Genomic DNA, 113981 nt, shown 5'->3' on the forward strand with positions numbered 1-113981 from the left:
GCTCTGTGGCCTTTTTAGAGCACCAGGAAGAATAATTATGACTTAATTTGATTTTTTCCCCCAGCTTCTATTGGACATTCTAAAAGACTGTGCTTTTCTTCTTTGTTTCTTTTCTTTCTAGGCAATTGGGGTTAAGTGACTTGCCCAGGGTCACACAGCTAGTAAGTGTCAAGTGTTTGGTCTAAGGCCAGATTTGAACTCAGGTCCTCCTGACTTCAGGGCTGGTGATCTATCCACTGCACCACCTAGCTGCCCCCGTGCTTTTCTACAAGGTTTGTTTTTGGTATTCCTTACCTTTCCCATTAGATTGGGAAGCAGAGATAAGTTTTTGCTTCTTTTTGTACTTACAGTGCCTTAATAAATGCTCATTGACTAGCTGTCTGGTTGACATAATACACTTTAATAAAGGGAGGAGGGGAAATTGGCATTATTGGTGGTCATTGGTTTTGCTGGGGGGGGAAATGTCTGAAATTTTTCTCCAAGAGCCCAACAATATTATTTTACTGGCTTCATCTGTCAGGCATGTAATATTGGGAAAATAGTCCAAACCAAAAGGCAGCTAGATAGTCTAGTGGATGGGATGCTAAAACTGAGCTGAGCAAGACCTGAATTCAAATTCAACCAGATGATTGCTAGCAATGTGACACTGGCCAAGAGAGCTAACCTCTCTCAGCCTCAGTTTCTCTGTTGGTGAAATGTGGATAATAACAGCATTTACTTGACACTGGCCAAGAGGGCTAACCTCTCTCAGCCTCAGTTTCTCTGTTGGTGAAATGTGGATAATAACAGCATTTACTTGACACTGGCCAAGAGGGCTAACCTCTCTCAGCCTCAGTTTCTCTGTTGGTGAAATGTAGATAATAACAGTATCTACTTTCCAGGATTGGTAGGAGGGTTAAATTCATAAAGTGTTTTACAAACTCAAAAGGGTTTGAGAAATGTTAGCATGTTAGCCATTAAGACAAAGAGATCTCCATACATGATGGGGGTGCTGGTGGGGTGGTGGTTATCATACAAATTGATTTTATTCAAATGACTAAATGCTATAATGATGAATATGTTCTGGTTTAAAAGGATGTGTGTTTTTAGGGTGAATTGGAATTTACCCCACTGCTAACACAGGAGACTTCAAAGTTATTTCAAATTGAACAGCTAAAAGATTTTCATAGTCTTATTATTCACTCTTTTAACTAGGAGAACAGCTGCTTGGAAGCCAGGCTCTTCAACACTGAGTTCATGGACACTGTGTTGTAAAAGGACTTTGGAACCCCTGGAGTTAGAGGCAGAAGGACCCAGCCACTGTGCTAGTAGCCTGTGCCCTGGCCAGCAGAGAGGATAGGCTGCTCCAGGGCAACTAGACTGTGTATTGTGGTGGGTGGCTACCATGTCTGGGACAAGAGATGGTACATTAATCCCTGATGAGAAAGAGACCTTTCTGGGAAGAACTGTGAAAGGTTTAATTGTGAACGTGAGATGCGTTGGTAATGATACATTGCATAACTAAATGTTGAATAGCCGGAAACATTTATTGTTATGTCTCTTTACCGGCTGCTTCCTACCTCAGTAGCCAGACTCATAATCTTTAAGAAAGTGTTTGTTAAGCTTGCACATGGGTTACACAACACCTGGAATGATTGGGCAGGTCATTGCCCTTGATGACCATACTTTCTTTACAATAATGTCACTGCACAGAGTAGTAGATTTATTTAACCAGGGTTCCTGGTACTGCTGGTCTAAGATAGGACACAATACTATCTTATTACAGCATCTAAATTTAGGAAAGAAGGTAGATACTTATAAGTGCTATGCTAGAGATGTTTAAATGACCTTTTAATAATCTGTGGGGCTCTAAGACTACAGCTATCTGATTTGACACAACCTAGCTGGACTTAATAAGTGTCTGAGTAGCCTTACTATCTAAGAGAGGCAAGCAAAGTTTTATCAGATACCTCTGTGATAATGCTAACCCTGCAGTTTCGGTCTAGAACCTATATAAAGACTTAGAAAGAGAGCCCTGGTTAATATAATTAGGAAAACCGCTGTTGTTATGATGGGAGCCTATTGAATCAGCTCCAATGGGTTTGGGAGAGCTCCCCATGATTTCTTCACTAGGTATCCATATAGACTGTGAGCTCCAAGAGAGCAGGGATGGTCTTTTGCCTTTCTTTGTATTCCCAGTGCTTAGCACAGTGCCTTGCACACAGTAGGCACTTAATCAATGTTTATTGACTGACTGACTCTCTTCAATAATGAGAGAATTTCTAACAGGCTGAGATACTCCAGTTTCAGTGGGACACAGCAATGCTGTAAGGTCCATAATTTCTTGAAGACCCAGCTGTGGGCCAAACATCATGACCTCACTCATCGAGGCTGGCCAGAGAATTCAAAGAATCAAGAATTCCTTTTGACCTCCAGTCATGGAGGTATGCCTGCGAGTTCTCAGGCTGGAAATACAGGGCAACCTCTGTTAACAGTGTATCTCCCATGCCTTTGGCTTCATGCAGGGAGTCTAGGCCGTAACTCAGGGACTCCAGGAAGGATGTATGCGGGACTGATTAGCCCATTGGGATGTATGGAGCTCAACCCCCCAGGGGAACCTAGTAAGTACTCCTGGAATAATGTCAGCTATTTGGTCTGGAATAGGGAATTGATGGGTTTTCTGACCTTTACAATTATAAGGCTGCAGTATGCACATAAATTTGAGATGAGGATGCATTTGCTGTTCTTGATAAGACCTGTTGGTTGGGATACATGGAAAGTAGCAAGAACAGTCTCCAGATGAGTTATAGCTTTATTGGAAGAATCTGCCTAAGGATTCCAAATGCCTTTCCTATCATACCTAAAGGGATGAGCTGATCAGCAGAAGAAGGTTTCAATTACCTTTTAAGTGGACCACCTCAATCCAGACAGTTTTGTTAAATTTGCAGTCTTCTGGCTATTTATTGTTCCGGAGATTAAAGGGAAGGGAATAAGTATTAAGTACCCACTAAATGCCAGGCACTGTGCTGAGCACTTTACAAATATTAATTCATTTGATCCTCAACAACTCTGGGACAGTATATGCTATTATGAGCTCCACTTTACAGTTTGGGGAAACTGAGTCAGACAGAGGGTTTTGTGTGTGTGTGTTTTTGTTTGTTTGTTTGTTTTTGTCTTGTTTTGTTTTTTCAAGTGACTTGCCCAGGTTCACAGACTGTAAGTGCCTGAGGTCATATCTGAAGTCAGGTCTTGCAGACTCCAGGTTTGAGCGCTGTATCCGCCAGCTAGCTGACACAAGGGGTGATCTGGAGACCCAAATATATTTGAACCCTGGATCTTATCTCCACCCACTGTGTTGTAGGACTGAGAACCCAGAGAGAATCTCACCTACCGCGAGCTCTTTGAGAGCAGAAGCCCAAAAGAGGGTAGCCAAACTGAAAACCAAGATTTCAAGATTTATCAGCACACAGAGGAGGACGGCTCAGACTGGTGTCAGCCTCAATTTTTTAGGGCACAGATTGAAAGTTTGGAGCTTTTTCGACTCCTTTAGAGCACATTCCCCAACAGGAAGGAAATGGGCTAAGTGTAGTTTGGGGGTCACAGGAGTTGTTGATATTAGATATCTGATGTTTGTGGAGGACAATGATTTCTCTGTGATAGTGAAGGCTTCCTTCAAAATAGAACCAGCCGGGGTTCCTCAGTTGTGGCCCATGAAGAGGGGGTTAAAATACAGCCTGAGAGTCTCTTGCATTAATATTTGTTTTTCTTTGACAACCACAAGCTCTGTGTTAAATACGAGGAATACAAGAACAAAAGTTCCTGCCCTCAGGGAGCTTACATTCTACTAGCTCTTGAAGTATTAAAGAAAGAAAGTGTTGACCCAGAATATCAGAAGAGTCCCCAAACTACTGAATCTGTAGTCCAAAGAGGTACCTCAGAAAGTGGGACTCAGTTTCCTCATCTGTAAAATGAGGCAGCTGGAAGAGATGACCTCACAGTTCTCTGACAACCCTAAAGCGCCCCATCCTAAGACAGCAGTTCTCTATAAATACAGTAAAGCTGATATGATTTCTCAAGTAACAATCCATGTAGAGGTTTGCTTCTTCTGCAAAACAGAAATTCCCCACAAGGAACACAGACGGAAGTCTCTCTGCTTCGACACACCTTCCAGTGGAAATTATTTTAATTAAGCCAAGGCTATTACTATTATTGATTTGATCCCCTCAAGATGCACCTGGGTCAGTTAGCATGAAAGGTGTGCTCAACTCTGAGATAAATTCAGTTGCGGGGAAGAGATTATCTTGGAGACACAAAGCCCCTAGAGATACTGTCCAGTGGAAAAGGGACAAAGATCCCAAGACAGCAAGAGTCCACTGGAAAAGGGGAGAAGATGGGGCTAAGCCAGAAACTGGATGGGGTGCAGCCAAAGATGGAAAGGGGTGGAATAGGCTAACCTCTTATTCTAAAAAATTCTTCTTGCTAACTAGCTCAATCATTTCTGTCTACTTCATGAGTACAATTGTAGCCAGCACCTCCTAAATTTCTGTAGCTTGACACAAAGCTCTAGCAGCCCCACTCTAGTGACAGCTCTCAAGTCAATATGGCAGGGGTCCTCAGGTTTGTAAGGGGCTCTAGCATCTTCCCTCATTTCTTCTTCATAAGTATGGAAGCCACCACGGTGAGGGATCGGGGTTTCGAGTTTATTAGTGTATTAAAAGCAGTCCAAGTGAAAGGGGATGAGAGCCACAGTTAGGGAGGTAGCAGTGTGGGTAGAGAAAAGGGGATGGATGCAAGCCATGTGAAGGCAGAATTGACAGGAATTGTCAACAGTGTTTTGTATATAGTAGGCACTTAATAAATGTTTGCTCAACTAATTTGACTTCAGTTGATTGTTGTGGGGGATGAAGACACCCTTCTTAGGTGTCTTCTGTAAGGTGAGCATCACTACAGTGTGCCCTAAACAGAAGTTCCCAAAGTGGGTGATAGCACTACCTGGGGGATATAGGAATGATGGGGGGGGAGTAGCCTCAGGTGCAACTTGGGGACACTGAATTAAAATAAGGCCACAGTGGAAGCATAAGGAAAGAAGAAAAGAGAAGAAAAATTTGAAAACTTTGTACGTGTTTCATCTGTTATGTAACAGCCTTAAAGTCCTAGTGATTACATTATTTTCCAAATAAACACACAAAATGCAAGTTATAACCGATCACTGGTCAAGTCCACCAATAGGTCTTAACAAGCAAGTGTTGGCAGGCGAGCATGTGACTCAAGCATTGTCAGGAAGTCCAGCATGCATTGGTAAGAATATGTGCACGTAATGACTTGTTTACAATATGGTACTATATGGTTACATGACACAATATGGCATCATCAAAATTTCAGTGCAGGAAAAAACCCACAAATTTACAATAAGCTATTAAATTTAAGATGCATCATTTTTAAAAATTTACGTTTTTTTGAAATGATACAAATTTTTTTTAAACCATTAAAAGGTTAAAGAAAGTAGATTTCCAGGGGGGTGATTAGTAATTTTTTTTTAAGGGAGCCATAGGCCAAATAAGTTTGGGAACCTCTGCCCTAGAAGATGCTTTAAGTTAACATTCTGAAGGGAGAGGGGGGAGGGAGAACAACCAGTATGACTCAATAGGACAAGATGGGAGGAGGAGCCTGAAGGGTCATTAAGGAAGGTCCAAGTCTTCAATAACAAACAAAAAGTCACCAGTTAAGGTAGCATTCCTCTCCTACTTTCTCCAGAGAAAAAAAGGATATAGAGTAAATATAATAGTAATAATGATAATAATAATGAGCATTTATGTTTTATGAATATTATCACATTGGATTCTCCCAACAACCCCAGCAGGTAGACACTATTATTATCCCTGTTTTACAGTTGAGGAAACTTAGACATTATACGGAGTTTAAGGAACTTGGCCAGGGCCACACAACTAGTAAGTGTCTGAGGTAAAATTTGAACTCAGTGTGAACTGATGCAACCATTTTGGAGAGCAATTTGAAACTATGCCCAAAGGGCTATAAAAATGTGCATTCCTTTTGACCCAGCAATACCACTTCTAGGGCTGTATCCCAAAGAGATCATACAAATGGGAAAAGGACCCACATGTACAAAAATATTTATAGCAGCTCTTTCTATGGTGGCAAAAAATTAGAAATTGAAGGGATGCCCATCAACTGGGGAATGGCTGAGCAAGTTGTGGTATATGAATGCAGTGGAATACTACTGTGCTATAAGAAATGATGAACAGGCAGTCTTCAGAAAAACCTGGAAAGACTTGCATGGACTGATGCTGAGTAAAGTGAGCAGAACGAGGAGAACATTGTACACAGTAACAGCCACACTGTGTGATGACTGACTTTGATAGATTTAGCTCTTCTCAGCAATACAAGAATCTAAGACAACTCCAAAAGACTCATGTTGGAAAATGCTATCCACATCCAGAGAAAGAACCATGGAGTCTGAATGCAGATCAAAGCATACTGTCTGCTCTCCTTTTCTTTTGTTGTTTTGTTTTGTTTCTTCTTTCTCATGGTTCCTCCCATAAGTTCTAACTCTTCTTTACATCATGACTCATGTGAAATTATGCTTCATATGAATATATGTAGAGCCTATATCAGATTGCATGCTGTCTTGGGAAGGAGGGAAGAGAGGGAGCTGGAATAAATTTAAAACTCAAAATCTTATGGAAGTGAATGTTGAAAACTAAAAATAAATAAATTAATTATTAAAAATTTTTTTAAAAAATTGAACTCAGGTCTTCCCGAATTTCTAGGGCAGCTAGATGGCGCTGCAGTGGATAAAGTGTCGGGCCTGGAGTCAGGAAGACTCATCAAAAACTTATTTGTTGTGTGACCCTGGGCAAGTCACTTAGTTTCCTCTGAGTATATTCAGAGATTTGCTGGTAAATGTTTAACAACCAGACCCCTGGAGGCAGGAGGAGGGAAAGTGTACAAATGGCATATTCAAATTTAATCTGCATTACTAACATTTTCTCCATCACATTCTCAAGTCTGGACAATGAAGAAAATCAAGCCTCTATTTGTAATGTTTGCCCATTTCAAAGGTATAACTATTCATGATGAAAATGTAATAATCACTCTTGTGAGCCCCATGAGCTGCTTCTGGCACACCCTTGTGCATGTATTAAGGTCGCCCTATGATCCACCCACAATCAGCAAATTCGTAGGTTAATACGGTATAAGGATTATTATTGTTGTTATTATTATTGAGTCATTTCAGTCATGTCTAATTCTCTGTGGCCCCATGTTGAGGTTTTCTTGGCAAAAATACTGGAGTATTCGGCCATTTCCTTCTCCAGTTCATTTTACAGATGGGGAAACCGAGGCAAACTGAGTTAAGCGACTTGCCCAGGGTCACACAGCTAGGAAGTGTCTGAGGCCAGATTTGAACTCCAATCTTCCTAACTCCAGGCCCAACGCTCTATCCACTGTGCCACCAAGCTGCTCTTATCATTATTATTATTAATAATTATTATTATATATTAATTTATATAATATCAATAACAATTGTTACATTATTATACCATATTAACCCACCAACCTATTAATAATTTTATAGTAATTTATATAATATAAATAACAATGGTTATATTATTAATTATTATACTATACTAACCCATAAACCTATCAATATTTTTATATTAAGTTATATATTAATAATTATTATATTATTAATTATTATTGTACCATGTTAACCCATCAACCTATTCAATAATACTTATTGTTATCATTAACATTTATGTCTTGCTTCAAGGTTTGCAAAAGTGTTTTACATGTGCCATCAGTTGATAGTGACTAGGTTTTCTGTTGACTAGAGGGCTGGACGGCTGTGTTGGCCAAGTCATTCTAGATTGCCAAGCAGCTATTACACATAGGACCTGGTTCCCTTTTCAATAGAAAGTTCTCTACGTATGATTGCTGAATTCTATCTTCATGCTTTTGCCCTGCAAAAAGCTGTTTTCTCCTTCCCCTTAGGGATGGATGGTTTGGAAAGATTTCTGTAGCTGCAGATTTCCATTAAATTAGAGTTATATCTATCCCAACCAGTTAAAAGCTGATCCACCACCCAACACTGAGCTACCCTTTCCTCCTCTCGCCAACCAGAAGCATGCATCACCGACGGATTATACGAGGTATTGATTTAACACACTACTTTGATGGTGTCCGAGTCAAGCTAAGTCAACAAATCACATTAACTAGCATTTATTAAGGTGGTAGGCATTGTGCTAAGTATACGAGGTACAACTATATGCAAAAAGAAAGTCATCCCTGCTCTCAAGGGGCTGCTTTCTAATAGGAAACAGGAAAGAGAGGGGGAGGAGAAGCGGAAGGTGACTAAGTCCAGAGAATGAGGGATGGTTGGTCTGGGCCTTTCCCCCAGTTACTGGTACTTCCCTGCCACTCACCCAGAAATCGCTTTGTAGATCCTCTGGGCCTATTGTATGTTTGCCTTATTGGTGTCAAACCGTAGTAAGCTCCTTGAGGTCAGCTATGTTTATTTTTGTCCTTGTATCACCAGAGCTCAGCAGCATCTAGGAACATAGTAGGCATTTAATAAATGCTTGTTGAATTGAATTGAAATAACTAATAATAAGAAAACCACAAATTGGGGCAGCTAGATGGCACAGTAGATAGAGCACCAGCCTTAAAGTCAGGAGGACCTGAGTTCAAATCCGGCCTCAGACCAAACACTTGACACTTACTAGCTGTGTGACCCTGGGCAAGTCACTTAACCCCAACTGCCTAAAAAAATTTAAAAAAAAACACACAAATTAAAACAGCTTCTGGGATTTTACCTACCTCCCTTCCATCACTTTGACAACAATGACTGAAGACAGAACTCGGATGCCTAGATGAGGCATGGGATGGTAGACACACTGACAATAATGAAAACAACAACAATAATATCATTTGTGTAGAATTCTAAGGCTTGCAAAGCACTCTATATGTATCTCATTTGCTCCTCGCAACAACTCTGGGAAGTAGGTGCTATTATTAATCCCATTTTATAGATGGGGAAACTAAGGCAGAGGGAGGGTAAGTGACTTGTCTGGAATCACATAGCTAGCAAGTGTCTGAGGCCAAATTTGAACTCAGGTCCTCCTGACTCCAGGGCCAGCGCTCTATCCACTGCGCCACCTGATGGGTAGAGCTATGACTTGGTCCAACCACGATGGTAAAATATTTAGAATTATTTAAGAATTTATTTAAGAATTATTTAAGAAAGAGAACTAGCCTGTTCATACCCTTTGACTTAAGACAAAAAGAAAGATCTCATTATATTCACAGCTGAATTTTTATGGTAACAAAAACCGAAAACAAAATATTCGTCCGTCAATTGCAAAATAGCTGAACTGAATGAATATCAGCATTGTGCATATCAGTACAGCAGAGAGTTATTGCTTTGTAAGAAACAATGAATATCAAAAATTCAGAAAAACATGGAAAGATTCATATGAACTGATACAGGGCAAAGAAAGTAGACCATATATAATGACTAAAATAACACAAATGAAAACAACACGAAAAAGCAAAAAAAGATTCGTTTCTTTGACCAACCTTTGTCCCCAAAAGTAAATGCTGAAACACACCTAGTGTTTTCTTGGTAGAGAAAAGGTGGGGACCTGCAGGAGCTTCTGTGATAACTCCTGCTGTTCTGTTGTATACATTGCCAGGCAAGGTAATTTTGTTGGTTGGTTTTGTATAGCAGTTTTCCGTTGTTACAAGGAGAATCAAACAGCAGGGTGTGGGGAAATTGCTGTTTGCCCTTTGCTCTCCTGAGGACATGACTTCAGGAAGGTGATGCTATGACGTGCAAGTGAATTGGATTTAAGGGAGGAAGGGTTGTGCAAAGTCACCAGCCTCACTTTCTCCTCCAGAGCCATCGAGGTCCAGTGGCCAAATACACATCAAGACTGGATGTGGTCCCAGATGTGGAGGAAGACTTTGGCCTTTTAAATAAAGCTAAGATCTTTAGCAGGTCTCAGTTTGAGGCAATGCCCATTCAGCGATTAAGGTTAGGTTAAAAAAAAAAAGACACCAAGGGGGAAGTTGGACAAGACGAAAGGAAGTCTCAGACTCTTACCAGGCCAACTCTATACCTGTACTAGGGCATTGTGGCAGGGACAGGTGTGAACTGGCAGCCTTGTTTACCCAGTTCTGAGTCACGAATGGGGCAGATTGAGAAGTGAACTTGTGCAACAGGGTACAGCTAGGTCAGTGGATAGAGTGCCAGTCCTGGAGGAAGGAAGACTCCTCTTCCCGAGTTCCAATCTGGCCTCAGACACTTAACAGCTGTGTGACCCTAGGCAAGTCACTTCACCCTGTTTGCCTCAGTTTCCTCATCTGTAAAATGGGCTGGAGAAGGAAATAGCAAACCACTATAGTACCTTTGCCAAGAAAATTCCAAATGGGGTCACTAAGAATCTGGTATCACCTAAAAGCAACTGAGCTGATCCCTGGGATGTGTATTGAGAAAGGAAGAGGTTCAGAAGCCGCCAGCAGCAGCGACATCAGCAGCAGCAGTAACGTGATGCCATGGGGAAATCATTGCCTTGTTTGGACCTAGCCCTGTGTGGCTGCCACACTAGACTGGCTTAATGCTTCACTCAGGACATCCAGGTCATGATGACCTCAGGATCCTTCCAAGAGACGGGGAGCCAGCTGCCAGCAATGTAGGGAGTTTTCTCCCATCACACATCTCAAGCAACCTATGCTTTTCTCTGGAAACTGCCTGCTGGCTGGTCCATCGTCAGCTGTTTCTGCTTTCCTTTGTTTGAGCTCTGTGTAACATAAAACTTGGAGAGATTGTGGGACCAGAGCCACATTTGGGGTCTCCCCTCTGCTGGAGCTCCTAATAAACTTTCCTCTAAAGCCTTTCTCAGTTCAGGGTCATTCTCCATCAAAAAAGGGCAATATATCAGGAAACGACTATGAGGTCAAAAACCATTAGATAACAATAAAACTTTTTTTTAAAGAAAGAACTTTGAATGGCAAGTCAGGAGGCCTACTTTCTAATCCTATCTTTGTCTCTAATTAATTGTGTGACCTTGGCCAAGTCTCCCACCCTTGTTGAGCCTCAGATTTTTCAAATAACCAAGCAGTCCTACTCAGTTTTTGCTACCGTCTTAGAAAGGAAGAGGTCTGCCTCCAGCTTGGGTATTAGTTTCTTCCTCTGTAAAATAAGGGTGAGATATGATGACTCCAAGGTCCCTTCCGGTGCTGACATTCTCTGATCCCCTAGTTAAACCTCCGTTGACACCCCCTGTCCAAGTTAACAATTCCTTTATTTAACTAATGGTTGCCCACTTCAAATGGGGATATTAGCACCAGAAAATGTGTTTGTGGAGCCTAATGAAATGATAAATAATATTTACCTTCTCTCTGTTGTTCTGAAGTCTAGTCACTGGAGTGTTTGTTTTGTTTTTTTAATATCTTTTTTCGTCTGTTTGATGTCCTCCACGGAGGACAGAGATTTGTGGGGTATAGTGTAATAAACACTGAGCTTGGCATTCTGAAACGTAGGCACCAGTGCCAGGATCTGCCATAAACTGGCTATAGGAGGAGCCTTAATTTGCTTTCCCCATGTGTAAAATGGGCGTTATAAATGCTGGCCCTGCCTGATTCACAAGGCTGTTGGGAGGACAAGTAACCTGCAACAGCAGAGGGAGCTTCCACACATGGAAGACCTCAAAGAAATGAGACACATGTTAAAAAAAATTTCCTTGCTCTCAAGGAAATTCTCATCTAATACAGGAATGGGATATGTGCACAAATGAGTATGATCCAAGGTCAAAAGTGATGAGGACAAAGATTCGAACAAAATTCCTCAATGTAACACTAGGGGTCATTCCACTACATCTGATGTCCCATGAGGCCGATTTAAATGCCTGGGTTCCTCTATGAACACAATGACAAAACACTTTTCACACAAATAAAATCAGATCTAAATAACTGGAAAAACATCAGCTGCTCATGGGTAGGCCAAGCTTATATGATAAAAATGACAATCTGACCTAAGCTAATTTACTTGTTCAGTGCCATACCAATCAAACTACCAAAAAATTATTTTATAGAGTTAGAAAAAATAATAACAAGATTCATTTGGAAGAACAAAAGGTTTCAGAATATCAAAGGAACTAATGAAAAGAAATGCAGGGGAAGGTGGCCTAGCAATTCCAGATCTTAAATTGTATTATAAAAAAACAATCATCAAAACTGCTTGGTCCTGGCTAAGAAATAGAGTGGTGGATCAGTGGAATAGGTTAAATATGCAAGACACAGTAGTCAATGACTATAGTAATCTATTATTTGATAAACCCAAAGACCGCAGCTTCTGGGACAAGAACCCACTCTTTGAAAAAAACTGTTGGGAAAACTGGAAAAGAGTATGGCAGAAACTAGGCATAGACCCAAATCTCACACCATATACCAAAATAAAGTCAAAATGGGTTCATGATTTAGACATAAAGGCTGATACTATAAGCAAACTTGGAGAACAAGGAGTAGTTTACCTATCAGATCTATGGGGAACAGAAGAATTCAGGACCAAACAGGACATAGAGAACATTACGAAAAGCAAAATAGATAATTTTGATAACACTAAATTGAAAAGTTTTTGCACAAACAAAGCCAATACAACCAAGATTAGAAGGAAGGTCGAAAATTGGGAAAGAATTTTTACAACCAGTTTCTCTGATAAAGGCCTCATTTCTAAAACATATAGAGAATTAAGACAAATTTATAAGACTATAAGCCATTCCCCAGTGGGATAAATGGTCAAAGGATATGAACAGATAGTTCTCAGATGAAGAAATTAAAGCCATCTACAGTCATATGAAAAAATTCTCTAAATCATTATTGATTAGAGAAATGCAAATCAAAACAACTCTGAGGTACCACATCACACCTATCAGATTGGCCAACATGACAAAACAGGAAAATGACAAATGTTGGAGAAGATGTGGGAAAATTGGAACACTAATGCATTGTTGGTGGAGTTGTGAAATGATCCAACCATTTTGGAGAACAATTTGGAACTATGCCCAAAGGGCTACAAAAATGTGCATACCCTTTGACCCAGCAATAGCACTTCTAGGGCTGTATCCCAAAGAGATCATGCAAATGGGAAAAGGACCCACATGTACACACAAATATTCATAGCAGCTCTTTTTGTGGTGGCAAAGAATTGGAAATTGAGAGGATGCCCATCAATTGGGGAATGGCTGAGCAAGTTGTGGTATATGAATGTAATGGAATACTATTGTGCTATAAGAAACGATGAACAGGTTGACTTCAGAAAAACCGGGAAAGACTTGTATGGTCTGATGCTGAGTGAAATGAGCAGAACCAAGAGAATGCTGTACACAATAACAGCCATGGTGTATGATGACTAATACTGATAAACAAGGATCTAAGACATCCCCAGAGGCCTCGTGATGGAAAACGCTATCCACATCCAAAGAAAGAACTATGGAAGCTGAATCGCTATCATTTTTCTTTCTCTTCTGTTGAGTTTTGTTTCATCTTTCTAATGGTTCCTCCTATTGGTTTTAATTTTTACTTACAACTTCACTGATGTGAAAATATGTTTAATAGGAATGTAAATGTATAGCCTATATGAGATTGTGCACCATCTTGGGGAGGGTGGTGGAGAGGAAGAGGGAGAAAAATTTTAAACTCAAAAGCATATGGAAGTGATTGTTGATAAATCAAAATAAATTAATAAAATTTTAAAAAAATAAATAAATGCCTGGGTTCCAATTGATTCTGTCCTTGGTGGTACAGCTGTGAGACTCCTGGATGGGTCATGATTGTGCTCCAAGATGGAGAGGATGCTCTAATTATGGGCTGGAGGGTTGGGACATGAAGGGGAAGGAAAATGGAAAGGAATGGGAAAGGCAAAGAAGACTTTTTTAGGATCAGGGAAGCCTGAAGGCACTGAAGCAGGGTGGGGCTGAAGGAGCCAGGAGATAGAAGAGAATGAATATGATTGAGGGATCAATCAGTCTCCCAGAGGAGACAGGAGGGGATGGGATCGGGGGCACACGGTTGTCACATTGGGAAGGAGAAGGGACCCTTCCTCCACTGACAATGGGGGCTGAGGTTAGGATGGCGGAAGAGATACACAGGTTTTGTGGTGGAAAGGAGGGAGATCAGGAGAGAGGACCTTAGCCTTCTCAGCAAAGTAGGAGGTGAAGACATCTGTAGGGGGAGGAGGAGGGATAGAGCTTGAGGAGACAGGAGAACATCGGGAGCATTTGCCATGGGGAGGTGGGATCAGGAGCTGATCAGACATAAATAGGAGAAGTGCCATGTGTCTTGGTTATGAGGTTGGATAACATTAATTTGCAGTAGACCCAAGTCTCATTGGGCAGCTAGGTGGCGCTATATTGCATGGAGCACCAGGCCTGGAGTCAGAAAGACTCCTCTTACTGAGTTGAAATCAGGCCTAGCTGTGTGATCCTGCGCAAGTCACCTCACCCTGTTTGCCTCAGTTTCTTTATCTATAAAATGAGCTGGAAAAGGAAATGGCACACCATTCCAGTATCTCTGCCAAGAAAACCCCAAATGAGATTACAAAGAGTCGGTGACAACTGAGGATGACTGAACAATGACAACGGGTCTCATTATTTCCTCCAGTAGTGTTCAGCATCTCAGAAGTAGGACCAGAGAATTTAGGTGGAAGGACAATCCTGGATTAATGATTAGGCAGAGGGTGAATGGCAGAAGCCCCCAAGGGGTGAGGAGTTCAAAGATTCTAGAGAGTGCCTTGTTGAAATGGTTTTCTGAAGGTCAGAGCTGAACAGAAGGGAAGAAAGAGATCAGAGCAGGCATAATGGACTGGGGGACAAGGAGGAAGGAGAAAGGACCAGATGTCAAGAAGAAGATGAAAAACCAGTAGTAGAAGAAGAATGAGGCAGTGGGAAGAGGGAAAGAAAGGGGATTGTAATCTGAGAGACTGTCAGAGTTCGAGATCTTGGCAATAGGACAGTTTGGGGTGATGGTGATGTCTTAAGATGTGACCGACCCCTTTCGTAGCTGGGATACCCCAGGGTCAAGGGATTCAACTCCTTCGATTTAAAAATGAGGAAACTGACATGGGGTAGAAGCTGTGGTAGTTGAAGAAGTTGTGGGACCTGGATAGTGTTATAGGTCTAATAGATCTGAGATTTCGTGAATATGGGTACCTCTTCCAATGATGTAGGGCCATCCATTCCTCCCTAGCCTGTGTGATTCTTGTCCATGTCGTCTCACAAATTTATCATGGGGTGGTAGTCCAGCCACTGCACCTCTGACATTGTATTGATACCAGTGATCCAGGGGGTCTGTCCATTGGCTATCCTTAGCTCTCACTAAATGTCCAGTCCATCCTTTTTTTACTGATGAAATTCATTAGAAAAGTCATGAACATAAACACCAATGACTGACATTTCTATAACACTATAAGGCTTGCAAAGGACTTTATAGACATTAAACTTTAGAGCCTCACAATGACCCTGATGTGAAGTGGTTATTTTTTTTTAATCATGAAAAATATATTACTATATTAGCTATGTTGTGAAAGAATACAGACCCTCCATCCCCCCTCAAAAGGAAGTGAAAATAGTATGCTTCAATCTGCCTTCAGACTCCATCACTTCTTTCTCTGGATAGGGATAGTATTTTCCATCATGAATCCTTTGGAATTGTCTTGGATCATTGTATTGCTGAGAACACCTAAGTCATTCACACTTGGTCATCATACAAAGTTCTCCTAATTCTGCTCAATTCACTTTGCATTAGTTCCTTTTACGTCTTTCCAGGTTTTTCTGAAGTCAGCCTGTTCATCATTTCTTATAGCACAATAGTATTCCATTATATTCATATGCCAGAACTTGCTCAGCCATTCCCCAATGGATGGGCATCCCCTCAGTTTCCAATTCTTTGCCATCACAAAAAGAGCTGTTATGAACATTTTTGCACATATAGGACCTTTCTCCTTTTCTTTGATCTCTTTGGGATACAGGCCTAGTCGTGGTATTGCTGGGTCAAAGGGTATGTCCAGTTTTATGGCCGCTTGGGCGCAGTTCTAAATTGCTCTCCAGAATGGTTAGGTCAGTTCACTACTCCACCAACAATGCATTGGTATCCCAATTTTTCCACATCCCTTTTTGTCATCTTAACCAATCTGATAGGTATGAGGTGTACCTCAGAGTCGTTTTAATTTGCATTTCTCTAATCAATAGTGATTTAGAGCATTTTTTCGTATGACTATAGATGGCTTTGCCTTTATCTGAAAACTTCCTGTTCATATCCTTTGACTATTTATCAATTGGGGAACAAAATGGTTACTATAAACATTATTAACCCCATTTTACAGAAGAGGAAAACTATACCTAAAGACCATTTAGAGACTTGCCAGTAATTGCATAACTAATAATTAATAGAGGCAGAATTTGAATCCAAGACTTTCTTGAGTGATAATCCCCCCACATCAGAGTGCTCTTTTAGTAAACACTGAGGTCACCAAGGATGAGGACAGAACTAATGTTTGTGATAAAAACTAATGGGTGATTATGCCCTTACAATGTTGCTTTTTATTATTATTACTTCCTTTTATTTTTGAAAGGCAGTGTGAGATAATAGAGAGCTGGAACCAGGGTCAGGAAAGCCTGGGGTCAAGTCTGCCTCAGACACAGATTGACTGTGGGATTCTAGACAAGCTACTTAACTCAGTGCTTAAGTGACCTGGGCAGTAAATAAGGCAGAGAAGAGCAGTGAAAATCACAAGTCCAGACAAAGTAAGTCGTTATCACAGCAAAAATGAGAAAGCACTGTGTTTGTCTAGTGCTCAGAGTCCTGGATTTCCTTCCAATTCAGCTCAAGCTCCATCTTCTGCAGGAAGATCCCTGCTCCCCACAGCTGCTAGAGCTCTCCCCTCCAAGCTTACCCCGCCTCCTCTTCATACAGGCCTGTTCTTTTTATTGGTGTGTCAAGATATTAGGAGACACCCCATTTTCCAGAGCTAAGGCCCAGCAAGCAGGCTGTGCCCTGAGCTTGGCATAACAACAATCCTTTGCGCTCACCCTCAGGATGATCTCAGCCACAGCAAAATCTCGAGATTATTTCATATAATTATTGTATTGCTTTGACTAGCAGGTGTTCTCTGAGCTCAGACTCAAGGTGTTCTTGTCACGAAGTCCTGTGATGAATCAAACTTGTCTCATTGTTGCCGTCCCCCCTCACTGTGTATCCATCGGTACAAGTATTGAGATTTGCCCACACCGTCTTGGGTCCCCCTCCTAGGGGTGGGGCTCTGGCACATGTGTCTAGAGACCCCCCCCTTGCTTCCGAGCCATTTCCCTCACTTTGAAGTTCAGCTTCTGCTTTGATTTCTGACTCTGTCTCTGGCCTGCTCTGTTCCGCTCTAGCAACCCGCAGGTTGGTGATGGTGGATGTGGGGAAGAGCTCTTTTGTGCTACAGTTGCTGTTATTAGATTTCTTTTTTCTGGGTGACGCTGAATGTAGCCAATGTCTCTTTTGGCACCTCCCTTCCCCCAATCACTTTACAGTTACAAAAGACACTGAATTGTTCTGGGAACTCACCTACTTTTCTTTATTCTAGCTAATAAGGCAAATGTTCAAGAGCTGACAGATAAAGAAGACAGGGTCTCTTTGGTCTGGTATAAAAGGTTCTGCAGGCCTTTGCATCCCTTTTCTTTCACTGAGAGTCTTTCTACCTGCCCTTCAAGGTCATACTGTACCCTAAAACTGCTTTGCAAGCCTGCCTATGGGACCTACCTGATCAAACTCTGGGTCATGTAGCTCAGGAGGAGAGACTGCATGTATACACACATACCCACATATACATATATATACACATATATGTGTGTGTGTGTGTGTGTGTGTGTGTGTATGTGTGTATACACACACACAAGTGTCACCTGCGGGATTGTGAGACACACACGTCCATCCCTTACTGATCCCCTACAGAACACAGCGTACCTGTCTGTCTATGTTCTGTGCTGGCTTATTCATGCAATGGCTTACAAGGACTCAAAAAATTCTTGCACCAATTCATTGCCTCTGCTGGTTTGATGTGAGCTTCTCAAAGGCACAGACTGTTTTCCTTTTGACTGAGTCCCCCAGCACCTATTACAATGCCTAGTTGTTGTTCAGTCACATCGTTGACTCTTTTGGGGTTTTCTTGGCCACCTCCTTCTCCAGCTTACTTTACAGATGAGGAAACTGAGGCAGACAAGGTTAAATGACTTGCCCAGGGTCACCTAGCTAGTAAGTGCCTGAGGCCACATTTGAACTCAGGAAGATGTCTTCCAGACTTCAGGCTTGGCCCTCTGTGCATTATGGCACCACCTAGCTGCCATGTCAGCTATTATAAAAATCTAGAGTCACAATGATCCTGCAAGTTAGATGGTACAAGCATTAAACCTATTATGTAGATGAGAAAACTAAGGATAAAGGTTAAACAACTCACCCACAGTCACAGAGCTAATAAGTGTCTGAAATGGGGCCCAACCAAAATCTTCTGACTCTGGACTCAGTCAGTGCACTCTCTCCCTCCATCTCTCTCTCTCTCCCTCTCTTCCTTTCTCTCTCTCTTCCTCCCTCCCTCCCTTCTTCTCTGTTCCTCCTCCTCTCTCCCTCTTTCCCTTCCTCTCTCTCTCTCATCTATAAAGCAGTAGGCTGATACTAAAGACAACTAGTGTTTCTACAGCATTTTAAAGATTTGCAAAGCACTTCACATATATCATCTTATCTGATCCTCACAACAATCCAGTGGGAGAGGTGTTATGGTTATCCCCATTCGACAGATGAAGAAACTGAGCCACAGAGAAGTTACTTGGTCCTGCAGCTAGAGTCTGGGGTGGCTCTTCCTGCTCTGAGTCTAGAAAGCTAACCCAGAGACCCATCTCTCTGCCTCTAGAGCAAAGGCAGAACTTCTGTATACAAGTTGTGAGGAAGTTGCACCAACTTGCCCCTAAGGTCTCTTCCAGTTCTAGACCTGTATCCTTTCTTTCGTCCCAGGACCCCATTCCTATCAAGAGGTTCGCTTCTTATCTGTCTTGGTCATGTGATGTCTTCGCCAAAGCAGCATCTATCATTCTACCAGCCATCCTGGTGCATTGGCAAGAACTCTAGACTTGGAGTTGAAAGAACTAGGTTCAAATCCTGAGTGCATAGCTTTCCTCTGTCCCGTGACCTTGGATCAGTCACTTCTGGTCTGGATGGTCGGTGTCCTCATCTGTAAAATGGAGACAAAGATACTCTTAAGTGCCTCACCTGATTGCCTTGAGGGCTAAGCACTTTCCAACCCAGGGAGAGATTACGCAGATATATGCAAATGTACCTCCAGGAGCCTCCAGGGAGTTTGGGGGTGGGGACCTGAGCTCCCTGCATTTCAGACTTGCCCATTTTTATTGTGTTCAGTCATTTCAGTCACATCGGTCTCTTTGTGACCCCACTTGGGGTTTTCTTGGCAGAGATACTGGAGTGGTTTGTCATTTCCTTTTCCAATTCATTTTACAGATGAGGAAACTGAGGCAAACAGGGTGAATTGGGGTTAAGTGACTTGCCCAGGGTCACACAGCTAGGAAGTGTCTGAGGTCAGATTTGAACTAAGGTCTTTCTGACTCCAGGCCCTATGCTCTATCCAACGCGCCGCCTAGCGCCCACTGTGCACAATACAGTGGATAAGTTTCTTTCCCGTTGTGCAGTTGTACAAGCATTAGTCAGGCTGGGACATCTAGGTGACTGGATCTGAAGTCAGGAAGGCTCATCTCCCTGAGTTCAAATCTGGCCTTGTTGAGGTTTAGGGGCTTAGGGATGCTGGAACCCTAAAATCACAACACGCGGGTCTGTCCAAATGAATTCAATTTAAACCTTTTTTTAGCCAAAGACAAGGTTTATTAGAACATCCACCATATTGGTCAGACTCTTAAGGAATCTAAGCATTTGTATAACTAATGCAAGTGGGCCAGGTCTTAAGAATCTGAGCCCTTGGCTAGACTCTTAAAGAATCTGAGCATTGGCTAGATTTTAAGAATCTGAGCACCCTAATGGAGACAAGACGGACCTCATACACAGAAAGACTGCGGGAGGGTATAGAAGTGGCCAGGTAGTTTGGGGTGACTGCAGGAAGGGTCTAAGGAAGATCTGGATGGGAGTGGACAGTAAGCTAGGGTGAAGAGAACATTGGACCTGGACCACATGGCCAAGGGAGAAGGGAGTCTAGCCAGGATTAAAGGTGGGAAGTGGTAGGGGGCCATCTGGAGGTAGATTGGGGATAATGAAAGGCCAGTTGATAGGATAACGCTAGAGATTTGGCCTTGTGGGAAAGTCCAAGGTTTTTCCTTTTTGAGGTCCATATCCCGTCCTCATAAGGCTCATACACTTTTGAGCTGTGTGACCCTGGGCAAGTCACTTCACCCTGTTTGCCTCAGTTTTCTCACCTGTAAAATGAGCTGGAGAAGGAAATGGCAAAGCACTCTAGTATCCTTGCCAAGAAAACCCCGTCAGGAAGAGTCGGACACGACTGAAACAACTGAACAACAAAATGGTGTCAGGCACAATGCTAAGTGCACGTGATATAAAGAAAGTCAAAACCAGCCTTTGCCTCTCAAGGAGCTCACAGTCCAGTGCGGGAGGATCACACACAAGACATGAACAGGAGGAGCTGGAGAAGACGTCTGAGGGAAGGCATTGACGCTACAGAGAACCACGATGGACTTGGAAGAGTCCATGGAGGTCTAACCCATTCATTTTACAGATGGGGAAACTGAGGCACAGAGAGGGCAGTGACACAGTCATGGCCACACAGCTAGAGGCGGGGGTTGGCCCCCCGAATTCCATGCTCCCTCTCTGGGGGGCAATGCAGAAAACATTTCTCCCCCATCCTCTTGCAGGGTGGCTTTCTGGGCCTCATCTGTCAAAGGCACCCCCCTCCACCACCCTCCCACACACAAGGAGAAGTGCAAAGAACTCTAACCTACACAGGGAGCCAAAGTCCAAGACTCATCACACATCAGCAATAAGGCTTATGACTTAACAGTTTCCTCTTGACTCAGTACTTTTTACTCACAATGATCCAGGGACAGCTTAACCACCTCACGCCCTGAACCAGTGGATCATACATTCATAGTTCATTAATTCTATGGATCTCCTTCATGGAGGTGTTCCTCCACTGGTGCAGATTTCGACCCTTCCACATAGTGTCACACATGTCTTTCCAGAAATCTTCCCTAGGAGTTATACTTAACAGGTTTGAGGCCTTCCTCTCATTCTTTTAGTAGGGGAAGGGAAAAAACATTTACTAAGTGCCTACTACGTGCTTTACAAAGATTTCATCTCATTTACAGATGCTTCACCAGGCAAGTGGCCTTCCCTTCCTAAAGCTCAATCCCTTCAACTGTAAAATGACAATAATCCTACTTGTACTGCCTCACAGGATTATAGTAAGAAAACTCTGTACATTACAAAGCTCTATGGAAATGTGAATACTTTAGTAATATTATTATTAATAAACATCAATGAATTACAAAACCTGAGTTATTTATTATTCAGCCTACAATCACCTATTTCTAAAACAGACATACATAGTAGGATAACAACTTTTTCATTTGTAAAACTGGGAGAAAGGAAGGTGTATCCTAAGGTCCCCTCCAACTCGGAAGACTGTGCTCCGAAGACACAAGTCCTCTGTTAAGCACTTTGTTGTTGTTATTTCAGTCACGTCCGACTCTTCATGACCCCATTTAAGGTTTTCTTGGCAGAGATACTGGAGTGGTTTGCCATTTCCTTCTCCAGCTCATTTTACAGATGAGGAAACTGAGGCAAACAGGGCTAAGTGACTTGCCCAGGGTCACACAGCTAGTGTCTGAAGTCAAATTTGAACTTTCTGAATGCAGGCCAGGAGCTCTATCCGCTTGCCAACCTAGCCATCCCGTTAAGCATTTTACAGGTAACCAAAGTGCTTCCACTTTCTTATTTATGTATTTCTTATATATAAAAATATGTATTATTCATTTCACCACAAACCCACGAGGTCTGAGGGTAGGGATCATCATCCCCAATTTACAGATAGGGAAACAAGGTGATGGAGGCTGACTTGTGGAGGCCACTCCCCCAGTAGATGGCAGGTTCAAGGCTCCAGCTAGCTCATATCTTCTTCAATCAAGTTCAGAAATCCCATGGGAGAAGCACTTGCTTAGGAAAACACCAGAATAGCTCCCAGACAGACTGCTAAGGAATTCGGTGGTCTTATGTTTTGCCTTGCAAATTGATTGACAGAAGAGAAGTTAATGGACAAACCCACTGTCCAGGCTCAATGAGAGGCACAAATGGATAGGATTGATTGGTTTCTTCTTCTCTTATCCATAAGCTTAAAAATCCGATGTTGCTTCATTCCCTGAGGCCTATGAGAATTTGCTTTTGAAATACAAGTTGTGGATATATTTCAGCTCTTTCTCTTTTCCTTTGGGTTTCAATCTTCTCCCCAGCCCCAAGCCCTAGACCCTGAGTACCAAGGTGCACCCAATGATTCCACCACAAGAGGGCATGATCATCTCAAGCATGAGGCTACCGTGGGGTCCCTCGGGATCAGCTGGAAGGACTAATCTAACCCCCTCCTTTTAGCAGCAGCAAATCTACAAAGGAGCAAACAGAGAAGTAAAATGATTTGCCCAAGGTCACACAGAGAGTGAGCAAGGATCTGAGGTCCTTGACTGTGGAACCAATATGAACCACTGCATTCTGCTGGACCTGAAAGTCCCTTCCCAACCAAGAAAGCTGCTTGACTACCAATCAGTAATTTCCTAAGGACCTGGCGTATACATAATTGGGAAAGTCCTCTAGAGGTCATCTGGTCCAGTCTCCTGGCTCCACCCATACACCCACACACACACACACACACACACACACCCCAGGGCATTTTCCACACACCCTAACAACTCCATACCTGAGATAAGACCCTGCCACCCACCTCCCTGTTTCTGCCTTAGCTCCAGGGACTTCTCCAACTGGGCTCTCAAGGGAGAATCTTGAACAGTGTATTCACCTGTATCCCCTCAATGGACCTCTCTCCAGCTGGCAATCCTCTGCCTGGGTTCATTCATCAAAAGTTAGCATACTCCAACCCTGTATACTCTACGTATCCCAGTGATTCTGAACCCCTGGCTACCAACATACAAACCTGGCTCCCTATCCCTAGTGACCTGCTGCTCCCTTACTCCCATCCTCCTCAACCAAACCCATCAATATCCTGCTCCAGATCTGACCATGCCTTCTGCCTTGACCTCTGGAATGTCTGCTCCATAAATAACAAACTTCCTTTTATCTTAAACCTCTTCCTTTCTCATTGCTGACTGATGACGCCAATTCCCTCAACACCCTTCCCAATCTTTGTTGTTGTTCAGTCATGTTGAATACTTCTTGACTCCATTTAGGGTTTTCTTGGCAAAGATACTGGAGTGGTTTGCCATTTACTTCTCCAGCTCATTTTATAGATGAGGAAATTGAGGCAAACAGGGTGAAGTGACTTGCCCAGGGTCACATAGCCAGAAAATGTCAAAAGCCAGACTTGAGCTCATGAAGAGGAGTCTTATATATGACTTTGTCATCACTTTAACCTCCATTCTTTCCACTGCTCAGTTCTTTCCAGACCATCACCTATGGACTATCTACACTGTCCTCCTTTCCCTATCTTGAACCCTTGGTGATCCTTGACTCTCAAAGTCCTTGCCCCCTTGTCTAATTGCCAGTAACCCCTTGCCAAACTCCAATTCTATGTTATTTCTACCATCTACCTTCTTCTAGCATATTCACATGCTTCTGAACAGAGCTGGAAAAGATCACAAAACTGTGCTGGTTGGCTCCACTTTAAATCTAAGTAATCCTCTCAACTGGATTCTCACTGCAGCAAGGCAATTGTCCTATTTCTTTCAATCACTTCACTATCCCACTTTTTTTTTTATCTTTTTAGGCAATTGGGGTTAAGTGACTTGCCCAGGGTCACACAGCTAGTAAGCGTCAAGTGTTTGGTCTGAGGTAACATTTGAACTCAGATCCTCCTGACTTCAGGGCCAGTGCTCCCTCCACTGCGCCACCTAGCTGCCCCCTAACACTATCCCACTCTTTATAGTGGCTGTTTCAAAACTTCTTTTAGTACATGTAAATAATGGAGTTATTTATCCCAACTCTCATTTGCACTAAAGAGCTAGATCCTCCAGAGGCTTGCTAGCTACATCTATCCACTTCAGGGTTCTAGGTGTTTCCTAGAGGGGTTACAAGTCTCTTCTCTACTACTATTGCCCCCAAACTCCAATTTCAGTGTGTTCTCCCCAATATCAATTACCAGTTATAGCTAGTATTTCCCTTATATTATCAACACTCACCAGAGATTAGCATTCCATTATTATTTAATCAATTAACAGCAATTAGCTTTTACAAGGGTATGTTTATTGAGTAGATATAGCATGAATAAAAATACAAATATATTTTTCCTTATCACGTGGGGACACACTTTCTCCTATCCTGCCTCGGTGTCTGGGAAAAGTAAACTCAAGCCTCCACTGAATTCACTTCCAAATATAGTATGGCCAATGGACAGAGTAGTTGCTTGTAGGACCCATGCTCTTAGAGTGGGCCTCCTATTGGCCAATCCTCCATTACACTGTTATGCTTCACATGACACCCCCCTACCCTACTGAGGACTTTGCATCATACTTCATTGAAAAAATGAATCCCATTCAAGAACAGCTCCCTTCCCTCCTCTCCTCCATTAGCTTGTCTTCACTTTGGCCTTTCTTCTCACCATACTCTCTCACTTGGTGGTCTCATCAAGCTTCCATGGGTTCAATTATCATCTCTATGCAGATGATTCCAAGAGCTCTACATTCAGCCCAGCTGCCCTTTGGGAAACTCGAACTGGCCATCCTTTAGGCAAACTTAATGTGTCCAAAACACAACCATTTACCTTTCCCCCAAAACCTTCCCTCTCACCAGCTTCCCTATTCACTGTCATGAGCACCTCTTTTTTTCCAGTCACCCAGGCTCAGAATCTTGGCATCTGACTCTTGACCTACTCACACTTCCCCTATACAGCTGATCAGTTGCCAGATTTCATTGTTTTGACCTTCACAGTATCTCCCACAACGATTTTATTCTCTCTGCTCACAGTCCAAGCCCTTGTTACCTCTTGCCCAACCTACTGCAATAGCCAACTCTTTAAAAAACATTATTGATTTTTTTCTTAACATTTCCAAATTTCCCCTAGTATTTCTTCCCCTTCCCCTTCTCCTTCCCCTTCAAAGGGCAAGAAGGAGGAAGAAGAAGAAGAGGAGGAGAAGGAGAAGGAAGAGGAGGAGGAGAAGACAAAGAAGAGAAGACAACGAATCAGCATACCTGATTTTAAAAGTTTGAAAAAAATGTACAATGTGGAACAGTGTAGATGTCCCACTTCCACCAAGAGCTAAGTTGTCTTCTCATGCTCTTTGTCCAACCTTGGCTTGCTCTAACCCCAATCCTATAATTTTTGCAAAAGCTTTCTCATTGGCATCCCTTTCTCAAGTGTCTCCTCACTCCAATCCATTCTCTCAGCTCTTCCCGTCTCCCCCAACAAGCTCCAGCAGCTCCCTATTACCTCCCAGATCAGGCATTTAACCTGGCCTCTTCTACTTCCTCAAACTCTACATTCCAAGGACACTTAGCCTCCTGGTGGTTCCTCACATCTCCAGCCTCCATGTCTTCATACTGTGCCTCATGCTTGGAATGTTCTCCTTTCTGCCTCTTAGTTTCCCTGTCTTCTTTCAAAACTCAATTCAAATCCTACCTTCTGTATGCCTTTCCCAGTCCTCCAAGCTGCTAACTCCTTCTTTCAGAATGCTTTCATCTCCTTTGTATATAACTTGTATGACCCAGGAAGGAAGAAGGGAAGGAGGGAAGGAGGGAAGGAAAGAGGGAAGGAGGAAAGGAAGGAAGGAAGGAAGGAAGGAAGGAAGGAAGGAAGGAAGGAAGGAAGGAAGGAAGGAAGGAAGGAAGGAAGGAAGGAAGGAAGGAAGGAAGGAAGGAAGGAAGGAAGGAAGGAAGGAAAAACAGCATGCTTCAGTCTGCATTCAGATTCTATCAGTCCTTCCTCTGGAGATGGACAGCATACTTCATCATGAGTCTTTTGGGATTGTCTTGGACCATTGTATTGCTGAGAATAGCTAAGTCATTCACAGTTGATCATCATACAATATTGCTGTTACTGTGTACAACCGTTCCCCTGGTTCTGCTCACTTACCTTTGCATCAGTTCATGTAAGCTTTTCCAGTAAACCTCTCTTAATGCACACTAAGCCAGCTTTCTTTTGTTCTGCCCATTCCTGGACAGAACTATCACATTTCGCATAATAAGTGTATATCTCTGGGGTATAGAGGATCATATCCTAAATAAGATTGCCCTGATCAATATCATTAGGCACTGACATCCTCAAATACATGATAATAATAACTGATATAGACAGGGGCTTTAAAGTTTGCCAATCACTTTTATTGTTGTTATTGTTGTGTCTGACTCTCCATGACCCCACTTGAAGTTTTCTTGGCAAAGATATTGGAGTGGTTTGCCATTTCCTCCTCCAGCTCATTTTACAGGTGAGAAAACTGAGGCAAACAGGGTGAAGTGACTTGCCCAGGGTCACACAGCTAATAAGTGTCTGAGACCAGATCTGAACTCACAAGGCATTCGTTACCATCATTAACCCACTTAAAACAGGCTCTGAGGGGTTAAGTAGTTTTCCCAGGGTCACATAGCTAATAAATTTCAAAGGTAGGATTTGACTTCACATATCGTGTCCTAGCCTGGTCCATATCATATTGAGTCCACTAAAAAAAACATCAAACCTAGCTGTAAGGCAATTTCCCTAACTGTCCATTTGGAACAGCTTCTCTGTGGAACCCATGCACCCTGCAACATAAAACATTCATTTTTGCCTGAACCTCACCAGGCAGAATTCACCTGTAGCTATTATATCAGCTCTGAGCCTTTCTGTCACCACATGGTATAAACCCAACTGGTTTTCATTCCTTCAAGCATTTCTGCTCTTCCTTGGACTTGCTTCTATTTTCCCCAAACGCCCAAAGTGGCATTAGGACTCTAGCCCAAGGGTCAATGCCAGTAGTACTTCCTGGTTCTAAACTGTTATAGGGAGAATCATAGAATCACAGAGCTGGAAGAGACTTTAGAATACAAATATTAGCTCTGGAAGGGTTAGAAAAGAAAATTGATCACTCAAATGACAGGCATTAAGGACCTACTGTCTGTCAAGCAGTGTGCTAGGCTAGGTACTGGGAGTATAGAGACAAAAACTAAACGTCCCTGCCTTCAATGGGCTTACATTCTATTACAGCAAGGGGTCTTTAATTTTTTAAAATTTTATTTATTTTTAATAATTTATACTTTTTTTAATTCATTTTTAAAAATTTTGAGTCCCCAATTCTTTCCCTCCCCCATCCCCTCCCCCACCCATTGAGAAGGCAAGCAATATAGTATCAATTATACATGTGAAGTCATACAAAATGTTTGCATATTAGCCATGTTTCAAGGAAGGAAGGAAGGAAGGAGGGAGGGAGGGAGGGAGGGAGGGAGGGAAGGAAGGAAGGAAGGAAGGAAGGAAGGAAGAGGAAGAGGAGGGAGAGGAAGGGAAGGAAGGAAGGAAGGAAGGAAGGAAGGAAGGAAGGAAGGAAGGAAGGAAGGAAGGAAGGAAGGAAAAGAAGTATACAGTAGGGGTTCTAAACATGGGAGCTATGAACCCATTTCTAAAAACATTTTGATAACTGGATTCCAATATAATTGGTTTCTTTTGTCGTTCTATGTGTTTCATTCATTTAAAAACATTTTTCTGAGAAGGGGTTCAAAAGACTCACCAGACTTGCCAAAGGCTCTGTGACCCCAAAAGGGTAAGAAGCGTCACATTAGATCAATTATCTTTGCGTATGTGTGTGTATATTACGTACCTATATCTAACATGTATGTGGGTATGTATAGGTATATATGGCACCGGCGGCGCCCACTCTTACAGGTGGTATGTTGTCCTCTGACATACCGTAGGTGCTTAATAAATGCTGGTTGCCCGCCTGGTGCTTCTGCTCCCCAGGGGGCTAGCCCACCCTGAACAAGAAGAGGAAGGGGAAAGCGAGGGACCCCCAGGCCCTGTAAACCTGAGGGCTGGCACCGCTTTGCTCCTCTAACACAGCGCTCATTCATTCGGGCAGAACCGGGAGCCGAGGCCAAAGCCCATCCCACGCCCTCCGAGAGAACGGTGGAGGGGGCTGGGACCTCCGACTGCGCCCCGCCCCCGCCGGGGACACTCCCCCGCCCCTTCCCCACCCCAATCCAGAACCGGACTCAGGGAGAGGCGGGGCCCGGAGGGTGGGGCAAACCGCAGCAAGTGGGGGCAAAAGCAGCAAGTGGAGCATTCCTCGCGAAGGCAGGAGCACGCGTGCCCGTGAACCGCCGACCGGCCCAAGACCAGACGCCTCCCTGGGTACCCACAGTGGAATAAGACAAACAGACGTAGGCAGAAAGCCTCGGGACGCCAGCCCACGCAGTCGCAGTGCGTCACCACCACCCCGCCCTTGGGCCCCGCCCCCTGCCGACACACATGGTGGGAACGTGACGGGGCGGGATCAGTCCCGGGCCTCTGAGCCAATCAGCCCGCGGGAAGCCCCGAACCAGTAGGACTGGCTTTCTGAGAGCATTGGGGCGGGCCAGCAAGCGCAGAGAAAGCCCCATTGGTCGAGGTATCGAGAAGGGGCGGGGCCTGAGGGCCCAACCTGGGCGGAGCGGGGGTGCCGGCCGCAGTCCGGAGTGTGATGGCGGCGACGACTGTGGTGAAGGTGCCGGCTGCGGCCGCGGCCCCTGCCCCCGCCCCTGCCCCTGCTCCTGCTCCGGCTCCAGCTCCGGCCCTGACCCCGACGCCGACCCAGACCCAGACCCAGACCCCGGCCCCGGCCCCGGAGGAAGGCGCCTCTTCGGTACACTGGTTCCGCAAGGGGCTGCGGCTTCACGACAACCCCGCGCTGCAGGCGGCCCTGCGCGGGGCGCGCTGCGTGCGATGCGTCTATATCCTCGACCCGTGGTTCGCGGCCTCGTCCTCGGTGGGCATCAACCGCTGGAGGTGAGCGGGGCCGAGACAGGCGCGGCCGGAGGAGAAGGAGGGGACGTGGGAGGGCTGGCTTCCCGAGGGGCAGCGGAATGGCAGAGGCCTATCGTGGGGAAGAGGGCACGGGTGACGTGATGACCGGGTAGCAGCGACAGGAGGGGGACAGGAGAGAGGCGTGTCCGGAGAGGATTTGAAGGGAGACTCCGGGGTGGGGGGAGGGGAGGATAGGAAGGGAAACTCCCTGGAGAGAGGCGGGAGCTGGCAGAGGAGACTTCTGCAAGGAAGGAGAGATGAAAGGGAGGGAGGAAAGAAGCACGTATTAGGCGCCTACTGTATGCAAGGTACTCAGTTAAGCGCTTGAAGGGAGAGGAATGGGAAGGGAGAGGAGGGGGTATGGGAAGGGAGACCCTTTGGAAGGGATGGGCAAAGGAAAGGAAACTTCCTGAAGGAGAGGGGATTGGAGGGAGGTGATCATTGGAGGTGAGGGGAGAAGGTCGCCTTAAAGAACAAAGGGGAAGATGGTTTAAGGGCAGGGCTAGGTGCAGTGGAGAAGTTTCTGGTAGGAACCCCAGGGCTTATGAAAATAGGGCCCCGGAAGAGCCATCTGGCCAAACATTCCAGTCCCCTGGATTAAGGGGTTGACTCCATCTGAGTGAGAAGCAGCTGTGAAGTTACCTATATTAGGGAGGTGGGGGGAGGGGTGGTGGAAGGTAAATTTAGGGTCTCTGGAAAGGGAGAACTGACCCTCACCAGGGAAAGGAATTTCAGGTGTGCTTGGAGCTAAGTTAGTGGAAGTTGGTCTTTGAAGTATATCCATATCATATCCTTCTGCAACCTGGTGTATCTTTTAATAGGTCCCCATGTTGTGACCTCAGTAGGTCCTTGCTTCCTGAATTACCTTCCTTCCCCTCATTCCCTTCTTCCTAGTGTCTGTCAGTGGGACCTCCTCTTAGCTAATGCCAGAGAAAGGACCATGTATACTTCCAGCTATAAATAAAGACTCAAGAGATGTCTTTGAGACAGGTATCTTGTGTCCTGGGCTCTAATCCAGTGTTAAACTGGTTTGAAGCATTCTCAGTAGCCGGGCTTAGTAGACAAATGAGCAGTTTAGCTTCACCCTTTCCCGTACTTCCTGGGAGAACTGTGGAGAACAGATGTCCATGCAGAGTCATCTTTTATGTGGGGTGGACCTGGGGGCAGGGAACAGGAAAGCTGGGATGTCAAGAGTATCCCTAATGCTGATGTTCCAGACAGGATGGTGACAGGTTCTTGAAGGGCTTAGCAACAGCTTCATGATAGCTTGTGTTTACTTCTGCAACCGGAGGCGAGAGCAGTGCAGATTGGAGACACTGTGTACCCACTGTACTCTAAAATGTGATGCAACAGAATGGTTTGTTTGCATTGTTCCAGAGGGATGTTTGCCTGGGTCCGTTTGATGGTAGGCAGAGGTGCTTCTGGGTTCAGGGTGGCTGTTCCCCTTGAGTAGCTGGCAGCAGCTGCTGACTTTGGGACCTCTTAGGTGCCCTTTGAGTAGAGCTGTGGTCACTGAGTCGGCCTGCGTTGTCATTCATTACGCTTGTGCTTCAGTTTCCATAAATAGTAGCCTGGTCTGTTAAACTCATGACCTCAAGTGATAGGTGACAGTGCCCATCATCAGTATCAGCATCACTGTCCTCCCCCCAGTGTCTTTTTTGATTAGCAAATAAAATAACCTTGATTAGGCTCCTTTCACATGGCAGTGCACCAGGTGGGCCGTGGCCCACAGGCTGTCTTGCACCTGCTTGTCTCATCGTTTTAGGGGGCATTTCACCGACTCATAGGATTTAGAGTTGGCACATTTGAGGTCTCTTATTCTCACAGAGTAAGAAACTGAGGGCCAGAGACCAGAATAACATTGCCTTTCCAGTATGCATTATTTGATGGAAATTGGATAGGACTTTGTGGTTCTTTGAAAAGTGTCTGGTTACTGATGGTGTTTGAATTTGGCAGGAGCCATGTAGGGTGCAGACTTAGGTACTTGCCACGAATGTTCTGTGACTATTTTTCAAATGATTTAGTGAAAGGAGGGACATGACATGGCAGGCCGTGGGCACTTGAGTTATATATTGTGGGACTAATACCGAATCCCATGAGCCTTAAAACCCTGCCAGTGGGGTACAGGCTGTTGGCTGGTCCAGAAGGACGGAGCTGAAGGTGAAGCAGCACAAATCAGATGGAATGGACTGGTGTGCTGCTGAGGCCTGGGAGCCAGATGGGGGTGGGGGAGGGAGGCAGGGTGACCAGGGGCAGACCGTGATGACACAGCGTTCAGATGTCAAACAAGCACGCTGCTGGCCACTTGCAGGTGGCCCTGGGTGGCATCAGCTGCTTTTAGACCTCCCAAGCACGCCCCTCATGCCCATTCCTCATCCTACGTCCACCTCCAGTGTGCCAGGGATCCCGGGGACGGTCCTAGCCACACCTCAGAACCAAAAGAAGAGAATGGGAGCTGCCTTCTGGCTGTAGATGTTGGCATTTAAAATAGAACCCCCGTTTGTTGTGTGGAGGCCTGCCTGAACTGCAGCTTGTGTGGGTGGGGGCCACAAACATGTTTGCTGCACATGGCCTCAGACAGACACTGTCAGTAACCCGGGGCATCAGGGCGTGCCTCAGCCTCCGCAGCGGTCAGCAGGCGGGCCCAAGTGAGGGCTCTGCGGGATGAGGGCAGCTAGAGAGAGCAGCCTGTCAGCTCTCTCTGATTGGGGCTGGCTCAGCACAGTCAGACTCCAGTACGGATGCAGCTCTCCTGGGATCGGATCACTGAGAAGGCAGGTGGTAGCCTGGGGTGGACACGGGTCAGAGCCGTGGCACACTCATCAGGGAGGCTCTGCTTCTTCTAAGCCATCCAAGCAGATACCCCAGCCAGTCACTTAACCATTTTGCTTTCAAGGTTTGGGTTTTCCATTTGTCCGTCCGTCCTCACCTTTCTAAATCAGTAGTAGGAAAAGCATTTTATGATTGTAAACGGTTTAACACCTAGGCCCTGGGTCCCCTTCTTATTTGGGTAATGATGCATACAGCAGAGACCAGAAACCTGAGCCTGCTGAAGAAGTGCTACCTTTCCTGTTTCTTTATGAGGCCTGTGTTGTCCTCTGATGACGGGAAGTTGGCCAAGGGCGAGGACCGGACCCCAAAAGGCCTTCATTTCACAAAAGCAATTATGAAATATCTCTGAGCCCTCTTACAGAAGAGCGGCCTTTCAGGCATTCAATAAGAACAGATCCCCTCCGCTAAAGACTTGGCCTAGAAGAGATGTGAGGGGAACTGGGAGGGTCTTATTCATTCCTTAAGGAATCACGACTCTGTCCATAAAGGCCCTCTCCTGAGGGACTAATGACCATGGACCTCTGGCGTCCCTTCTTGAGCCTGCACTCCAGTGAGGTGATTCTCTGTATTTCCACACCGAATCCTGGTTTCGCCCTTGTGGGGGGCACTCCCCGTGCCTCTGGCCCGTTCTATTGCATGGGCCTGACCTACTCTGCCAAGAGCTGAAACTGAATCAAAGCCCTGCACTCTGGAGCCCTGCTCTGAACCCCAAGGGTGAAGAGCTTTCTTCTTCCTTCCATGGGGATAAGTAGAAGCTGTGGTGGGGCTGCAGGAAAGGCCTTTGCTTATATCTGATGCAAGAATATCAATGTCTGCCAGAGCTGGCTGGCCCAGCTTCAGCTTGCCCTGATGTTCTGCGGAGCTGACAACAGAGTGCTCTGGGGGCAGGGCCTCAGCTCTCTGCTAGCATCTGGGCTTCTGTCTCCCCTAGGCCAGACATATTCTCTTCCCAAGCGTCCTGGCTACTGATTGTATGTGGTGGCCAGCCTGAGGCCTCCAAATTCAGAGGAGCTTGGCTCTGATGAACAAAGATGAATTCAGCCAGGCCTCTGTCTGGGCCCTTTCTATAGCAGTAGAACACCAGATGGAGCATAATGAGTGCATGACATCACTCAGAAGGAAAGACGAACAGAGCCATCTGTCCCTAGAAGGTGCTGGACATAGCCGAATCAGTCAGTGAACGTTTATTAAGTGCCTACTGTGTGCAAGCATCGTGCTAAGCTCTGGGTATAAAAAAGAGGCAAAAGACAGTCCCTCTCCGAATGAGGGAGACAACATGCAAACAAATATGTACAAAGCAAACTATGCACAAGATAAATAGGAAATAATTAACAGAGGTCATTCTCTAGAATTAAGAAGGTTTGGGAAAGGCTTCCTGTAAAACATCGGATTTTAGTTGAGACTTAAAGGAAGCCAGGGAAATTAAATTAGCATGTAGAGAGGAAGCTTAGTCTTAATGAGGAGAAACAGATTGAAACGAATTAACAGGCAAAATGCATCTTGAAGATGACAAACGAGGGGCTCGTAAGACAAGTTACTTCTAGGCACTGGATGAAGCAGTGACACGTTCAGATGTAAACACTCCTGCCCGGGTGGGGTGCTTGGGGTCTGGCTTCCTTCAAGAACATCAGAGATGGCTGCATGAATGCCCAGCCCGAGAGCCTTTGCCTCTGCCTCCCCCCAGGCTCAGGAGAGGGGAGCATCTTTTTTTTCCTAGCCTGACCCAGCTGCCTCCCTTGCCACCCCAGACAAGTTGGAGAGGTGCACATATTTTAGCAAAAGTGGGTCTAGAATGCTTGGTGATAGAGCTAGGCTGCTTCTGGCTCCATTTTCTGGAGCTTAAATAAAATGTCACAGAGTCCCTGAGGTGGAAGGATCTCAGAAACTGTTTGGTCTGATCCCTGGCCAAATAGTAATCCCCTCTACAGCATTCACCGACTGGTCATTTGTCCTGTGGTTGGAGACTTCCAAGGAGACAAAGACGTCTCATTCCACTCGCCTTGGGGTTGTTCAACTCTATTTTAGGAGAGCTCTCCTTGTTAGCAAGTTTTTCCTTATGTCAGGCCTCAGTCTACCTCTTGGTGGTTTCCATCCATTGTTCTTTGTCCTGCCCAATGAGGCCAGACAGAAGGGGGCTAACCCCTTTCCCACAGTTATCATGCCTGCCCCAGCTCTTCTTTTCTCCAGACTAACTGTCCCTGGCTCCTTCAACCAGGACCCTTTACCTATGTGGTTACACTTTTCTTAGACCCTCGCCCACAGAAATCCTTCCATACCCTCCATACCATGTTGTCCTGAGAAAAAGACCCATTTTCTTAGCCTCCCCCCTGAAGTCATTCTCTACTGCCTCATTCCACTGGGAATGTAATCCTGGGATCTTAGCGGTTCAATGCAGGTTCTAGCAGGTTGTACCCAGCTGGGTCAATTGCTCGTAGGGGCCAAGCAACAGAAAGTCTCTCTGCTTTCCAGCAGTGGCCCAGCTCTGTTCAGAGACAAATTAGCCAGCCATTGGACGACAAATTATTTTGGCCACAGAAACTCATGAATGCCACTAGATGTAGAGTGGTTGTCACCTGCAGGGAGAGAGGGAGGCTCACGCCAACGGCATCATGGCACCTGACAGCAGTAAAGTATAAGTAAGAGGAGCTGTACATTAGGAGCAGTGTTGTGTGGTGGGAGAAGCTACTGGGTTGGGAGTCAGAGGGCTCGGGTTCAATACTGGCTCAACCGTTTCTTTTTTTAAATTTATTAATTTTTAGTTTTCAACATGCACTTCCATAAGCTTTTGAGTTTTAAATTTTCTCCCCCTCCCCAAGATGGCGCACAATCTGATATACATTCCTATTAAATGTTTTTTCACATTAGTGATGTTGTAAAGAATTAGGATGAATGGAAGGAACCATGAGAAAAAAGGAAAAAAAAGAGCAAACAGTACGCTTGAATCTGCATTCAGACTCCATAGTTCTTTCTCTGGATGTGGAAAGCGTTTTCCATCGTGAGACTTTTGGTCTTAGATCCTTGCATTGCTGAGAAGAGCCTAAGTCTATCAAAGTCAGTCATTGCACGACGTAGCTGTTACTGTGTACGCAGTTCTCCTGGTTCTGCTCACTTCACTCAGCATCGGACCATACAAATCCTTCCAGGTTTTTCTGAAATCTGCCTGCTCATCATTTCTTATAGTGCAACGGTATGCCATCACATTCACGTACCACAACTTGCTCAGCCATTCCCCACTTGATGGGCATCCCCTCAAGTTCCAGTTCTTGGCCACCACAAAAAGAGCTGCTGCAAATGTTTTGGTAGATGTGGGTGCTTTTCCCATTTGTATGCTCTCTCTGGGATACAGCCCTAGAAGTGCTATTGCTGGGTGAAAGGGTATGCATATTTTTATAGCCCTTTGGGCATAGTTCCAAATTGCTCTCCAGAATGATTAGATCAGTTCACAACTTCACCAACAATGTGTTAGTTTTCCAATTTTCCCACATCGTCCCCAACATTTATCATTTTCCTGTTTTGTCATGTTGGCCAATCTGATAGATGTGATGTGGTGCCTCAGACTTGTTTTGATTTGCATTTCTCTAATCAATAGTGATTTAGAGCATTTTTCATATAACTATAGATGGCTTTAATTTCTTCATCTGAAAACTGCCTGTTCATATCCTTGGACCATTTATCAGTTGGGGTCAGCCATTTCTTGTGTGACCTTGGACAGGTCACTTAACTTTGCTCATCTGCAAAATGAGGTGGCTGGACTCAGTGCCCCAAGGTCTCTAGTCATGATGGCTTGCAGCCGTAAGCCAACAATAAGCCTGAGCAACCTCTGACGGCTACATTTAGGAAGAATTTTGACAAACTGGAGAGCGTCCAGAGAAGAGTGACCCACCGAGGCAGGGGCCTCCAGCACATCTGGTCTCTTGAAGGAGCTGGAGGTGCCTAGTATGGAGAAGACCTGGTAAGAGAGCAGCATGAGGACAGACTTTCTGGCAGAGTAGAATGGGCCTCCCTGAGCACCATGGAGTCCTCATGAGACATCTCAGCTGGGCCTCTGAAGGCCCCTCCAGCTCTGAGAACCTTTATGTGGTTGTCTTCAAAGTGCATAGTGAGAGCTGCTGGGGGGCACCCCCCCTTCCCTTAAAGACGTTTCTTTGTGGTCCTGATATGTATATTCACCCCATTGCTTCTGGACCATCTGTGGGAAACCACACCTATTTCAGGTGGCATCAGGTCATTTGCTATGTGCCCATGCCCAGTTTTCCTCTGGGCAAAGTAGTGGTGACACAAAAGCCCATCATTCCTTTCCATTTCTTTCCACTTTCCGTTTCTGAAGGCGTCAGCTTTTCAGAACACAGCAGTTCACACAGGCTGAGCTTTCATTTCTCATGGGGCAACATGAGGCCGATCTGAGTTCTCCTTCCCCTCTCCCTGGGAGGGTCTCTGACACGATATTTTGGACCAAGCCCTGGAATCGGCTTGGGTAGGAATGTAGGTCTGTGGTGGCCGCCCTGCCTTGTACGTCAGCAGCGGCTTTGGGGTTGGTGGTAGCTGGCAGCTGGGAGATGTCTGAGTAACTGGCTATTGGACGCTTCTCCCTCCCACCCCTGGAATGGGATGCTCTGTGGGAGGGGCTGGGTTTCTATGTACAGTACAGTGTGGAAGTCTCCACATGTTGAAACCGGAGGCAGAGTTACAGGGCCCTGATTAGGGGAGATGCCTGTTCCCTGGCTTTACTGCCCAGAGGATAGGCTCTAGGATTCTCAGAGATGCCTGGACGCTGCAGACTTACCTGTCTTGGTTCCCTTTAAAAATACTGGAAGTGTTGTTTTTGAAGTAGTAGAGAGTCACCTAAAATTGAATGAAGAAGTCCCCCAAGGTTCTCTTGATGAAACCATCACTTGGTTTCCAGGGCAAATGTCAAGAATGTGTTTTGGGGTCAGAACTCCAGAATGTTAATGGTTTAACCACAGCCAGGCTTAGGTTTGTCCGAGGAATAGACTGGAAGTATCCTGGTTCACAGAAACCGGTTGTCAGCGTATAGAAAGGGAAAGGGCTAGGGTTATCTCTGCAGCGTCCCCTGGACTCTCCAGAAACTGTTAGCTTAGGAGTGACAGCAGATGTCCAGCCCTTTGATATTATTTCTTTTTAATGTTCTTTAAAAAAATTAAGTTCCAGATTCTCTCTCTACCTCCTGCCCTTCCCCCACCCATTGAGAAGGCAAGTAATATGTCATCAATTATACATGTGAAATCACGCCAAACAATACATGTGAAATCACGCCAAACAGATGCCCTGGCTCCATATGTATACAGACCAGCTCTGGAGGAGAGGCTGGAGAAGTGGATTCTGTTTGACCCACCAGTCTCATCAGCATGCAGACACAATGCCAGGGCAAAGGGCAAAGAGAGCCAGACTGCTGGACTGCAGCTGCCTGGCATCCCTACAGTCAAAGGAGGCAGGTGGGGTAAGTGAGGATAGTTCGGCTTGTAAATAATAACAGTAACAACAACAATAATAAATAGTGTTTCTATAATGCTTTGCTACTTGCAAGGCACTTTGCATGTATTATCTCCTTTGATCCTCATAATAACCCTGTAAAATAAGTATTATCCCCATTTTACGGAGGAGGAAACTGAGGCTGAGAAGTTAGGATCTCACAGCTAGTTAATATCTGAGCCAGTGTTCAAACGTAGGTCTTCCTGACTCCAAGCCTAAAGCTATTCACAAGACCATCTAGCTTCCTTAATATGAAAAAAACTGAGGCCTGGGGAGATGGAGGAATTATCCAAGGTCACACGACTAGCTGCCCTGCGCTCTGTGTGCATCGCCCACCGCAAGGCCTCGGCCGCCACGGTGCAGCTTGTAGGCCCTGCTGCTCTGTCGTCTGCAGGCCTAGGCCCTCTCCTTAGGAGAGAGAGAAACAGCTGCCATCTCCAGGCCTTTTGACCCAAAGATCTCGGGGTTAGAAACAAAACAGGTGCCCATTGGCTGAGGAGTGGCTAAACAATGATGGGGCATGAGTATAATGAGATATCATTGTGCCAGAAGAAATGGTGCATTTGAGGAATTCCAAGAAGCCTGGGGAGCCTTAGTTGAACTGATGCAAAGTGGAGCGAGCAGAACCAGGAGAACAACACATACAGTGACAACAGCAGTGACAGCAGACCGCAGACATTGTTCGGGGCCCTCAAGAAGAGTTCTGGAAATGACGGCTCCCTCCTTTCTTGGCCTAGGCAGGGGACTCCCGGTGTGGAATAGTACACAGTTGACAGACATGGTTGATGGGTTGTTAGGTTTTGTTTTTTCTTTTTTGGTGCAAAGGATGGTTTCCTGGGCAAGGGAGAGAAGGAGGGATGTATTTGGAAGTTAAAGTGCTGTTAAAAAAAGAAAAAAGATCTAACCATAAAATGTTTTTTGATGAGAACTGCTTTTTTTTCTATCCTGTTGCTACCTATCTTGCTTCGATTCTACAGGTTCCTTCTCCAGTCCCTGGAAGACTTGGACATCAGCTTAAGGAAACTGAACTCTCGCCTCTTCGTAGTCCGAGGACAGCCAACTGATGTGTTCCCAAGACTCTTCAAGGTAATGGGTTTGTAGGTGGTGAGAGAAATTCGGCCTGTGTGTTGACGCTGAGATTCTGCCCCGGTATAGCTCATCCAGCTTTTCCAGCACTCTGGGAGTCCCCACAGACACCACAGGATGCTCAGGGAGTGGGAGAAATCCATTGGGCCTGACTGACCTGGGCCAACATGGACGAAGGCCAAGTGAGTTGGAGGCCTCCACGGCTCCAAGTCAGATGGCCGGCAGATGGGCAAGAGTGGTGAGGAGGAGCCCCATGGGATGGGTTTCTTGTTAGAAAAGTTCTTCATTCGGCCCAGACGTGGGAGGTGGCATGTCTGACCGACTTTCCAACCCAGACACTAATGGCTTCCTTTCCATATTTCACTTGGCTCAAGCTAGCAAGACTGAACAAGGCTCCTGGCCCTTTCTGCTGCTGGCTTCTCTCTTCAGGAAGGGGCCCAGGTCTGATTACTGGTGGGGGGTGGGAGGAATGTCAGCCTCGCTAAACAAGCTTCTCCTTCTTGTACAGTAGGCTATTGGAAAATCTCGGTTTGGGTGTGCCACAGCCCCCCTGGTTCATCTGTGTCCTTCAGTGCTCGGAGAGTAGATCCAGTCCTCAAAGCCAGAGCATTCTGGGATATCCTGTTCTGCCCTCTAAGCAACCCCAGCCTGGGCCCATGCCCCCTGCCATCCCAGAGCCTTCTTTTGATGCTCTGAGAGTCCCTGCAGTGACTGTCTTATCTCCCCCAGCAGGCTGATTCAGTCAAGGCCCAGGTTCAGGCCACAGCTCTTCTGCTTGGGGTTACCCTGACCATGTCCCTTGGCCCTCTTGGTCCTGTTTTTACATCTGTAAAGAGGGGGTAGACCAGCCCGCTGCTAAGTTTTCTTGAGCTCTAGATCTAGGCCTCCCGTTCCTACCCAGGTTCCTCCACTTCTTGCTCCAGGAGCTGTGTTTTGGGGAGCGATGGCCTATCTCCCTCAGACTCCCCAACCCGGGCTGACCAGGCCAAAGCCTAGCCTCAGGCCTGGCAGGAGGCACACACAGCCCTGTACATAGAGACCACTATTTCAGGAGGTTGCTCCCAGCACTTCGGGCCATCGTCGCCCCAGAGGCTTGGCTTTGCCAAATGCCTTCTACGCTGTGCTGTCTTGTGGTTGTTGTCCCTGCCCTGAAGTACCCCCAGAAGCCCATCCTGGCAGGGAGAAAAAGTATCTCTTCCCACCCCCCAGCCCCCACCTGAGCCTCTCAGGTACCCATTGCCCAGGTGGGGGAGAGAGCAGAGGCTGTAGGTGAGGATCCCTGCTCCAGAGAGGCAGGGTAATATGATGGTCAGAGCACTGCCCTTGGAGTCAGGAGAGACTTGGGTTGGAAGCCCACCCCTGCCATGCCCAGCTGTGCAGCTTTGGCCCAGGCCCACCTCTGCTAGCCTTAGTTCTTTATCTGTCAGGTGGGGATAACTGCAGGGGGTATTAGGAGAGGTCAGTCATCGGTGGGGCTCTGGCCGCAGCAGCAGCCATTCAGGGCCTGTCAACTCTGTTTGCTGACCTCAGGAGCGCTGCTGTGGAAACCACGAAACTATTTCCCTGCTCAAGTCTGCCAGGGAAACTAGGGCAGGGTCTGCAGGGCTGTGTCAGCCTCAGGAGAAGAGCTGCAGAGCCAGGGGGATCCTGCATCTCGCAGGCCCCCCCAGTGAGTGAGGCAGCTGTGCTGACTTTGGTGGGGCTGTGGGGCTCCCCAGGGATGCCGCCTCCCAGCTGCTGGGACCAGACAAGCCAGTGGGCCCATCTCCAGCCCCCTCAGGGCCCAGGTCCCCCAGGATTCAGGTTCTGTTTCCAGCAGCATATCTGCCCCTGCGGTTTGTCCTCAGCCCCCTTCCTTCCTTGGTCCCCCCAGCCCTGGGTCCAGCAGACACTTTCTCCACAGGAATGGGGTGTGACCCGTCTGACCTTTGAATATGACTCGGAGCCCTTTGGGAAGGAGCGAGATGCAGCTATTGTGAAGATGGCCAAGGAGGCCGGCGTGGAGGTGGTAACAGAAAACTCACACACCCTCTATGACCTGGACAGGTGAGGGGCCTGCAGGCTCAGGCACTGTGAGCTGGGGAGGGCCTTAGGAGCAGTGTCCCCGGGGTCACACTGGGTGGTCGGTGTTGGGGGGAATGAGGACGAGTCAGCATCCCCATCTGAGGCCCCGCAGAGATGGGTACCTCTGGCTGCTGCCATTAATCTCCTGGCTGTCCTTCTGCCCTTTGTCCTAGCCACCCCTTCCCAGAACTCTGTTCTGATGGGCCCAGAACCCCCAGGCCCTGCCTGTCTGGGTTTGCAGGCCATGGAGCTAAATTAGTTAGCTGTGGCGGCTCCTACAGAGAGTGGCTGGCTTCCGTTGTTCCCAGGCCTTTGCAAATAGGTTTTCAGGGGAAAAGGAGATGCAGGGAGGAAACCCTCTCCCTGATTAGCCCAGCTGGAAGCATTGGCGCTCCTGCTGCTTCGCAGCCCCAGGACCCCCACCTAGTGGTGACTGCAACAAGCTGGGTCATACGGCCCTACATGTGAGCCAGGCGGCTGGAGCAGGCAGAGCATGGCGCCCCTCCCCCTTCCACGTGAGGAGGACAAGGGGGAGGAAGGAGGCGTGGCCCAAGGCCTCCGCCCACCTGCTATCTCTGACGAAGGGAAAAGCCTGAGAGCCGAACCCAGCCAGCCCAGTCTTGCATAAAACACTGAGCTAATGCAGTGGCCTAAATGTCAGTGGGAGTCTGGGGAATGTGGCTCAGGGCCAGACCCTCATTTTGACAGAGGAGGCTGTTAGGAAAGGCACAGCAGGTCTGCATAATGTAAATCACCCTAGACCTCCCCCCACCACAGATGGGGCATCTAGCCACTGGAGGTGCCAGGGGCTCAAGGGGACCGTTGTGGAATGTGGCCTGCCCAGCCTCACCCCTCCTGGGCACCCTGTGTCTGCTGCTGCCAATTTGAAGTCGGGAGCGGAGCTAATCATCCTTAGAGCTGATCCTAGCAGAGCTGTGGGGTTCTCTTGCCCATTTCGGGAAAGATATAAACTGGCCTTGCCCTGTCTCCTACCATCAGGGGAAGAAATGTCCCAAAGGCCATGCTAAAAGATCCCCCTTTGATTTTCACTCCAGGGTAGGGAAGTGGGCTCACAGGGAGCTAGGCGGCTGAGTAGGGCAGCTGAGATGTGGCTGGCCTTCTTTTCTTTTGGCAGTAGAGTCTAGACATCTTGTCCTGGCTGGCTAGTATCCTGCTTCAGCACATCTGTTTTGCTCATTGGTGCCTCAGTTTCCCTTTCTGTAAAATGGTGATACTGCCCTCCACTTTTTCTCAAGTCAGTGAAGTGTTATAGCAGTACCTTGTGCATGGTATGCATGTTGGGCAGGTTACTTTTAGGGTGAGCAGGCAGGGTCCCCAGCCACAGGCCTGTGAGTGACGCTGAGTACCCTCTGGGATCCCCAGGATCATTGAGCTGAATGGGCAGAAGCCACCCCTCACCTATAAGCGCTTTCAGGCCATTATCAGCCGCATGGAGCTGCCTAGAAAGCCTGTGAGCTGTGTGACGAGCCAGCAGATGGAGCGATGCCAAGCTGAAATTCAGGAGAACCATGATGACACCTATGGGGTACCTTCCCTGGAAGAACTAGGTAGGCCTTCCTCCGCCAGGGTCCATGCTGGCCTCCTTGGACCTTCCCAGGGTCACGTGGAAAGGAGCACTGAGGTCCCTGCTAGCCAGGCTGGAGGCCGTGGGGGTCTAGGGATGGCCCTTCCTGTCCAGAGGGGTAGGGTGACCTAGGGGGCAGGAAGAAAAAGGAGAAAGAGTCACGGGAGGAGGAAAGACTGGGCCCACCGGAGAGCAGGGACCTGGAAGGATGCCGTGTAGGAGAGAGGGTAGGGCGGCTGTGGTGGACTCCTTGTGAGCCACCTCCACCCCCTGACCTGGCTCTCCTCTGCTAGGGTTCCCCACTGATGGACTTGGCCCAGCTGTTTGGCAGGGAGGAGAGATGGAAGCTCTGGCCCGACTGGACAAGCACCTGGAAAGGAAGGTAGGTACCTGTGGGGTGGGGGGAAAGCAGGCACATCCCTGCTGGAGGAAGTGTGAAGCCCAGGCTTCCTTCCTTCCTTCCCTTCTCAGAGAGCATTACACTTGGGGGGAGAAGACTTCTAGTTTACCGTTTACTGGCCATGTGACTGGGGCCAAGTCACACTGTGTCTCTTTGCCTCAGTCTTCTCTCTGAAATGGGGGAAGTGGTCCTTGTATGAGTCACCTCAGAGGGTGGTTGTGAGAACAATGGTTTGTAAACCGTCCGGCAGCCAATGTGGGCTCTCATCATTAGCCTGTGTGAGCAGTATCCGGCCCCAGCTGCCTCCAGGTTCTCCAAGAGAAGAGGAGCCAGTGGGTATGGCACTGGAGGGTGGGATTCTGGGCTCAGTACAGACTTGTTCCCTCCCTCCCCCTCCCTGCTTTTCTGCATCTGCCCTGGTGCGCTGCTCCCCAACTTCTGAGCTGCATGAAGATTCCACCTGTACATTGATAGAGGCATTGACGAGGGGGAGGAAAGGCCATCAGGGCCACAGCCCCCTGGGCAACAAAGCAGCAGGGCCAGGTTCAGGAGAGAGCACTTGACTCGTGTGCCCAGAGCAGAGGCCTTCCAGCTCTCCCATGAGATGAGGGCTCTGGGCCTGCTGTGAATGTTCTCCGTCCTCGGGTCCTTCCCATGGCCAGCGGCTGGCGGACCCAGAGTCGACCTTTGGGCTTAACAACCTAGTCAGTCGAGGGCTCTGGTCCCTCCCGGCCCTGACGTGCTCAGGGGTGAGACTGTGAGAGGCGCCAGTTGACCCAGGCCCTCTTCAGAGAGCAGGGCACTTTGGCCCGCTGTCAGACGAAGGAAGTGGGATCCTCAGAGTCGTACAAGACTTCTTGTGGAAACATGCGTCCCTGGCCTTTCCCATACTCAGCCAACAGCCTAGCACAGTGTGCATGATTTGATCCTGTCAGCGGCCTCTGCTCTCCTTCATGGGGCACCGCCGTGTGCTGCAGCCAAAAGGCCTGCCTCAGAACCTCAGGCCTGATGCCCCAGAGCAGGGAGAGGACAGTCCGTCCCTATCGCGGCCGAGCTGGCAGAGATGCCTAGGAGGAGCCTGGGTGAGAGGTGGGATGGCAGGACCGGGGCCAGAGGGGAGAGCTAAAGGGGCTGACTTTGTGTTTGGGGTCTTAAGGAGACCGCTTTGTTGGGCTGCTGAGCTGGCTCCATCTGGGCAGGCTGAAAGATGGAAAACCCGTAGGTAGACCAGGAAAGTTCTGACCCGGTTCTAGAGATAAGACAACAAAGAGAGTAGAGGTCAGTTATCTGTGGTTCTCTGGAAAGGGCGTCCGGGGTGACGGTGCTGGTCCCAGGCAAGGTCGGGAGCTCCCTCCTTTTGTTGTCCTGGAATTTGGAGGAAACCCCTGGTGGCTGTAGGGGAAGGTTCCTGGTGTGAGGAATCAGCCCCCCTCAGCTTTCCCACATCCTCTGAGCCCCTTCACGTTTGTTCTCTGAGTCTGTGTGAGAGGGCCTGGGTCTGCCGAGTGAGCAAGACCCGGAAGGGTTAGGAGCTGCGTTTAAAAGGACACAGCAGCTTCGGGGCCTGAGCCAGGACTGTCTTCCCTTCCGCCTGTGCTCTCTGGGATCTCTGGCCCCAAGAGAGATGAGCAGCCTCAGGTCATCGCCTCATCGTAGGTGAAACAAATGGCCGCCCCATGGTGTGGTTGAGAGAGAGCCCCTTTCAGTCTGCCTCAGGTCCTGAGATGCCCCCATGATTAGAGTCACTCTTCTGGATGAGGTCTAAGAGTGTTCTGTTAAACGCACACATGTAAAATGTTGAGCAGTCATCGGCCACTGACCCCAGGCTGGGTGCTTGCTTATGAGACACTCCCCAGGTGACAGAAAAGGAGCAGAGGCTGGGGGGAGTAGGAGGACCCCTGGCCTCTTGAAGGGGCGGGGGAAGAGAGAGGTTCGATGCCTGGCTGGTGGGCTGTTGCAGGAGCTCCGGAGGCACATGGGATGCTTCTTGTTTTAATTCTTTTCTCCTAGGCCTGGGTCGCCAACTACGAGAGACCGAGGATGAACGCCACCTCCCTGCTGGCCAGCCCCACGGGCCTCAGCCCCTATCTGCGCTTTGGCTGCCTCTCCTGCCGGCTCTTCTACTACCGCCTCTGGGAACTGTATAAGAAGGTGAAGCTAGTACGCTGCCGCATGGCAAGGCCTCTGGCCACAGAGCCCCCGAGCCCGGGGAGCCCTTTCACAGCTCAGGCCATCCTCCTGGCCGTGGGGCAGGGGCTCAGGGAAGGAAGCAGTAGTGGGCCGGCCAGCTGTGGTTTGCCCACGGTTACCTTAGATTGGCTCTATCAGAAAACATCCCCAGCCTTGGAAACACATTAGCAGGCAGCATGGAGCAGTGGAGAGAGCTCTGGATTTCGGGTCAGTAACATCCCCTCCCTCTTCTCCGGGTGCCTTGCGTTCCTCACCTGGAAGATGAGAGACTTGGGCCAGGTGGCCTCTCTAGGGCTTTCTGACCTTAAAGCCAGTGACCGAAGAAAGCATACCCAGCCATCTGAGTCAGCATGGAGGGTGTAGGTTTTTAAATAGGCTTTTATTTCCATTTCTGAATTGTGACTTTGTCTTTATCATAGCATCTGATTACATAAGAGAACTTTGGTCCACAGGCTTTCAAGTCCTGGGTGTCCACACCCCCAGGCTATTGTGTGGGGCTGGTTTCGCCAGGTTCCAAAGGTAGAGCATTATTCATACTTAGAAATGAAAAGTTTCAAAGTTTTTGACTGGCCAGACAATAGACCGCAGGGCCGAGTCTGTTCTGGCTCAAGGGGATCTCCTGACCCCCAGCCCCGTTCTGGCCGGTGCTTGACCCCCTCTGACATGGTGCCCTTTTCCCTGCTTGACATGTTCTCGCCGTCCAGCCACAAGTTGTGGCCCTTGAAGTTCAGGTTGGGACCACTGGCTGCTCTTCAGGCCTGTGGCGCCATTGCTTCCAGTGGGGCTCCAAGGCTTTATAAAACCCCAGGATTTAGGGCTAGAAGAGGCACTTAGAGCCCAAAGAAGAGAAATCAAGGCCCAGAGGGATGAAGTCACCTGGCTGGGGTCATCACGGGGCTCTGAACCCAGGTCCTCTGAGTTCAGTGCAGGACTCCTTCCACCACACCACTCCCTGTTCTCAGACTTGCTGTGGCCACAAGCTTTCCCAGTAGAAAGGTCTTGGCTAATGGCCTGGCTCTTTCGGGTGACCTCTTGCCCTTCTAACATCAGGTCAAGAGGAATAACACCCCGCCGCTGTCTCTGTATGGGCAACTCCTTTGGCGAGAATTTTTCTACACCGCGGCAACCAACAACCCCAAGTTTGACCGAATGGAGGGGAACCCCATCTGCATCCAGATCCCCTGGGACCGCAACCCGGAAGCCCTGGCCAAGTGGGCAGAGGGCAAGACCGGCTTCCCTTGGATCGATGCCATCATGACCCAGCTGCGGCAGGAGGGCTGGATCCACCACCTGGCCAGGCACGCTGTGGCTTGCTTCCTGACCCGCGGAGACCTCTGGGTCAGCTGGGAGAGCGGGGTGCGGGTGAGTGTCTTATGGCCAGGGCCCGACTGGTGGACACGCTGGGCAGGGGCAGTGCCTCCCCAAAGCCCCCAGCTGAGGCCCTGACTTCACAGGCTGGCTCTGCTGCTTATTTATGTGAAAGGCTTCAGCAAAGTCCCTCCCCCTCTGCGGACCTCAGCTTTCAGAGGTAAAATCGTCCTCCCTCACCCCCTAGTGAATCTCCCCCGTCCCCTTGTCTCCCAGGTGTTTGATGAGCTGCTCCTTGATGCCGATTTCAGCGTGAATGCAGGCAGCTGGATGTGGTTGTCCTGCAGCGCCTTCTTCCAACAGTTCTTCCACTGCTACTGCCCTGTGGGCTTTGGCCGCCGGACAGATCCCAGCGGAGACTATGTCAGGTAGGGGAGAGAGTGGGCTGACCCCTTTGAGCCTGCTGACCATGCTGAGGCCCTTACATCAAGGGGCCGCCCCTTTGTGTGTGGGAGCGTGCCGAGCATAGAGGATAGAGTGGGAGCCTGCCGAGGGCCCCAAGTAGAGTGGGAGTGTGCTGAGGGCCCCTCGTAGAGTGTGGATGTGCTGAGCGTTCTGTGTGCATTGTAGGCGCTACCTACCCCAGCTGAAAGGATTCCCCTCACGCTACATTTACGAGCCCTGGAATGCCCCCGAGTCTGTGCAGAAGGCAGCCAAGTGCATCATCGGGGTAGATTACCCCAAGCCCATTGTCAACCATGCTGAGACCAGCCGGCTCAATATCGAGCGCATGAAGCAGATCTACCAGCAGCTTTCCCGCTACCGGGGCCTCTGTGAGTGTGGAGCCCTGTCTGGCTGGAGGCCCAGTGGAGTGGGAGGGTGCTGGGGCTCCCCCAGGTATAGACCCATCCCTTGTCTCTGAGCCTTAGGTCCTTCCCCAGTGACCACCCTGAGGTGATAGGAAGGAAAGCCATTTGTGAGCCTGTTCTCGTGAGGTCACCTAGGCAGAGAGGAGGGCCGTGCTGCACAATTCCTCCCTGGCACACGGATGAGCGTGTTCTCACACAATCATACTAAGTAGTAGTGGGGGTGAACAGGCAGAAGGGAAGCTTCAGGATCCTTTCCAGCCTTGTTCACCTTTCTTCTGCTGGTCTCACTGCTTCCCAACCCTTCCTCAGGTTTACTGGCCTCTGTCCCATCCTGCATGGAAGACCTCAGCAACCCCATGGCAGAGACGAGTATGGGCCAGGGCAGTGGTGTTAGCGGCACAGGTGAGCTCCGCTACCCTTTCTGGTCGGTATGGCAGAGCAGCTGCTCTAATGGGCCCCAGCTCCCAGAGGACAGGTGTTGGCCCTCAGAGCATCCGAGGCAGCTGGGAGCCACAGCCCACAGACCTGGGCTTGGGGAGGTGGGGTGAGGGGTGCAGATCTGCTCTTGCTGCTGATGCCCAGAGGTATTCCAAGGAGCCTCCAGAGGCCATACCTGCGTAGTACTTCTTCCCCCTCCCTTCTCCCTTCTTTTCTCTTTTTTCACTCTTTTCTTCTTTCTCTGTCTCCGTCTCTCTTTTTTTTTTTGGGGGGGGCTAGGCAATGGGGTTAAGTGACTTGCCCAAGGTCATACAGCTAGTAAGTGTTATGTGTCTGAGGCCGGATTTGAAGTCAGGTCCTCCTGACTCCAGGGCTGGTGCTGTATCCACTGCACCACCTAGCTGCCCCTTCTCCGCCTCTTTTGATTGAACATGCACACAGGCACACAAAGCTTGACTCTACTTCCCCCCAAAAAAAAATTTTATTGTTTATTTATTTTTAGTTTTCAGCACTTGTGTTTATAAGATTTTCAGTTCTAAATTTTTCCCACTTCCTCCCCTCCTTCCTCCTCAAGATAGCATGCATAGGCTATACACGTACAATCGTATTAAATATATTTCCACATTAATCATGTGGTAAAAGAAGAATCAAAACCAAAGGGAAAACCATGAGAAAGAAAAAAACAACAAAAGAAAGAGAAAATAGCATGCTTCCATCTGCATTCAGACTCCAGAGTTCTTTCTCTGGAGGTGGATAGCATTTTCCATCATGAGTCTTTTGGAATTGTCTTAGATCATTGCATTGCTGAGAAGGCTGTCACAGTGGGCCGTCACACAGTGTTGCTGTTTCTGCGTACACCTTTCTCCTGGTTCTGCTCACTTCACTCAGCATCAGTTCCTCCAGGTCTTTCCAGGTCTTTCTAAATTGACCCTACTTTCCTTGCAGGCCCAAAGCCCCTGCCCTGCAGCCCAGCATCCCCCAAACGCAAACTGGAGGCCGTGGAGGAGACTTCTGGAGAGGAGCACAGCAAACGAGCCCGCGTGATGGCCGCGTTGCCTGTCCCAGACCTGGCTGGCAAAGTGTGAGAGTGTGAGACACCGGCTTGAGGTGTTGGGACAGGGGACAGGGTGAGTGTTGGGCACTGTTGGCCTTCTCTGCGAATCCAGGGGGAGCTGGGATGGCCGGGGGAGGGCAGTACACCTCAAACCCCAACCTCCTGAGCCTTGTTTTCACTTGGGCAGAGCCCACACCATCCAGAAGTTGCAGGGTGTTGCTTAGGACCTGTGTGAAATTGAGTATTTTCAAAAATTCTAATGGAAAAAAAAAAGTCAGAAACCTTTTCTCTCCTTGCCAACTAAGAAAATGTTTGTTTCCCAATCCCTCCTCCCCTCAAAGTGAATGGAATCTGTGAAGAAAGGGGGGAGGGGAAGGGAGAGAGAGTAGGAGAGAGAGAGAGAGAGAGACAGAATGAACACCGGATGCGAGGCCCTGAGAGACTGCCCAATCAGAGCCTGTGCTGTGTTAGCAGACAGGAAGGAGGGATGTGTGCCGTCCACACAGGCTTTCTGAAGCAGCTCTCCTCCTGCTCCCCTCCCCCCCTTCCTGCTCTTTCCCTTTCTCCCCGTCCTCCTGTTTCTTCTGTTCTTCCTCCTCCCCCTCTCCCCTTTCTTCATCTCCACTTTGTCCCCCCCCCACCTGCCTGTTTCCCAGCACATTGAATTCCTTAGGCTAGCCAGCAGAGAGCAGCACTAACCCTTCAGAAGATGCTAAGATGCCCATCAAATCATTGTGCTAACGGTACTTACTTAGCACTGCCCCCAACGTGCTAAGCACTCTTGAGTGTTGCTGGGGAAGTTAGAGGTATGAAGAAGACCCTGATCCCTGGCCTCAGAGCTGACTGACCATGGCTAGCCCAGGACCATCCAGACACTGATAAGTGTCATCACACTTGTCCATCATTCCCCGCCATTGTCCTGGGCATTTATCCTCATTGCACAGCTCAGGGGTGCCCAGATTAGTGCTCTTCTTAGCAGGAGCTTCCTTAGTTCTGGAGAAAAGCCTCTGTCTTTACACTGGGCATTCCTACCCAGAGTCCACCCTCTCCCTCTAGGCCTCATCTTTGGAATTTGTTTCCTTGTCTTAGTCTTTCTTTGATTCCTGAGTTGAAAATGCCATCATCCACATTACTTGGTGTTTCTCTTTCTTTCTGAATCCCTATTGTCTTCAGGTCTCTGGTGGTCAGCTTGTTTTTATTTTTAGGTTAATTCTCTTCAACAAGGCAGTATCATTTACACACACACACACACACACACACACACACACACACACACACACACACACACACACGTCCTTTGTTCCTTTTCTAAATTCTTTGTTGTTTTTCTTACTGATGCTAAGGACTACCAGGGTTGTCATGCATTGTCCTGAGAGCGTTGAATACCTCGTGAAATTTGTCCTGGCTGTCAGATAGCGAGCAGAAGCTATTTCCTTTGTTTCCCCAGCTGTGGGAGGCAAACGATGCCCTGGACATGAAAGACGAGAAAGATTGAGTGACTTGCTTGCAGTAAACCAGCAGGCAATTTTTGAGCTGTTGACTTGGGGTCCCACATTGTAGTTGGTGCTCGAAGGGTGAAGTCCTGCGAGGATGGTGCCAGGACATGCCCAGGAAAGAATTAATAAATGGTACAAGACAGTGTGGGCCAAGTCACATATGAATGGTGCAGCATAACAGGAGCTCAGAGACAGCATTTGTTCACTTGATTAGTCTGAAAAAGAGGAGATTCAGGGTCCCTGTGGAAGCTGTCTTCAGGCAGCTGAAGGGCTGTCTGGAGAAGGAATTATACTTGTTCTGCCGGGCCCCCAGAACACAGCCAGGAACTGTGGAGGGAGGTTGCCAGGAGGCCAGCGTGAGCTCCATGTCAGGACAAGATTCCTCTCCAATCTACCCCGGCTTAGAACGGGTGGCCTCAGAAGTGGTGGGCTCCCCCCACTGGAGGTCTTCAAGCAAAGAAGTCAACATTTGCTAGGCATGTAGGAAAGGGGATTCTTGTCTGGGTTGAGGTTGGACTCTCAGGTGGTTTCTGACATGTCCCTTCCATCTTTGAGCCTCTGTGAAAGGGAAGCTGCCTGTGGTCATGGAAGACCTGGTGGTAGAGGAAGGGAAGCGTACAGCTAGGGGAGGAAAATGCTAAAGAGCCTCGAGGACTAGCTGCTCTGTCCAGTACAGAACTGGAGACAGGATTAGCCAGGCAGGGGCCAGAGAGCAGGAAGAGCTCAACACAAGAGGCCCCCAGCTTCACACTTGCCAGGGAGCTTGGAGATCACATGGTTCAATATTGCCATTTTACAGATGAGCATGCGGAGTCTCCAAGAGATGACATGACCTGCCTTATCTCACACAAGTGGCAGAGCTCAGGTTCTCTGACAGCTGAACCAAGACTGTCTTCTAGGAAAGGACCCTTCATTTCTTGGAGCCAGTTTCTTTGTTATGTCCAAGATTTGGTTATGAGAAAGGGAAGTACTCTGAAAAAAATATACGGAGGCAGGAATGGCTGTGACATATTTAGGGAGAATGACATGATAGGTCTGCTGTGAGTAGAAAGTTTGTATAGGAGATGTATCCGGATAAGTTGGGGTCAACCTTGAGCACCCCTCAGAGGTGTTTGGACTTTATTCTGAAGACAATGGGGAGCCAGTGTGTTAAGCTGGGGAGAGTGACTCAATCCAAGAAGGGCTAGAAAGATTGCTCTAGCATTGAGTACAAGTTAGATTGGCAGGAGGGGAGACTTTTGCTGCCCTCTAGCAGACACCCAACCTCACAGATGGTAACCCTTGGAGTGGAGAGGAAGGCTATGGCCATGAGAGTTGTCCTTTTTTTAAACAATATTTTATTTTTTTCCCAATTCATGTAAAAACAATTTTTGACATTCATTTAAAAATATTTTTGAGTTCCAAATTCCCCCCCTTCCCCCTTCCATGAGATGGTAAACAATTTGATATAGGTTATACATGTGTTGTCATGCAAAACATAATTTCCATATGAGTCACGTTGTGAAAGAAAACATAGACCAAAAAAGAGAAACACACAAAAAAGTAAAGTGAAAAATAGTATGCTTTGGTCTGTTTTCAGACCCCTTCAGGTGTTCCTCTAGAGGCAGACAGCTTTTTTCATCATGAGTCTTTTGGGATTGTCTTGAATCGCTGTATTGCCGAAAGTAGCTAAGTCATTCACAGTTCATGTAGGAGTTGTACAGTGTAGCTGTTACTGGGTACAATGTCCTCCTGGTTCTGCTCATTTCACGTTGTATCAGTTCATGTAAGTTCAGGTTTTCCTGGAATCAGCCTGCTCGTCATTTCTTAGACCGTGATAGTATTCCATTGCATTCATAGACCACAACTTGCTCAGCCATTCCAGTGGATGGGCATCCCCTCAATTTCCATTCTTGGCCACCACAAAAAGAGCTGCTATGAATATTTTTGTACAAACAGGCCCTTTTTCCTTTTTTTTTCTTTTTTTAGTCTCTTTGGTCTACACACCGAGCACTGGTATTGCTGGGTCAAAGGGTATGCACAGTTTTATAGCCCTTTGGGCATAGTTCCAAATTGTTCTCTAGAATGGTTGGATCAGTTCACAACTCCACCCATAGGACATTAGTGTCCCAGTTTTTCCACATCCCTTCCAACATTTGTCATTTTCCTTTTCTGTCACAGCCAGTCTGATAGGTGTGATACCCTAGAGTTGTTTTAATTTGCATTTCTCTAATCAGTGGTGATTTAAAGCATGTTTTCACACGAGTATAGGTGGCTTTGGTTTCTTTGTCTGAAAACTGCCTGTTCATATCCTTTGACCATTTATCAGTTGGGGAGTGCTTTGTATTCCTCTGAGTTTTGTCTCCATTCTCCATATATTTGAGAAACAAGGCCTTTATCAGAGATATTGGCTGTAAAATTGTTTCCTAAGCTTTCTGCTTTCCTTCTGATCTTGGTTGCATTGACTTTGTTTGTGCAAAGCCTTTTTGTTTAATACCACCTTTATCCATTTTACATCTGGTGGTGCTCCATGAGAGTGATTTTGAAGAAAGAATTGCCAGCGGCACAGGACTTCCCCTGCCCCTCGTCTGGTGCGTTCATTAGACCTCAGGGCCATGTTGGCCCTGCGTGAAGGCTGGGACCTTCTCAGTGCCTTTTTTGTGAAGTGGAGACACACCCTGAGCTGCCTGCCTCCATCATTCAGGGAGGGCTGTGCAGATAAAGCAGGGCTGTCACGGGGTGAACCCTAGACTCCGTGCCTCAGGCCAGATTCAGCGTTGCTCTCCCCTCAGTCAGAGCCCTGCCCCCAGGCTGGATAAGCAGATGGTGGGACTGATGGGTGACGAGAGCAGGAGGCGATGGGGGCGCTAGTCACCTGGGCTGTCCCCCAGTCTAGGGAGTTGCTTTCCCTCTCTGGCCCTACCTTGACCAGCTCTCCCTTGGAGATAATTCAGACCTGAACGAGCCAGTCCTTGAGGGCCCTCTCCACTCTAAGATCTAAGAGCTCATAGCTGTGGCCATCCACAGGGTGCACTGATGAGTGGCAGTGTAAGTCAGTCTCATGATATGTGTCCTGAAATTGCCAGGTCAGAACCTTCTCCAGAGTGGATTCTCACAGCTTCCTCTTCCCTGGGCTAGCTTTCAGGGCGCTCTGCCCATTGAGCCAAGAGAACAGGCCAGCGTTCCAGCGGGTTCCCTGTAAATCCCTAAAGCTGCTTCCTGTTGCCATTCCATTGTACTCGAGCTCTTTGCAGAGTTTTCTCATTATTTCTCTAATTATTTACCATTTGGGGAGAACAGGAGCACGTGTTTGCCTCCCTCCCTTGGCACACAGCCCCGTGAATGCAGTGGGGCTGCAAGGAGCGTCCCATCCCATCCCATCCCTTCTCCCAACTTCCTCCTCCTCATTCTCCAGAGCTTCCAGAAACAACGTGACTCCTTGATTTTCTGACCCGTTGTTTCACTACCTGTCAATTTATTCTTTGGCTGCTCAGGGCCAAAAGCATCTTCTGGACAAGACTTGTGTGGTCACGTGGTCCTATCATGTCTGAAACTTTCAGGGAATTCTGGTCATGGGGTCCCAAAATCCCAGCATTTGGAGCTGGGTGGGACCTCAAGGATCATCTCCAACCCCCTCACTTTACAGAGAAGGAAACTGAGGCCCAAAGAGAAGAGACTCAGTCATCTTAAGAGCAAGGTCTTGGGTGGTCAGGATGATTCCCAGTCTGGTGCCTGCCCTCGTGGGTGTTGCCTCCTGCGGGCACAGAGCTGCCTTCGGACCTCCCCACAGAAGACTTGGGAGTAGGCACCAAAGCCCTGTCCTCCTCCCAGAGGCTGCAGCTTCTGGGCCAAGGCTCTCCAGCTCCTTTAGCTGCTGGGCCTCCACCCACTCCCCCCCAGCCCCAGCCAACAGGCCACCACCTGGCTGGAGGTGAGCCAGCCAGGACCTGGGGGGAGCTCTGGGCTTCCTGGGGGCATTGTTTAGGGAGCAGGAAGTGCCATATGTGCACAGTTGTCTAGCCTGTCCCATGCCATGATGGAAGCTTAAAACAGTCTTACCTCCCTTGTGTGCAGTCTTGTCTGCCTCATGCTATGGGCAGATTGAAAGGAGCTGGCTACCTGCAAGATGGGTTTTTCCCAGCAGGGTTTCCACCTCACCTCTTCTGACTGTGCCTCCATCATCTCTTACTGTGAGGTACGACTCACCCCTCTACTGATAACATACTGTCCTTCATCTGCTGACCCAGCATAATGACCCAGGGCCTTGTGCCTCAGTCTGTAGCCAACCTCTGCCTCATTCCACCCCAGCCCCGTGAGTTTCTGTGCAACTGGACTAGGGCAAGAGGCCCCTGGGATAGTGGGAGGCTTTCCCCAGGCCAGTGTGACTCCAAACTTAAGGGGCAGGAGGTTTTCCCTTCACAAAAGCAGCCCTGTCAGAAAGCAAGATCAGTCACTGACTGGCTTATTCAGCAAACGTTTCTCAGGAGCCCTGTCATGCAAGCCCTGGGCCAGGCCCTGGGGGACTGGGTCCTCTGGCCTGCTGCAAGGCCCTCACCGGCCCTGCCGTGTTCTAGTCTTCTCTGATCTGGTCCTGGACGTATGTGTGCCTGCTGCAGCCGCTGTCTCCTGGACCTCCCAGCTCAGCATCCCCTTTGTGTAGGAGGCCTTTCCTGGCACCCCCCCCCACCCCGCTCATAGCACGGCTGCACCTTCTCAGGATGCAAGCCCCTGGAGAGCAGGGGCTGTGGTTAGCTTTCTTTATTCCTGGTCCTTAGCGCAGTGTCTGGAATACAGTCAGTATAAAAATGCTCGCCAACGTGCTGACATTCACGTACATACCTATGTATCAGACACACAGAAGGTGTTTGCGTGAAACGGAAAGGCTTTACCAACCTTTAGTTATGGATAACCTGTACTTACTGATCGTGAAAATTGGGCTCTAGCACAGTTTGAGGAAGTGCATCTTCCCAAGCACTCACATTGTGAGCATGGCATGCCACCACAGACGACACAGAAATCCTTCTGTCTCAGCCGCCTTGCCGTCCTGGCCCCTCTCAGATAACTGCGTTCATGGAGCAATTTGAAATCTCCATAGGTTGGGGATTCCAGCTTGAGTTCCAGCCTCCAGGGTCTTTGTAATGAATGTCATAACCCACCATCCCTGTGCCCGTCAGACCCCGCGCCACCTCTCGGGATGCCTTCTTTCCATCGGCGTGATCACATACACCGACCAGCAGCCTTTGCTCATAGCATTCGGGGGGCTCATTGCTGTCTGCACTTCCTAACATCTTGAGACGTAGGCGGTGCCTTTTAGGAACTCTCTGTGCACTCAACATCTCAGGTCCCTTCCTTTCAGTCACTATGACAGAGAGGAAACTCATTCTGCTTCTTCCATCAGCTACTTCCCTCATGCCCCCGGGCATTTATCATGTGCCTTCCAGGCATTCTGCTAGGGGGGAACAAGCAGGCAGCACCTTCTTGAGTCTTCATACCACGTCCTGACCCTTCCTGTGCTGCCATCCGGTAGCTGCCCCTCCATCCAAGTCCACTCCAGTGTGCTACCGTCTTCTCGGGAGCCTCAGTGATCTTTGTCCCCAGCCTCCCTGCCCCAAAATGGCACCCCCCTTCCCAGGTTCCTCAGCTTCCTCGGCTCTGTGAGGAAGATCCCACAGATCCTGTAGGATCCCAGCCCCTTATACTTAACACGCACTCACATGCATATACATGACTGAATCTGCCCCAGGTGACAAAATTCCTCCAGTTTTGTTTCAGTGGCGCTGTATAGATAGGCCCTGGCCATCAGCCGCCTCTGCCTTCTGCTCCCAGCCGAGCGATGTCTGCATCTTCCCGAGCTGGTCCCCTTGCTCCCCTTCTCGCCCTAACCTGGGCTCCCTTGACTGTGTGTGGCAGGCAGGGCCACGAGCCCGGAGCCCACCCGGCTCCTTCCCATTTGAAGTTAGTGGTTCAGAGCTGCCTCATCCTGAGGCCCTGCCCCAAGCAGTCGTTCTCTCCTGTCTGGGAGGCGGCGTACTTTGAGTATCTGACGCCCTTGAAGCTCTGGCTCAGTAGAGCATCCCCTTGAATTTCAGCATGGCATTCCCATCCATCCTCCAAGGACAGAGCACGCTGCCCATAGCAGCAGCGCCCCCCTCGATTGTCCCCTGGCCACAGGCTGGTTGTCCTGGGGAGGGGGACAGTGGGGACGGGTCAGGGAGGGAACACTGTGCTCCTCTGGTTTGATGTTGGCTGACTGTTGCTTTTGAACTTTTTCCTCTTCCAGCTGCAGAGCTGAGCAGATGCAGAAAGACGGGCACAGGGTGACCGCGATGCCAGTAGACCACAGACTGCAGGGAAAGCAAGTCCCCTGAGAAGAGAGTGTATGTGTGTGCCTGTGTGTGTGCCCACATGTGGGGAGGAGCCAAGGAGGGGCGTGATGTGATGTGTGGTGGGGAGGAGGCCTCTTGGAGGCACCCTGGACTGCAGCTGTCCAGCCCCCCCACAAGCCCAGAGGTCGGGCCCCAGGAAGGGCCTCCAGAGCAGGTGACCTTGTCCTCCCCTTTGCTTGTATCAGGGTGCTAGGTCTGTGCTTCTGCTCCCATCAGGGCCATGATGCTGGCTAGGCCTTGTACTTGCCCAGCTTTGCCCAGACCCCAGCCCTCCAGTGCCAGGCCCTGCTGTCTGTGGTGGAGCCTGAGCATCTCCTAGATTAAGAGAGGCTGAAGCTCTCTCCTCCTCCAAGAGCAGGAGGGCTGATTGGGCATGGCATCATGCAGGGGGCTATTGGAAGACCCCTTGGGAACCTGCCCCAGTCCACTTTGCCTTGCCCTGCTCCCCGAGGACTCATTACCTCAGCTTGGGCAGCAGGTTGAATTCTTCATGGAGTTCTTGTGGTGGCCTCCCGCCCTTCTCCCACCCACCCCACCTACTGACCAGGGGCTGCCAGTCAGCCCCAGGGGGGTCATCCCCTGCTGCCTTGGACACCAAGGCCTGGGAACTGGTCAGCGCGCTGGGATGGCCAGGAAGAGTCAGCTGAGGGGAGGCCCAAATTCCAGCGGGGTCCAGTGGCCTCCTGCTTCCATCATTGTCCCCCCTCTCCGCCCCTGTTTCTTCTTCCTCCCCTACAGGGGCGAAGGCCTGCCTTGGGCTGGGTCAGAAGCCAGGGTGGAATAAAACTTGGAGTCAACTGAAGTATAATGTAACCACCTGGAAAAGTCTTCCTTCCCACTCCTGCCTCTCATGGGGCTGCAGAAAGACTCTGTGTGTGTGTGTCTGTGTGTGTGTGTTTTCTGGGTTCTGTGACACTGACCTGGTCCCAGGGCCTTGTGTCTCTTCCAACCTCCCCATAACCAGAAGCTGTGCAGCCTCCTTGGCTCCTAATACTGTCCCCTTCTGGCCTTCTTGTCCTTCATCCGCAGCTTTTCGCCACCTTCTTCCTGAAACTTCCCCCAACTCTTGTCCAAACCATTGCTCATTTTCTCTAGAAATGCACTTTGTCCCAGAGGGGGTCATGAGAGTAAAGGAGCAGTGGGAAGTGGGGCTTAGTATAGACCAAGGCTCTACACTCCCTGCTGACTGGGGGCCACTGCTGCTGACGGGGCACAGACCGGTCTGATGGTGTGCGAGAAGATGGAGCAGCAGCCTCAGAGTGGGGGTCCGGGTCAGATAACTCTGCTGGTTCCCTCTCCCCATCTCATTCGATAGTTGTAACCCCCCCCAAAGAAAGCAAAACCCCTAGTCCTCTGCCCCCCACCCCCTCCTTAATTTATTGGTGCGTGTAGCCTGTCCCCAGTCTGCGCTGCTGATGAAGCAGGATGAGCCTTCTCCAGACCTGGATTCACCCTCCCTCCCCTACCTTAGACTGGCCTCCAAGGCTCACTGCACCAAGATTTTCCCCAGCTCGTTCTTCAGGGAACCCTGAGCATTGACGGCAATGGGCCCAGTGCCCTTTGCACAGAGACTTCAGAAGCTGCTCTCTGTTGTTGGAAAGGCATGTTGTTTCTCCCGTGGTCTGCCTGTAAAATGTATTTTTGTTTTATAAACGTCCGACCTTGCCTGTGCTGTGGCTGTGCTGTCTGTCCCGTCGGCTGCCAGGGGTGGGCATGGCTGTCACTGCTCTGGTGGAGAAAGTTGTTCCCCAGACTTGAGGTTGGGGGAGGCAAATTCTGCTTGGCCGCAAGCCTGGGCCCAAGGTAGGATCCCTTAGTACAGCTGTAGCACCCTCGAGGGGACAGAAAAGTCCTGGCTGCTTCTGTAGCCCGAGAACCTTGAATTCAGTGGTGGGGTCTTAGCACCCTTATCTGCTGGCCTTTGCTGCAGCCTTGTTGCTGCACCTGCCTGGAGAGCCCCCAGCCACCATCAGGACAGCGTGCTTCTGGTCTTGGTCCAGTAGTGCCATGGCAACCCAACCTTCAACTTCCTAGTCACTAATAAGTCAGCTGGGCCAAGCACTGGCCTCTCTAGATGCCAAGACTGTGTAGCCCAGCGGGGAAGGTGGTGTCCCTCCCTCGTTCTTGGAGCTGGACCTGAGCAGTAGCCTTTTTTAAACTAGTCTTGGGCCAGCTTTCCTTTTATCTGTGTGTGGACTGGATTCTAAGATCATAAGGGCTAGTTTAGGGCATGAATGGGTAGGGGGAATGGAGCTGGGAGGGAAAGAAATCCTCACCTCCCCATTTCCTCCAAGAGGCCTCACAGGGCACAGAGGCCAGGATGGGAACAAACCCCATATACCCATACCTCCAGAAATACTGGACAGCCATGGTTCCCACAGAGGGAACTGCACTACGGAGGTTGAGAAGGCCCATGGGAAGAGGGCCCAGTATTCTAGCGGCAGTGCAGTGATAGAGCCTAATCCTTCAGGATGAGAGTGGGCCACCCAGCCTGCTGAATTCTAGGAATGTTCTCTGCAGATGCTTTTGGTCTGACTGTTCTTAGCAGTGTTCCATCCATGGAGCCAGTGTCTGTGGGGGTTTGTGCCAAGCAACCAAGTCAACAAATGTTGATTAAGCACAATTATCATATACAAGGGACTAAGCCAGGGCTGCATAAGCTAAGGTAGGACACCAGCTGCCCTAAGGAGCTCAGAATCTGCAATCGGAGGGTAGAAAGGACAAGACCCCAAATGACAGGGACATAAGGATAATGGACAAAGCTCTGAGAAAATTGAAGAACAAGGTTGGAGAGCTCTTCAGAGGAAAAGGTGGCACTTGAGTTGGCCTTGGCAGACACTTAATGCTGGGTGTGAGACCGTGAGCAGAAGCATGGACATCTGAAAGGGCAGCATAGATGCAAGATAGAAGGGATATAGAATGGGGTGAGGCTGAAAAGCACCTTGGGGAGGACTTTGAATGCTGGGATCAGGAGTTTGCACATTGAGTAGGTAGTGGGGATCACATCCCCCTCCCTCTTTTATTAAGCAGTACCTATTAGTCACTTAAGGTTGGGTAAGCTGGGGGGGGGTGCTCGCTCCGTCATCTCTCTTTAGGTGTCAGAAGGCAGAGATGAGAAAGTTACAACATTCAAGTCCTACAGAAATCCTAGGGTTAGGGGAAGGAGGAACCTCTTGGCCCAGCCCCCTCACTCTACCAAGGCCCACAGAGATGTAGTTACTTGCCTAAGGCCATAGAAATGAGCAACAAAGATTTGGAACCAGTTTTGACTTCAAGTGCAGCATTCATTCTAGGACTTAGCAGGAGCCCACTGGGGTGAAGATGCTTTCTTGGAGCCAGACTGTTGAAGCCTGGGAAAGCAGGAGGCTGTTCTGGGGTTCATAGGGGAGTAGAGGTGTGGATGCTGAGATAACAGACATCCAGTACATAATCCTTGGGTCAGGAAACCCCAATCAACTGTAGGGCTGGAGCCTGTTACAGGCTGCAGGGGCCCTGGTCTTTGCCAGCATCCACAGTAATAAGCTGGCTCATTAGGTGAATTTCCATAGGAAGCTCATTGGGTGTATTTTAGGAGCTCCCAGGGCCAAAGAGCATAGGTGCCAGTCTCTGGAGAGGAGAGAGCCAAGGTAGGTATACCAGGAACGAGCGACTCAGCCTAGGCTTTGTGTCGGTGGAGGCCTCAAAGAAGAAAAAATAACAGAAATAATCTCAAATGACTAAGAGGTAGGAGAACCCTAGAATCTGAAACAAGACTCAGAAAGTCATGAAATTAATGGGTGGATATTCAGGAGGCAGAGCCTGTGCCCTGGCAGAGAAGAGAGTTTGTTAGCCTAAAGAGAAGCACTTTACAAAGAGCAAAAGCTATGGAGGTGCTAAGAGAGTCAGAGAGTGAGAAAACCAGAGATATTGCTGACAGCCTTGGGGGTAGGGAAGTCTGAGGAGACTTGAACTAGGAAAGAGAGGATACAGTATCTCTAGTCTGGAACTGATCTGGGGCTAGGAGGTGGGAAAGGACCAGGACTGGGAAGGGGACTTCAGAGGCCAGGAGAAGAAGCCCCAGGGGAGGGCAAGAAGCAGCTCGATGTAGTGGAGAGAGCATTGTCCTTGGAATAAAGAGATCCGGGTTCGAGTCAAACCTGCCACCCCATGAGCAGTGGGACCTTGCAAATTCTACAGCCCAAGGGCCTCTCCAGACCCACATTTCTCTCTAAAGTGGGGGTAGTTAGAGTTGATTTCTGTGGTCCTTTCCAGCCTCTAACACTCGAGCCTATAACAGAGTCCAGATTTCTGGGACCAAAGGTTATCCAAGGTATTCGAGGAAGAAATGGATCCGAGTGGGGAGACGTGTATCCGGATCACCTTCTCCACCTCGTCACTTCCCCCACTCCCCTTTCCTCATTTTGTATGTGCAGCTCCGAAAACGAAGGGACCTTAGAGAACGTGTAGTCTTATCCCTCATTTTACATGCAGAGGCCCAGATGAAACTGAGGCCCAGACCGGAAAGGGACTTGTCTGGGGCCCCCACGGAGAGTAAGTGGAGGAGGCGCGAGGTTCCAGACCTAGGGCTCTTTCCACTCCACCTGAGCTCCAGTGGAGAAGACTGTGAAGGTCCCACATAAACAACAGGCTTTTGAATCTCAGTAATTCTGCATATTTTTTTTCAGGGAAGGGAATAATCTCTGAGATATTCTGAGGCTTGACAACTCCCCCAAAATAGAGTGCACAGGTTGGGGGTGGAAACAGGATTGTAAGTAACCACAAAAAGGGCTGTTTCAGAACATTGGAGAGCGGCGGCGGCGCAACCCCGCGGTATTGGAGGTTGCAGAGGTGCGGAGGAGGAGAGGAGAGGAGAGGAGAGAGCGGAGGAGAGGACACAGCGTTTCCTCTCTCTGTCCCTCAGTGTCCCTCCCACCCAGCCAATTCCAACGCTGGGACCCTCTCCAGTCCCTGCCTCCACCAAGTTCTCGGCTGCCCAGGCTGCCCCCGTACCTGGTTGCAGATGCCCAGCCCCAAGACTAGGGAGCCCAGGACTGTGGGTGTGGCTGAGCCTTCCGCAGGTGCGCCCCGCCCCTTTCTCCTCCTCCTCCCCTCCGGGTGCCGGGAGGCTACAGCAGCAGCTTTCTCCGCCCCACTCCTCTTCCTCCTCCCCCTGCCCCTCTTTCTCCCCCTCCCTTTCCTCCTCCCCCTCCTCCTCTCTCTCCTCTCCCTCCTCCACCTTCTTTCCCTCCTCCCCCTCTTCCATTTCCTCCTCCCCCTCCTCTTCCCCCTCTTCCTCTTCCCCCTCTTCCTCCTTCTCCTCCTCCTTCTCCTCCTCCTCCTTCTTTCCCTTCTCCTCCTCCTCTTCTCTGGCTCGCTCCGCCCGCCCGGATGGCCTGGGCTGCGCCGGGAGAATGGCGGAGCGAGAAAGCGGAGGGCGCGCTGGGGGCGGGGGCGCCGCGTCCACGCCCGGGGCCTCCCCATTCCTGGGGTTGCACATCGTGTCGCCTCCCAATTTCAGGTGAGAAGCTCGAGGGCCCCAGGGCGCGCATCCCCGCCACCCACTCTCCCCTCCTCGCCTAACCTGGGGTAACTAGGGATCCCCTTCTCCCCCATCCTGGACAGCAGCCTCTACCCCTAACCCAGGAGCAAGCCCCTCCCGTCTTGGAGCTGTACCGGACGGGCCGGGGGTCGGTATTAGGATAGGGAGGCTGGGGCACCAAGGAGGAAGAAGAGGGTGCCGGATGCCATTTCCCAGGCTCGCTCTGGGTCCCCCTTCCCCTCCGCCAGAATTGGAGGTGGGGTCAGCGGGCGGGGGGGCTTCAGACGAGGTGGAGAGGGTAAGGATTCTGGACCACCGACCCGGATCACCAGTTCACGTTAGGCTCCCTTGGTTGGTGGTTACGGGACTTCCTAGGGGGGAGAAGGCCGGTGCTTGGCCCTTAGAATGAAGGGGCCTCAGAGCCACGTGTCCTTGTCTCTCCCCCCACAACCACCACCACCATCGGGAGGCTGAGGTCTGTGCTGGGCAAAGCTGGCCTCTGACTGACGGTATATGAGGTGAAGGGAGATTAAGCAAGGCATACTGGGAACAGGGGGGAGGTGGACATTGAGTCTGGAGTAAGAAAACCCAGCCTTAAACCCAGCTCTGCCCTTTTATTGTGTGTGGCCGTAGGTAAGTCACTTCCTGTGAGTCTCAGCTTCTTCATCAATCAAGGTGATTGGACTAAATGATCTCCAAGGTACCGTCCAGTTCTAAATCTTAGGAGCCTATAAAGATAGAAGGGCCCCAGGAGAGTAGGGAGAGAGCCCTAGATCTAATCCCTGGAGTAATCTCTGAGATGCTCTGAGGGCTGACAACTCCCCCAAATGGGTTGGACCAAGTGGGGAGCCAGGATGGCAGCTGAGCACATAAAAGGTGGTTTAAGCACCTTGGAGAGCGACAGGGACTCTTTGGACGGCTTTCTCCCCTCCCCCTCCAAGAGAAAGAAGTGAGGTAAGTCTCTGGACCCACTTGCGCTGGGCTCTATTCTAGCGCCTCTGTATTGGACTCAGACCTCGGGAATCTCTCTCACACGGACTGAGCACTGTCCCTTGGCAGACATTTCATCTGGGGAGGACAGCCAAAGGAAGAGGAAGGAGGAGAGAAAAGGCTATTTTCCCTGTTTCCCCTACCCCCATCATAGGCAGCTCCAAGCAGTCCTGGGAAGGTAGTTCAGGATCAGAAGGGACAAGTTGTTTTCAGAGATTTTTTTTTTTTTTTGCTCAGCCTGGATTGAGTCTGGGAGACTCTTATAAAGGACCCTCATCTCTGGACCTTCTTTCCCTCTTGGAGCTGCCCTAGAATATATCCTGGTCCATAAAGAGTATATAGGTCAAGGCGGTGGGGGTGGGGGTGGGGGGAACAGAACAGGAAGTAGGAAATGTATGTGTGTTCAGATAAGTGGGAGGTGTGAGTTCCAGTGGCTGAATTCTGTCATTATTATGTCATTCTCCATCACCAGCACCCCACCCCCAGCCCCCAACCCCAGGAGTTTTATGAGAGAGAGCAGCATGTCTACAAAGTGCTTGGAGATCCTTGGAGAAAGATGTTCAAATAAACATCATTGTTCTTTCTCCTGCTAATAATCCTTCCCTTCTCCCATGACACTAGCTCTCCCCACCCCCGCCTGGCAGCCTGATCCCAGCTGGGGCCCAGTGCCTGAAGGTTCCTGTGTCTGTGTCTGTCTCCTCCTGCTAGCACATGCCAGAGACTGAAGGCCCCCGGAGGGTCACTAATGGTGCCTTCCAGCCACAGGGGCCCTTGAGACTTCAAGTCTGGTGAAGGGGATGAGAGTGGGGAGGGGCTTGGAGAGACTTAGCACCTGAGCCACAGTGGCAGTCTGAGATGGGGAACTCATTGCTAATGAGATTGAGGTCATGGGGTGGATCCCTGCAGGCTCCCCAGATAGCTGCCTACCTGGGGGCCTGGGGGAAAGACCGTGGATGGCTCATGCAGCCCAGCTCCACTGGGGGTGGGGTGCAGATAGCAGAGTGTGAGGATTATGATCTACCAAGTTCCAAGGAAGGAGATTCTTGCTTCAAGGCATCAGGCACACTTTGCAATCCAGCTGTTTCCTTCTTCTCTATCCCCTCTACCATCCCTTTGCTCTCGCTTCTCAAATCCTCTCAACTTCTTTCTCCCTGACCCTCTTCCTCCCCCCTTCCTCAGCCCTACAGTGGCCAAGGATGATAATCCCAGTGGCCCTGACACCAAGGTCTTCACAGTCTACAGAGCATTTCCTTCACAGCTCTGTGAGGTAGAAGGACCAAGTATTGTCACCCCAATTTTCATTTAAGGAAGTTGAGACTCAATTAAGACTTCATGGCATTGTGGTGTAGATTTGGGTTAGGAGCCCCAAGTTCAAATTCCAGCTCAACCAATTACTAGTGTGACCTTGGGCAAGTGGCCTCTCTGAGCCTCAATTTCCTCATCTGTAAAATGGGAATAATATAATACTTGCATTTGTTTCCTAATGAATAGACTTAAAGACCTATAGAAATAAGTTGGTCCTTTAAATGACTTACCCACAGTCAAAGAGTTGGTAAGGGGCAGATTTAGGTTTTGAATCCAAATTTCCTGATACTAAGTTAGCTTCTCTTTTCACAGCTACTTCTTAGTGTGTTGGAGAATGTGAAGACATTAGAGCTTTGGAAGGCAGGAGAGCAATCATCTGGTTTAACCCTTTCATTTTACAGATGGGGAAACAAAGGCCAAATGCCTTGCTCAAAGTTGCATAGCAAGTTAGTGGAAGACAGCCTAGATTTTCCCAGGGGTCGCTGGTCCAACGTCCATGCCATGGCCAGAGTTAGGGAGGGAAGAAGAGAGGAGAGAAAGTCACTGTGGGGAGGCCTGGGTGTAGGAGTTAGGAATGAGAAGGAATCATGAGAGGCCTGAAGAAGACCCCTGTTCCCAGAGAGGTAAGAAAGCACCAGTTGCCCCAAAGCTAATGCTTCCTTCCTCTTGAAATGTCAGAGAAGACAATAAAGAGGATTTTCCCATTTCAAAGATGGAGAGACCTAGACACAAAGGACTGGGGAGAGAGACCCCTATAAAGATCAGGCTGAAGGAGTGGTGATGGTGGGGGAGGAGAAATGGGAACTGGAACCCAATAGGAAGAAGGCTAGAAAGGTCTTCAAAAAGAGAAAATTGGAGGTCAGTCAATGAGCATTTATAAAGCTCTTACTATGTGCCAGGTACTGTGCCAAGCATGGGTGATGCAAAGAATAGCAAAAACACAGTCCCTCCCTTGAAGAAGTAGACATATAAATAACTTGGTACAGACAAGATATAGATAGATGAAGAGATTCTCTCTCTACATAGATATATAGGTATAGATATATAGAATCGGATACAGACAAAATCAGAGAAGGATGAGAGAGAGAGAGAGAGAGAGAGAGAGAGAGAGAGAGAGAGAGAGAGAGAGAGAGAGAGAGAGAGAGAGAGAGAGAGAGTCAGTGATTATAGGGTAATCTGCAATTGGAAAGCATTTCTAGCTGGGGGGACTGGGAGAGGGCTACTGCAGAATGTGAGATTTGCACTGAGTCTTGAAGGAAGCCAGGGATGCTAGATAGAGCTAAGGAGGGAAAACACATCCATAAGAAGGCATAGATATGTTTGATGACGGAGTGACGTTTTAAGGGAATTACAAGTAGATCAGTGTCATGGATTGTTGAATGTGTATGTGGAAAACTAGAAGGCTAGAAAGATAGGCAGAGGCAAAGTTATAAAGGGCTCTAAGTGATAGAAGATTTTGTGTTTGATCCAGGAGAACATAGGGAGCCCTTGACATTTATTAAGTGCAGAGGAGCGTGGTCAGACTTGTGCTTTAGAAATGTCACCTTATTAGCTGAATGGAGAATGGATTGTGGTGAAGGAGAAATTGGAGGCTGGCAGACCAGTTAGAGGCTATTGCAATAGCCCAAGCAAAAGGTGGTGAAGGCCTGAACTTAGAGGGTGACTGTGTGAGTGGAGAGAAGGTGACATGTGAGAGATGTTGCTTAGGTTGGAGGAGCATGGGGAGAGAGAGAAGCTGAGGATGATACTGAGGCTGTGAGCTTGGAAGATTGGGGTGCCCTCCACAGTGGCAGGGAAGTGTGGTGAGCTACTGGTGCAGAATAAAGTGTACATTATCAGAGTGGTCAGTGGATTGTTTTATTTCACACTGTAGTTCTTTGTTCTAATGGTGGATGGTAGTATGTGTATGTTCAGTTGTTTTTCAGTTGGGTCCAACTCTTTGTGAGCCTATTTGGGGTTTTCTTGGTAAAGATACTGGAGCGATTTGCCATTTCCTTCTCCAGCTCATTTTACAGATGAGGAAATTGAGGCAAACAGGGTTAAATGACTTGCCCAGGGTCACACAGCTAGGAAATGTCTGAGACTGGATTTGAACTCAAGTCTTTCTGACTCTAGGACTGGGACTATCCATTGCACCACCTAGCTGTCCTTTTTAATATTACCTTTTCATAAATACACATTTTTTTAATGTCAGGAATCTCTGCTCCCAATCACCCATAGGCATTTTATTTTGTGGCAAATCATGTGAGAAAGAATATGGGGTAGTGGATACAGAACTGACCTCAGGGCTAGCTGGCCCATGTTTGAGTTTACCTTCTGACATGTCCTGGCCAGGTGACTCTGCAAGTTACTTGACCTTTTAAGGTCCCACGCAACTCCCTGTCATTACGAATGATCAGCCAGTTGGCGATCTGCATTGGTAGAGAGTTACTCCACTAGGACCTGCCTATGCCAATGAAATCCCAGATCTCTTTGCTCCCACCCCCAATCAAGGGATGTGCATTTGGGCCACCTCTGGGCTCTTAATCATGGCTGAAGTGACAGTAACAGTGTGAGCCTATCTCAGGCACCTGCCCCTTCCTCCTTCTGTTCCCCTTCTCTGTTATGGCATTACCTCCCTAGCCTCCACCTCTGGGAGCTAAGGAACCTGGGTTCCCTCCTGAGGGAAACAACCCTCGAAGAAGGCAACCTCTCCATGGAATAAACACCATCTTTGGAGTCAAAGGAGCTAGCTCTGCTATTGAAGGCTTGGGACAAGTCCTTACGTGACTTGGGAAAATTCCCTAACCTCTGTGGACCTCGGTTTCTTCAACCACAAAATGAGGAGGTTGGTTCAGTTTGAAGTATCACATTTACCACAAGCTGGACGCTTCCAGAGTGGGATAGCCAGGACAGTGGGTGGGATGGAGACTCTGACGTGTGTGGGTCATTTATTTCCAATTTTTAATTTTAATTTTTTTTAGTTTTTCAACATTCACTTTTATAAGATTTTGAGTTCTAAATTTCTTTTTCTCCCTCCCTCCCCAAGACAGCAAGCAATCTGATGTAGGCTATACATGTACAATCATATTAAATATATTTCCGCATTAGTCATGTTGTGAAAGAAGAATCAGAACAAAAGGGGGAAACCATGAGAAAGAAAAAAAGAGAAAATAGTATGTTTTGATTTGCATTCAGACTCCATAGTTTTTTCTCTGGATGTGGATAGCATTTTCCATCTTGAGTCTTTTGGAATTGTCTTAGATCATTGCATTGCTCAGAAGAGCTAAGTCTATCAGAGTTAGTCATCACACAATGTTGCTGTTACTGTCTGCAATGTTCTCCTGGTTCTGCTCACTTTATCTAGCATCAGTTCATGAAAGTCTTTTCAGGTTTTTCTGAAATCATCATTTCTTATAGCGCAACAGTATGCCATCACATTTATATACCACAACTTGGTCAGCCATTCCCCAGTTGATGGGCATCCTCTCAGTTTCCAATTCTTTGCTGCCACAAAAAGAGCTGCTGTAAATATTTTTGTATGTGGGTCTTTTCCCCTTTTTATGATCTCTTTGGGATACAGACTTAGTAGTGGTATTTCTGTGTCAAAGATATGCAGTTTTGTAGCCCTTTAGGCAAAGTTCCAAATTGCTCTCCAGAAGGGCTGGATCAGTTCACAACTCCACCAATAATGCATTAGTGTTCCAATTTTTCCCACATTGTCTCCACCATTTATCGTTTTCTTTTTTTTTTTTGTCACAGCAGCCAATCTGATAGGTGTGAAGTGGTACCTCAGAGGTGTTTTAATTTGCCTTTCTCTAATCAATATCACTATTTATATTTATTTATATTATATTATTTATATTAATATAATTTTTATATATATATTTATTTAAATATTTATATATTTAGAGTGTTTTTTCATAGGACTATAGATAACATGTGGGTCATTTAAAGGAAAGGGCACATGATTAGCCTGAGGAAGAGAAGACTCAGGGAAGGACGTCAGAGCTGTCTTAAATATTGGAAAGGCTGGCCCTGTTGAAGAGAATTAGACTAATTCTGCTTGGCCCCAGAAGGAAGAACAGGACCAGTGATTAGAAGTTGGAGAGAGGCAGAATTTGGCTTGAGGTAGCAAAAAATTTCCTGACAATTGGATCTACCCCAAAATAGAATGGATTGCCTGAAGAGGTGGTGAGCTCCCCATCGTCTGATGTCTCCAAGAAGAGCATGGATGATCATTTATTGAAGATATTATAGAGGAGATTCCTGTTTGGGTTGATGGGTTTGGGCTAGAAGACCTCTGAGACCTGTTCTAGCTTTGATTCTGTGAGCTCTTTCAGGCCATGCTGACATGAGAGGGACTGCAGGGCCTACATTTTCATTCATTCAATAATTACTGAAGGTCTTCTCCAAGGCCAGCCCTGAGCCAGGGCCTCAGGAGCCCACCCCCTGGACATGAAGATAAGACACCTCCATAGAAGAGGACTGTAAAACAACCAGAAAGAATTGGAGAATAGGCCAGCTGGGTGATGCAGTGGATAGAACACTAGGCCTGGCCTCAGACACTTTCTAGCTCTGTGACCCTGGGCAAGTCACTTCACCCTGTTTGCCTCAGTTTCCTCATTTGTAGAATGAGATGGAGAAGGAAATGGCAAACCACTCCAGTATCTTTGCCTAGAAAACCCCAAATGGGGTCACCAAGAGTCAGACACAACTGAAAAATGACTGAACCACACAAAATAGGAATAATGGACCTTTCATTGTCTATTTCAATTGGGAGGAAAGCACCTTATAAATATTACAAGTCCTATAGTGTTTTGAGTTATTATTATTATTCCCATTTTCCAGCCGAGCACATAGAGAAGAGAAGGTAAGCCACTTCCTTTAGGTCACAGGACTAGTAACTATGGGGCCAAGATTGGAACCCAGGTCTCCTGACTCTTGGCTCAGGACTTTTTCTGTCATACTAGATTGTATCAAGCCCTTATTCAGAGACTAACAACAACAACAACAACAACAATAATAATAATAATAATAATAATAATAACAGCTAACATTTATGTGGCACTTACTGTGTGCCAGGTACTGTGCTAGGCACTTTATAACTATCATCATATTTGAGCTGCACAACCACCCTGGAAGGCAGGTTCTCTTACCATCCCCATTTTACCAGTGAAGAAACTGAGGCAAACAGAGGTTAAGTGACTTGTCCAAGGTCACCCAGCTAATAAAGGTCTGTTGCCATATTTGAACTCAGATCTTCCTGGGTCCAGGCCTGGCCCTCTATCCACTGCACCATCTAGCTTTCCCTATTGACTGTTATTTTAAACAAGGCTAATTATTTGGTTCCCCAAACCACAGCAAATCAGAAGCAGAGAATGAGGAGGGAAGACAGACACCCTTACAGCGAGAAGCAGCTGCTGACAGGAGGCAGATAGACAAACTATGAAAAGAAGACGCAAGAACTAACATAGAAGCCCAAAGAGCTAATACATCTTTTTTTTTTAATTAATTAATTTATTTTTAGTTTTCAACAATCACTTCCATAAGCTTTGGAGTTTTAAATTTTCTCCTCCTCCCTTCCTGCCTCCCTCCCCAAGATGGCATATAATCTGATATATACATTCCTATAGACATCCTATATCCAATATACATTCTTCATATACATTCCTATTAAACATATTTTCACCTTAGTCATGTTGTAAAGAAGAATTAGAACCAATAGGAGGAAGCAAAAGAAAAAAGAAACAATACAAAACAAGAAAGAAAAATAGCAAATAGTATGCTTCAATCTGCATTCAAACTCCATAGTTCTTTCTTTGGATGTGGATAGAATTTTCATCATGAGACCTTTGGAAAGATCTTAGATCCTTATATTGCTGAGAAGGGCTAAGTCTATCAAAGTTAGTCATGGCACAACGTGGCTGTTGCTGTGTACAATGTTCTCCTAGTTCTAGAGCTAATACATCTTAACCTGCATGAAAAGAGACATGGTATTTAGGAGTCAGAATAATAATAATAGCTAGAATTCATATAGGGGTCTAGGGCTCTTTACATATATGATCCAATTTTTTTCTTCACAATAATCCAGGGAGGGGGGTACTGTTATGATCCCCATTTTACAGATGAGGAAACTGAGGCAGAAAGAGGTTAAGTGACTTACCCAGGGTCACATGGATAGGAAGTGTCTAAGGCTGGATTTGTCCTCTGCCCTGGTCAGATGACATGTGGAGTATTCTGTTTGGTTGTGGCCTCCATGGTTTACTTCATTTTTTCCCCTACTTTTTTCTTTAAGAGAAAAAAGCTTAATTGATGTCTTTTGTTTTCATACCACAGTGACTGGGGTATGAATCATAGTCCCCACCAGTGAGGCAGGGTGGTTTATCAGATTGAGAACCGACCTTGGAGGGAGGAAGGCCCAAGTCTGAGTCCTCTCTGTGACTTTGTAAGCCCAGACATATCACTTAACCTTTCAATGGCCAGAGGCACATCTCTGAAGTTATAAGTCACAGAACAGTTGCTGACCTGCAATGGTAGGGGCAGAGGGGCAGTTTCCTCTCCCAGGAGTTTTGGACACCAATGAAATCACAGGTCTGGACAAAAAAGTCACTTCTGAATACACCACACTTTCACACACACACACACACACCTTGAACTCTGCCTTAGAATAAAAGAAACAGAAACAAAACCAACCAACACAGAATGCCTATTCATAGCCGTACATGCACCGTTCAGCACCTGAAGATCCCCACTTCTGCTAAGGGAAGGGAAATGTATGTCTTCCCCTCTCTTCCGGAACCAAGATTGGTCACTACATCGAATCTGTGTGCTTCTGTCTTTGAGCATGGCTTTCATATACATTGTTGTCGTCATGGTGTAGAATCTTCCTTAGGGCTGCTTTCTTCACTTGGAATCCATTCAGCCTCGTCTTCCCAGGTGTTTTCTGAATTTGTCATGTTCGTTATTTCTTATGTTACAATAATATTCCATTACATTCTCATGCCATGACCTGATTCCTCTTTCTCAAGTGATGGGCACCTGCTTTGTTTCCTGTCTTTGCTCCCACAACAAAACAGGCACCGAGTTTTGAGAAAGATATTGATAAACTGGAAAAAGTGTAGAAGAAGGCAGTAGGGATGGCAAATGGCCTTAAGATAAGGCCAAAGCCATGAAGGATTTGGGATTTTTTTTTTTTAGTCTGAAGAAGAAAAGACTGGGTGGGGGAATTGGTAGCTGCCTTCAAAGAGCTGTTCTAGGAAAGAGGAATTGAAGAGAACTAAGGCCAGATCTAGGCACAATGCATGGAAACTGCCTAATGATGAGAAGTGCCTGAAAGGTTGGGCTCCCTGAAGAAGTAGTGAGTTCCCTGTCAGTGGAAGATTTCAAGTGGGAGCTGGATGTTTTGAGGACTTTGCTAGCTCTGAGATTCTGTAACTAAAAGCCCTTGCTGCCCCCCAGGGTCTGGGCCTCTTCAGTACAGGGACAAACAACCTTACCCACCCTAGAGGTCTTGAGAATGTCCAGATATTAAAGCCCGGGACAATGATTAGTCTGGAAAATGATGGTCCTGAGCCTCCGAGCAAAGGTTAAATGATGTTCATTCTCCTCCACTTAAGAAGGGGAGGATATGTCTGATGCAGTTTGGAAAAATATCACCCCAAAAGGTTTAACATGTTAAAACATTCTAGTGTTTAAAGGGGTGAATTTCAGTTGTTCAGAAAATACATTTATATGGGAGAAATAGCTCATTCATGGATGAGAAAGGAGGTTCTTTTCTTTTTGTTTGGTTTTTTTGCTAGGTAATGGGGTTAAGTGACTAGCCCAGGGTCACACAGCTAGTAAGTGTTACGTGTCAGAGGCTGGATTTGAACTCAGGTCCTCCTGACTCCAGAGGCGGTGCTCTATCCACTGCGTCACCTAGTTGCCCCAAGGTTCTCCTCAATTGAGTCTCAATTATATAGTGCAGTCTGCAGTTGTATCATAGGATGTAAAGTTGGAAAGGATATAGATGGTACCTTGTCCAACCAGAAGTGTGCTGGCTTGCAAATGTTTAACAACTGGCTCTCAACATACTAAGGACATATGTTTAATCTGCATTATTAATATTTTCTCCAATAATTAAAGTCTAGACGATTAACAGAACAACAGATCAAGTGCTGATTTGTAACATTTGCTGCTGATTTTGGAGGTGTAAATGCTCCCACTCGAAATTTAACAATCAGCTCTGGAGAGCCAGCTCGAGATGACTTAAGCACACCTCTGAGTCTTAACCCTGTAATTTCATAGTTGAGGAAATGAAGACGTAAAGAGAATCTCCCAAGGCTTGTCAAACCAAATAACCACTACCCTCTGCTGGCATTTCACGAGGACATAAATGATACTGCTGGAAAAAATCCAGAAAACATTGCTAAAAAGGTATTGGGCAAGAAACTGAGGACCTTAGGAATAGAAATTATGTTTCATCTCTACTGCCAGTGATAGAAGGCAAAGGGCTTCAGAAAAGAAAGACAGATTCAGGAATTAACAGCTGGTTAAGAAGATGGCAGCTGAAGGGGCAGCTAGGTGGCACAGTGGATAGAGCTCTCGCCTTGGAGTCAGGAGGACCTGAGTTCAAATCCAGCTTCAGACACTTGACACTTACTAGCTATGTGACCCTGGGCAGGTCACCTAACCCTGACTGCCTCACCAAAAAGCAAAAAAACAAAAAGGCAACTGAGAACTGAAGTGGATTTCTGGAAGGAAGAGGGAGAATTGCACAGGAAACATGTGAGAAAAAAAAGACATGTAAAGAAGATAGAAGAAAGAACAGATAACAAAAGACTGATACAAAAGCGTAGTATAGTCTTGTAAAAATAGTATCTGGGCTGCAAAATCTTAGAGGGAGCTGAGGTTGTTGAGGTAAGCTGAGGACAAGAAGGTATGTTAGCCATATCAGGACAAAGCAGAGGATCAATGAAGAGATAGGACCAGCACCAGGATGGGACAATGATGATAGACAGGCACAGCTGCTCAACTCATATTTTATTCCTTTGTTCTTTGTCAAAGAGAATGTTGTTTAGACTTGGAAAAAGACAGAACAAAACTGATTAATAGGAAGTTAACACCCAAGATGAGTAAGAAAATGGTGAGGAAGCACTTAGCTGCCCTTAATGAGTTCAAGACACCAAGCTCAGATGAAAAGTGGCAAAGACAATTGGTGAGCCACTGTCTATGATCTTTGAAAGATCATGGATAAGGGGAGAGGAATTCTAAGATTGGAAAAGGACAAAATATCAGTTTTCAAGCACAAGAATTGAATTTGGAAACTATAGACCAATGAGCTTGACATTGATTCTTGGGAATATACTATAACATATTTATCAAGGGGATAGCTAGTGAATCTCTAGAAATGGGAGCAGTGATCACTCAAAGGGCCTTGACCAGCTTCATCAAAAACATTATTCCTAAAAGCTATTTTTCGGTAGGTAAGGATGTCAAAGGATATAACTATATAGTACAAAATAAAGGTTTATCTTACTGTAAAGGATAGAAAATTGGTGACTTTGGTTTCTGTTAATACTTCCATTATGTATCCCTTCTTTTGAGTGACTTATTTAAGAGTTAAGCCTTTATTATTGAATTTGTTTATGCTCATGATTTTAAAAGTCTGAATTTATGTAAGTATGCTTGTTTTTTTATGATTTGCATGTTAAAAACAGAAATCTTTGTCCGATGTCAGTGTTTAAACACCCATTGATTTATTTTTTTTAATATTATTAAGCACTTGCTATGTGTAAGGTACAGAAGAAAATGCAAGGATAAATAGAATATCTACAATAATGACCACAGTTTTACAATGGGGAGTAAATAATTTTACATGGAAAAAAGGGCTATCAACAGCCATGAGAAAACATGTTCCAAGTCACTTAAAAGAAGAAAAATATAGATGAGGACTCAGGTTTCACCTCAAATTCTTCAAATTAACAAATACGATAAAAGATGGAAATAAGTCAGTGTTGGAGGGACTGTGTATGGATACAGTTTATGAAACTGTTCATTGAAAAACATTTTGGAATTGTAGGCAAAAAGTGATTTAACTGCACATACCCTTTGATACAGCAACTCATTACTGGGTATATTCCCCCAAAGAGACATCCCATATACACCAAAATATAGCAGCATTTTTTGTAATATTAAAAAAAACCTGGATGCTCCTTAAATAAGGACTGGATGAACAACTTTTGGCATATGAATGCAATTAAATATCATTAGACCATAAGAAATGTGAAAATTGTGAAGTTGGGGGGAAACCGCATGATATTTGTATGAAATGCTGCAAAAGATCGAAAGTAAAATGAAGAAAACAGCACCTACAATGACTACCATAAAGAAAGTGCAATGGCCAGCTGGTCTTGTTTCTAGAAGCTAGGTGATGAATCACATTTCCCTTCTTTACGTAGAGGTCAGAAATTACAATTGCTAGGAATGTCACACATGCTATCTGATGTGGGTGCTGTGTTTTGACTAACTCTCTTTGTTTTGAGGATTCTTTAGGGGAGGGAATTAATTGTGAAGTGACTGTGATATTGAAAGTAGAAAGTATCCATTAAATACTTTAAAAAAAGACATGTTATGCCAGACTAACCTAATTTTCCTTTTTGATAGGGTTACTACACTAGTAGAAAAGTGGAGTGCTATTAATATAGTTTCCTTAGCTTTTAGTAATGCATTGGACAGCCTCCTGTGCTATTCTCATGGCAGAGAGAGTGGTGCGAGGTAAACAGGGTGGTTAAATGAAATAGTAACCAGTTGAGTTGCTAGACCCGTAGTATAGTCTTCAGTGGTCTCTAATGGAGTACCCTGGGGAGCTGTCCTTGGTCCTATACCATCGAACATTTTTCTTAATGATTAAAGAGGTAGATGCTGTGCTTATGAAATCTGCAGATGACACAAAGCCGGGAGGGGCAGCTAACACTTTGGATGATGGAATCAGGATCCAAAAAAATCATGATAGGAGAACATCGAGCCAAATTTAATAAGATGAGATGTAATAGGGATATACATATATATTATTATACTTGGGTGGGTGCAAAAAAATCAACATCACAAATAAAAGATGGGGGAGATGGTGCTAGGTAACAGTTCCTCTAAAAAGATCTGAGAGGTTTTTTTGGACTATAAACTCCACCATACATCCAAAGCAGCTAATTTGGTTTTAATCTTTGTTAAGAGAGGTTTAGTTCAGGGCGAGGCAAGTGAATGAGAATCCTGCCGTACTTTGTTCTGGTTAGACCACTTCTGCAGTATGATTGTGGACTGCTATGGTCACCCTTGTCTGGAGAGGGTCTAGAGGAGGGTGACCAGGACAGAAAAGAGCCACTACAACTATGCCTTATGGCAATTTGTTGAAGAAACTGAGGATATTTCACTTGGAGAAGAGGTTTTGTTGTGAAGGGCACATAAGACCTATCTGAAGGGCTGAATCAAGATTAGACTCGTTCTGCTTGGCCTCGAAGGGCAGAACCAGGAGTAGGGAGTCCAAGTTGCAAACAGGCCAATCTAGGCCAGATGTCAGACAGACTTCCTAGCAAATGGAGCTGTCCAAATATGGAAAGGGCTGCCTCAGTGGTGGTGTTTCTCCTCACTGGAGGTCTTTGACCACTTGTCTTTCATACTAAAGAGAGGACTCCTTCACTCTTGGTTGAACAAGATGAGTCTGAAGTTAGAAGTCTCTTCCAATTCTGAGGTTCTGTGAGCCTCTGCCCTACTTCATGTTTTCATACAACCTATATACAGCTAAACCCACATACGACTTCTTGAACTTGTCATGGGGTCTACTATTGGCTTTCTCTAAGAACATGTCTACATGTCTAACATGGCAGCTAGGTGGAGCAGTGGGTAGAGCTCTGGATCTGGAGTCAGGAAGAGCTGAGTTCAAATCCTTACTAGATGAATGACCCCAGACAAGTCACTTAACTTTTGTCTGCCTCAGTTTCCTCACCTGTAAAATGGGGGTAATAGTAGCACCTTGTTAGGATCAAATGAAATTATATTTGTAAAGGGATTTGCAAACCTTAAAAGCACTATATAAATGCTAGCTATTACATGAGGAAAGTAGAAGGCACTGGAGAGCAAAGAAACATCAGAGAGCACAAAATCTGCTTATAGTGGCTTGTTTCTGTAGTGATATCAGAGCCTTTTCAGCTGGGCCTTGCCTTCAGGGAGCAAGAAAGCTATTCCTTTTCCTATTTATAAGGGAGTCATTTGATACTTTTGAGAATACAAATTGTCTGCTCTCAGCCCTAGATCCCTGGACAAATCAGCAGTTAGTGGGCATTAATGTATTAAAGGCTTGCTATGAGCCAAGCACTGTGCTAAGTGTTGGAGATACAAAGAAGCCAAAAACACAGTCCCTGCCCTCAAGGGGCTCACAGTCTAATGGGAAAAAAAACATGGAAACAACTATGAGCATACAAACTATATACAGGAGAGAGGTGAAGGGGGAAGAAATCATGGGGGCATGGGGAGGACCTGATGGAAACAGCGGCCCCAGTTCCTCAAGCTCAACATGCCTAAATCCAAGCTCACCTTCTTTCCCACTAACCTAGAATCCTGGACAGTAATCTGTCCCACCTGCTGTGGTTTGGGAGGTGGGTGTTCCCACCCTAGGCTGCCTGGAGGATTAGTCATTGGATTTAGAACTAGAGGGACCTTAGAGCTCAGCCAGTCCATCACTCTGATTTTAGAGACAAGGAAACTGAGGCCCCACAACCCAGGTCCCCTGGCTCTAAATCCGGGGCTCTTAGCATTACTCAAGAAGTCTTTCCTTTCATTCCAGGTGGGCTGCAGGGTCAGCCGAGGTTCAAAGGTCTAGGGGGTGGAGGGTATATCACCATGCACTTCTGCTACATTTTAAGGTTTACAAAGTACTTTCTATACAATCCCCTTGTGAAGGTAGTGCTATAAGCATTTTCATCCCCATTTTACAGATGGATTAAGCTGAGGCTCAGAGGCTAATTCAATTGCCCTATATCTTTCCCCCATATCCAGGCTCTCCCCTGACCCCTCCCTATCAGTCTGAGAGTAAGGAAAAGGCTGAAGAGGACTGGATCAAGTCCAAACTCCTTTATTTTACAAAATAGGGAATTGAGGCCCCAGAGAATTAAGTTTATACGGGTAGTAAGTAGCAAAGCTATCTGGATCCCTGCCCTCAGACCCCATATGCAGTCCCCTTTCTGCTAACCCCATGCTGTCTCTTAAGGGAGGAGAGGAGCAGATGGGTGTGGAAACTCTCCCTATAGCATCATAGAGAAAAGCTCTGTTGATAAGGTTTGGGGACTAGGGAGGAGGCAAACTGTGCTTGGGGCTGTGTCAGCCCAGAAGCTCCTGCCAGACCTGGGCGGGTAGGGACCCCCCAGCTGTGGGATCATCTCTGCCCTCCGATCCAGGTGGTCCCTGGATAGCGCTGGTCCTTTAAAGAGGATTTGGGGTTGGGGAAAGGGGCAGGCCAGAGGAAGGAAGATTTCTGCCATCCCGAGTGCGTGGCCCTCGGGGGAGGGGAGGGCAGGGACCCTCAGCCCCCACAGGGGCACAGGAAGGACAGGTGGAGCCAGTAGCATTGATTGAAGTAACCTGACTCCTGTGGTGGGGGAGGAGGAGGACGACGAGGATGCAGAGGACCAGGGGGAGGGATCCACAGCCTCCTCACAGGGAAGGCAGCCGGGCATCGCCAGAGCTGGGAGCCGGGCCGAAGCAGAGACAGTCACTGCCTCCTCTTGCTGGGCCCATCTATTTTTAATGAACTCCTCATAGCTTCTGCAGTGAGCAGCGAGCGGGCAGACAGGCCAGGCAGCAGGGGGAGGGGGGAGAGGCCCAGTTACTGCTCTGACCTCCAGCTCTCCACTCCTCGACCCCCCCCCCCCGGGCATGAGGACACTGTTGTGTGGCCCTGAAGTCCCCAGGACGGGGAGGCCTCCCCATGCCTCTGGTGATGGAAATGGAGTCAAGCCCAGACAATAACAGCTGGCTGGAAGATCAGTGGGAACGCTGGTAGGGAGATGGGGAATGGGAGAGGGAGGGGGGAGGGGGTCCTGGGGGTGACCTGGGGCTGTGGAGGAGTCCTTGGACCAGGGTGAGAGGATGAGAATCAGGCTTCCTGAATCATCCTAGAAGTCTGGCCAGTGAGGCTGCAGGTAATACCTGTGTGACCTTGGCCAGACCACACTCCTCCTCTAGGGCCTGGGGTTCCCAAATATAAAAAGAGGTTGGACTGGGTGACCTCTAAATCCTGTGATTTGTGATCCACTAGGATCCCCTTCATGACCTTGAAAGAGCAGGTTTTCCCAACTTTCTGGCTCAGCCTCTTTATTAGACGGAAGAGTTGGAGCTTGTCTGGAATCACCCTCCAGTCCCTTGCCTTCATCGTACCCTACCTTACCAGTGTGGCTCCAGGCTGAAAGCGCCCAGAATCTGAGGAGGGGTGGAGGTCTATGGGCATAAATTGTGCCAGGGTGTGGCTGGCACTGCAGAATCTTCCGAATTTGGGGGCAGGCGAGATAGGACCAATCAGCTCTGGCTGCCAAGGTGTGGTCTCCAAACATCTCTGCCCCATGGAGCCACCCTCTAGGGTCCATGAGTTGACTGTCCCATATGCCCCTGAGGAAGAGGGGAAGCCTCAGGGACCTCTGAGGGACTGGGAGTCTCTAATTACTGAAGCCTTCTTAGGGCATGTGTTTCCATCTCCCCCTTTGTTCTCCAGCTCTTCTCTAGACTAAGGAGGAGAAAGGGGTCTGACATGAGTGGTGGGGTACTGTGAGGCACAAAGACCAGACTCCTAGCCTTGTCCTAAACTGTTACATCAGTTGGGATTTTCTGTTTCAACTCGATCCCAAGGACTTGGGAGGGTCAAGGGGGAAATTCCAACCCATTGACATTGGGGGGAAGAAGACCATTTTTCATCCTGCAGACAGCAGTACATTGTTTGGGGGGGGACCCCTGGACCTTCAGAGATTTTTGTGATCCAGTCCCTTTAGGCTTTCCCACTGACCCCCACACCTCACGCCACATGGTCCAAGCATTGTCCAGCCCACAGGAAAGCTTGGGTTGTGCCCTGGTTTCCTGCCTTAACTGACAGGTGCTTAGCAAAGATGCTGCTCTAATATCTCTCACTAGGGCCTCTTCTAGGCCTTGGGGCCTTGCTTTGGGATCATGGGTAAGTAGGGAAGACCTGAAGTGATCCCCTTGCATCCCATCTGTGTTGAGTCTGAGAGCTGGTTTTATGTATCTTTTGGAGACAGATGCTTAGGCATGCCCTCAACAGCCTCTGCATTGGCACAGGCCTACCCTCCCTCAGTACAGACAAGCCCTACCTTAGCACGTTCACCCAGGGCATTCTTCCTGGTGGCAGCCTTGTCTGGCCACATCTCCACCCCTCCCAAAGTAACACTGGGTCCTTGTCTCTGCCAGGCTCACCCATGACATTAGTCTGGAGGAATTCGAGGATGAGGACCTCTCGGAGATCACGGATGAGTGTGGAATCAGCCTGCACTGCAAGGACACCCTCTCCCTGCGGGTAGGTGAGGGACTAGGGAAGGGCCACTGGGGAGAGGACAGGATGGTCCAGAAAGAGCTGGTTTTAGTTTTCAAGAGGCAGTGGGGGTTGGGGGTGGGGAGTAGAACAAAGCCCCTGCTGGTGAGGTTATTTTCCTATGGACTGGTTTTCCTGTCCTCCTGACACCTAGGGGTGTGTGTGTGTGTGTGTGTGTGTGTGTGTGTGTGTGTGTGTGTGTGCACATGCACGCGCACGCTCGTGTACGTGCGCAGGCATGGAGAATGAGGGTATGGTGTCCAGAGGGGTCAGACAGGAATCTCACAGGGCAGAGAAGGGACACTGGTGCACTTTGTGCACATCAGTGATGTGGGCTTAAAACTGGAAGCAGTTTCCTAGGACCCAAGGGATGGGTAGAGCACAGGAGCCTGAGGAACCCCCAGAGGAATCTGGAATGCAGGCCAGAAGTTAGGGAAACTCAGACAAACCCAAACCCCTAAAAAAAGCCCTATCCAAAAACATCTCCAGCTGCAGGGAAGGTCAGTAGGGGAGGGTGGAGCCAGCCTGCTCTGGGACAGCAAGACCAAGGCAGCACCAAGGCTCCAAAAATGGCCCCAGATTGCTGCACAGGAGCCGGGGTTGATCCCAGCCAAGATGCTCTAGCTGGGCTCCTCCCCTTGGCTGGGGCCGGGCAGAACCCACTCTCCCAGTCCACCTCTAGGAGATTGCTGCTCAGGCCAGGGCCACTTGCCCACTGAGGGCCAAGGTTGCCAAGGAGATGGAGACCTCTTCAAAGCATTCCAGGGCTGAGGGCAAGCTTATGGGGAGTGTCTGCAGCTCAGGCTCTGTCCTCCCTGCTGCCACTATCCTGGGCCCAGGCCCCCAGAACCAGAGGTGGAGGGGCATGCATCCAGGTGGGAGAGTGCTGTGCAGGCCAAGGTTCATTTCATTCCGAAGTCCTTCCTCCGGCCCCCACTCACAAAAGGGAAGGAGGTCCTGAAAGGCCTGCTCGGCTCAATCCTAGGAAAGACTAAAGAGTGAGGGAGATGGGCAGGTCTCCCCAGGGTCAAGCAGGGTCTCCCTCACAGTGGGTGCAGAGAGAATTGGAGACTCCCCCCCAGGAGCAACTTTACCCTGGTCCTTCTGGGAGGGGCAGAAACTCTCATATCACATACCTCACCATCCCCAGGAAAAAGCTCCCTAGGAACCAGGCTAGGCCCCAGAGGAGAGGGCTGAGCTGGAGGCAATAATTAGAATAACAACGTGGAGCCCTGACAAAGAACTTGCACACACTGACCTCCCACGGAATACTTCCAATATCGGGGCCATTATCATGAAGCCACTGCCCTAGGGAAAGCACCCCCCCCCAAAGCGCTCCAGTAAGCCCACAAGCCAAGCTTCTGCATCCAAAGCCCACCCCTCCTGCTGAACAAGCTTTCTTGGCTGTGAAAGAATCTCCCCATGGAAGGGTCTGGAGCCAGGGGCTAACAGAAGTTGAGGGGAATCAGAGATGTCTGGCACCCCACCACCATCCCATCCCAGTGTGTCACAGATCCTCACTTCGTGTCCCTGATGGTCCACCATGACCTCAGGACCCTTCAACTCACTGCCAAGCCCACCACCCTGGCCCTTCCCTCTACCTTGACAGCCCTCACTTCACAGCCCCCCTCTTTCTCCTTACCTCCCCACCCCCTCAGTCCCCTCACAGTCCCCTCTTTCCTCTTAGCCCCCCACCCCTCAACCCCCTCACAGCCCCCTCTTTCCTCTTAGCCCACCCACCCCTCAGTCCCCTCACAGTCCCCTCTTTCCTCTTAGCCCACCACCCCTCAGCCCCCTCACAGCCCCCTCTTTCCTCTTAGCCCCCCACCCCTCAGCCCCCTCACAGCCCCCTCTTTCCTCTTAGCCCCCCATCCCCTCAGCCCCCACCTCACAGCCCCTCTCTCCTCTTAGCCCCCCACCCCTCAGCCCCCTCACAGCCCCCTCTCTCCTCTTAGCCCCCCCATCCCCTCAGCCCCCACCTCACAGCTCCCTATCTGGCCCCTCCTCCCCCACCCTATTTAGGTGGCTAGGTGGCTCAGTGGATAAGGATGTGCATTTGGAGTCTGGAAGATGGGCTCAAATTCTGATTCAGATACGAATTAACTAGGTGACCCTGGCTCAATCGTTCTGTGCCTCAGTTTCCCCTCTTGTACACTGGAGGAAGTGCAGCACCAACTTCCCTGGGGTGTTGTGAGGAGCCACACATAAGCACTGCTTTGCGAATCTCAAAGCGCTATAAAAAAGTAGCTCCTCCTATTATTGGGCCCACCTCGCCCCGCCCTTTCCACCTCCCGTCTCCGGCCCTCTCCATTGCGCAGGCGCGGACTGCAGGCCTAGCCCGGCCCGCCAGGGGGCAGCTCCGGCCTCTTCCGCGATCTTCTCAGCGGGAGCTCGGAGCCCGCCCCAGCCCCGGCCCAGTGGGACCCGTAGGTCCCTGCACCAACCCCCAAAGGGGGGGGGGCCCGCGTCTCCATGGCAACAGAGGTGACCTCACTCCCCCGCTCGGTTTACAGCCCGGGTGAGGTCATCGGCTGTTGCCACGGAAACGACAGGGCGTAGGGGGAGGGGAGTTTGGCGGGCTGAGAGAGGAGGGTGGAGAGGGATGAATGGGAGCGGGCGGCGATGGGCGCGGGGTGGGGCGAGGGCGAGGGCGAGGGGGTCGGGAGCAGGCTGACCCGGGGTAGAGAGGCAGGCCCGGCGGGCCCCGCCCACTCCCCGGGGAGCGAGGAGGGCTAGGCCGCTGCTTCCCCGAGCGAGGCGCGTACGGCTGTCCCAAACCCCCGCCTTGGGAGGCCGAGTGGACTCGCCCAGAGGGGATTGGCTGCTTGCGCATGGCCCCGCCCCCGTCCGGCCGGTCCCGCCCCAGCCATCCAGGTCCAGCCCCCTGCCGTCCCCGCCCCCGCTGACGCCCCGCCCCTTGCCTGCCGCTCCCCCCCTTCCCCCCCCCAGCCCCAGCGCGGCGGACTCATGCCGGGAGGCGGCGGCTGCGGGGGAGCTGGCAGCCGGCTGCAGGCCGAGATGCTGCAGATGGACCTGATCGACGCGGCCGGGGACACGCCCGGAGCCGAGGAGGAGGAGGACGAAGACGAGGACGAGGACGAGGACGAGGAGGAAGAGCGGCGGGGGCGGCCCCGGGGCCCCGGGCAGCAGCAGCAGCAGCAGCAGCAGCAGCCCCCGCCGCTGCAGCCTCCGCAGCCGCTGCAGCAGCAGCGCGGGCCCGGCGGCGGCGGGGGCCCGGCTCCCGAGCCCGGCCAGGACACGGCGCCGCGAGGCCTCGGCGGGGACACCTACCGGCCCAAGCGGCCCACCACCCTCAACCTCTTCCCGCAGGTGCCGCGGACGCAGGTGAGGCCCGGGGCGGGGGGGAGGGGCCTCGCTCCGGCCCCCTGCCCATCACCAGCGTTGTCCCAGGCCCTCCCCATCAGCATCATCCCAGGCCTCCAGCACCGTCCCAGCCCCCCAGCACCATCCCAGGCCTCCAGCACCGTCCCAGCCCCCCAGCACCATCCCAGGACTCCAGCACCGTCCCAGCCACTCCCCATCATCACCATCCAAACTCCCCAGCACTATGCCAGCCCCTCTCCTCATCACCATCCCAACCCTTCAGTATCATCCCAGTCTTTCATCATCAACCCTCCAGCACCATCCCAGCCTCCTCTTCATCATATCGTCCCAGGCCCCTTTACTGACCCAAGCCCCGCACAGCTTCCCAATCTCCCTCATCATCCCAGTCCCCATTAGCTCATTCCTCATCATCTTAACCTCCTCATACTCATGTCAGCCCCTGGTCATCTCCCCACTCTTATTTTTGGCTCATCTCATCTATCCCCATATTGGCTCCTCCAGCTCATCTCTCATCTTAGTCCCTCCCCCATCTTAGTCTGCTTCATCTCATCCCTTCCCATCCTCTCAGTTCCCCTTTTAGGTCGTTTCCTTGCTTATATCATCATTCCCCCATCTCACACACATGTGCTTTGGCTCCCCCTCCTCACAAGGAGGGAGGGAGAGGAGGAGCTGGGGATGGGGGAGGAGAAGGAGTTGGACAATAGGTTTTTTGGAGGGAAATGTAGAAGGATGGGGGAGGGAAAGTCTGAGGTGTAAGAGAAAGGAAGGAGTTTGGCTATGGGGAAATAAGGGGATGAAAAGAGGCTTGGGGATGGAATTTGAAAGACAGGTAAGGGAATGACCCCCAGAGAGTTGAGTACAATGAGTTTAAGGGAAGTGTATTCTAGCTCCACCACTGTGAGCCATATGAGAGTTGGAAGGATTGGGGGAGGAAGTTCTGGGAGGAGAGGAGGATGGGTGTTGAGCATGCTGGAGGTGAACTAGAGTTGAGGAGGGGAGAGAGGCTTAGGAGTAGGGGGTCTTAACGATGAGACGGACATGGAGCCCAGGATGTGGTGGGGCGGCCAACATAGGGAGGAGGAAATGCAGGAAGCTGGGAGTCCTAGAGACTGGCATTGAAGGAGGGGGCAGGTGTCAGGAGTGGATCGGGCTGGTTGGCCCCAGTGGTATCAAGCAATGGCAGAAGAGGGAATAGGACCAGAAGAGGGGCCCAACAGGGCTGCTTGATGCTAAGGAGGTCTGGACAGGCAAGGGTTGTATGTCAGGGGAGGGTGGCTGGAGACTGCCTAGGGAAGAGCTGGTGATACTCTTGTCTTAGTGCCAGAGAAGGCTGGTTTGGGAAATTGGGGAGAAAGGACAATGTTGGTACCAAAGGGAGTGGGGAGAGTCAGGGAGGGGTTCCTTTCCCAGGCTCCTGTGAGCTGCTGGGATGGGGACTGAGGAAAGGAGGGCTTGAGTGTTTATTTCCTGCGAAGGAGAGGAGCCCTGGAATGTAGGTGGGAGTGGAAGAGAGGTCCAAGGGCCTGTGAGAGCATGGGCAGTACAGGAGATTTAGGAAGGCGAGCATCTGGCAGTTACAAAGCCTCTTCTACCATTCCTCAGTCATGTGCTCCTGTGGAAAGAAATTCATGGGAGGAGGAAGAAGATGAGGCTCAGAGAGCTGGAAAGGACCTTGGGGAGAACATGGTGGATAAGGGCGGTGGGGGTGGGTGGAGACGAAAAGGTCCTGAAGGATGGAGGAAAGGGGGCTTGGACTGTGAATGAGTCACCTCGATGAGTCATCCGCTGTCTCCCCCCTTCAACCTTGAGATGCAGGAGACCCTTTCTTCAGCAGTCAGCTCGAGCTAGGACCCTAACTGAGCCGCTGCCAGCCAGCATTCCAATCCCCCCTCCCCATTCTCAGGGATCTCAGGAGGGAGGCTGAAGGGCAGGGGGTTCCAGGCATCCCACCAGTGTGTGGGGACTCAGTCGGGAGATTGGGGAGGGTGGCACCCTGGTCAAGGGGGTGGGGAGGCGGGTAGGGCCAGGGCCTCCCTGTGCCGGGCACTGTCAACAGCTCTAGCCACAAGGGCGCTTTGTTCCCACACGCAGGACACCCTGAACAACAACTCCCTGGGCAAAAAGCACAGCTGGCAGGAACGGGTGTCCCGGTCCTCTTCTCCGCTGAAGACAGGTGAGCCAGGACCGGCAGCCTCCCCCTGCTTTGGGCTGCGCCCCTCATCTTATTCTCCGGGCCTGGGGCTCAGGGCCCCCAAAGAATGCTCCCATCCCCCGCCCTGGGCCGGGCCAGCAGCTGGGGGCTGAGGTCAGCCTATTGCCTATGTCAGCTGCCTAGTCCCCGAGCTCACTGTGGGCACCATGCCAGGGAACACTGGCTCCCATCCGAGGGGTCGAGATGCCTCATGGATGGCATCACGGAAGTCCCTGGGGAGGGCTGGGTAACGGACCACACCCTGAGGTGGCATCTGGGAGCTGTCAGGATTCCTTCCTCACATCCCCCCACGAGGAATCCTGTCCTACCCGCACGTTTCTTTGTAGGCGAGCAGACCCCTCCTCATGAACACGTCTGCTTGAGTGATGAGCTGCCGCCCCAGAACAGTCCCGCACCCACCAAGGACCGGGGTACCTCCACAGACAGTCCCTGCCGCAGAAGCACTTCCACCCAGATGGCCCCTCCCGGTGGCGGCCCCCCAGCCTCTCGGGGCTCCGACAAGGCCCCAGCTCCCTCTGGAGGCCGGGCCCACCCACACCGTGACCGTATTCACTACCAAACAGACGTGCGGCTAGAAGCCACTGAAGAGATCTACTTGACCCCAGTGCAGCGGCCCCCCGACCCCCGGAGGCCACCCCGGCCTTCCTCCCCCCAGCCGAGAGCCGCATGTCAGTTAGCTCTGACCCCGACCCCACTGGCTATCCACCAGCCCCCGGCCGGCCCCACCCCTCCATCAGCGAGGAGGATGAGGGTTTTGACTGCCTGTCGTCCCCCGAGAGGGGCGAACCCCCCAGCGGGGGCTGGCAGGACAGTCGGGCGGAGCTGCCCCGAGCCTCGCTGAGCTCGGACACCAGCGCCCTGTCCTATGACTCGGTCAAATACACCCTGGTGGTGGACGAGCACGCCCAGCTGGAGCTGGTGAGCCTTCGGCAATGCTACTCCGGCTACAGCGACGAAAGCGACTCGGCCACCGTCTACGACAACTGCGTCTCGTCCCCCTACGAGTCGGCCATCGGGGAGGAGTACGAGGAGGCGGCGCGGCCGCGCGGCCGGCCGTCTGCCTCTCAGAGGACTCCTCGCCCGACGGACCCGACGTGCACTTCTCCAAGAAATTCCTCAACGTCTTCATGAGCGGCCGCTCTCGCTCCTCCAGTGAGTGGGCGGGCAGGCGGGGGTGGGCATTGAGGGCGTTGGAGTTGGGCAGCTCTGCCACCCAGAGGCCCGGGGGCGCCGGGGCATGGCAGCCCCTCCCTTCCGGGACCCCGGGGTGAGCCGGGACCTACACCTCCTTCCAGGTGCCGAATCTTTCGGATTGTTCTCCTGCACCATCAACGGGGAGGAGCAGGAGCAGACGCACCGGGCCGTGTTCAGGTGAGAGCCGGGGAGAGGCAGCAGGTGGACTGGTCTCGGATCGGCCCGGTTTGGTCGCGGTCGGGCGGGAGAAGGGGGAAAGCCAGGAGCGGGGGACCCTCGAGCGGGGCCTTTTTGACCTCCTGGCTTGGGGCAGGTTTGTGCCCCGGCATGAGGACGAGCTGGAGCTGGAGGTGGACGACCCGCTCTTGGTGGAGCTGCAGGCCGACGATTACTGGTACGAAGCGTACAACATGCGCACGGGCGCTCGAGGAGCCTTCCCCGCCTACTACGCCATCGAGGTCACCAAGGAGCCCGAGACCGTGACAGGTAGCGCCCGCTTAACTGGGAGGGGCCTGGATGCGATTGGTCCGCGCTGCTTACCGCCCCCAGTAGACTGAGAGCGGAACGATTCAGTAGAGCGTTGTTGGGTTTAATGCTGATTGATTGGAGATCAATTTGATAAGAAACTTGCCCAAGTTGTCGCCAGTTTGCTGCGTAACCTTGGGTAGGACACTTTGCCCACCTGTGCCTCAGTTTCCCCTAGCTAAAAGGAGAGAACAGGCCTGGATGAAATCTGAGCTGTCCTCTTTCTGGGAGGGGTGCTATCTCCTGCTGGCTCTGGTGACCTTTGCCGCCGTTATTAGTTTGGCCTTCCACACTGGGCTGTGCCAGCCCCAAATGGTCCACCCTCCCCTGACTCTGCTCTTGCCTTCCAGCCTTGGCCAAAAACAGTGACTGGGTGGACCAGTTCCGGGTGAAGTTCCTGGGTTCTGTCCAGGTTCCATACCACAAAGGCAACGACGTTCTCTGCGCTGCTATGCAAAAGGTGCCAGGCTGCTCCCAGTGCCTGCCTCTCACTTGGCCTCTGTTGCCTAGCCTCACCCCAGCCTGGCAAGGAGAGCAGCCTGTTCCTGGCCTAGTCCTCCCCTCCCCACAGTGGCTGCTCTCTGTGCCCCTAGGGCAGTCACCTAGATGCCCACTCCCTCCACCCCCTCACCCCTACATAGGTGGGAAAGGGAAGCAGTTTCCCAGAGGCCTCAGGGGCCCGGGGATCAGAGCCGGGGCCCTGAGTGGAAGGGTGAGGAGGAGAGGGGCCTGCCTCCGGTCCCTCTCACCTGGCACCCGCCCTGCAGATTGCCACCACCCGCCGGCTCACGGTGCACTTTAACCCGCCCTCCAGCTGTGTCCTTGAGATCAACGTTCGGGGAGTAAAGATTGTGGTCAAGGCTGAGGACTCCCAGGAGCACAAGGTGACTGGTGCCCCACCTCAACTGTCCAACTTCTCCAACACTTTCCAAAGGTGGTCCTCAGGGGTCCTATAGCATTTGCCCCAACCACTTAGTTCGACCCCCATTCCTAGGACATGGGCAGCCTTGCCAGGTGGAGGGCAGCTTATTGTTCTGGGGGCTTACGGTAGAGGACAAAATACATTTCCAGCATTACCTCCTTGGATTGAGGGGTGGCATGGACTGTCTGCCGTTTCTCCAGAGGTCTCCAAGACCCTGCTCCCTATGGCCCACAGAGACCTCCCTGATTTCTGTTCCCAGCCTGGGCCTCAGTCCCTTCATCTATAAAATGGATGGTTTAGCTGTGCTCCACCTCACTTCACTGGGGTGTTGGGAGGGGGGACAGGTGTGAAGCGTTACCTCACTGGACTCTTCTGTGGCACCAGGAGGTGGACTGGACATAGGAAAAGGGGGAAGAGGGTTGAACCTAGTCTAATGGGACCTAGGCTTGAACCCCAGCTCTGCCCCTTCTACCTGAGTGTCGTTGGGCAAGTGCCCATCTCAGTGAGGGCAGAGCCTTGGCTTTCCTCACCTCTAGTCTCTCCCCAATCTAAACCGCATGACCTGAGCCTCAGAGAGAGGAGGGAAGGGGAGGTCTTCAGGTCAGCCCCGGAGTAGAGGAGGGAGCGGGGACCCGATGCCCTACTCAGTGAGATAACAGTGCTCTTGGGGATGCCCAGTAGGGGTGTGCCCAGCCCTCCATGCCCACCGGGAGCCTCCACCCCATTTTCCCATCCAACTTCTCTCTCCTTTCAAGCTGGAGCTCTGTCTACGTGTCGTCCCTGACTCCTCCTTTTCCTTGCAGGGGAATAAATGCAGTCACTTTTTCCAGCTGAAGAACATCTCTTTCTGTGGCTACCACCCAAAGAACAACAAGTGAGTGGAGCCAGGAGAGGCCTTGGGGCAGGGTGAGGGGGGGCCCAGCTCCAGCGGCACTCGCCACCCTCTGCACCCTCACAGGTACTTTGGGTTCATCACCAAACACCCCGCTGACCACCGGTTTGCCTGCCATGTCTTCGTGTCCGAGGAATCCACCAAGGCTCTGGCCGAGTCTGTCGGGTGAGCCTTCCCTCTGTCCTATTTCCTCACTGCCTCCGTGGCCTTCAATACCATGATCTCCGGCCCAAGCCTCCTCCCCGGGAGGGCTCCCCTGACCAAGGTCTAAGCCTCTGCTTGTCCCTCTGCCCCCAGGAGAGCGTTCCAACAGTTCTACAAGCAATTTGTGGAGTATACGTGCCCCACGGAGGACATCTACCTGGAGTAGCAGCGCTGCCCCCGCCCCCTTCCCGCCCCTTCCTCTGATTGTGCCCTGGGCTGCCCCACCCCAGACTGGAGGAGGTGCCTGCACAGACCAAGGGCACCTGTCAATGCCATCTCTCCTCCGCAGGAAGCCCTCTGGGGCAGGATTGGGGAGGGGGGAGGATTAGCTGAGGGTGGGGAACTATGGGGGAGGGTGGACTGAGGGGTTAGGGGAGAGGCAAATGCAGTTTATTGTAAAATACAGGATTAGATGATTCTATGAATGAACAGGAGATGCTGCTTCAGAAGGTGGGAGGGACAGGGGAGAGGGATGGGCTCAGAGCCAATGGGCCAGGTCACCTCTGTCCTCCATGCCCCCCGGCCTTTCCCCGGGAGTGCTCCCTGCTTCCCCTACCTGGGCCTTGGCTAATGGTTCCTGCCTTTACTCAGCCAATACCACCTGTGCCCACTGACCTCTGTACCCCTGCCCTTTGCTCAGGGCCTTGCTGGGCTGGCCCATTGAGGACTTTTTCAATGAAGAAATAGCAGCGGGTGCAGACATGTGAGCCGCTTGCCAGAGGCCCGCCAGGGCTCTCTCTGCACACACCTGTAGCCTCCGTGGCACAAGGGGAATTTTCTCCTACTCCCTGGCAGGCAGGTCCCTCGACAGGGTTAGGGCACCCAAGGCTCTGGGGTGACATCGGTAGCCCAGGGCCTCTGGTGTTGGCAGGAGGATGGCAGCTTGGGCCACGCCCCCCCCTTCCGGCCTGGGCAGGGAGAAGTGGGCAAAACTGTCTCCTCCAGGCCCCTTCAGGGCCTTCTTGCAGTTGCATCTTGGCCCATCTCGGCAACCACTATTAAAGTGCCATTTCCTGTAGGGCCTGCTTGATGTCTTGCGGCGGGGTCGTGTGTATGTCTGTGTGTGTGCTCGTGTGGCATGGGTGTGTGGACACCCCCAACCCAGGAAGCTCAAGCCCCAAGCCAGTCTTGACAATAATTTTATAGGGCCTTCTCATTAGTGGTTGGCATCATAGTAGTACTCAGACAAATCTGGCCCATCTCGCTTGCGTGCCTGGCCTCTCAAGAGGGAGGAGTGGACAATTCGACGTCCTGGGTGCTTAGGAAGGATCCCATAATCTGGAGGGAGAGAAGGAGGTAGGGGGAGCTGGGGAGAGCTGGTTTGAATTCAGGTGGAATTACAAGGTTTAGCACTAGAAAGAAAGACCCATAGAAGTACCCTAGATGAGACCCAGAGAAGGAAGTGACTTGGCCCAAGGTCCTACAGATCACAAATAGCCAAGCCAGAATTCAAACCCAGGGCCTCTGACCCCAGATTTCTTTCTCATTCACTATGCCCTGATGCCTCTTAAAGAGGAGGCTGCAGCCAGGTATCCTCCCTCCAGGACACTTCTACCTCACCCTGGCAAACGCATCCCAAGGGCTGACAGGAGAAGAGGCATGAGATCCTACCATCCACCAGGCTGTTGGGAAGCTCCATGGCGACTGGCTCTTCAGGAAGGGGAGAGGGGTGACACCTGTGAGATGGATGAGGGATGAGGGAAGGCCCCAGGATGGAGAAAAGACAAAGCCCCCAAGGAAACAAGAGACTCCCACCCAACTGGGAAGCCCAGACCCTACCCTTTAAGTTGGGAATAAGAGGTCAGCCCTGACCAGCATTGCCTGCTGGCCTCAAGAAACTGGGCAGAAGGGTCCAGGACCTCTACCCTGAGGAGGACCAGGTTTCAGGAGCTTACTTGGGTCCTGTCTGACAACACCCAAAGCTGGAGTTGAAGCCTGCTGTCGCCCCATAGTGCCCCAGGATTACCTCTGAGAACAAGGATGAGCAGCTACCAGGACGAGGGTGAGGAGGACGAACCCCAGCCCAATCCTAGGGCACAGGGACCCTAGCATAGTGAGAACAGTCTCCCCAGAACTCGGATCTGCCAGCCCCTTCTCCCAGGGGAGTTATGGAATGCACATGGATAGCACCTCCTCACAAAGGGAGAAGCAGTTCTAAGGCCCTGCCCCCACCCCATTCCAGTGGCTCAGGTGTCTATGGTACTTAACAGTTGGCAAAGCACCTTCCAATAAACCTGTGAATTTATCAGGGCTATAATTAGAGTAAGGCAACCAGGGCTTTCCCCCAGGCATCAGAATTTAGAGGGCCCAGGCCAAAAGTCAATGGAAGAAACAGCTACAAGTCCATTCGTGGAAGACGCGGGACCTCTTCAGTAGTCACTGTCCTCATGCCAATACTAATGCCACCACTATTCCACTACAGCTTGGGGAAGGTGGAGCTAGGTATCTCTTCTCCCTATGGACACACTAGGTTCCTGGGTACAGGAGTTGAGACAAGCATGTAGTTTTCTGCCCACCACTAAGCATCAGGCTCAGCTGGGACTTTAGCTGTCCATCACTGCCTCTATCCTGGCCTAGGACCTGCCCTTGTGGTGGAAGGGAAGCTAGCCTTAGGCTTTAGGGTCAAGGAGGAAAGAGTGGCCAGATCTGGAGGACTAGTGGGGCCAGGAGGGAGCCAAACCACATCAAGGTGCCTCACTGTTAGAACTTCCCACCCTCTCTTGTCCATGAGCATCCTAGGCTATCCCCAGTCCCCAACACAAGGCCTTCCTGAAGAACTGTCACATAAGGGTACCAAAAGCTCCTTTCCCCACAGATGTAAAATGCCCAAGTCAAGACATCACTCTCGTGATGTCACTGGTCCTCTTCGAGAAGGAAGGATGGTGGAGGATCCCAGCCCCTTGTCACCCCCAGCTTGTGGCTGGGCCTCCCCCACCACATTCAGGAAAAGGAACTGACGCCTGGGGTCATGCCTTTGTGAGAGGCGGAGAGGAGGGAAGGTGTTAAACCCCTCCCCCCAAAGAGGACCACCATCCTTGGGATTATAAGCACTTAGTACCTAACCAGCTAGAGTAACTAGAAGGCTAACCACTGACGTCCTCAAGGGGCCTTTTTGAACCTCTTGAGTCAGGTGAGAAAATTGCTACTTGTGGCTCTGGAGAGAAATAGCACAAGGATTTGTTCCCGTTTTACACAAGGACAGTGACTCACCCAAGGTGCCACAGCAAAGTCAGGTGGTAGACCCACTTGGACAGGATTCAAATCCAGGGCTTTGGACTCCAAACCATCAGACTGCCTCTCCTGTACCAGCTTGAGAGGTTACATCCCCAACGCATTAGGATGTCTGGGGCTGTTTTCCAGAAATCTTCAGGGCGGCAAATTCTCAGAAAGTCAGATGTCAAACCGCTATCTCATCAGCAATCTTTAGAGAGCGGCGGACAGTCAGCCAACCTTCCTTCTAACCTAGCTCCGATCCCTACATTCCCCTCTTCTCTCTCCTCTCTGCCCAGAGGAGGCTCTCTCCCAGTAGTAGTGAGAACAGCATTTCTCCCTCCCTCTGAATGACCCTACAACAGCCTCTTTTCTCTTGTCACATTTCAACCATGTCACCAGAACGTACCTTCGCCTTTAAAACAGCCGCCACCCCCTGCTGGGGCAATCTTCATCTTTTTCAAAACATGTACCTTTTGGCAATCTAGTGAAACCTATAAGCTCTTCAGCAAGGTGTTTTTTAAAAAATTTATAATTGAAGAAAACCCCAAATTTCAGTTAGCAGCCAAATACTTCTTTTGCCACCCGAGATTAAGAACCCCTATTCTAGTTGCTGGGCAAAAAGCCTTTACCCTGCAAGGAGACTGCTGTCTTCCGCCCTTCCCTTCTGAACCATTTCAGCATCTTTTCCAAGAAGGGGCACATGTATAGTTTGTCAGAAGGGAATCCTCTAAGGGCTCTACACATTCTTGCCCCATCTGCAAAAGGCAGTGCATGCTATCTGCACACACCATGCCACTGGCCAACGGCCGTGAACCAGACCAGAAACGGGACTGGACATCACGACAGAGGCAGAACTGGGGATGGTCAGCCTGAAGAGAAAATTGAGTTGGGGGTGGAGAACATGAGATTATTTATCTTAACTACCCAAATGTGAATGGTATTCACGGTGGTGAGGGCTCTGGAGGTTAGAACTCACTCTGGCAAGCAGTGGCCACAGGGAAAGATTGAGGTGAGGCAGGCACACTAAAAGCATTGCTGCGGAAGTGGGGTACTGGTTCAACCTTTCCGGAAAATAACTTGGGATTACATGAGAAAAGTCCAGAAACTACACGCCCAGTACTGGGAATATATGCCAAGGAGCTCAATGTCAAGAAGACAAAAAAAAAAGGCAGGAAACAAAGAGGATGCTTACCCTTCATGTTAACCAAGCAAATGACCACAGCACTAGCTCCTCTTCCTAAAGTTCGTCTGATCATGTCATTCTAACCGCCATGGTGGCCCCCCCAGTCTCCCCTCCCCCAATTCAGTAAACTCCCTATGACCTCCAGGATCAAATGTAAGATCCTGTTTGGCCTTCAAGACCTTCGTAACCTACCTCCCCCCCCCAAAAAAAAAAGCCCTTTCCAGTCCCCCATGTACTCTGGATCCAGCGACATTGGCCTCCTTGTTGCTCCTTCAACCCAGTCTCCTGACTCGGGGCATTTCCTCATGCTTGCTTGCAATACTGTCCCTCCTCATCTCTGCCTCCTGGTTTCCTTCCAGGCCCAGCTAAAAACCTGCCTTCTACAGGAAGCCTTTGCAGATCCCCCCAATTCTAGTGCCTTCCCTGTTAATGATTACAGTCATCCTGCATAGAGCTCCCACTAGGCTGTGACCTCCTTGACAGTGGGCACTGTCTTTTGCCTTTCTTTGTACCCTCAGTGCTTGGCACTGTGCCATGGCAGACGGTAAATAAATGGTTTCTGACTGACATCTATACGTGGCTTTTGTGAACAATTTTGCACTTGAATGTAATGGAAAATCACTGCACCACAAATCCAAATTGGTATGGGAAATTCAGAGAAGTACAGGACTCAGATGAAGCGAGAGAGTTAAAAACACTTACGCTGAACTGTGAGAATACCCTATCCTAGAGAGCTCATAAGGAAACATAATAACATGTAACATTTGTATAGGGACGACCATGTGCCCGGTACTAAGCTAAGCACTGCACAATTATCTCACTTGATTCTCACAACCACCCTGGGAGGTGGGTGATTATTATCCCCATTTTACAGATGAGGAAACTGAGGCAGACAGAAGGTAAGTGACTTGTCTGGGGTCACATAGCTAGTGTCTGACGCTGGACCTGAACTCAGGTCTTCCCGACTTCAGGCCCGGTAGGGGGTAGATGTGGACTATTTTAAAAGGACTTCCACAACTGCCCTGAAAAAGAAACGAGTAATGAGTTCAAGCAGAGGTTGGACGAGCCCTCCTTGGGAAAGCTGGATGAGAGAATTGTGGGAATTGAGCGCAACCGACACCGACTCCATTTTCTGACTCAATTCTGGCTCAGTTCCCTTCTTGTTCAATCGTGGGTCTCATCCAATTTCTGCCTTGTGAGAAAACTTTATTCAATTGTGAGAATGGGGAGAAAACTTTATTGCATTGTTTGAACCTGCCCCGAGTGGCTAGAAAGTTGAACCACCTCTATCTGCTATTTAGAGACCCTTAACTCAGGACCTAGATTATCCCAACCAGAAACTGGTCGGATCCGAAGACCGATGCAAGGGATTTTCTCACAACTGTACATCGCATGCAGCCCATAAGCCTTCTCTGAAAACTGGCCTCGTCCTGGTTAATGCTTCCATGCTCCTTCGATTGTTTACAGACGCCTGCGGGGGGAGTGGGACACCTCTTCTTCTGACTTCGGGGAATTGCACCTGTTTACTCTCCCCCTCCCAACTTGGAAACCTCTGATCTTTCCTCCAATTAGAAATTAGATTACCTTATCTCGTATCCTGGTTTTTATCCTGCTCGTTGTTTTCTTTTAATGTAAAAAAAAAAAGTCTTTCCCTGCATTTGGGGTCCTGTGCCAAGCTGATGAGGCCTGGTCCCAATTTGTTATGCGATTGGCACACATCGCTTTATAAATCAATTATTTTCGATTTCCCCTATGACAGACATGGAGAAAAGACTCAAGCATGAAGGCCTTGGACCCAGGTGTGCTCTGCTGCCTCTCTGGGACGTCGCTGAGCTAAAGTGGGACCCAGCCAAAAAGTAGGAGAAACCCCTAATGTTCTGCCTCTACTGTTTGGCTACACTCTTCAAAGGGCGTGCCAGGCCTTGCTCTCGCCCCCGAGCTAGGCCCACCTAGCTATGTGGCAGCCTGGGTAATGAGGAACACCAGACTCAGAGTCAGGTCTTTGACCTCAGCTTCCAGGGACATCCGAGGACTCTGGGCAAAGGCATTTAAACCGTCCTTGCTCTAGGCAGCCCTAAGATAGGTACAGAGAAGGGCTGGGCCTGCTGAGGCAGAGGGAGTTTCCCCACCGACGAAATCCCAGGCCTCACGCCATTTTGTTTTACATATACTTATGAATTACGGTGTTTCCTGATCTCATTTTAGGATTTATATGACCAGTACCTAAAACAGTGCTTGGCACGCAGGAAATGGTCAATGGTCTTTGGAACTGATCACACACTGTTAGTTATGCTCAAGTAGTGATTCCCTGACACCCCCAGATGTTTCACAAGAACTCTACCTACTCCCCAGTCCTGAATACACTTCCCTTATCTTCCACTGTTCCTTCTCACGCTCTTTCCATATTATTGTACTCCGGGAAAAAATGTGGCTCTCTGGAAGACACTGCCACTTCTTTCGAGGACTGGTTTCTCCTCATGAATCCAGTAAGTGAAGTGCGCTCTGCCATCCTCAAAAAGTTACTTCGAGGGCCACTCCACTGTTGATGCCCTCTGGTCCATGGTCCTTGCTGTCATGACCTCTGTTCTTCAAGATATCCCTCCTCTTCCTCCAGATCGGCGCCTAATTCACAGGCTCTCTTCACAACCCAACTTCTGCGGTGTTCAGTCCACCTCAGATAATCTATTCATTATCCACTTTAAACTCCCAAGACACGTCGAAGTCAACAGCACCCGTAAATGTGCCATCTCTCTCCAGTATTTTGAACTCTGAAATTCCAGATCATAATTGCCACTGCTCCTAAATCCTTCCTCATTTCTACTCCTGCTCAGGCATAATTTTTCTATCAATATCATAGACTGATAGTGGAAATGACCTGTACGTCCTCTGCATGGTGAGGCCCATGGGGCCTTTCCATCTGAGCCCCGCAAGCCCGGTGACTGCCTCTCTGCATTGCCACAGCTCAGCTCAGGACTCATCAGCTCTTCACAGCCTTGACCCTAGGGTTGACCATTTCAACCACAATGTCTTCCACACTGGACTCTCTTGTCGCACCATCTGTCTTCTCTGACCATGCTCCCCCCGACACCTAGCTGCCCAGGTCCACTACCAATTCCCTTATCTAATCTCAACTGGCCCTTCACTGCTACACAGCAAACTAGTCACTTGACTCTAAGTTGCCATCTCACTTCACCGAGTAGCTGGACCCCATTCTCTCTTTCCTTCCCAAGCCCTCGTCCTCCTCTCAGCAGATGCACTCACCTCCTACCTTACTAAGAAGACAGACTCCATCTGACACGAGCTCCTTCCTTACTCCCGCCTCGGAGGAAATGGCCCTTTTCCTTGCCAAGGCTACCCCTCTTTTTGTTCCTTCAATGTCATCCTTTCCCAACTCCTCTAGGGCTCGCCCCATCGATCAGTCCCTCTCTCACCTTCAATCTATCTGTTTGCTGCCTCTTTCCTCCAGCACTGATGAACAGATTCAGGTCCATTCTTGTCTTAGTAGCCCAGGATAGGGCCCTGTGGACTTGACCTTGCCATCTCTTCACACTAGGGATCTCCAAGCATCTAGTACAGTGCTTAGCACTTAAGTGCTTAACAAATGCTTGGCGACTCCTCCCTTTCATAGCCAAACTCCTAGAGAGAATAGTTTAATCCTATAATCTACTAATGGTCTCTAGCACCTTTCCATCAATCTTCTCAACCCTTTGCTGGCTGGCTCCACATACCATCACTTGACTGGAACCGCTCCTGGAAGCTACCAACGGCTAAATTAAATGACTCTCAGTCACCAATACTGTCTTCCTGGACCCTCTCTATGTTCGGTTCCTATGACATTATTCTTAGCTCTGTACTGACCACTCTTCAGTCTCTGGGCCTGAACATCACTGATCTTAGGCCCAGTTTAGTGTGCTGTTCCCCAGGGCTCTCTCAGATTTCTCTCTCTATACTCATCCTTGAAGATCTCAGCAGCTCCCAGGGGTTCTAGTATCTCCAGGGAAGTTTTCCCAATGCTACATAGCCAATCTCCTTTCAATTTAATCACGCACCGCTCTCATCAAGTGCCTGCTCCCACATCCTGAGTAACCCACACTCTCGAATTACATCCCAAACAGAACACATCATCTCTTCTTAACCCACCTCTGGTCCTTCCCCTTTGGCTGAAGGAGGCCCTAACCTGTAGCCACCCAGGTTCACAGCCTTGGAGGCGTGCTCTACTTTCCCCGCCTCTCTCTTCTCCATCCAGCGGCTCAGGCTTGTCCATCTCACCTCCATTATCTTACAGTGACGCCCGTAGGCACCACTGCTGAAGGGATCAGGCCTCACCATCTCTTGCCTGGATCACTGTAATAATCCCCAATGAACCTCCATACAGCCCAGCCTCTCCCCTTTCTAAGCCAAACTCCAAGGCAGAGAGAGGTCTGGTCACATCAGTTCTCTGTTCAAAGCCCTTTTGTGCTCTCTACCCCACCCCCCCACCAGTGTCAACAGGAGACATAAGCTGGAGCTTGGAAGCCCTGCCTTCCCAACCTTATTTCTGATCCCTCCCTTTCACAAACTGTGTCCCAGGCAAAGACCCTCTGCCTCCCATCTCTCTGCACTTGAGCCAGGCATTCTCTGGCTGTTGGCTCAGCTGGAGAACTCCCCTAGGAGAATGGAAGCTGTCTGTTCTGTCCCTGGACCTCCCAGTAAGTTTTCTCATCTGTAAAATGAAGGAGCTGGCTTGGACAGCTTCTAAGGGGTCATTCCCAAATGCTTAAAAAGTGATCTTTGAAGTGAGCTGCTGTCTAGATATGCCTATTTGTGCCACAGAGTCAAAGAATCCAAGTGCCAGGCTTTATATTTAACCTCATTAAAGGCCAAGCTCTTGAGACATCTGAGATTCTGACTGGCAAACAGGTTAGCTACTCTTCCCGGTCTGGTCATCTGCAAATGAGGCAAGCATCCCACCTACACGTCCATACAAGCCATAGATAACAATTAGCAGTCAACAGTGTTCATTGGGAAAGTGAAGACTTTTCTTATTTTTGAGTTGGGGAGGAGGGGAGGAAAGATTAAAGACTTGGATGGAGGAGACCCTGGAGGCCAAAGGACTCTCTCTGACCATATCCCAGCTCTACCAAGGTCCTCCCTATTTACCTTCGACAGGAAGTCCTGACCAAAGGTAGGTGGTCCTGAGGCTGGAAGGTGGCCAGTCCTACTTTCCAGGGATTAGAAGTTTCTTGCTGATTGCACATGATGGAGCTTCATTAAAAGAGGTGGCACTGCAGTATAGGGCAGGCCCAGGGCTTGTGCTGTGTAGAACAGGTGGTCATTCATTACGGAGCGGTTCCAGCTCCTAAGGGCCGGCTGGGCTCTCTGTGGGGCCCTGGGCTCCCCTTGCCGTAGGGGCACAGAGGGGACACGCTTAGGAGCATCACTAGGGGCCAGTTTTATTAGAGGACAGAGGAGCTGAGGGGCTGAAGGGATGGGCTGCCTGATCCCGCAGCAGATCATGCCTCCCACATCCCCCACCCTCTCAGCAGCCTTCTTCCTCAGCCCTGGATTGCCTGTCAGCCCCAATTGTAGAAATAAATTTTCTGCCAAGCAGGCAAGTAGTCCATCAGTGGCCCTGAAAGGAGAGAGGAAAAGAATGGGGGGGGGTCAAAGGTCTTCCCCTGCCCTCCACAGCCACCCCTCCAACTTGCATCATTCCATCTTTACCCCTGGACCTGGTCTATGACCATGCCTACTGTCCAGCCACCAGGGCCCACCTACTCCTGGTCTCAACAGCCACCCATGGGCCTTTAGCAGGTCCAGACTCAAGGACCTCCTCCTCTTAGCTCTAGCTCATCACAACCCAAGCCTGGTAGCAGCACCCGGCTGCTGGGAGCCATCAGGCACCTGCTTTGCTCTCACCCCTTGTCCCGACACTTACGGGTAACCAAGCCAACACCAGGAATGTAATCAGCCAGCAGCCGCAGCAGGAAGAGGATCCTGTCCCTGGATGGAAGACAGTGAGGAAACAGGCTGAAGGGGACTAGGGAAGAAATGCTTGAGTCAAGGAGGCCCCTGTCTCTGACGGTAGAAAGTGACTTTGGGAAATAGAACAGACCAGAACCTGCTGAAGGGAAGGTGAGATTCTGTTGGGGTCTGGGGAGGAAGGGAGAGTGAGGGACCGAGAGAACAAGACCTTGGCTCCGGCTTCATCTCTCCCTCCGAGTTCTACTCCGCTGCCCCGTCGTCAGCTTTCAACTTTGCCTTTCGTATACGTTAGCAAGGGTGCCGCCAGCGCTCCCTTCTTCAAAGGGATGAAAAACCAAAGTAAAGGATGGAGGAAAGCCTGCTAGCCAAACCGGCCAACTTTTTTGTTGTTCCCTAATCTGGCACTCGGTCTTCTACAACTGTGTCTTCACACAGACAAGAGAAACCAGATCAAACTTTAACTGGGAACTACTAGCAAATAATAAAAATACAATAAAACAGATGTTATATTTGAAAATGAAGTTAATAAGCAGTCTTCTGCACGGACTAGGGACCCCTTCAATACTTCTTAGAAACCTTTGTGTACTTCCTAGAGGAGGCCTTCTCTGATGACTGCCCTGGGCTGCGGGTGCTTCTGACTCAAATCAGCTCTCATTCCTTCCTTCCTTCCTTCCTTCCTTCTTTCCTTCCTTCCTTCCTTCCTACGTTCTTTATCTGTTCCCTGTTTTCATATGTATACATGTATTTGTATTTCCATATTTATATTCTGTGCACATATTTCTATATACCTATAACTATAGCTCTGTGTTTTCACACAGCATCTCCCCAGTAGAACAGAAGCTTTTTGAAGGCAGGCACTGATTTTCACTCTGTCTCTGTCCCACGCACAGCAGCCTATTGATAAATGCCTAGTGGGTTGCATTGCTAAATTTGGATTGCGCGTTTGGTGGAATTGGACTCTGAGATTCTGTGAGATAAGACAGCAGCTTCCCCCGTCAGCCTGCCTGCTCCTGCTCCCGCTCTGCTATGGCTCCCATGCCTCTCCCCACACCCCTGCAGCTCTAGGGTCTCCCCCACCTCTGCTCCTTGAGGGAAGTGTGGGATTCCGGATTCTCCCATGATGTGGGACTCTCCGATCCTAGCTATACAAGACACAAGGCCACCAGAGCACTTGCGAGTGTGGGAAACACGCCGTTTCAAGCACCTGGCCCCGCCCCACCCCACCAGAACTGTTGTCACAGAACAGACATGGAAGAGGCTGAGACAAGTAGCCCCCGGTCAGCAAGTGATGGAGCTGAGAGTACAACTGACCCTGTTCCTCACTGTATAGTGGGCACTGGGCTTGGGGAGCCAGAGGGAAGGAAGGAAGGAACCCCAAAGGCCTTTGGCTAAGGCTAGCCCATGTGGCCAGTCCTGAATGGAGACCAGTCATTTTGTGACCTCCACCCCTGACCCCATGAGCCGCCTTGGAGCTCTGCTCTGCCAGACTGAGGGTCTCCGCCCCTCTTCTCATGGTCACGGGTGCTCAACACACAGTAGGTGCTTAAGAAATGCTTACTGACTGACTATAGGATTGACTGACAATAAGCTAGACAAGAACTGAACTCAGAATCACAGAATTCCAGAGCTGGACAAGACCTCAGTGGGCCCTGAGTTCTGGCCCCTGACCCCATAAGCACCCCAACTTTAACAAACCCCAGCAGTCATCCTACCCCTGCCTCAAGGCTTTCCATGAGGGTGAACCCAGCAGTTTCAGAGGCAGCCGACTTGCACTCTGGCCTAGCTCTAATCATCAGCCAGCTCTCCCTGAAATCCCGCTTCATCTGCCTCTGTCACTTCCACCCCGTGGCTCTTGGGTGGACCCTCTGGAGCCAAGAAGGACAGAGCTATTTGCTCTTGCACATGACAGCCCTTCCTCTACATCCCCTGGGACCTTCTCTGTGTTCACTGTCTCCAGCTCCTTAACAGATCCTCACTGGCCCTCCCCATTCTGGCTGCCTTTCTCTGGGCGCTGTCCACTTTATCCAAGTCCTTCGCTCCATCTCTCCACCTGCCAGGTTCCTAGTCTGCTTTGGGGAACACTTGCTTGTTAATTCTGATCAGACACTTTCTAGGTGGTGCCCACCTAATCACAATAATAATGACCACCCTCTGAAGCACTGTTCATCATAATCCATTCTAGTATTTGAAAGAGCCATGGATATTTTTGGTGTGGGCACAACCTCCACTGATGCAGATGGCACCCCCTTGATGAAACAGCAGATGGTCTTTGAGCACTGCGGCAGTGGCCAAAAAATTCAACATCCTGTGGTCAACTGGGTGACAAGATCCTCCAAATTTAGCAAGGCCACTCCTTGGACAGAAGGCCAGTGATCCCCTCCCCTGCCACCTCTGACGGGAGTCTGTCCCTTCCATCATTTCCCCACTGACAAATCTTTGATCCTCCATCTGTCGGCTTCTTCCCTGCTGCCTTCTAATATGTTCAAAGCTCCCTCATCTCTGAAAAACTTTCATTTGATCCGGCCATCAATTCATGCTCTTTTCTCTCTCCTACCCTTCACTGCCAAACTAGGGAAAGTAATCCATGCTCATCACCTCCACTCCCTTACCTCCCCCTCACTTCTTAAGCCCTTCTAGTCTAGGTTCTGCCAGCAGTGCTCAGCCCGGGGTCACCTCCAGTCATCCTGATCCATATCTGGCCACTGGACCCAGATGGCTCCGAAGGAGAAAGTGAGGCTGGTGACCTTGCACAGCCCTTCCTCACTTAAATCCAATTCACTTGCAAGTCCTGGCATCCCCTTCCTGATGTCATGGTTCTCTTCGAAAACAAAGGACAAACAACAGCTCAGCCCAAACTGCTCTCTCCAAAGTTTCCAATGATGTCTTAATTGCTAAAGCCCAAGAACTCTTCTCAGTCTTCATCCTTCCTGACAAACCCATGGGAGGCGGTGTGGTCCACTGGAATGAGTGCTGGATTTGAAGTCATGGCATCTGAGTTCTGTGAAATGAGGGACTAAGGACTCAGAAGGTTCTTTCTGGCTCCAAGTTCCTTCTCCCGGTTCTGCTACCGATCTGACCTTCCTCATCCTCCTTTGGTGGGCCATCCCACACGGCTCACGTCTCTATGTGTGAGCACTGTTCTGGGACCTGTCCTGGGCCCTCTTTTCGACACTCTCGTCTGGTGATCTCGTCAGCTCCCAGAGGTTCAATCATCATCTCTGCACAGAAGACGCCCAGAGCTACCCAATCCCCAAGTCTCTCTCCCGAGCTCCTGACCCTCATCTCTGCTGAACAGCTCCCCTTGGCATCTCAAACTCAATGGGCACAAAATGGAGCTCGTTATCTTTCCCCCAACACCTACCTCTCTGCCTAGATTCCCTGTTTCTGTCAAGTTATGCATTTTCTAAATCTCCGAGTCATTCCTGACTCTTCTGTCTCCTTCACCCCCATCTGCCATCAGAGGCTTCTCACTTCAACCTTCCCAGCGCCCCTTGTGGCCATCCCCTTCTCTGCACTCTGGTTCAGCCCTTTCTCACCTCCCACCTAGATCCTTGCAAAAGCCTCCTGGTTGGTCTCTGCACCCCCCTCCAATGCATCCTCCATCCAGCTGCCAAGGATCTCCATAAAGCCTAAGTCAGACCTTTTTGCTGCTGCTGCGACTCAGTGGCTCCCTCTTGCCTCTAAGATACAACTTAAACTCTCCCGCCTGGCATTAAAATCTTTCGCCAGCTGGTTCCGGTGAATCGTTCCAAACCTATTTCCCTGTTACTCTCCTTCCAACCAAGCTGGCCCACCTGCTATTCCTTTGACTTGTTCCGTCTCCTGCCCCCACACCTTTGCACAGGTGGTCTCTCCTGCCTGAAACACCCCCCTCCTCATTTCTACCGTTAGAATTTCTAGCTCCCTTCCAGGCTCAGCCACAGAGCTGACTCCGAGCCAAGGCGCTTCCTGATTTCCTCCCACTAGTGGTGCTCTCCTCCTAACCTGGCAAATCACTTTGCAGCTACTTTGTATTTATTTAACTATGTAAACTGAAAGGGCCTCAAGGGAAGGAACTACTTCATTTTTAAATTCTAATCAATCAATCAACAAGTATTTATTAAGCACCTACTATGTGCTGAGTGCTGTGTGAGGTGGTGGGGATGCTACGGCCCTCAGACGGCTCCTGTGCTGCCTGGGCACACTGCACACACACCCAGACGCATACATCTAGAAGCACAGACGAGGTCACTGGGGGAGAAGGAACTCAAAGGGGGGGGGTGCAGATGACGACGACGGCGACAGTGCCTGCCACCGGAGGTCGGTCCGCCCCAAGAGCATCCCGAAGAGCTGGGGCCTCTCGACGACTGACCACAGCAACACTTACACAGAACTTGAGATGAGAATCCAGTGATGTTGGCAGCATTAGAATTATGACCATGCTCAGTTTGCTGATGAGGAAACTGAGACTCAGAGTAACAACAATAAAAATGGAAGCGGGGAAGCACTGTGCTAGACCCAGAGAGTGAATGGCCCAGTGCGGCCCTGAACCCTGGCCAGGAGACTTCGAGGCACCCTGTGCTGTCGTCAAAGTTCCTTCAACAGCGTCCTCTACAGAACCTGGCCGAGTCGGATCCACGCTGCCTGCATTAGCCACCAAAGAGAGGAGGGAAAGGAAGGAACTGCAGCATTGCAGAGCTCGAAGGGAGCTGAGGGGCCATCGTGCCCGACACCAGCACTACAGCACAGCCCACTAAGTGGCTGTCCGTCCTCTCCCCGAAGAACTCCATGGAGGCGAGCCCAGCACCTCAGCCCATGCTGGGATGGCTCTCACTGGGTTCCTTCCCCCGAGCCCTTTCTACTCACTGTTCCTGGCTCTCCCCTCTGGACCAGGCAGAACTAATCTAATTCTTCCTCTGTGTGACAGCCCTTCAGATACACTAGGACAACTGGCAGGTTGCCCCAAGGCCTCTCTTCTCTTCAACTGGTCCAAATTGGGCAGGGACCCATAGTCCTCCGCCAGACTGGCTGCTGTCCTCTGGGCCCTCGTCTTCAATTGTGAGGCCAAGAACTGACCAACTCTCCCGTCACCTCCTTATGTTTGGAGGTGAGCTCTTTCTGGGTGCAGACCACCATTATGGGAACTTTGTGGGATGCCGGTGGACCATGCTGAGGCTGCAGTCTACTAACGCCCCAAGAGCTTTTTCAGACAAACTATCTGCTGGGCCATTCTGCCTTTGTGAGATTCGGCCTTCATGCTTTCTCAATGTCCTGGCCTACAGAGATATTTTCAGATCTGTGTACGACCTACTGCTGCCTGAGCTCCCGGCGCCCCTAGCTCCGAGACATCGGCAGGTTTGGCCACCATGCCACCTGAGTCTTTACAGGTATGCCACTGATAAAAACTGACACTGAGCCATTAACAACCTTCTCCGAGTCCAGCTCTCAGTGACTCTAACTGGACTGTCATATGGAATGCTATCCTAGGCAATCCCTCCAATGTTTATACAAGAAGACCAGGAAGAGCCTAGCCCTCCTGAATTAGAGGTCGGTCAATGATGGTGAGGGCATTCTCCAGATCCATTAAAAGATTCTAGAATTTTGCCAGGAAGTCAAAGCCAGCTCATTGGCCTCCAGCTGACATTTTAAATAAAGGCTGCCCACCCCCAAGCTTGCAGCACCTGGACCGTTCACTCTATGTGATCACAGCCGAGGGCCCAGCTGCCATAGCCTGAGCTCTCTCCAGACTGGAAAGGATGTGGTTCATCTGAGCGGTGCTGTGAATTCCCCCGGGGGCAGCGGGAGGCTCTTTTTTTACTTCCTCATTGCTATTTGGTATCAGCTTTCTACTTAGCCTCTTTTGTCCTGTCCTTTCCTGACCCAAAGGTCATTTTCCTGGACAGAGAAAGCAAGGGAAAGGAGACCTGAGCAGCTCGGACCCAGCTCCTGCTGGGCATCGGCCTGCACGTGCCCAGCAGTAATCCTTCGTCCTGCCCCTGCCCCCATGGTCCTCCTGGGTCACCTGTACTGGCTTCTACCTCCTGGGCATCAAGCCTTCCCACATCTAGGCTGGTGGATCAGTTCTCTGTGGGTACACACTGGTCCCTCAGGTGACATAGGCCCCAGGCCCCGCCCTGACCTGCCCTAGGGCCTCGCCAGCCCCCCAGGAATCCCTTACTCTGAGAAACGGTCGTAGAAGGGGGAGCGCAGCAGGTAGTAGAGCAGCAGGACGGTCCGTCGCCGGAGCTCCAGGCGCTCCCGCCGAGTCAGCCCTTTCTTGTCACTCAGCAGACTCAGGCTGTGAATGGAAGGAAGGAAGCAAGGGAAGAGGCTCAGGCCTGAAATGTTCACAGCTGCAAATCCATGCATTCAAAGAGGCTATCCCCACGCTGGTACACATCTTTTGCTTATCTCCATCGATCAAAACCCTCTCTTCCTTCAATCAATAAACAAGCATAGATTCAGCTCCTACTGTGTGCCTGCCACTGTGCTAAGTACATACCAAAAATGAAGCCTTTCTCTCTCAGAGCTTGCAATCTACTGGCTCATCTCAGGAGCTGCCTCCCCTGTGAAGCTCGTCCCGACACCCCACTAGGCTGGAAGCTCCCTGAAGACACGAGCTACTGTCATTTTATCCCTATACTCTATACATTTTTTTTTTTGGTGAGGCAATTGGGATTAAGTGACTTGCCCAGGGTCACACAGCTAGTAAGTGTCATGTGTCTGAGACTGGATTTGAACTCATGTCTTCCTGATTTCAAGGCCAGAGCTCTATCCACTGTGCCACCTAGCTGCCCCTTACTCTATACATTTTTGACTCCATATGTGCCTGGTACACAGAGGCATTTATGTAACCCTTGCTGAATCTGCACCCTGCCCCCTCCAACTTCTGTCTGAATGTCTTTGTCTCCAAACGTTCTCTCTCTCACTGTATTTGCCTCTGCACCCTCCCTTCTACATGGCCCCTTCCCCATGCCATTACAGGCAGGGACTTCACTTTTCCCGTGTTCCTAGTACCAGCCCAAAGCCCAGTTCATAGCAGGCATTCATTAAACATTTGCTAACATGAATGAAGACTGGGGGGAGAAGGGGAGTCATCACTCAAGCTCTTCACCCCTCTTCTGAGCTCTCCTCCCCACAATCAGTGTTCTGAGAGGGAAGTAAGAGACAGCCAAGGCTGGATCATCTAGAGCTCTCCAAGGGTTTACAAAACACAGTCCCTGGGACACAGAGCCGCTCTGAGACAAATAATGCAAGCATTATTAACTCCATTTTGTGGATGAGGAAACTGAGGCTCAGGAGAGGTTAAAGGACTTGTACATGGTCATCTTAAGTGCCTGGACTAGAACCCAGATTCTATGACTCCTGTTCACAGATCTAGAGCTCAAAGTAACCTTAAAGGCCGCATGGTCCAAGAACTCCCTCACCTGAGAGATGATGAAACCGAGGCCCAGGTTTGTTAAAGGGCCTCGGCCCAGGACACCCAGGAAGTGCCGGAGCCGGGGTCTTTTTCTCTTAGTCCTGTGCCGCCCTTTTGGTGCCCCACCCTGGGCACGCGCCCTTAGCTGCGCCACTTCCTGTACCGATTCCCCCCTCAGCTGCCTGGCCACAGGGGCCCCCTCCCCCGGAGTTTCGACCTCACAGGGGTCTGCCTTCCCTGCCCACATGGAATCCTGCAGACGAGTCCAGGGGCTGTCCAGGGGAAGATGAGGCCTGTTCTGCCTGGCCCCAAGGGCTAAGCAAAAAGCAAAAGGAAGAAGCTGCAAAGAGGCAGATTTAGGCTTGAGAAAAGGAAAAGCTTCCTAACTGCTAGAGATGCCCTGACATAGTGCAGGCTGCCTCCAGCTCACTGAGAGCCTTGAAAACAAGGCTACATGGCCACTCCTGGAGGGTTTGGCACAAAAGGTCCTTGGACAGGAGCAGCTCCTGAGGTCAAAAGGATACCAACGTTTAAAGTGAGAGGAGGGGAAGGAACAAGCATCTATATGGTACCTACTACGGGCCAGGCACCGTGCTAAGTATTTTACAATTATTATCTCCTTTCATCCCCACAAGAACTCTGGGAAGCAGGTGCTGTCATCATCTTCATTCTGCAGATGAGGAAACTGAGGCAAAGAGACGTGCAATGCCTTGCCAAGGGTGACAGAGGAAGTATCTGAGGTCGGATTTGAATCCAGGTCTTCCTGACTTCTACCAGCAGAAGCTGCCACCCCAGACACACACACTTACCTAGTCACGTCCAAGACGGCAGACAGGAGCCAAGGCTTCCACGACCGCTGACCCCACAGGCCCAGACTCAGCACTGACAGTGAAAGGGTCAAGGTCCTCTTGAACAGTGCGGCCCCACCCCTCAGCCCCCCTCTGTCCTCAGCCTCTCCTCCCCCCACCACAGCCTGGGTTCTGGCAGATACAGTGCAGCAAGGGTCGGGCTATGTACACTGACTCAGCAATGGTCTCCCGTAGCCCCAGGGGGGTGGGGCCAGCTTCCAGCTCCTCCCCTCGGTGATGCATCCGCCCTTCCTGCTGCTGGGGGGCTCCCCAGTGCCTTGAGTGCAAGGATGGTGCTGAAACACAGAGTCACACCCATGAGAAGGGAGGGCTTCCAGGTGGGGTAGGGAGAAGCAAGGGGGGCAGGTGGGGACAGTGGTGGGGTGCCATGGAGCTAAAGCCTGAGTGACCACGTGTCCCTCCCCCCGCCCTTTCCCGCTTACTGCTCTGCAGGGATCGCACCACCCGGTTGGACCGCTTTCCCACGTATGGCCGGTCCTGGCTGCCCACACTGTGCTCACCACCTGCAGAGGGGAAAAAGGCCAAGGGAGCAGGGTGGTCGGTGTCCTGGAGGAAGAAGTCACATGGTATCAGCACCAGCAAGTCTTCGCAGGACCATACCAGCCCTATACTCAAGCAACTCCTTGTTACCTCCAGAACCAATGATAAAACCCTCTCTTTGGTATTTCGAGCCCTTCCTAGCCTGGCCCCTTCCCACGTTGCCAGCCTATTTCAACTGGGCTCTCTGCTCTAAGATCCAGACTAGTCCTCCCATGGGACTTCTGACCTCTTCCCTCTGTGCTTGTGTCTCGCTGTGTGCCCCCACAGCTGGGGGTGGGGTCCTCCCTGCTTACTCGGGATCCTTCAGCTCAGCTCCAATGCCCCCTTCTGCAGGAGGCCCCAGCCAGGTGGCCAGCCATCATCTGTTCTCGGGTTCCCTTCCATCCACTCTGTACAGATCTGGTCTACACATAGTTACGTCCATGTTGTCCCCCTCCTTGGATAGTAAGCTCCTTGAGGGCAGACTGTTTTAGTCTTTCTTGGTATCCCCAGCACTTAGTACAGAGCAGGCCTGGTACCCAGTAGGCCCTTAGCTAATGCGTGAAGATCAACAGAAAACAATGCACGCTCTGCCCCTGTCTGAGGACTAGCCCCAATTCTCCACAAGGGCACCAGGGGCAACTGAAAGGTGAAGGCGGAGTGTCCACTGGATACCAGCGTTGACTCCATCAACTGAGTCCTCTAGGGAAGAGTTAAACGACCCCCATCCCACAGAGGCACACAGTGGGTAGCGCCTGCCAGGCAGCCTTGGTGTAGGGGAAACACACCGTCACAGGCCAAATCCTAGAGACTAAAATCAGCCCAGGAGAGAGGAAACCCCCCCCAGCACCAGCTTCCCAAGAGACGAGGAAACCCTTCCAAGGAGCAAGAAAAAAGATGGGAGATGTCTCAAGAAGCTGATGTGGAGCAGGGAGGTCACCAACCAAGACGTGAGTTGGGGCTCAAGAAATGTGCAGAAGAGGGAAGCGAGAGCGGATAACAGAAGACGAGGGTGAGGACGCAGCCCAGCCTTCGTTCTGGTGACCCCCAGCAGCAGCTGAGGACAGCAGGGAGAGGGGAAGACAATGGAAAGAGAGCTGGGGTTTTGTTTCCAGGGGTCCCTGTATCCTGATGAAGGTGGAAGGCCCCCAAAGGGCCAAGACTGCTGCTCCACACGAGCAGCCACAGCAAGGGAGGAGCTGCCTGGCTCAGCCTTTGCTTCTGTTCTCACCCAGAGGGTCAGCTGTCTGATGAGCGTCAACGCTTGGGCTCCAAGCTAGGTCCCTGGCTCCATTAGGCACCATTTTCATGCCACTGCCTGCACCAATTACCTGGAAGGGCAGCCATTGAGCTGTCTGCCAGGAAAACCATTTTCTTTTGCTAAGGGTTGGGAGAGGTGTGGCAGTGACCCACTGTCCCTGGAAATTCTACCCACCACATACAACCTTGGGCTTCCACCAACAGGCAGCGTGATGGGGTGTGGCTCGGGAGTCAGGAAGACCCGAGGTCAAATCCGACCACAGACACTTCCTAGCTGTGTGACCCAGGCAAGTCCCTTCACCTCTTTGCCTCAATTTCCTCAACTGTAAAATGGGAATAACCATGGCACCTTTCTCCCACGGTTGTTGTGAAGACTGAATTGGAAAAGAATTGTAAAGAGCTTAGAGCAGCGCCTGGCACACAGGAAGTGCTCTATAAATATTAGGCATTGTTGTTGTTATTATTATTAAACTTCTGCTGCTACATACCTCTCAGAGGCCTTACAGGAGCAAAGAAGGAAAGATAAGGAAAATACTTTGGAAAGGAGAGCTCTCCACAGCCATCAGTAATAGTGTTACACAGCCCTCAAGCTTTCAGGTTCAAAGTTCCAACAATAGGACTACAAGGGAGAAGCCAGAACTGACAGTCGGGGGGGGGGGGGAGGGAGCAGGAGAGCTGTGGCAGAGCGAGGCCCAGAAGCCAGCTATCCCAGACCTCAGGGCTTGCTGCTGCTCAGAGCCCAAGGTTTCACTGTGTGGGCAGCGGCCACCTTTTAAAGCAGTGCTCCAAGGAAGGTCCTCATTTTAGAGAGAAAGAAACCGATGTGCCCCAAATCACCTCGCTGGCAAGTGTCAGAGCCAGGACTTGAACTTGGATTCTGGAACGCCACGGAGTCCGTGATGATGGACAGCCCCTTGGCCTCAGCATTCTGAGGGCCCTCCATGTCCCACCTCCTCACGGGGCCCAGGAGAGCCAGGCAACTGGCCCAATGGCTCCTGAAGAACAGGTCACATACATGGGGGAACAGGGCATGAAGAAAGTGGGGGCTCACCTTGGGGGTGAAGCTGCATCTCCCGATCAAGTGGCATGATGGGGGGTGAGGTCTGGAGGCCAGCCTTGTACCAGAGCAGCAGCAGGACACGCAGCACAGCCCTGTGAATAGAGAAGCCTCAGTGGAGAAGAGAGCGGCACAGAGCGGACAGAGGACCTACCCTGGCAGGGCTCACCGTGAACCCAGGGGTGTCCTGGGCCGTCCCCCCCACCCCCACCCCCTCCAACGTACTTAGCCAACTGGATGAGGACGATGATGAGCCAACGGCCCATCTCCCCCCACACCTTGGCAGCCCCCATCTCCATGAACACTTCCACGCACTCGAGCACACTCAGCCACGTCAGCAACTTCTGCTGGGACAGCGACTGCAAGGACGAGAAGAGAGGGGCATCAGAGGGGCCTAGAGGCTGCGTCTGTCTCCCCCCCGCCTGCAAGGGTCCCTCCCCGGCCCCTTACCACGGGCAGGCTCTGCCTGAGCTCCTTCCGCAGGATGCCGTCATTCAGAAGCACCAGCAGGTTAGAGGCGGAGTACACTGGGAAGGGCCAAAGGCAGCCAGTGAGGAAACCCTCTCCTCACCTTCAGCCCAGAGTCGCGAGCACCAACACGCATCCACTCAGCGTGGGGAAACCAACCTGTTCCTCCACCTCCTGTCTCCCCAAACTGACAGGGGGAGGGGGGAGCCCAGAACTTTCGAATCCGGGTCTGACAACCCCAGCCCACACACACCTTCCTCTTCCAGGCAACCGCCCCCCCCCCACCCAGGTCTACCCCGGCATACATACCCAGTTCTGACAGCTCGTGGGAATCGGCGAATCGACCTGGGAAAGAGAGAGAGAAGGGAAGGGGGTTAGAGGGGAGCTCCCTCACCCATCTCGGGGGTCAGACCGCAAAGGCTCTCATTTTATAGAGAACAAGAACCATACATGAAGGGGCTTGTCCAAGGTCACCCCTGCAGCGTGTCAATGGAGGTGCTGACAGTCACGTATGCGCAAAAGAAGTTTTTCTGAATTCATGAGTCTCTCACTCTTAGGGGGTCTCTGTCTCTCAGTCTCTGGGGGTATCTGAATGAGTATCTTGGGGGTCTATCTCAGTCTGCAGGAGTCTGTCAGTCTCTTGGGGGGGGTCTATCTGTCTCTCAGTCTTAGGAGTTTCTATCAATCTCAGGGGCCTCAGTTTCAAGGGGTCTGTCTCTCAACCTGAGGGGTGTCTCTAGTCTCTCAGTCTTAGGGTGCATCTTTGTCTCTGGTCTTGGGGATCTTTCAGTATGAGGGGTATGTCTTTTGGTCTAAAAGGTCTATCGCTCAGTGGGGGAGGTCTCCATCTCTTGGGAGTCTGCCTGTCTCTCAGTCTTGGGAGTCTCTATCTCTTAATCTCAGAGATCTCTGTCTTTCTGTCTCAGGGGTCTGTCTCTCGGGGGTCTCTGTCTTTCTGTCTGAGGGGGCTGTCTCTCAGTGGGAGGGATGTTTCAGTCGGGGGAGGGGTCTCCATCTCTCGGAGGTCTGTCTGTCTCTCACTCTTGAGCGTCTCTGACTCTGTCCCTCAGCCACATACCCCACTCCGGGGTCAGAGGTCAGAGCGGTACCTGCCAGCAGGTAACTGAGGCCCCGCACCGCCGTCTCCAGCTGGGCCGTGGCGGCCGGGTGGCGGGTCACGTACTCCTGGTAGCGCAGGCCCAGGAGCCGCAGCTTCTCCATCGCGCCTCGGGACTGGCGTGAGACCGGGACTGGGAACAGGGAGCAGCTGCCGCCGCGTCCTGCGCCCTACAGCCTACTTCCTGATTCCGGCCCTGATCCCGCCTTATTTCCGCCCGGCCAAGTTCCCGCCCCTTAAGGTCGTCCTTGGCAACGGCCTGCCCGGGCCCTCCCGCTCAACCCCGCCACTTCATTGGTCCCAATGCTCCAGAGGGCCGTCCAACCAGGATCCTGCCCGGCCACGCTCTACCGCCTTTTGGCAGAATTGGCTCTGCGCCTGCGTGGATCCGTAGGGCTTGGGGGGCAGCCCGAGCAGTTGCTTCCAGAGAAGGGAGGAGGAAGCTCGTTCCTTTCGACAGGTGGACTAAGCCAATCGAACGCCGAGAGGGTCGAGTGGAAGGACAGGATTTAAAGGGCTACGCTGCTGGGGGGCCGGCAGACCTGGCCCGAAGTAGCCGGCGGGAGCGAGGTCGGGCTGGGGGCGGCCGAGCTTTTGGCAAGGTTTTCCCTCGGTTTCCTCTGGGGCTCCTCTCCTTCCCTCATGGGAGGGAAGGTGTGTCATTGGGGGAAACTGAGGCACAGGGCCTGGGGGACCCAACCGTCCTGCCCCGCCCCAGCCCAGGCTCTGACGCCAGCCGGTCCCTGCCCGTCCCGGGTCCGAGCAGCCCCGGCAGCAGCAGCCCCAGGAGGGCACTGCCCGCCCGTGGGCGCGGATAATCCGCCGCCACTGAGCCCTCCCAGCCCAGGGAAGCTCGGAGTCCTCCGAAACCTCACCTCTTCGCGGGCTTTGTGGGGGTCCTGGCCCACCAAGTCTATACTGGACCCCCGGGAAACTGCCGCCTTTCTTAGGAGGGCTCCCTAAGGCAGGAGCTTGGAGTGAGCGGGAGCCGACTAGAAGTTTCATGTCGGGGTCATAGAAAGAGCCGTAGGGTTAGAGTCAGGAGCGCTGGGTTCAAGTTCTGACTCTTCACCTTGAAATCACTGGTTTTAGAGCTGGAAGGTCCCATCAGATGGGAAACAGGCCCCAGAAAAATTTAGTGACTCGCCCAAGATCACCCTGCTAGTAATGATAGCACTGTCCTCTGACTCCGAATCTGGCACCCTTCTCCAGCTCTATGACCTCTCTCTACTGGTTACATCCGCGGAGAAGTCACTCCTTTCTCCGGGCCTCAGTTTCCCCGTTCTACAAAGACGATCCCTAAGGCTGTGATTTCAAGAGCAAGACTGGTTTGAAGGTGGAGGGAGGGAGGAGAGAGGAAAAGAAGAGAAAGAGAAAGTCCAGCTGATTAGACAGAAGGAGGAAGAGGCTTTCCTCCCTTCGGAGGCAGGTGCCAGCAAGCCCTTGGCAGGGTGACGCTTAGGGACTGAGCTAGCCCTGGGAGGCCTGGGAGCGGGGGCACTGGGCTAGCTTAGGGACAGAGCTAGTGGGAGCTGGGGCACGTAGGACTAACTTGGTCACGCATCACTTAGCTTCTGGGGCTCAGATCTCTCTCTGTCTCTGTTTCTGTTTCCCACATCCCACCCCTTTCCCAGCCCTTCAGAGGATCCAAGTGCCCTCCTTACCCTCTTAAGGGTGTTTCACAGATCTAATGAGGTCATGGGTAAAGAGGTGCCTGAGAAGTCTAGGGTGCCAAGGACATTTTGAGACTTTTTTTAATTGTCTTTCTCCTTCCCTCAAGTAGCAGGGGGAGGAGTAAGAGAAGAAAACCAAGGGGAGGGAGCACAAGAAGGTGTGTGTGCGTGCGTGTGTGTGTGTGTGTGTGTGTGTGTGTGTGTATGTGGAGAGAGAGAGAGAGAGAGAGAGAGAGAGAG

General features: G+C 50.0%; 4 protein-coding genes across 5 annotated transcripts; 2 read left to right on the forward strand and 2 right to left on the reverse strand.

The window, feature by feature from the left end:
- The first annotated feature begins 28828 nt into the window (after positions 1-28828).
- On the forward strand, positions 28829-58030 carry CRY2 (cryptochrome circadian regulator 2). Of its 2 annotated transcripts, none has more exons than XM_021009785.2 (12): positions 28829-29170; positions 38488-38596; positions 40500-40642; positions 42044-42228; positions 42539-42627; positions 44656-44796; positions 45886-46197; positions 46420-46571; positions 46774-46976; positions 47322-47414; positions 48396-48577; positions 56260-58030. In XM_021009785.2, exons 1-11 carry the CDS (start codon positions 28866-28868, stop codon positions 48533-48535), a joined length of 1872 nt encoding a protein of 623 aa, XP_020865444.1. In that variant the 5' UTR covers positions 28829-28865; the 3' UTR covers positions 48536-48577; positions 56260-58030. The 2 variants fall into 2 exon arrangements, with proteins under 2 accessions (XP_020865444.1, XP_020865445.1); XM_021009786.2 differs by having other exon boundaries at positions 56266-58030.
- A 3496-nt stretch (positions 58031-61526) lies between these two features.
- MAPK8IP1 (mitogen-activated protein kinase 8 interacting protein 1) lies at positions 61527-90037 on the forward strand. Its single transcript, XM_021009709.2, is given in 14 exon segments — positions 61527-61862; positions 79605-79710; positions 82675-83070; positions 85162-85243; positions 85609-85902; positions 85905-86326; positions 86329-86434; positions 86578-86653; positions 86790-86962; positions 87352-87461; positions 87769-87885; positions 88727-88797; positions 88882-88980; positions 89113-90037. Coding segments are annotated over 14 exon segments (2232 nt in total). The 5' UTR covers positions 61527-61755; the 3' UTR covers positions 89186-90037.
- On the reverse strand, positions 89395-92209 carry FREY1 (Frey regulator of sperm-oocyte fusion 1). The gene is made up of 3 exons (XM_021009711.2): positions 90986-92209; positions 90631-90695; positions 89395-90297 (listed from the first exon to the last, which is right to left on the reverse strand). Exons 1-3 carry the CDS (start codon positions 91069-91071, stop codon positions 90176-90178), a joined length of 273 nt encoding a protein of 90 aa, XP_020865370.1. The 5' UTR covers positions 91072-92209; the 3' UTR covers positions 89395-90175.
- Positions 92210-98411: 6202 nt separating this feature from the next.
- PEX16 (peroxisomal biogenesis factor 16) lies at positions 98412-112270 on the reverse strand. The gene is made up of 11 exons (XM_021009712.2): positions 112061-112270; positions 111261-111296; positions 110934-111010; positions 110709-110842; positions 110478-110578; positions 108070-108150; positions 107770-107922; positions 107588-107660; positions 105537-105656; positions 99333-99397; positions 98412-99026 (listed from the first exon to the last, which is right to left on the reverse strand). Exons 1-11 carry the CDS (start codon positions 112170-112172, stop codon positions 98968-98970), a joined length of 1011 nt encoding a protein of 336 aa, XP_020865371.1. The 5' UTR covers positions 112173-112270; the 3' UTR covers positions 98412-98967.
- Positions 112271-113981: the final 1711 nt, after the last annotated feature.

Source organism: Phascolarctos cinereus, unplaced genomic scaffold, assembly GCF_003287225.1.
Source record: "Phascolarctos cinereus isolate Bilbo 61053 unplaced genomic scaffold, phaCin_HiC Scaffold_9;HRSCAF=440, whole genome shotgun sequence".
Lineage (NCBI taxonomy): Eukaryota > Metazoa > Chordata > Mammalia > Diprotodontia > Phascolarctidae > Phascolarctos > Phascolarctos cinereus.

What these genes read in the sequence shown, in the direction of transcription:
- FREY1 (XM_021009711.2), bottom strand. Translation starts at nt 91,071, where the DNA reads ATGCTAGGGTCCCTGTGCCCTAGGATTGGGCTGGGGTTCGTCCTCCTC. An exon ending in GCTCATCCTTGTTCTCAGAG is followed by an intron (nt 90,696 to 90,985) that starts GTAATCCTGGGG and finishes TCCATCTCACAG; the next exon opens with GTGTCACCCCTCTCCCCTTC. An exon ending in TCCCAACAGCCTGGTGGATG is followed by an intron (nt 90,298 to 90,630) that starts GTAGGATCTCAT and finishes CTCTCCCTCCAG; the next exon opens with ATTATGGGATCCTTCCTAAG.
- CRY2 (XM_021009785.2), top strand. Translation starts at nt 28,866, where the DNA reads ATGGCGGCGACGACTGTGGTGAAGGTGCCGGCTGCGGCCGCGGCCCCT. An exon ending in TCTGGGAACTGTATAAGAAG is followed by an intron (nt 44,797 to 45,885) that starts GTGAAGCTAGTA and finishes TTCTAACATCAG; the next exon opens with GTCAAGAGGAATAACACCCC. An exon ending in CCCAGCGGAGACTATGTCAG is followed by an intron (nt 46,572 to 46,773) that starts GTAGGGGAGAGA and finishes TGTGCATTGTAG; the next exon opens with GCGCTACCTACCCCAGCTGA.
- PEX16 (XM_021009712.2), bottom strand. Translation starts at nt 112,172, where the DNA reads ATGGAGAAGCTGCGGCTCCTGGGCCTGCGCTACCAGGAGTACGTGACC. An exon ending in GCCGTCTTGGACGTGACTAG is followed by an intron (nt 105,657 to 107,587) that starts GTAAGTGTGTGT and finishes TTCCATTCACAG; the next exon opens with CCTGAGTCTGCTGAGTGACA. An exon ending in TGGTGTTGGCTTGGTTACCC is followed by an intron (nt 99,027 to 99,332) that starts GTAAGTGTCGGG and finishes CTCTCCTTTCAG; the next exon opens with GGCCACTGATGGACTACTTG.